This window comes from Typopeltis vanoorti, chromosome 22 (genome assembly GCF_054136105.1).
Source record: "Typopeltis vanoorti isolate ZY-2024b chromosome 22, IOZ_Tvanoo_1.0, whole genome shotgun sequence".
Lineage (NCBI taxonomy): Eukaryota > Metazoa > Arthropoda > Arachnida > Uropygi > Thelyphonidae > Typopeltis > Typopeltis vanoorti.
Window position 1 is genome coordinate 41685617 of NC_143570.1, and position 142245 is coordinate 41827861.

Sequence of the window (142245 nt, forward strand, 5' to 3'; positions counted from 1 at the left end):
TAATGATCAACAGCAAAAGTAAATGCAGATGCAATTAATTTTTTTGCAACTGTACAAGAAATACATAATTTTTTTTTATCATCTCCAAAGCGTTGGACAATTCTTTTGAAATTTATATCAAATATAACATTAAAACAGCCATCGGAAACTCGTTGGGAAAACAAAATTAAAGCAATTCGCCCTCTACGTTATCAATTAGGAGAAATTTATGACGCGCATTTTGAATTTTTAAATAATGACAACTTCAATAAAGCAATTCAAAATGAAGCATAAGTTTTATGGCTTAAAATCAAAGATTATAAATTCATCTGCTCTTTAGTAATTTGGTACGATTTGCTTAACAGAATAAATCCAGTTAGTAAAGCTTTTCAGGATAAAAATATGAATATATCACTAGTCTTAAGATCCATTGGAAATTTTAAAAAAATTCAGTTTCAATACGAACATCCTGATGAACAGCCACAAACACCAGAAGATAAATTTAAAGTCAACGTATTTTATACACTTTTGGATACTTCATTATAATTTGGAAACTTTTCCAAATTATAATGAAGTATCCAAAAGATTTGAAAGAGGGTAACAATAAAGATATAAATGCCATGGAACTGTTTGACGAGATACACTCTTATACAGATATTTTTCGAAACGATACTTCAAAAATTTAAAATATTCTCGATATTCTTAAATATATTGCGTCGAATAATTTATCTTTTCCGAATTTTGCAATCGTTTTAAGAATATTATTAACTATACCTCTTAGTATAGCAAGCGGTGATCATTCGTTTTCGAAACTTAAATTAAGACTTATTTAAGAACAAGTATGTTAAAAACAAGGCTTGAAAGTCTAGCATTAATAGCTATTGAAAATGATATATGTGAAAACTTAGACATTAAGAATATTATATATAATTTTGTTAATATCAAAACTAGGAAATTTAAATTTTAATTAATAAAATGTTTTAAAGAACAAATGTGTAATTTAATTTCTTTCTTGTAAATTCTTTCCACATGATTATGACAAAAATAAAAATAAATAAATTGTCATTTGTTTCGGGGCGCCCATTTTAGATTTGCAGGCGGGCGACGTCTTGTAGTTTTTCAGATAGAAGCAAAACTGTTGGATTTAATAAATCGAATCCTAATAGTCATGAAAAAATTGGGAGGAAGGGCATTTAATTGAAAATAAAAGGAGGTGTAATGTGGTATACACTAAATCCATACGAACACTAGCATATTTACGTGTTGATCCTTTGATAAGAAGTTAAATTTAGACTATCCCTTAGGTCAACAGATTATCATTGATGTACGTCGATCTAATGATTTCATAACTTTATACAAATAGTCAAAGTGTTTGAAGTTAGTGCAAAGAACAAAGATGAGTCATTAATACGAACTTTAACATTACGGGCAGTTTTTAATGTTCTGATTAATCTTGTGTCAATAGTTCATTTAATGGTTCATTCAAGTTATTTGAGTTTCAACTTTTTAGCTTAATAGCTTAGTAATATAGTTTAGTTTTTCAGCCTAGCTGAAAAACTAAGCTATATTATCAACAAATAACTACCAGTGTCTGAACAAAAGTACTTTAAAAAAGAAATTTGTAGAAAAAAAAAAATATATAATAGTAATTTAATGATCCCTTTAAAATAAAAGAAATATAATTTACTTTCTGTAAAATTCTTAAACTATATTATTTGTATTAACCATTTGTATATACACCATTATTTTTTTTGTCCCTTTATATTAATAAGGGACTAACATTTTTCGTTTCAATCAAGGGCAATGCTGTAGCCAATGAAGTTCTAACTGAGGCTCGGCTATTGCTGATACCCACCTTCCATGATCAGAGCTTTAATAGCTCAATAACACCTTATCCTTACACTGTCCTCTAGAGATAACGGGGAAGATGAAAAGCATTCTTGCTTCGCCCCTTTAAGCCAGTCCTTATAAGCTCATTCTCGTTTCAATCAAGCTGCAGAAAGCAGTCAATGAATTGGAGGATTGGTACACCAAGTGGCGTATCGCAATTAATCCAAACAAAAGCTCTGCAGTACTTTTCACCAGACGTAAAGCAGAAACGAATAGAAGCATACAAATGTTTCTTAAAATCATTCCTTGGCGCAATTCTATCAAATATCTGGGAGTTCATCTTGATAGACGTCTAAACTTCAAGTCATATATGGATAGTGTCACCACTAAGGCAAGTCAGGCCATAGCACAGCTATATCCACTTTTGAATAGGAACAGCTTCCTAAGCATAAGCAACAAAATCCTCCTTTTCAAATCGGTAATCAGACCGCAATTAACTTACTCCTCTCCAACCTGGGGTCACACGACTAAAAGCAACATCAACAGACTTCAGATAATACAGAATAAATGCCTAAGAATGGCATTTAATGCCCCATGGTTCATCAGAAACATCCAGTTACATCAAGAAGCCAATCTTCCAGATATTAAGACCTACATGACAGGCATTGCGGTGAAATTCTTCACAATCACGGATAATTACCCAAATCAGCTAATTCGACAAGCAGCGGACTACAAGCGCTTAGATCGTTTCAAACATAAAAAACCGAAATCTTCCATCGCAAGAGAAAGCTAATACAGCCTCAATACTCACAATGAGCGGGTAAATTACCAACAATAATCTCATCACCCACAACCTAAAATCCAGATTAAGGGATAGTCATTCATATGTCTGAGAAGAGTCAAGAAAAGAGTCAAGGACTCAGCCCATCAACCAATTAAGTTCACAGTTCAATTTAAATTGTGTGATCGAGCTTGAAGTTACCCTGGGAGGGTAATGGATGGCAATGCTGTAGCCAATGAAGTTCTAACTGAGGCTCGGCTATTGCTGTTACCCTCCTGCCATGATCAGAGCTTTGATAGCTCAATAACACCTTATCCCTACACTCTCCTCTACAGATAACGGGGAGGATGAAAAGCATTCTTGCTTCGCCCCTTTAAGCCATTCCTTATAAGGATTCGTTTCAATTCAAACCATTAATGAAATGTAATAATAAACAATGGACAATTCGCGTAATTCAGAAGCAGCTGCCTGTGCTGATCCTCAAGAAATCCAAAGGATTAGCACTTTGTAATCAGCTCTGTATTCTGCTGAAAGATGTTTTTATGGCAATCCCTTGCCAACAAATTATTAAAAAAAATTATATATTATATTATATTTGTATTTGATTTCTAATTTTATAGAAGTTGTGATGAACCTTGTATAACTGATCTATATTTAAAACAAATAATACTGGAGCGATGCATGAAAATAATATAGGCAGGGTGTCTAATTAAATCCTGAAGCGTCGCCGAATGCGACACATTCGAAGTGCCTTCCCGACAGTACAAAAAAAAATTTGCCCAAGCCTATCATGAAAGCACCTCTTAGCCAGTTTAGTTTGGAAATGTGTAATCACGTTTGGCAACCCCAGTGCTGTATCTGTCACGTGGTGCAGAAGAGTGCGTCCAGATAACTCGTGTCACTCGTTATCTCCTACGTGTCTTATCTTGCTTCATTAAAACAAAGGTAGGGTTGTTCCACAACTGATATGGCATACTGACGTAGAGAAATAAGGATGACGCCATTACATGTCAGAGTCTGCGAACACTAAAAATAGACAACACAATGTGGGATTTCCTTTTTTTGTTGTTTGTTTTTCTTATAGAGATTTTTTTTTCGCTATCTGGAATAAAACATTTCTTTTTGACAGGTGAAATAGTACACGAGCGCGAATCAAGTGGGAGGAGAGGTGGCTTCTGAAAATAGAAAGAGATAAGAAAATGTGGACGTTTCCACGAAAGACAAAATTTATCATTACATGATGACGAAGTTGCTATATTTGTTGCATCTCTATTTTAGAAGGGCAGATAAAGACAGAAAAACGGTCGTGAATGTTTTCAGATACGTCGACATTTATACAGTGCTTTAATTGTCACTACGATTTTTATAATGTTCCTACTAAAATTATCAGGGGGCAAAGAGAAGAAAATCATTCACATTTCACTAAATATAATCGAAGTAGTTAAGCGATTTCATTTCAGTTCATTAATTTCAACTGCGAATCAATTCGATCTACTTGTGTGGTCTTATTTATGAAACGAGACTGTGTGTGGTACTATCAAGCATCGAGATATTCCTGCATTTTCTAATATGAATCTCAACCACGATGTTCTGTGAACTTAGAGTACATTATTACCATTCAAATTTGTAAAGCATGTTTTTTTTTTGTTTTTTCAAAACAACTTCGGGTCTCCAGTGAGTAGGGCGATTGTCTCACATCGGGTGATGAAAATAATCGACCACCTAAGGACACACAAAAGTTCATTCTACATTGGTTTTCGAATCCGTGGGCTATTGGTTGGAGAGTGGAAACGCTATCCACACAGATAACGGTTGGTATTAATGGATAACCTTGATCCACCATCACAAGTAACGAGCAACCAGAAAATTGGGCACCGAATTGTAAAAGGCAAACCGAAACCAAACGATAATGATAGAATTTAAACTGATCATCGTGTGTGGTAAAGAAGAGTACTTTATTGCCTTAGACGAAACTGAAGTGAGAACAGTGGGAATAATTGACTACGTTTTTCTTTTAATGACCAACTCATTTCCATGCTACAAGATAAATGCAAGTGGAAATGGATACAGCTCTGAAGCACGGATTTTTAGAACACTTATGGTGGTGTAGTAAATATGAATATTTCGTACAGCTACAGTCCGATATGCGATTTTATTTGACTTTCGATTAAGGATATATGAGATTGAGAAAACGTATGATGTAAGAAGGTCAGCTTTGTTTTGTTTTAAGAAAGGATATCAAAAACTGAGCTGCTCGTTAACTTAGAAAAGCAAATGAGATGACAAGAACTAAGCAAGAACGCAATATTTAAATAAAAGGTTAAAGATGTTTGTCAGACAACCGCAGAATCATAGATACAATTTTCAATAAAGAAATATTGCGCATGGGAAAAGTAAGAACTAATTTAGAGGGATGCTAGCGAAAATGAACTTTGTGAGTTTATTTAGAAGGGAGGTTTTTTCTTTATGTGAAAAAATGTCGAGTTGGTTTTTCTTCGCGTATATAAAATTTGGAACTGCCCACTCCCCGCTCCCGTAAGATTGGACGGAACTCAATGTGTCACATCAGGTGAGGAAAACGCTGTATTCCGTCTAAGCGTGAACTTTACAGTCCCCCTCCCCCCCCCCCCCACACACACAAACACATCACTACTCCGTTCTCTGAACGTATCTAGTAGTCAGCAGACAGAATATTCACCAGCATGATTCAAAATATACAGAAAGAACTTAACTTTCTGCATATTATTTTGATGCTTGGGTTGTGGCACCGTTAAAATATACGGTTTTAAAAGGTGAATTTAATACATAAGACTGACTTGAGAAATTTTTAAGAATTTGTCGAAGTTCAGGACTAGAATTAAAAGTAAACATCAAAAATATCTGTTGAAAAAATATAATAAAAAAATATATATAATGTTGAAGAAAAAAAAAAATTTTGTTAAAAAAATTATACCATTCGCATTCCCGTAAAAGTCGAAACCCATTAGTCCCATAGACATACCAAAATGAGATTAGCTGTGAACCCTGTTCTAGAGTTCAAAACTATTTTTGGCACTTTAAGCAGCCAAATAAACAATGCCGTAATATCACATGACGCGTTGAAAATCATCTGTCACTTAACCATGTCCGCTTTGAACAAAAATTTCAGTATTCTGAGGGCTGCTGTGACTGTAAAATGCCTTGTGCTCGAGTTTTCTGTGTCAGAAGCAGTGTAGAAAATGTCCGCTGCGATGTGTCGATTCTTACGATTTTAGCTGCGAATACGAAGAAATCATTTGCACAAAAGAAAACTGAATGCAAATAACTTTCGATCTAAATATATTTCAAATTTATAGATTGCTTTTGAAGAAAGAATCTGAAAATACTTGTATGACAAATGCAATTTTTCTTCAACAGGGTTAAACAAGAATACTTAGTAAGCCATAGCCAAACCTTAAAATACAGATATCCTTATTTCTGGTTCAGAAATAAGGATATCTTATTTCTTTTCGAAATGGAACGAAATGGATATTCGTTCATTCTACGTTATATACCTAGAAAATGCTGGTTTTTTTTTTTTTTTTTTTTTTTTTTTTTTTTTTTTTTTTTTTAAATACCATTTTCTTGATAAACTGCAAATAAGTCTTATGTCATAGCAAACAATTCTTCCTATCCTAACTGTTTAGCTTTTTTTGAATTCTGTTGAAATTATCGGAAAGAAATATCTGTCTCAAATAAGAAAAGTTAAACAAGATTTTGGGGATGTGTTCCATTGCTCATGCTATCCCCCCCCCCATTTCTGAGAGAGAGAGAGAGAGAGATTATTTCTGTGAACTCATTTCTATTTTTATTGAATATAATCAGAAAGAAATTGTGGCGCTGATTCCGGAACAATTCGTCGAATACGAGTCCGGAACAATTCGTCGAATACGAGAGTCAAAATCGTTCGAAATTCAGAGATCTTTAAACACGTCTTAATGTTTTCAATCTGCTTTCGGTCGTATTTAAAGAGAAAAAGGTCACCGACACAGATTTTGACCGCAAGACGAGTGTTGCGTTTGTCACATTCAAATACGCATTCTGGGAAAAACGCAGGCGAGCGAAGAGGAGGGGAAAAGGCTGGGAGGAGCAACGAGAGCTGACGAGTACATCGGCCCACTTCCGATTCCAGCGACCCCGAAGCACTTGCTCCCATGTGGTTTAAATCAGACACGCGCGCGTTCTGTTCCTGTCGTCTCACGAACTGACGGACAAGGATTTCATGTCCATCATTACACGAAACCTTATGTCTGTCTCGACGGCGAGATCGTCATTTAGAACTACGTCTTACATGTCTCATTAGGCGATACTACCCTCCATAGGTCGAAAGATGAGCGGAAGTCTTGTTAAATGATGTATTTTCGGGAGCCGGATGCGGTTCCTGCAGTGGACACTGGACATCCTGCTAATTAGGCTCCCGCAGATGGTGAATGGGAAGACATCGCTCTAGTTGGCAATGAAAAGGGGAAAGTATGAGGGGGTTAAAACCATCCACGAGGACATTTACAATGTTTATCCTCCCGTCACATGTTACTATGTCGTTGGTAATAAAGGTGGGCGCTTTTCGCATCGGCGGAAACTTGTAGTTCTTTCCGAAAAATATATGCGGACATTGTATTGAGAATGTCTAGACATCGGTGGTTAAACACACAGCTGGAATCTTAAACATCGTCACTGTTATTTTTGACGATATCGATCGATTGAATACCTTTACCTGAAGTGAAGTAAACGAAAGAAAAAAAAATGTAGTATCTCTAAGTTAGCATTCCAACTGTTTTTCAGCAGCGGACGATCTACTTAACTGTGAAATAAAATCAATTAAATACGGTAGAAAAAAAATCCATACCTAAGAGAGAAAATATTGTGGTAAGAAAACTGTAAATTTTCATCTTGTAAGATACGTGAAATTGGGATTAAAGCGAAGCCAAACACACTTGCGGCAAAACTAATACTAATAATATTCATATACGAGTCGTTTAGCTGCTCGGTTGTGCTTGAAATGAATGATGAGAAAGAGAAAATATTTACACATTGTGTGGCGTCATTTGCATCTCAACGACAGTGCTTCGCGCATACTGCACCGTCTGTACAACAGTTACCTTCCCCCACAAGGTCAACATAATTGTGGTCTCCCTATAACTTTTGATCCCTCGGAAACGAACACTCTAAATAAAAAAAACAAACAACAGAATTTTGACTTTTACCATAAATCTAGAAGTGCTGAACGCGATCTCAAATGAAGACCACCAATTGGGTTTCCAGCAACATCAAAAAAGCTGATTTCATAAATTCGTAAGTGGACTTTGAAGTGAGCAACAATTATCTGTATTAAAATTAATCCGACATTTTATTAGAATATCGGTTACATTACAATTTCTTACAAAACTTGAAATGTTAGAAGTTTCCCTGATACTGCCTATATAACAATCAATATTTTATAATTTTACATTTGGTGTATTATACAACATCTTTTATTAGTTATTGATTCGTAATTAATTTTTAAAAAATATTGATTAAATAATTTAAATAAGTCAAATAAAAATAATTATAGATAAATGAATAAATCGTATTAAAATTTGATACATAAATATTTTATTTCTAGTACAGAGAAATAAAACCGCGCCTACACGACTTATGTTTCCGAGAAAAAATTCTTATTGAGTTCCCTTCTGTTTGTTAATATTTTGTCCTGCTCACGAAGAGCAGCTACTGCTTGGCCCACTGCAGGTCCTCTTCTTGTCACAATTGCCGTGCGTTACGGACCGTTAGCGACTGTGACGCGAGAAGCTCAGGAAAAGAAGAAATGAGATACCCTTATGGGGGGGGGGGGGAAGAAAGAACGAGCTCTTTCGCCTAAAATGACTGAAAAAAAAAGATTTCCTACTCGTTATGAGATTAGATATTATTATCATCTCTCTTTAACACGATGGCGAAGTAGATCAAGCGGAAATTTTATTACTGTGGTTCAAAATTGTCATTTTAATTTTATATAACTTTGAAGAAATTTATTCGATACTTATGGCAGCAAAGTTTATTTCAGGAATCGTTTGTTCGAAGTACTAAGTGGGTTACCAACTTGATCCATTTACGATTGGTCTCTGGAGTATGGCGTGGAATAGTTTCCGGATTATTTTACTTAGCCCACCCACAGTTACTAAGATCCTGTACATTCCCAACCTCCCGAGGATGGGATTCTCATTAAAAAAAAGAAAAAAAAATCAAGGAAGCCACTGAGATTATTAATTTTGAATATGTTATGTTGATGAAATGATCTTTGTAAACGGCTGCACATCTTCTTAATCCTTTCTCCGTAGAGGAGTGGCGGAAATAATGAAAAATCTTCTTTGGATGGAAAGATTTGGATTCGAATTCCGACTACGAACGGAAGAACTTTATGGCTTTTTTTTTTTTTTTTTAATAAACGCGAGTTAAATGGTTTTATACAGGTGATGATGCGATTGTTCGGCCCTGAAACTCAAATTTGTGTCGCCCGCAAAGCACACAAAAGGGCTGGAGAACGCACAATGGTTAACAAATGTAATACATTGGTCACCCATCGTAATTTCGACTAAATCAAATGAAACCGAAAAATCCTTTCTCCATTATACGAATATAATAAGCTAAGAGTTATTATATTAGTATTATGTTGTAATGTTCACTATTCAACTTACTCAGTGTCTTTGCTTGTTCGTGCCAGTGTAACGTGAGATGATTCCTATATCGCCAATTTCAGCTGAGGCCAAATTAGCCGATCTCATGAGCAAGTGATAAGGTTTTCCCCATCCGGAAAAACTCGGATTTTTGCATTCAGCAAAACAGGCAAACTGGGTGAAAGAACACACAAAGCTATTCGCCTCACACCGTAGTTGGTTAGACCAATGGTTCCCAAACACAGCACCGAACTTACCGGTATGCCGCGAATATTTTACATTTTCCGAGGGAAAAACAGCGAAACTTTCGTTTATTAAGCAGTTCGGACTTAATAAGGAACTCTTAGGTATTTCTTTTTCCTGGGGCTACCGAGAAAAAAATTATTGAGACACTGAGAATCAGAACATTGGGTTAGACTAATTCAAACCAAGCCAAACGATGCATTTTTTCCCTAGAAACCATCAGCTAGAGACAAAACGCGAATCATCTGTTTCCTCCGACTCTTGTATAGGTGACCAGCGCTGTAGCGTGAGTAGGACGAGCAGTGCTCTCTCTCTCTCCAAGCACCATGTCCTAAGGGGGCGCCATTTAGATTCAAGAACCAGTCTTAAACACTAATCTCCCTGCCATTCTTACCTGGTGAATTTCAATGCTATTATCCGGAAGAAAGACCCTACCTCACTCCCTCTTACTTTGATGATATTCCGGTTTCCAGTCAGGATCGGTTCTCCTTCTTGGGGCTGAATTTTAAATGAAGCTTATCCTGGCATCATAATCTCCAAAATACTTGGTATTCTTTTCGCTTGAAACACTAATTCTCTTCTTCTCACTTTCCAACACTTTATAAATCCCAACCGAGCGCAGCTTTAGAATACTGTTCACACATTTAGGGTGGTGCATCTAAGAATTCTTGGTTGTATACAAAAGAGAGCGATGTGCCTAATGAGTGAGCTCCCCCCCCCCCCTCTTTACTTGTGTGGAAGCAATATATAAACCCAACGCAATCAATTCAAGAAACAAAACGAAAATTTATTTTTTTAAAAAAATTTTTACGTTAATACCACCCACGAAAGTTTGTAATCTAATTGTAACATGGATGGACTTAGATAAATAGGAGTTACGTTCTAGAGTTGAAATATTGAACTTTTTGCGAGCAAAAAAGTTCCGTATTTGTTTGCTTTTTCAGACCGCCCATATGGACGTGGGGCCTTAGATCGGAGACAAATTATCCTTCTTCTCAAAACGGGAATTTGAATCCATGCGGTGGGGAGATGAAATATTATCCACTCAGCCAACAGACTAGGTTGGTTTATCCAATGGCGGCTTTAATTTATTTTTAATATTGCATTATTATTATTCTTTACTTTTATTTATATATGAAATCTAGAATTTGGTTATTAATTTTGAAATGTTGCTTTTAGTCCTCTCCCCACCTTCTTTCTTCATAAATTATAACCTAGTTATCTGTAATATACCCTTAAAAATGCGTGCTTTATTATTTATTATCCGTAATATTCAATAAAAAAATGCATTTACTTTCCCATTATTATTGTGAATATGACAATAAATTTTGCTGTAAATGTTGGAAATTTTCTAATAAAATTTATAAGAATAAACATGATGACTAAAGTTTCTAGCTATTTCTTTTCCGTTTTCTTCCAATTAAATATTTGAAATAAATCTGATTTTTACAATCGTGATATTGAAATACCAACTGCACTTCTTCCCCGTTTGACACATAATTACTATTGATAATTACTCCTACCTACTGCAAACAAGAATTCCGCCTATCAGCTTGAAGACAATTTCAGCTTACACATTTTAGGATTAAGCCTACTACGCATGTCGTCTGCTATTCAGATAAAATTTCCCTCGACTCATTGGCAAGCTTTCTTTTCGTATCTATTTTTCATACAACAACAGCCACAATAATATATGCTTTAAAAAAAGTCTAATAATAAATAAATAAAGTCTAATAATATTAACGTAAATTAATCCGTACTATTCTGCGCATACAGAGCAAATCCGAACTGGCGGATAAGAAAAGTCAGTAAACGTGTGAAAGAGATTAACGATTAAATAACCTTTCAGTTATGTCAAGCCACAGCGAGTAACTGAAGTAAAGAATTGTGTTACGTATTCTGTTAAATGGAAGAGGTTTAATAACAACACGCAACATATTTTATAAAAAGTTCTGTTCTCGAGTTAGAGATGAATCTGTACATACAAAATTACAGACAAAAATTACTGTTGTGGTGGTGTTGGAGGTGGGCGGTAGATGGCGTTGATGGAGATGATTCGTAGTAGAGGTTAGGTGTAGAGATAGTTGTTGGTGTCCTCCCGCGATGAGTCTTCGGACTCCTTGGAGGTATTAGGAATAATAATAATAATAATAATACCAGAGATTCAACAAGTACGATCGCATGTTATAGTTACATACTAAAAGTATTTGATTTGTGTCTTTACAGTATTAAGATAATAAGAGAATTATTGACTATGGATATAGAATGTTTATTTTATTTTTACACAGAATTTAATTGTTTGAAGGCAACTTCAGCTTATGCATTTTAGGATTAAGCCTACTACGCATGTCGTCGGCTATTCAGATAAAATTTCCCTCGACTCATTGACAAAATATATTGTTAAAAAACAATATTTTTTTCCCTTGAATCCAAGTAACGCTAATTGCATTCTTTACAATCGCTACCTGTAGAAAAAAAATCATGATGTTAGAAGCCAAAAGAGAATATTATATTATATATTCTAAGACGAAGTCCTCATAAAGACTGGCTTAAAGGAGCGAAGCAAGAATGCTTTTATCTTCCCCGTTGTCTGTAGAGGACAGTGTATGGATAAGGTGTTATTGAGCTATGATCATGGCAGGTGAATAACAGCAATAGCCAAGCCTCAGTTAGAACTTCATTGGCTACAGCATTGCCATCCATTACCCTCCAAGGGTATATATATATATATATATATACGTATTTTGTGAGTTCAACAAGCTTCATCATTGGCCTGTAGAGTAAGATAGGCTGTAGGCTGAGAGTCAACAGATAGTAGGAGAGGAAATAAAGATAGATGTATTAACCAACAGTCGATTCAATTCTGCCCTCCGTTCTAAGACAACAGCTGCCACTTCGATGTTTAAATATTTCTTAAAAAAGTTTAAAATTACTAGATTAGAAAAATAGCTTCATAATATTTTAAAAATCCCTAAAATTCATCAAATTATGCAGAATAATGGAGGATGTTATAGATCCAGCTATATTTTATAGCCAAATATTGAAAATTAAGAAGCATTTCGAAAACATTTAGTCATAACTGTTTGCTCGATTTAAGGTTGACCCTATAAAGGAAAAACGCAGTTTTAACGTTGTGTAGAGATGACATAAGAAAATTAGCGAACAATTTTTGAACAATTTATTTCTTGATTTCTATCCTGACATCTAAGCCGTATTAGATTTAATACTGAATAGAAACTTGGATAAGAATGAAGAAAAGTAATCGATATTTTGCCGAAGGTGAAGGCTCTGAAAATCTATTACTCTCTAACCTTTATCAGATCCTGTTTGTTGACTAAGGTTACCTGTTTGGAAGACACCATATTCGTCCCAGAATTCCCCAGAGCTGAATGGGTCTTGTGTTGTGGCGCTTTATTAGCTCAGTAAATAACCTTTTACCTTGTAATGATCCTTTTGTATGTGTGGTGTCTCCGAGCACGCATAAAGCACCTTCACATGGTTAAAAATATAATCGGGAAAGAAGATCGGAACTCCGAGAGAGGTAATTCTAATAGAAGACGCGAAAAGAAATCAACGAACAGCGGCAGGTGCGTTGGGTGCATGTACTGCATGATAAGACATTCTCACGATTTTTTTTTTTTTTTTTTCAAACTTCAAATAACTTCCTGATAGCGAAAATATCAAAACGAATTTATTAATCTTTCCTCAGGGAAAATAAGAATACGTCGGGGCACACACACACACACACACACACACACACACACACACACACACACACACACACACACACACACACACACACACACACGGTGAATAACTAATAACTTATTTTAAAAATGAATGCAAGGAATTTAAAATGTTTGAAAACTGATTTTGCATTTATTTATATTTTTATTCTAATTAAAAAGCTAGTTATGATTTTCTACATTATTCAGTATTTCGAATATCAATAACTGGATTATAAAATTAACTTTTCCAGTCTTATAGTTTCAGTATAACATTATATAATATTCTCCCATTAATATACCGTGCCGGTATATCAATGGAGGAAACTGCATTTCTTCCATTAATTTCAGTCACCGTGCGGTGATTGAAAAAAAACCTCTTGATGAAATTATAATATTTTTGAATGTATCAATTTCTAAGAAATGTGCGATTATGTATAAGAACGTAGTTCATTGTACAGTATTGCTTTTTCGTAAAACAGATTTTTATTCATACGCCTATAACTCCACTAGCCGAATGATTTTTTAAATTTTTTTTTACACCCAAGCAATAAAAAATATATTTTGAGTGACAAATAATTATTGCGAGATGGATCAACATCGACACTATTATAGCGAGTTTCTACTTTTATTTTACTAGTAAAAAATTTTAAAAAAAGTTCGTTCTACTAATCTTCGCTAATATTTCATACCTAAAATGTGTTTAATGCATCTTTAAAGAATTCAGTGATCTCTCTCATTCTGTGTGAATAAATTACCATTTCATACATATCCCCCCCCCCCAAAAAAAAAACGGGTCGAAGTGCATCCCATATTATTGAATTCACATGGGACATTTTCAGAAGCGGAAAACTGAAAATGCCGCAAAATACGGGTGTATAGTCGCCCGGTCTACTAAAGTTTGTACAACGTGCTTCATTTTTAATTTAAAAAGAACCATTTTTTTTCCTTAAAGGCTTATACTGAAATGTTAATTTCTTTTCGGAAAAATTCTGACCTCCTCCCACTCGTAAAGTATGGGTACCTCCCATGTTATGATTTATTTATTTTTTTTTAATTCTTTATACGAAGGGGCTCTGATTAAACACTAGAACAAAAATGATATTAAAGCAACTGATATAACCACAAGAAAGAATATATTAGTAGCAGAGTTATGAAGGTAACTTATGTCCTTATATTCTCGTATGTTTCTTGTTGTTATAATATCATTTTGTTCTAGGTGTTTATCAGAACTTTCCTGAGCTCTCCCCTCGTATAACTACTGAAATTTCACTATTAAATTTATATTTTAATAATTTCAATAAATATTATCTAAAACAGTATCCTCATTTCCATATTTGGAATCAATTCCTTTCACATCCCCCCCCCATTTTTGAATTATCTTGTAATTTTAAATTATGGGTGACTTTATGATCATTTTTCCTTGCCCTCTTTCATTTTATTATTTTTTTTCGGCTCTTCCTCGTTCAGCCAATGACGTCATCAAAGGATAATACCAATGCGTCATCTTCGATTCTATTTTCTGTTTCATTAAAGAAATTTTTATTTAAACTTAACTGAACATGCCGACCAATGCTTTACCCATTGTTTTGGCGTGTAATTCGTCACGTTCCCACGTTCACTGACACTTTGAATTATGTGCAAAACTTAACAAATCGTTCTGAATATTTACTCATTATCGGCATACCCTAGAAAACATAATAAAGCCGCACTTAAAATGCATGAGGAATCCAAAAGAGTTAAGGTCGAGGTTACAAACCTAACACGGCGTAAGTATACTAAGTATTTTATTAATATTAACTTGTAAGTTAATGGATTTAACAAAACAATCAGTATGTCGTTTATTTATGCTATATTATAACAATATAACTCAATACAACGTTCATCACGAACAATTTAGGTACCACATTTATACACCAGTTGGTCCCAACGCTCCTCAGATTTTTTTGCATTCTTTTTCTTTAGCTTTTTTATATTTGCAATAATCAGTACACGAGAGTGTTTATTTAGTGTCAACTATCATCGAAAAGTTCCGTCATAAAACTTAGCATGACAGTGCAGGGAGCCATTTTGAGACCTGTACGTTAGGTTGCCACCTGTATGCATGTAATTCCAGCAGATTATCGGAGAATGATTTTAGTATTTCGTTCATGACAGAAGGGCTCGTCCCTAAATTCGGACGTGACGCTATTTATCGGATATTTATATTCAGTGCCCTCCCACCCAACACGATTGTGGTGTATATCATCTTCACAAAATACGCATTCCCTCCAGGACTCCATTCCGAAAGTGGGATAATTTAAGCCAGCTTGTCATGCTGATTTTTTTTTTTTTTTTTTTTTTTTTTTTTTTTTTTTTTTTGAGAATGCCGCAAAGAAGCGGTATACTTCATATAGTGACAGTGAGTTGGGAGACGAAAACAACTTTCTTGACTGTTTACGTTTTTAGCAAACATATCCGCCAGAACGTGTAAACAAGAAATATAAAATGTTGGTAATTAGAAAACCCAAATCCCCCCCCCCCCAAGAAATCGTAAGTATATTTTTGCTATATGTAAGTCAAATTTCATTCCATAAAAAAAAAGCGCAATATTTCAGTTTTGTTTTTGTCAGAATTTATTAAAATTGGCATTAATTTAATCATTAATTCAAAATAAACACAAATACTTTTTCCGAATACTCGTAATCAATCGAATTCCTTTTGAATTAAACCTTCACAATGTATATTCGTTCTCCTTTTAATTCCTTAACACACAAAGACGTCTGTGACACGTCATTTGTTTATTGCACCAAAATTGATTTTGAATTTTGGTTTCACATATAAATACAACCGAATATAGACGCTAGACAATCTTGTGCCTATTTCCTTTCAGCCGAGAAAAGTTGCCAACGGCGTGTATCGGCTATTTCGTTTGCGTTTGCACAAATTCATCATTATTTTTCAAATAATGCTGAATTTGATCCAGCAAATCACCCTCGCCCAAAAAAGTTGGCAGAAAAATGACCGCTTTCTGATTTTTAATTGGTACATTAAGGGGTTAATAGTAGAAAGAAATGAATTACTAATATGTAACCAATATCATTTTTATTTCTGTTTAAGAAGAAATTTAGATAGTTTTCTTTTCTAAAGGATTATTAACCTTAAGCGTCACTCGTATTAGAAGAATAAGTTCAGCAACATTTGATTCTGCATATGCATATATTAATACAAAACCATAAGCAGAATTGTTCAGAAGGGATGGCATTGTTGCTTCAAAGTGTGAAGTGATTTTGGTATTCCTATTGGTAAAAAGTTTATATCTGTTCAATAACACCATTTTTATTTATAAAAAGGAACGACATTGTTAGGTATTGAAATTTATTTTTAAGTTTTAATCGAGTTTATTTAAAAAATCATTCCGACACCTCTATTTATTAAGAATGAGTGATTTTGAAATTTAAAAATTCATGTCTCTAAGGATCGATCAGAAGAAGAGAAGGTGGAATGATTCATTCATTCCACTACCCTTGGAGGGTAATGGATAGCAATGCTGTAGCTAATGAAGTTTTAACTGAGGCTCGGCTATTGCTGTTACTCCCCTGCCATGATCAGAGCTTTAATTGCTCAATAACACCTTATTCCTACACTGTCCTCTACAGATAACGGGGAAGATGAAAAGCATTCTTGCTTCGTACCTTTAAGCCAGTCCTGATAAGGACTCTAAGGATCAGTGAAGCTGATCAATTTCGATATTGTATCGTATGTCAACCGACAAGCACGCGACATTATAACAATGCTTCATTTCATGCTCTTCAACCATATGCCAATTGAAGGAGGAAAGGAGATGTGTTAGTAACATTAAAATTAATAAAAAGGTTCTTACAATAAAGACACTGGAGAAATTTTGCAGCTCATAGCAAGTGGGGGAAGAACTCGGCGATATCCCTGGAAGCTGGCTAACGGTGCTGTCAGGAAGAATGCAGGACGCAGCTTCTTTCCATGGTATGCACTGCATAAATGGAATAAGCTGCCAGTGGACACTATGGTTGCGTCATCAGTGAAAGTTATGCAAACCCTACTCTACGCAAAAAATAAAATAAAATAAATGTTCAGCCCCCTCATTTTCATTATAATTTCATTACGATAAAGTGATTAGTCGCATCTATTCCTTTATTAAAAATATTATATTTTGTCCAATCTGTCTGCAGCTAATCTTGCAAAGCTGGCAAAATCTACTCGCCGTGGGCGAGTGCATTTGTCGATTCCTGATGATTGGCATCAAGAAATTGCCTCGATGAGTCCTTAACTTCCTGGAGGTGCCTACATATAATAATGATAATAATCTTTGATTGGCATGAACCAAGAGTCACAGAGGATCGTAAAGCAATGGAAATCGGGTCTTTGGAGCGAATAGTCGCTCTCCACACGCTCATCGTGTCTGATGGATATGCTTAAAAAAAAAAAAAAAAAAAAAACTGAGTGTATTATCTCAACGATGATGAAGTTTGGAGGCGGAAGTGTAATGATGTGATGTGTAGCTGCTTCTTGTGGTATGGATTAGGTTCACCAGTCGGTGGAATCGCAACCGCTAGGTTCTGCATTGTGACAGGTTAATGGCATCTTCCTTCCAAGGAAATAAGGCTCTATGCTCATTAAAAAAAAAATGATTGTAAACACGTACTTTGAACAAATAACATCGAAACTTTGCGACGGGTAGCACTGAGTCCCCATTCTGAACCCCCATACAGCGTCTGTGAGATGAACTAGATGAGAATTAGGGCACAGCTAAGAAGCTGGGGGGAAGTATATCTTCCAGAGCTAGACAGACTATTTGTCACACATATACACACAAGTCACACACGCGCGCATACACACCAGTCAGCGATCCCAAATACCATTTAGATCGTCCATTGAGAATTCGACTGTTTTCTACTTTTCCGTAAATGAATAAGAATTTCAGAGAAAGCATCCCCTTCCTTAACATCACGATAATTTAAGTTTTAAAAGGAATCAGTGTACACCTGTAAATATTGTCGTTCTGTCACAATTTCAATTATTGAAAAACATTTGTAAAAATAAAAAAGAAATTTCAGTGGAAATTCTTTTTTATTTTTTCGTTTTTATAGTAAAACGCATAATTAGACATTTTCTTATGTTTTCTTTAGATCACGGTTTCTTTAATCGGGTAGTGCATACAGTATTTGATATACAGAAGTGTGGGCATTGTAAACATCTTTACAATTTTAGAATGTATTTTTTTTTTTTTAATTGTGATATATGGAGAACGGGTTCAGATATTCCATAACACTATCAGAAAGGAGTGGGGGATCTAAAGGATCTAAAATGAGATCTAAAGGACCAGAAAAAAATTCCATATATAATTTTGATTAGAATGGAAATATGAAAAATTAAATTATAAAGCAATAAACTTGAACTGAACCTACGGTAGGATTTCCATCGATGTAGAGATACTGATTTAACAGCAACACGTCCATAGTTACATTATTAACAATGGGAGAATGGCAATTTGTGCCTTCTTTCTAATGAAAGTCAAATATTCTTAAGAAAAAAAAAGGGGGCGGGGGGGGAGTTAAGAAACACATCGGCTTAAGGTCCTTTAAACTACCCCTAACCCCTTCCCCATAGGAACAATGAAAATCGAATGCAGAAAGCTTTCTATAATATGTCGAAGTTCATTCCTTAATTTGAAAAGGTTAAGTAAATTTTATCACCCGGTTTGAGATGATCACCACCCTGCCTGCTGAAAATCTCAAGTGACTTGTGGGACTTAGTATTTTGGGAAAGGTTGCCGAACTCTATAATATTCAGTTCTCTTTCAAGTACTAAAATGTATAAGTTTATAATCATTTGTGGGTGGAATTCACATTAAAAACTAATTTGACTTTTGTTCAACGGGTAAAATAAAACTGCGCGATGAGTAACATAAACTGTAAAATTCACATAAATCTAGCTCAATTTTAACATTTATAAATAGTATAAAAAGTGCACTAGCTACAATGGCGAACAAAAAAAGAATTATGTTCTATGTAAATTAAGCCTAGCTTTGGTAGTATAAATATGTTTTCTAATAAGACAAAATAACGCTCATGGGCCAAATCACTTAATGTCTAAACAGAATAATGCATTCCTATTCCTAATTAACAACATTAAAGCATTAATAATTTATGCTGTTATAAATTGTTTTTAGAAGAAATCATCTAATTTTCAACAATTTTAAAAAGTATATTCCTTTATTCACTCAAATACACCTATTTGATTTTTGTATAAAAATGGAATATTATTAAAACATGCGTGGCTTAGAATTAAAGTATATGCTGACGACACAGCCATAATGACAAGATCTCTCCGCCCACACCTGGCGATCAGTCGTCTCCAGGATATTATCACAAAGCTAGAGAAATGGTTCTCCGACTGGAGGATACAAGTAAACCTCGTCAAAAGCTCAGCTATACTGTTCACCAGACGCAAAGCTTTCATCCAAGATGATATTGAACTTCTGGGAAAAAAGATACCATGGCAGACAGAAGCCAAATACCTTGGAGTACAGCTAGACAAAAAGCTAAATTTCAACAGCCATATCAAGCTCATAGGCACAAAGAGATCCAGAACCATAGCCCAACTCTATCCCCTGATCAATCGCAACAGCAAATTGGATAAACGCAACAAGCTGTTATTATATAAGATGGTAATTCGACCAGTAATCACATATGCATCCCCGGCATGGAGTCACACATCCAAATCTAACATCCAGAAACTACAGAGGATACAAAACAAATGCCTGCGGATGATCTTAGACGCCCCATGGTTCGTCAGAAACACGCAGATCCACAGAGAAACCGGAACCCCTGACATCCGTTCTCTCCTTCATGACCATGCGGAAAAGTTCTTCAGCAAGGCACATTGTCATCCCAATCCACTAATCAGACAAGCTTCCAGTTATAGTGAACATGACTATCAAAAACATAAAAGACCCAAGGCAATCCTGCTTTCAGCAGAACAGAGCTAACTCCATAGTTCACAAAGTGCGAGCATAAGGCTCACAACCTCCCCCATCAAGCTTCTCAACACAGATAAAGGGGAAAATAAAAAGCATTTTATGCTTCACCCAGCAAGCCAGTAACGTTGTTGTTATTGTTAGAATTAAAGGCTGATTAGGCAAATTCTGTCTCAGTGTGCATGCTTCATAACTAAATTCTTTTACTATAACCCTAATACGTAACATTCTTCTGTTCTTCTAAGTATGCATCATAAAAAATGCCAAACATTGCAAATCCACTTCGTTCAGTTCTAGTGCAATTTCTAGGAATAACTGCCAGAAAAATGATAAATCAAAATAGCACGAAATGCCATATGAGAAATTATGCGTTATTGGAATTCTGTCTATATCTATATAAAAAGCGTGTTGTCTCCACTTCGGCTCTTATGAAGGCCTTAATGGTTTTTCGTGAACTATTTCGTGCAACTGATCGTAATATTCAAAGGTCAAGGCTATCGATCTTTGTCCTTCCACACTTATATTGATATACTTCTTGAGTAACGGTAGTCAAGCGTAGCTGTAATTCTCGGTGTAATTTATATTTATACATTCCAGAATTTTTACTATCTAATAAGATGAATGTGATAAAAAGAGATAATCACTTAGCGCGTGCCGGTTTAAGAGCATAATCAAATAGTATCTAGTTGACGGATTAGTCCTCTATTGACTGACTTGTCTTTCAAAGCACTATAAAATAACCAAAGTAATAAAATAAATAAAAGTTTAAAAAGTGAGCAAAACAAAATAAAAATAAAGTAAAATGAAATAAGAAAAACAGACACACGATCGACTACTCAAATATTGGCAAGATAATTGATAGTGAAAATTCAGTTTTTGACGGCCAGGCGGGGTAGCTATAGGGAAAGAACAAAGCATTTATTAAATAAAAAGTAAGATCCCTAAGTTTTTGTTCTTCGTAATTCACCTGCCTGATCGTTTTGTCCAATGAAACGTCAGTTTGAGCTGATCCATTACCATATTAAGAACAACTCAATAAAACATTTAATCTTTCGTTTCTATCGGGCAATGAGATTCACCTCCCACATTAAAATATTTATGAACATCCATGTCGGGATTCGAGCGTGTTGGTTGGGGAGCGGACGGATATGCTAACCACGTGGTCACTCAAGCCACCATATGGATTTTTTCCAAAACTGAATCTGAGGTATGCTGTCTCATATGGAGACAGCATATACGAAGATAGGACTATTTTTTGTATAGTCCTATGTATTAGGCTGTTACCCGCCAATCGAAATATCTTCAGTTTAGAGAGAGAAAGAAGTGAAAAACCCTGAAAATTAAGATATTATATATATAGCAATTTTTTTTTTTGTTTACGACGACAAAACAGAATTGCCCGTATGTACAACAGGAATTTAGAGCCCCTTCAGCTCAGCTGGTTTAGACGAGCTAGTTGGAAAGACCTCCGGTTCGAATCCCGCCGCGATTCCTTATCATGGGACTCCACCCTCGTAAGGAACGGATGGGTTGAAGAAGAACAAGAAGAAAATATAAATTATTAGAGGGTGCTTTAACATTCCTTCTAGCAGCGAAAAAAAAAAAAAAAGTCATTCTTTTATTAACTTTAATTATGGATAGTTTGGGTTTTTCTCTCTTTGAGTTTACTGGAAAATTGACTTGGGAATTTATGAAATAGCACCTTCTTATTAATTTGCGTTGTAGAATAGAACTAAACTTATTGTTATATTATTTCTGAAGGTGGCTCAACTGCGTTTTGAGGATAATTTTGTTACTTTGTTATAAGGAACCGCGTTGATCGTGCTTAGAAAAATAGTTCTCACTCAGCAGTTTGCGGTTAAGTATACGTGGAAACTGCGTCGTTTCTGTATTATCCGAATCTCGTATAACATTTAATTATATTAAATTAGAATAATTATGTCCTTTATCATACAGTTTAATAGACTTTTTTCCATGGTTTCTGGCGCATCCGTAACTCAATCATACAGTTTGAAGAGACCTGGGTTCGATAGGAAGTGATCACCATTTAGTTAGGAGCAGGATAAACCTGGATATGACATTGAAAAGAAAAGTAAGATAGTTTTAAAAAGAATCAAAGTTGAGCAGGTTTCAGAGATAAATTGTAGACTCAAATATATCAATATCATTCAAGAGAACAATGAAAGGGTTTGAAACAAGACCAAAAAATTGGAGACTTGGCAGCAAATCTCGAACCCTTTTAAGGACTGAAAAGTGAATTACAGCTTTTTCTTCTTGGAAAGTCGAGTTTTTTCAGCCTTCAACATAAACAACTCAGTTAGAAGAACAATAAGCGAAGGGTTTTGGAAATGCAGTGGAAGCAACTGAAATAAAGCACCACAAACAGGATGAAAGTCCGATAATTTCTTCGAAAACCTAAAAGAGACTATCACGTCTTGCTCGCGTATTTATAGATAAATATTTCAATAATATGCTGTTGCTTCCGCAAATGAAAGCTCAGCTGAAGGACCGAAGTTAGACTGAAATGAATACCGGTATCTTAAAAAAACAAATTCTTTTTTTTTTTTTAAACTTTTGGAAATGCGGAACAACCTCCTCCTTTCATCCTTGGCAGTGACTAGAAACAGTTGTTACGTCAAGAAACACTAGACAAAGTGAATTAAAGGGTGCGCGCACACACACACACAGACGCATGCTAATAGACGAGACATTTAAGAGAAGGAAAAGGACGTCTCTCTTGAAAAGCTTAACCATTCATAGCAAGAGTACTCAGTTTACCGAACTATCCAACCACTTACCTCTCTTCGAACGTGCTCCTTGTATTCTACAGGTAGCTGTGTTGTAGGAGTCGCCATCCATCATCAGCACCTCTCATAAAACAAGCGATGGAATAATTAATAATTGTCTTTTTACCGGTACTGTTCGCGGCTACAGGAGATCACTCGTCTATTGTTAAGCAACTTGGACAAGCCAATCTTTTGTCAGCATCGACACAATATTAGGTTGAATTCACGCTTGAGAACCACTTTTCTTTCGCCGCATCCTATTGGTCGATTCGACTCTCATGACGTTTACGAGAGGCGTGACTTTGGGCTTGCCGTTGTTGAGATGTGACGGGCTCCCCGTAACCGCTACGAGATCCGCCCCTTTTGGAATCAACCTGGCGTGCATCTATCATCCGGCAGGGGACGCAGGGGAGGGAGGGAAAACTGGGGGAATGATGAGTAAAAGTGGTGGGGAAACACGTTCGCGGAAATCTCTCCCAGCGAGAACAGAGGGTGCACCATGAGTTGCGCGGACGTAATGTATCAACCTTACTCTCCGTACTTCCCGTACCAGCGACCTGCTGCAGCCGCCTCCGCGTCATCTGGGACCGCTACTGCGACTTTCGGAGCGGCCACCATCCCCATGTCAGCTGCTGCCCCACTGCCTCCGTCGATGGATCCCAAGGTGAGTATGCGAGAGCCCGGGCTTTCGCGTGCCCACAATACCAGTAGCTATGCTAACTTCGCCCGATGTTTTCTGGCTGTGTGTCTGTTGCACTGTCTCGCGTTTAGTACCGCCGACCGTATCCGTACCGTCACCACCATGGAATGTGTGGTACGCCTTCCGCAGACGCCCACCGCGTTTAGATGACAGTGCCGTAGATGCCTGAGTTCATTCAAAAATTTCATTATTTGCAGAGCGATGCGCGCCGGCTTGCATCTTGACCGTAAAATGCCTGCGACGCAAGCTCATGCCACTGGAATACGGCGAAGCTGGCATACTTGTCATGCTTACCGTAGCTAGCCTCGGCTCCCGAGTTAGGTCGAAGTTATTCGCTTAGATGTTTGCTCAATGATGAAAAACAATTGCGTTCTTCTGTATGCACATAGTTGTGTTTTTTTCGCCCCTTCTTTCTTTCTTTCGTATCTCTCTCTCTCTGTCTCGCTCTCAATTTTTTTTTATTGTTTTTGTTCTTTGCTTGTAGCTACTAACATTTCTTTCTTGTTTTGCCAATGAATTTCAGAAATTCGGCGGGCCAAAAATGCACGAGCCTATAGATCATACTACCAGTGACTTTACCGTTACGAGAGGGACTACAGGCGTTGAGTGTGGCGTCGCAAGTCAGTCGCCAGGGGTTCGCCCCAAGGACAAGGAGACCAGTAGCGGATCTAACCCAACCGCAGCAGCTGATGCCCAATATATCTCGGCCAACTGTGTTCTCTTTACTTACTATACAGGGGATATCTCGTCCGTCGTAGACGAACATTTCTCCCGAGCGCTCAGTCAGCCAAGTAGTTACAGCCCAGAGCCGGGAAAAGGTCCGATGAAAGGTAAGCCGTTTTAATCATGTTTTGGCAAATAATTATCATGGTCGTAATGTCCACAATACTGCCTTGTTTATGTCAGAAAAATATAGTTTGGCACGTTAGTATATGACAAGGATTAATGTCTGAAAAGTTATCTGTTTGGCAGATTACCTTTGCACGATAAAAAAAAAAAAAATGAAAAAAATTTCAGCGATAACTGAATGCTATGATTTATATAATTAGAACTAACAGATATTATCTTAAATACGACACGCCTGGGGATGTATAAGATATTTTGAGTACTTTTGTTTAAATCGTTGGGGGGGGGGGGAAGCGCCAAGTTAAGTAATTAGTTAACAGAACTGTCATATAGGCAGTGAGTTATGCCTCCCAAGAGCTATTAGCTCCAGGCCATTAATAATAAAGTTGAACTTGGGTTTTCATTTGACATTATCATGCATGCGGCATCATTAAGTTTCGTGGTGTGCATAACTTACACTTAAAGAAAAAAAAATTAGAATCGGATTCTAATTACCATTTATTAGATCCTATCCATTAAATAAAATTGAACAACAACAACAAAAAAGTTCTGTAGTTATTATTTTTATATAAATCAACCGGATATTAATTTAAATATTATTTCCAGCATTAAATGCCGGCGAGTGTATTCCCATAAGCTCTCTGGTGAAATCTCGTACGAAACTTTCATAGTTTCTGTATTTGACTTTGAAATAATGCTGGATATAATATCCACTTGATATATAGTTTTGCATCGTCGAAATGAAGCCTTTTGGCTCTTTATTTTAGTAATTTGTGTGTGTGTGTGTGTGTGTGTGTGTGTGTGTGTGTGTGTGTGTGTGTGTGTGTGTGTGTGTGTGTGTGTGTGTGTGTGTGTGTGTGTGAAGACACACACACACATAGCAGTTTGCTGTCTATATGCTCTCAAATCCCATGCATCTTTCTTCTTTCCCCTTGGTTACCCATTGGATCCACAATTTTGGAACGATTGACTTTTCAACCCTTTCAGATTATAATTCCGCTATTGTTTGGTAAGTTGTGGGCTCAAATCCCATTAAAAAAAAAAAAAGAATTGTAAAGATATTTTTCTTGAACGGGTGATCCCATAGGGGAGTGGAAGAGTTTCCCTAGCAAAATTCGGACCTAAATAACTATCTCCTCCCTCACGTACATGCGCGCGCCCGCGCGCGCACGCACACACATCGATTTTCACCCGATTACCATGAAGTAGATTTAATTGGAGTATCTTGACAAGTGACAATCTGTGGATATCAACCCAGCCTTTAAAATGAACTGATTACATCTTAAAATCTAACCTATTTGATCACCTTAAAGGCAAAGGTCAGTGTATTATGTCCTCTGCGGTTGCACAACACAAATAGCATCAGTAACAGTCATTACTGTATCAAACTTTTTAAATAGTTGATATTCGAGCCAAAATTACAAAACTACGCATACAGAAAGCATGAGTTGTTAACTTCTGCAAAATTCTTGTTCACATAACCATAGGATGGACTGAAATGTCGAAATGTAAATGTACCATTCATTGTGATATGTGCAATAAGAAGGACATGTGCTTATACGGTTTGCCAAAAACTTGTTAAATGAGATCTTTAACATTCTGAATTCCATGCTTACAAACTGGAAAGCAACTAATTTTGACATTGAAAAAAAAAGAGATTACTAACATCAATTTTATCTCAACATTGCTTCCTTATAGATCATATTATTAGTATCATATTTTTGTAATAAGCTTATATATTAAATAACAGTTTGAAAATTATATCATCATTAAACTCGCCATGTAAAACTGGCGCATGCATCACCTTATATCCTTATAAGGACTGGCTTAAAGGGGCGAAGCAAGAATGCTTTTCATCTTCTCCGTTATCTGTTGAGGACAGTGTATGGATAAGGTGTTATTGAGCAATTAAAGCTCTGATCATGGCAGGAGGGTAACAGCAATAGCCGAGCCTCAGTTAGAACTTCATTGGCTACAGCATTGCCATCCATTACCCTCCAAGGGTATTGGATTGAATGAATCAATCGCCGCAATTCACGGTCGATTGATTCATCCTGCCGGGTTTTTCAGACCACGCATGTATCAAAAACTCCTTGATAGTGAAAATATAAGATTATTCAATGTTTGGAATGGTGTATTTGCTATGAAGAGATTCACACTAATAAACAACCTCAAACTCCACTTCTATTACTTACACAGATGACCCACATAGGAATAACGCTTTTTTTTTAAAATCTTTCTTTTAAAAAAGTTATCAAAGCAGTTAGAAGATTCTGACACTGAGCCTTTTTTTGCTATCGTGCATGAATAATCAGTTGTTTGAATTAGTATTTTGCATTTATAATAAATATTAATTTCCTAAACAAGCACCTTTAAGTTTTACATCTGCCTATAGCATTACCATATCACGTTATCTTTGTTTTTCTTTCCCAACAGTTAAGCAAAAGGAACTTTAGAGGCGAGACGGAGAGATACTTACTCCCCCCCTTTCTCGCATAATAATAATAATGCATGACCTGTATTAAATCATTGAAAAATACCGAAAATTGAAACAACTCGCATTGCAGCATATTCAGTCGGCGAATTCGTAATTGAATATATGGGAAAAGAATCAGATCCGTATAAAGCGAACAAGATGTGGAAGATAATGAAGAACATCCTCCGTTTCTTGTTATTAACAAAGTGAAATAAGTCTTGGATCAGATTAGTACTTTAAAAGACTTTTGCAACTAAAGATGATTACAATTTCCTTTATTTTTTTACCGATAGTTTTATTATCTATGGGGAATATTGTTCAAATAAATTCATTATAGAAAATTAAACTTAACATTGAGAATGAAACCAATACACCATAAGTGTTTATTCTTATTCGATAACTGGTTGCACAAATTAATAAAAGATTCGGTGAACTCGAGGATATTCTAGGGGAACGGGTGGAAATGCTGTAGCCAGTGAAGTTTTAACTGAGGCTCGGCTATTGCTGTTATCCCGCCATGACCAGCGCTTATAGCTCAATGACACTCTATCCATACATTTTCCTCTGCAGATAACCGGGAATATGAAAAGTATTCTTACTTCGCCTATCTAGCCAAAAAAAAAATTTCAAATTTTCCCTCAATTTTCAGGTTGTTAGCTTATCTTACTTGCTACATATTATCGAATTCACATTAATACTGCGAACTAAAAATAGCATGCACAGTTCAAATAATTGCGAGATTTTCAAACTTGGTGTTAATATCAATTCATATTCTTTGAAGAACTACAAGTTTTGGTTGAACTTTTTTTCTTAATACAGTACGCCAATGAAAAAGAACTCAAACGCTTGAAAGCTTTATATTAAAAATGCTTCCAACGTTTTTATATTTTCTATTCAGATTAACAGTGGCTTAAAAAAAATTTTAGATTTCTTTAAATTTAAATTTCTTTAGTCCTTAAAAGGACTGGCTTAAAGGGGCGAAGCAAGAATGCTTTTCATCTTCCCCGTTATCTGTAGAGGACAGTGTAGGGATAAGGTGTTATTGAGCTAAGAAAGCTCTGATCATGGCAGGAGGGTAACAGCAATAGCCGAGCCTCAGTGAGAACTTCATTGGCTACATCATTGCCATCCATTACCCTCCAAGGGTATTAATCGTATGAGTTTAAGTTTTTGGCATGGGAATAAAATTATTATTTTTGTAAATTTTACCGAATACATTAAAAATAAAATTTATCCATTTAAGAATTACTATTACTTTCATTATATTATCATGAAATAATATTTTATAATTTTGTAATTTCTTATTTATTATAATACACAAACAGTTAAATTACTGCAACAGACTTTTGATTAAATATAAATGAACTATATGGAACTCTTAAGAAAAAATTTGAAGTTATCGAATAATAAACTACTTCCTTAGCTCTTCAATATGTCATTTTAATATACGCTAACATGCGCCAAAAATTGAAGTTTACACACAGACTTTCTCTGAGTACTACCGGTTCAATGCAGGGACACTTTTAGGTAAAACATATTTCATTGGGTCTAAAGCGAATGATGGACAAAAAGGAAACCGTGGACATGGATGTTGAATAAAAACAGTCTCAGTCATAATACCATTTTTTTTAAAAACTCTACTAATTCGCATTCATGGAATATTATCTTTGATAAATATCCTGAAAAAAATATTACAAAGTCTTACATTTATTGTCGGCGTTGTCCACTTCCCAATATTTGAAAAAAAAAAAAAATAATAATAATACATCAGTTTTTTTATTATTATTATTGGTACTCATTCAGTAAAGTTTTCGTTTTCTGTTATTGTTTTTTTTAATATTAACTTTGGGATTGATATGGAAGACTAAAAGGGGAAAAAAATTATAAACGATGATTTGAATGTATGTAAATTACACGCTTTTAGAATGTTTTGTTGCCAACCGTGGATGCGACTAGAAGAAAACACAGTAAAGGGAATAAAAAAGAAAACACAAGTTTTTTTTTGCTCTTTTTTTAACAATGTTTAACAATGTTAGAGAAAACTTCAAGAGAGGTTTGAAGTTACTGATGACAATTCTGATTAATAATAGCTGTTGAAATATCTGGAGAAAATGTATGCACTACAAACGCGAACGTCTGCGGAATAAAGCGAATCGGTGAGTGAAGAATCATTAATCAAAATAACTGCTGTCTTGCGTACAGAGTCAGAGGACCACCCCTGGATGAGAGAAAATACTATTTTATGGCTCGACAGATTTGGCATTTGTATAGGGTTAATAGTTGCTCAAGTAACACCTTGAGATGAACGAAAACTACTTTCGTACACACTAAATATGCGATGAATTTATGTTGTGATGAATTTATTTAAAAAAAAAAAAAAGTTTAAATGTTCCCTAATATGAGAAATAAATTTCGTTGAGTCTAAATATACAGTCTAGGAGAAAATGTTATTTTTAGTTACATACAAAACGGGAGTGAATATTTTCCCATGTTGAATTTAGCAATGCTACTGATTTGTGTATGATAATTCCAGTGACTTGGGATTATCATTAATATAGATAACACAGTGTCTTGGGCAAGATAACGTTAAATCATCTGGAAACTTTGTTCTAGTGGCCATACAAGGGATGCTTTCCATCTCAGTCACTCTACTTACATTGAAGAATAGTTTGGATAATTTTAAGACTGTATAGTCTATAATTTGTGTGTCTCGAGTTTTATGGCATATGATAAAGAAGTGTGATGTGCTATCATTAAGAGAACTGTGGATTTGCAGTTAATTATGTAACGGCAGTCATGAGGTTGTTCAGTATTTCGACAAGGCATCTAAGGGTGCATTGTCATTTGCATTTGTTCTCCAGACAGTTTGTTTTGTAGGAGGAAATATCTCCTACAGTCTTTTTTTTTTTTTTTTTTGGATAATTGAAGAGTGCAACCAAAAAAGGCATGCTAGAAGAGATTTCCGTAGATCATGAATACAGAAGTTGAGGAAAAATGGTGTAGTAAAAGATTATGAAGTTGGATTGTTTGGTAAAACCACTGAATACAAAAGATAAAAAAAGGCGGTAGGTGAGAAATGACATGCGCTGGAGAGAAGTTGTAACAGTGGTATTCTGACCTGATTTGGAAAGCAACCAAACCGGGTTAGAATACTAACAGGCATCAATTTCAGAAATGAATCTTTTTTTTAATCATTTGTTGACACTTTGCTTGAGTCTAGTTTTAGTAGTTAGACAGATTTCAATGAAGGTGTTTGATTTTTAGGTAGGAGGGAGACGAATTTCATTGCTCTGTGTGAGACCACCGCCTTGTTTATTGGGTCTGAACTGTCTTGAAAAAAGTTTCATGTTTGGACTCCACACCAGATTTTTCGCGCTAGGTAATAATAAATTAAAAAAAAAAAAAAAATAGAAGTTCCTTAGCCAACCCATGGTACTAATATGCTATTACATAAAGAAAGCAAAGAATAATAAAAATCACAAAGATCATCCCACCTGGCTTTCTTATAATGTCAAACACTACGACGAGATAAAAATCAAAACCAAGTTGTGATCTGAATAGACAAACAATGCGCTATACGTAACAGAGTTAGTGAGTAAAAAAAAAAGTTCGTGTATGTTTAGAATTATGTTATTCTCGTAGGCAGGTGAAAAAAATGTGTATGTGAGAACATTAGTAGCAGATGCTTACTCAATCCGCCTGCTCGATCAGTTTCCTTTTTCAGTCCAATTGAAAAAGAAAAAGCCAGCAACAGTTGAAACAGTAAATACTCCAACAAAGGCGACGCCTGTTGTTCCACAAGTGTTATTTTTAAGACGGAAGAATAAATAATATAGAAACATGAAACGGTGATTAAGAAAGTTGATCATTTCAACATGTTTTTAAGTCGTCACTCTCATCTTCGGCCTGGTGTTAATCTGTGACGCATCAGTAGCAAGGGTTAAGTAATCCGGGAACCTTGCTGTAGAGACCAGACTTTAAGCCATGAAGCTGAGACGCATATATATTTATATATTGATTTTAATTTGTTTTCCCCCCACATTATTTAGTGACCAGTAAGTGGAATAACCGTTAATTATAGGAAACCAATCAGACAAAGTTTTTGAGCCTAAGTACGTTAATACATTTCTATATTTCCTTCAATCGTGTAACTCTTAATGTCCATGCATGATACTACACTAAAATGTGCCACACATTTTGTTGCAGTTAACAAATAGATTTTCGACTTTGTAGTGTACAAAACGCACACAAACTTCGATTAAGTTCGCCAAGGTTTGTACATGCTTAGCTCAAACGTTAACCCAGGGAGGGGTCCAAAAGTTGTGAATTCTTCCCGTGGTTGGTTCAAAAAGGAATAGCACTATCCCATTTCAGTGCAGAGCACGAGCTACTTGAAACGTAACCAATAGGATCCAAGTGAATAAAACCTCTTAGCTAAATGTAATAGAATTCCGTCAAACGTGAAGAATTTGATTTCTGAACTGTTAGTTTATATCGCCTGTTTACAAGAACAAAGGCAATAAAACGACAAGCCGATGTTAATGGCCTGTATTCTCAGTTTATTCGGTCTATTTGCTAGAGATATGATCCTTCCTTTTGTTGGAGACAGAATAGCTCATCCGCAGTTCTTCTGTTAATTCTGCATTTCTTTATTGTAAAATAAAAAGAAGTAAGCTTGACTTTTTTTTTAACTTACGCTGTTTTCTGAGCAGCTTCAATAGATGAGGCGTTTAAATACGTAGATACTTTTCTTGGATTTTAAATTATAAAACATAAGTTCTGGTGAATAATTTAGGAAAGTTCTTTGCCATTTAAAATTTTAATAAATTGCAATAAATAAATTAAAACGGTCTTTCTTCCATTCATTCTATTATTTAATGGCTAAAACAACTGCATAATAACTGACCAACTTTATATTAGCGATTTAAAGTTGGTCGATACTACCTGAACAAAATTCAAGTACAATAAAAATCTCCGTAACTCCTCACCCCACGATAGAGGCTCCTTTCTTATAAACAAACATATTGCTCACTACAGGATTCCTTTACGAACTTCAAGAATGATTAGTGCCTCTCTGCAAAATGACGCATTTAATTTAACTTTAAAAAATGTCGAATTTAAATTGAAACATGTAATTGCAGTATACGAAAGATCTTCTTCCATCGAGCTTTATTCGCTTTCTGACGGAACGTTAGATTGTGTTTTTCTTTGCTATTATGAAATCATTATTTTCAAAGGATTATTCAGTTGTTTATATATATATATTACTCCCATCCACATATTATCCAAATCCCAATAGCATATTAGTGCTGAGTACATTGCAAATAATGTAATAATAATTCGAATATCGCAGCCAAAATCTACATTTCAAGTATGTCGGTTATTATAAAAGTACTCTTCGGGAAAAATCACTCCTTATTCACTGAGAAGCGAGTTCGAATCCTTACATAAGACAGAAGTTTAAAGCAATCGTCAGATTACGTCGATGTTTAAAAAGAACAGAGAAGAAAAAGTTAATAATTACAGCTATTTGAAATATAGCTATAAAAGCTCTAGTCATGGCTGGTTAACAGCAATATAGCTATATATAAGCACTAGTCATGGCTGGTTAACAGCAATATAGCTATATATAAGCACTAGTCATGGCTGTTTAACAGCAATATAGCTATATATAAGCACTAGTCATGGCTGTTTAACAGCAATATAGCTATATATAAGCACTAGTCATGGCTGGTTAACAGCAATATATATATTTGAAATATAGCTATATAAGCTCTAGTCATGACTGGTTAACAGCAATAGCCGAGCCTCAGTTAAAACTTCATTGGCTATAGCAGCCATCCGTTCAACAAAAGCTATATATATAAGCTCTAGTCATGGCTGGTTAACAACAATATAAGTAGGCTCTAGTCATGGCTGGTTAACAACAATATAAGTAAGCTCTAGTCATGGCTGGTTATATAGCTATATAAGCTCTAGTCATGGCTGGTTAACAACAATATAAGTAAGCTCTAGTCATGGCTGGTTATATAGCTATATAAGCTCTAGTCATGGCTGGTTAACAACAATATAAGTAAGCTCTAGTCATGGCTGGTTAACAGCAATAGCCGAGTCTCAGTTAAAACTTCATTGGCTGTAGCATTGCCATCCGTTCAACAAAAGCTATATATATATATATATATATATATTTATATTTGAAATAGTCCTTATAAGGACTGGCTTAAAGGGGCGAAGCAGAATGCTTTTCATCTTCCCCGTTATCTATAGAGGATAGTGTAGGGATAAGGTGTTATTGAGCTATTAAAGCTCTGATCATGGCAGGAGGGTAACAGCAATAGCCAAGCCTCAGTTATAACTTCACTGGCTACAGCATTGCCATCCATTACCCTCCAAGGGTATTGGATTGAATGAATCAGTCACCGCATCTCACGGTCGATTGATTTCACCTCCTTCCAACCTATATTTGAAATGGACCTTTCATAAATTAATTAGATTATGCTATGGGATGATTAAAAAGGTGTGTAATGTTTTTAATTCTTTAAACATTAAAAATTATCTTAACTTTACATTTTAAGTAAATATTCGCTATATTATTATTTCTAAGTAAATAAACTATTAAACTAATAACAATGATTTGCATAATATCTCAAACTATCAAAGATTATATATATATATATATATATATATATATATATATATATATATATATATATATATATATATATATATATATATAAATTGAATATGACAAATAAATGTTTAGCGTATAATTTTTTTTTTTTACTGGAGAAAAACTGGGAAATAAAGTTGAATTAATTGCCCACTTAGAGGATATTTATTAGCGATTTATTCTGTTTAAGATTGAAACTGTGTATTTTCTTTTTAAAAGCATTTCGCCATTATAATATGAAAAGGAATTTATATGCCCACGCTTTATATGAAATTTGTTAGTATAAAAGTGTAATAAAAATCAATATAGTATCCCTAACACCAATATTGTTTTTAAAGTTTGCAATATCAAATAAATGTTGCAACATTAGCAAAGTTGAATCTTATAATCTCAGATTTAGATATAATCTCATATTTAGATCATTGGCTAATCATTGGTTAATCCAAAAACTGCAGGACTGGAATTTAAAATTCAGATACGAAATGGGAAATTAATATTGTTCGAAAATATCCAATCATGAATACTGTACTGTAATGAACGAAACAGTGGATTGCTTGCTAATTACTCGAATTTCAATATATCATGATAGGGACGTAGAAACTTCAAAATATTTTCTTTATAGACGTTTTTTGAAAATAAGGAATTTCGCACAATCCTAAAGACAAGAGAGAAACGCGATTTTCAAGAAATTTTTGAGAAGAGTTACATAGCTCACTTTTTCACGAGAAAAGTGATGAGGAAAAAAAAAAGAGAAAGAGAGAGAAAGTCATTGATAACTAGCTGAACTACAAATGGAACCCTGGTTATTCAATTACAAAAGATTGAAAGCAGTTTATTCAGAAAATCAAGTAGCTCTCTAATACAAAGAATATAAATCAGCCCACGTGTATTAGAATTGTATGACTAGAAATAAATCTAAATGAAATATGTTTAACGTGTTTGTAGATGAATAAACTTACCATGATACCATGAAATCATTTTTTCAAAATTTATCTTTCTTCTAGTTGAAACTATTTGGCATTCTTGAACTATTAACTCAGTTTTAAAAAAAAAACTTATGCGTGCTCTATTTAAATTATTTTATTTTCAAAAATGAAATATATTAAAGATATCAGTATATTAATAAAATATATTAAATAAGGTATGAATTGATAACAGAACTGAAGAGATTCAAACATCAGACTGTTGTCAGACAATGTTTAGGTTCCTTTCTCTTGGTAGGACTTTTTTTGTTTGTTTCATTTGTCATTGTTGATATAGACTAGTATTATTGTCCATGTACAAAGCAATCAGGTTCTTTAATTTATTCTTGCGATTTTGCAAGAATGGTTCTCGGTTTTGTTTATTATCATAGCAAAGTCTAGTTGTAATGCGAATTTTAAGCGCTTAAACCAAGTGGATTATCTTTGATATTCAGAGAAATCTTTTGATATGCAGAGCCCTTTAGAGCTCTGCCAAATTGGTGAATGTTTAAAATCAAAGTGTTTTCAAATTGTACTAAAGTTTGGAGTTCCTCATGCTTTTAGTAGGAGTTAGAAAATGTCAGCCTTCCTCTAAAATATTAAATTTACCAAAAATGCTTATTTGATTGATATTTGGAGCATATAATTGTTCCGGATAGATAAATATCAGATAATTCTATGTCAATCTGATCCCTTTATTATTACGCAAAAATCAAAATAGTTTTTTCTTTTTTTTTAAATCTCAACTTTTGAACATTGCTTGCGGCAGTTTTTCTACTATGATATTTATGTTGTGTAATATGTGTTTATATGTCTTCTAATCTTCGGTTGAAGATTGGAGACAACGCAAATTTAACATTTGAAGAATTTTTGGCTTCAAATTCTTGACGAATAAAGTATAAAAAATTTTTGTAATCTTTATATTCTGTAGAAATCAGAGTGTGTTTTTAATTTTTCAAGATTATAGAAAGAGATTAAATATTTTAAACACACCTTTTATTTATTGTAATCATTATGTGGGGATGGGAGTGATTAATACCCTTAGAGGGTAATGGATGGCAATGCTGTAGCCAATGAAGTTCTGAGGTTCGGCTGTTGCTGTTACCTCCTGGGGCGCAGAGATTCGAGAGTTTGAGTTCGCTCTCTTAAGGTCTTTGCCTTAAGGGAGCAATTTGAGTCTCCGGAGAAAGTGTTCTCCGGCACGGCCCGCTGAGGGGCTTTGTCGGTGAATGCTTTTCTGTTTCTTTCATATTTCTTTCGGAATATGAGCGGTTCTGCTCGGTGGTGGTGTGTGGGTGGAAGGCCATCACTGAATGGAGCCAACGCTGAGATGGACGGTCTTTCGCCCACGATTGAGTGGCTTAGTTATAGTCCAAATTTTTAGAGACGGCTTTACCTTTACGGATGGCAATGCCGTAGCCAATGAAGGTCTAACTGAGGCTCGGCTATTGCTGTTACCCTCCTTAAAGCTCTGATCTGCCATGACATGATCAGAGCTTTAATAGCTCAATAACACCTTATCCCTACACTGTCCTCTACAGATAACGGGGAAGATATAAAAAGAATTCTTGCTTCGCCCCTATAAGCATAATCATATGTGTCTAGTTATAATAATAATAATCTAGTGAGTGATGCATCATCTATCTTTAGCTAATAAATTCTGGAAGTCGCAAATTACACGTATATCTCAGCAGATTTTCGAAAAATTATTCTGCGTTCTGCGGAAATATCAAAATCAAAAGTGGGGAATAGTCATAATCGACAAAATTTCCCAGTAAGAAGCCAACTCTTGATGACGGACTTTAACAGTGTAGAATTGTTAGGTCAAGTAGCGGGCGATCTGGTTTCATATTCTGAAAAATACAGAACATGTATTTAATATGTATAAATCATTCTATACTAGCTACTTCTTTAACTCCGTTAAATATCTTAAACCTACTAAAAAAATGATTCTATTGAACTCACTCTTGTAAGATATATAAAAACTTGTTAACATGCTATTTTTAAAATTTAAGGCAAAGGGATGAAGTAATTAAATACCTCTGCGGAAGTATAACAGATATAATTCTATTCATTTTCTGGTTACATTGAAAAATGTAACCAGAAAATCATTGTCAGTTTTATTTGCATCTGGACTGTCTTGAAGTTGTAGCATCATATATAAATCTTGTGCATGGGAATATTTCCCATAAATTCGATATCATAATAGCATTCCTTTTTTCTTTTTCTTTCTTTTTTAAATCAAGTTTTTCATAAATGAACAGTTAAAATCAACCATATTTTCTCAGCGCTGTCCGAAATGCCTACTAAATAGCTGTTCACTTTTGCTTTCTCGAGAGGCCGCACATCCCCTTGGGTATGGGGTCGTGTAACAATACCAACACAAAACCGCAGCTGTTTTCCCGCGTCTTGCTACTGGCTGTCCACACCTTCAGTGCCCAGCTGTCAATTAACCCACGAACGGCACAACAGTTTCGACTAGAAGAAGTATGTATCGACTTCCACTCGATCCCTTAGTTTTCATCACGCCTTTTAAAACACCTAAGCTACGACAAGAAGCCCGCAATCGGATACGACAAGGCGGCGAAGGCACTTAACGTCCTCCGCCTCTCTGGGTGAAATATCTTTAACTGATCAAATGGTCTAAATATGGTAACTTGAGTTTTTCTACGATGCATTCCGTACTTTACCAACGGGTCTAATCCACAGTTTGAGATTCTTCTATAAGTAGGAGGATTCCATTTTATTGCCTCATAAAGCAAGAGAAAGCACTAGAGAATGATATCATAGTTTTACTTTTGGAAACCTCTCCAAGATCGGAGAAAAGAATTTTGGCCGAGTTATTACTTTAGGCTTAGCGTTTTATGGATAATTCTCTGTTTATGTAGTAACCATCTTCCCTATTAAACAAGCTGTTTACTGCTTTATTTATTAGTCCTGCAGCAAAAAAAAAAAAAAAAAGTATTTCTGACTTTAAATTGACTTAAAATGTAACCGTAAACTGTTTTCAGTTCAGCGAGCTTTTATCTGATACATTTTATAAAAGGCTTATATAATATTTTGTAGGGATTAAAATGTTCTTGGTGTTTTACTTGTTATGTTGAAGTCGATAATTAATCGCTAAATGTATTTTTATATTTTATAATATTTTTGAGTGTTCGGTTTATACCAACCGAACCACCTCGGTTGCCCATGAAACTACTGAGAGAGTGCTCTTTTGGGTAACGAGCTCATACATCAATTAGGTTTCTGAGATAATCTCCGAAAAATCAACTTTATCTTGAGTAAATACAAAGTTGAATGAGCAATTATAAAAAAATACTTAATAATTAGTAATAAAACTTCTGGTTTTAATAAAAACAATACTGATAAAAGTTGTATTGTGGATAATGTAATATATATTTTTAATACTCATTCATAAAAGAGATACGGATTACCAAAATTTTTCTGCAATAAAATTGGTATGAGTAAACTGACAAGGTGTGGATCGAAGTTTAGATTGGGGTTTGGTGGAATAATCGACCGTGAGATGCGGTGATTGATTTTATACCCTTGGAGGTAATGAATGGCAATGCAATGCATCAATGAAGTTTAACTGAGGTTCGGATTTTGCTGTTACCCCCTTGGGTGATGAGTTTTTGAGTTAGCTCTCTTAAGGTTTTTGCCTTAAGGGAGCACTTTGAGTCTCCGTGGAGGGTGTTCTCCGGCACGGCCCGCTAAGGGGCTTTGTCGGTGAATTATTTTCCTCTGAATTTGAGCAGTTCTGCTCAGTGGTCGGGGAGCCCGTCACTGAGTGGAACCAACGCTGAGATATGGACGGTCTTTCGCCCACTATGGAGTGGCCTAGAGATCGTCCGACTTTTTGAGATTTCACCTTTACTTACATAGTCGGTGATTAATACCCTTGGAGGGTAATGCTGCAGCCAATGAAGTTCTAACTGAGGCTCGGCTATTGCTGTTACCCTCTTGCCATGATCAGAGCTTTAATAGCTCAATAACACCTAATCCTACACTGTCCTCTACAGATAACGGGGTAGATGAAAAGCATGTTTGCTTCGCCCCTTTAAGCCAGTCCTTATAAGGATCGAAGTTTATTGACATAATGGGCCTCAGACTATTCTTTCTAATTCAATTTACACTTATTCATTCGAATTGAAAAGTGATGCAAAAAAAAAAAGCCCGTTTTTAGAATACACTAATTTTCAACATTATAGTTACGTTCTTGTAAAATGACTAAGCGAGAATGCATTGAGAGAAATTTTTCCACAATGTAACATAGAACGTTGATAAATCACAATTACAAACGCTACATGTGTCCAAAATAATTATATTCATCAAGGACGTCAATTTTTTTTTCGAAAATGGCTTCATTAAGATCTCTTACTGCTGATTAAATTTAATTAATATTAGATTTTGAGAGCGATGGATTATAACGATATTAGGCTGTAGAAAATTGATGTAGCTCAATTCAAAAATGAAAAAAAAAAAAGTTGCAACAAATCTACTTTCTGTTGCTAGTGATTCATATATAAGCATGGAACAAAAATGTGATTTTTAATTATAATTATGATACTACGTACTTTTTCCCCCCTTCGTGCTTGATATAACATAACACGTCTATTTTCACTTTAAGCGAAACATCTCAGCACACTTTTTTTAATCCCATATGTACTTACATCAATAATTTCAAACTGTATAAAAGGCGCTTTGACTTGTAAAAACTGGGGGAAAATAGCTTAACAAATGTGTTACAGCGTACCTGTTTAAGTGATGCTTCTCTCTTTGCTCGTGGGCATCTACAGTGGATAACGTAACGACGTTAAACGAGGAGAGTCGTAAATGAACGATCTAACTTCAAAAATGCGTATATAATGTGCTTTTTTGACGTAACACTGATGTATTTAATCTTCTATTGTTTCCATTTAAACGCGTCTAACTATATTTTTCATTGTTCGATTCTTTCAACCGTTGAATTCGGAACAACAGCGACTGATTTGTTATGGTTCTTGTGTACCTGATGCAGAATCATTTGTTTTGTGGTGTACTGAAAGCGAATCTATTAATTGTAACGGAGAGAAAGTAATTTGGTTTCATTTATAAGCGTATGCGGTAAGTACGAAAGCGCACCAGTTGTGAAAGGGGAAATATTTCTTTCTAGTTATTAAGTTTCCGTTCGCAATACTCATTCCATTCGCTTCGGCACGGGGATGATGACTCTTAATGTCCATGCGTCTGAAGAAATGCAAGAATTCCAACAGTTATTCGCCGTGCGAGGGTTAATTGGTATGACACTACAAGTTAATTGTTAGTATTCGAGGTTCAATATTTGACTGAACCCTAACGAATTCATCGAGGCTTTCCCCTTAAGATTAAATGTAATTAGTAAATAACAATAATGAATTGCTTCATATTTACTGAAAGGTGTCAGCAATGTGTTAATCGACGTGTGTGGTTATTGATCAAAAAATATTTATTTATGTAAGCAGCTCTTTTATTTTTTTATGTGTGGTGATTCTGACATTTGATTTTTAATCGAATATTCCTTTTATAATTGGTATGATCTTTTTCTTCGTCTTTCTTAAATATTATTTTTTAAATATCAGTGATCCGCGCGGTTAGCCTAGTGGCTATGCGCTTCGCAGCCATATGCCTGGGGAAGGAGTGTCCTGGGTTCGATTCCCGTCGACGACGTGAGGAGGATCTTTCTCAGCCATAGCAAGTCAGCAGGGTTTTTTCCATCACACAAGCAGGCAAACCTGCCCCGTAAACACACACGGATTACAGTCATGAATATCGCCCTTAGGGGAATGCAGTAGAGGAGTGGCGAACCGGCTGCATTAATTCGCCTGTAACCCCTCATTACGAGGGCACTTAACTCGTTCTAAGGGACGGAAGAGAAGGATAGGAATATCAGTTCCACATAGGAAAAAGTTTTAGACCCAATAGAAAATTGATGTCGTTGAGAGAGAATGAATCTGTTAATGTTCTTTTTGAACAGCTGTTAAGTTTTAGTCCTTGGATAAAGGCTGTTTCAGAAATAGAAGTAGATGAAACGAGCGCAGCTAGGAGAAGTAGGTATGGTGGGTTCCTCCTCTCCTTATACGTATATTAGGCATGGCCTATTACAATTCGAAACCACGACCGCTTCGAACATAAGGTAGTTAGCCCTTATGCCTCCCGGTGTGTCCTATGTCTCCAGATGCGCATGTTCTACTAGCTATTTTGCCTGTTCTGGGGGACGAAAAACCCTAGTTTCCGGGTGAAAAAAACCCTACCTTTATGAGACCGGCTAACTCACCTATAGTCGAAAAAGATTAGATAAAGGTTCCTCATGTAATAGACGGGAATCGAACCCAGGTCTTTCTGACCAAAGGGCTTCGCCTATACCGACTGAACTACGGGGGCTCTTGGTGTGGGGTTAGTAGTTGAATTATAAGTAGATTGCTAGTCTGGTTGAGCTGAGTCAGCATATCTGCTCTCCAATCAGGCTGTTGGTTTGCGCATGGAGATTCCTGATTGTTCTTTAAGTGGAAGATAAACTTCATCATCCGGTGCGAGACCACCTTTACGCTTATTGGAGGTCTGAAACGGTACAAAAAATTCCCAAGTTGTCAGACTATGTACAAAATTAAGAAAAAAATATGAACAAAATCCCTTAACCCATTCACGATACTAGCGTATTATAAGTTTAGAGATTTTTTTGGATGGGAGTTATATATTGCACATGCGCACTCGTGTTGTTGACTTTGATTCCGCCTGTCATCATTTTCACTAGGTATTTTTTTCTTTCCTTTTTATATAAAACTAAAGTAATTAGTTCATTAAGTTAAACTAAATATTCTTCATTATTTTAATGAAATATATTTAAAAAAACACCAATAACACATTCACCCTACCTGAAATTATATAATGATATTAGGCATCTTCCCATAGCAGGAATTATTAGGAAGATGTCTCTAACTCCTAACTATAGAACTGTTTTTTAACAGTTTTCTGCAAGTAAATTCTCTTCATTGCATTTTATGTACTATTTTTTAACCTCCACTTCTTATTTTGTTACGATTACTTTTAGCATAATACCATTTAGAATGCTCGCATCGTCTTCGAACCAAATTGAAGTTTTATCCTTTATAAATAGTACACGCTCAAAAAAAAAATAGAAATAAAAGATAAAATACGTTTTTGTTATTCGTTGTCCTTATATAAACATGTTGTACTTCAGTTCTAATGTATTATCACTTGGATTCCCCCCCCCCCCTTTTTTTTTTCCGTTCCTTTTTTTCCCGTCGTACTTACAAGCTGGTGAATGCAACAGTCGACAAATACTGCTTTGTAAATTCAGCGTCGCTAAACGGCGGAGTAACCACAAATCCTGTTTCACGAGCGAGTGTACGTAACTTCTTAACATATTTACATCGGAAATTGTTTATGTAAACCTTTGTTCGCTGCTTTCAACGCACACATTTGGCGGTAGACGGCTGTTGATTCAACGCTCTTCCCGACTTACGCTAGCACCGAACCGTGCAGCCGCTCTTACGCCAGGCTCAGAGCAATGTATCAAGCGGAGAACCTAGCGCAAAAAGGCGTCATGTGCAGCGGCGAGCGGCATGTGGAAGCAGAAGATGGGACCAAAGCCAAGAAAACCGTTAGGCCTAGTTGACGTTTTTCTTACTTTTTTTGGTTTCCTTGTATTTTGAATAGTCTTTAAAGGACAAACATCGGTATAGAGAAGACTGCGATTCTTTGTACCACATCTCATCCTGGAGATAAACAAAGGACTTCATGATTACACAAGGAGCTTCAGAAATTACTCCAAGAAACTTGCATCTTTCTCTCTCTGCCGTTGTTACATCGTCGGCTTCAACGGCGACTAAGAACCGTTTCGGATATTTGTATGCAAGACGCTTTTTAAAAATCACTCGTATATTTTTCAAGCAACTTTTCAATTTTCAATATGCATTGTTTCTTTTATTTTTATTATTCTTTCGTATCGAACATCGAACAAAAAATATATTTGACAGAAATAATTCAGAGAATGCATGTTAACAAAACAACGTATTCCGAGTTGATTTTCTTAATCTAATTGAGACATTTTTCTTCTAAAAAGGTGTAAGCAACCTTTTTCCAATTTTTAAACATTATATATAATATTTAAAATACATAATTAAAGTTTACAAGTAAAATTGACTTTTACTATTTTATTATTAAGAAAAATACAATAAATTTCTGTAAAATCTGCAAAATAGTTGAAGGTCTTCTTTAGACCGATTATCATTCAGAGATACAATTTTCCCTCCCACTCTCAAAAGAATTCGCAGAAGTCGACTCATCTTTAAAGATGTACGCAAGTTGGATATTCTAAGTGGACCATATTTATTATTATTTTCCAGCTGTTTTCTCTAATACAACTCAGGCTTATCTGAATTGCAAATACAGCGCCAGACTCAATATCAAAGAATAAAACCAGTCAAAATAGCAGTGATATTGTAAGCGCGCATTGCTAGCAAGCCAAAATTCTTCTTTCCTGTCTTTCAGGATTTGGCTATAAGCCTGTTTCGGCATCTAAAAGGATACTCTTATTCTTTTCCTAGCCTTCCTATATATCTTTCGTCGTATATATTTATTTCTTTCGGTAGCCTTCTATTCGTTAAATGTTTTTTTTTCAATTCTTTCGATTTTTTAAAAAAATAATCATTTATTATATTTATTATAGTTCATTTCTTATTTCATGTTCATTCTAGTACATCCCTTAATTCGCTAAGAAAATATTTCATTGTCTTATTCTTTTATCTCAGTATCAAATTCAACGAATCCTCTTGTTGATAACGGCATGAGTCTAACAAAATTTTTATTATTTACTTTCTCTTGTTATTCAGTTATAATCTCTCTCTCTCTCTCTCTCTCTCTGTATATATTATCCAATGCTAGAGCTCATCCTAAATATTGAATTCAGTTCCTTTTTTATAGGATTTGGTTTTCAATTATTTTAGTTCCCCCGGAATGCCGTAGGTTTAGGTAATGAAATTCGCAAGTTATATATACACTGCTTGGAAAGACGTCAGCGGACAAGATGCATCGTGTTATGTAACGATTCACGCGCTTGTAGCCGGTATAAATTTGGGGATTATGATGCTCCCAGGTTAGTGCAACTGTGTCCGAGTGAAATGGCCGCGAGAAGGGAAACTGACGGAATTTGAAAGAGGCATTGTAATAGAATGCCATGTTACAGGACTATCTGTTCGGTAAACTGTTGACAAATTGGGCGATCCCAGGTCAACAATCAGTGATACCATACTGAGATAGGATCGCAGGAAGTCAATGGCAAGTGCTACGCGCAGTGGACAACCCACCGAACGTGATCGCAAGGCGCTACGAAGGATAATATGTAAAACAGCCATTCATCGCCCAACACGTTGAATGCGGAGTTCCAGACATCGACTGGAGCATGAATCTGCACAAAAACATTCAGAATCGAGGATCACAACATGGGTTTTCAATATGCAACCCCCACATTATCCGAACGAACATGCAGAGTCGTCTTTGGCGGTGCAAAGAGCATGTATAGTGGGACGTGAAAGCTTAGAAAGGTGCGTTATAGAGCGACGAATCGCGCTACAGCCTTCACTGAGCAGATGGATAGGATGGCAGATTCCCGGTGAACGTCTCTCAGCAGAGTGCGTAATCCTAACTATGAAATTCGGAGGTGGCAGTGTGATAACATGGTCCTGTTTTTCCTGGTTTGGCCTCGAACCTCTTTTTGTGGGTCCAGAATGTTCAGATACCGAGAGGTATCTGAACATTCTGGACAATGCAATGCTTTCTACTTTGCGGACTTTCTACAAAACTGATCATTGTCTCTTTAAGCAAGACAATTCACTCTGGCTTCTGCTGCAACTGCGTGTTTTGTGGACGTGAACGTTACTACACTTGGTCTCCACAGAGCCCTGATGTCATTCCTATTGAACATCTGTGGGATGAACTGGATCGTCGTGTGAGGTGCGCCGCACAACAGTCCTGGACCTCATTAATGCCTACAGGAAGCATGGTCCAAAATTCCCATTGATCGCAATCGTACGCTTGTGGAAAAGTATGACCCGTATGATTGCTGCAGTCATCGCGGCGAATGGAGCCCACATCTTATAAAGGTGGGCGCCATGGCTGTTTGTTCCTCACACCATAGTGTCCGCTGACTTTTTCTAAGCAGTGTAATTGACATAAACAGTAAAGAGATCTTTGAAGGGATCTTCTTATTTATTATATGATTACTTAATCATTTTCATAAAAAAGTACAGTATTGTATTTACTGGTATATGTTAACTGCTGTTTATTCTTAATTTTTTTTGTACATTTTTACCTAATCAAATTTATTCTAATTGACCACTCGCACTACGAAGCTGCTTGTCTATCTTTCTTTCTTTCTTTTCGTTCCTTTACAAGAGCTTCTTAACTAAAGGTGAGTTATCTGATCTCATGTGAAAGAGGAATTTGATTTTTTTTAATTATACAAAACAATCAAAACTCCTCAGGAGAATATACACACAGAAATGATAGACACAATGCACTCTACCTATCTGAGCTTAATCCTAAAACGAGTTGCTTACAAAAGAAGAAATAGTGGATTAACCCGTGACTATCCTGGGAACTGAGCTTTAAGGTCGGAAATGAATGGAGATTTGGTACATTAATCATAGATTACGACAACTACAACTTATTGTGATGTTTCTCCCCCCCCCCCAACAAAATATAATAGTATTTGTTTATTGCTAGATAATACCGAGATCTATAGATAAGACAAAATGTTGATTATATCATCATCTAAGAAATCGGATACTCTCTTTCATCGTAGACATTACTGGTACAAATTTCCTGGTTACTCATAGCTAAACTAGTATGACGATGACTTTTTTTTTTTTTTTTTTTTTTTTTTTTTTTTTTTTTTTTTGGAATAGCAATTTGGTTGCTTGTGAATTTCAAATTCAGTCCATTTCCTATTACAAAATGCCTACTATACAGATATTTCCATGACAACTGGCCATATATGGATTGACATGTAGTATTCTCTCCCTTTCTTTTCAACTTGTTAAAACTAGAATTGAACACAGTCCATCCAAATGATGCACGCATTATTGTTAATATACTTCGACATAACATGATCAACAGACTCAGCTTAGTCACACAGTGTTGCTTTTTTTTTCCTTAATACAAAAAGGTAACATTATTTATTGACATTAATGCCTTTAGGGGTGAAGCAAGATGCTTTTCATATTCCCGGCTTCTGTCAAGGCTACAGCGAGGGTAAAATTTTATGAGCAGTTTGCTCGCCCAGAATGGCATGGAGATTATGCAATCGCTACAGGAAGTTAAAATGGCTTTTGGTCTTTTATGTTTGAATAGATCCGTTGCCTCGTAGGCTACAGCTTGCTGAACTAGATCGTTGGGGTGTATGGACGTTTTTAGGAAAACTTTGTTGCTAAAGATTGCAGGAAAGAGAAGAGATGAGGAATATTTATAACTTGATGAAGTTGATTGTTTCTGATGAACCATTGAACGTTTATAATCATTCGCAGACACTTGTTTTGTACACGTTGCAGTTTGAGAATGTTAGTATTGGAGGTATGGCTCCAGGCTGGAGAAGCATAAGTGACTATGGGAAGAATCGTCAGCTGGTATAAAAGCAATTTGATTCTGATGTTTAGCTTGCTGTTCCTGTTAATTAGGGGGTAGATCTGGGCAATGGCTTTAGATGCCTTTGCATACGTCATCTTGATGTGTTGGTTAAAAGTTAATTTTTTTTCGAGCACGACGTCAAGGTGTTTTGTTTCTGTCTGCCAGGGAATTTTAGTATTGAATAGTAAGATGTCTCCTGCAGGAGATATCGTTCTTTTTGTGAAGAGAATGGCTGATCTTTTTTGGGGATTCACTTGTAGTCTCCATTTGGAGAACCAGTTCTCTAACTTTAGGTTTTCTTGAAGCATTTTAGTAATGGGGTGTGGCCGGAGAGATCTGGCTGTATGCTGTATCATCCACCAATAGGGCCATGATGGATGACATGTATATAGAGAACAGCAACGGAGCCAGTGGGGATCCCTGCGGTGCTCCGGCTTAAGATATAGCGCTGGGATGAGATAGTACCATTGATTTCGACTTGCATGCCTCTATTCTGTAGATATTATCTAACTAGATGTACCATTTTCAGTGAGATACCGGCTGAGATAAGTTTATGTAGCAATCAGAAGTGCCATATTTCGTCAAACGCTTGGGATAGATCAAGAAAAACAGCTCCAGTGTATTGACGCCAGTTGTAGCTGGTGGTAATATATTCAACTATTCTGAGGATTTGCTGGGTAGTACTATGGTGTTGCCGAAAACCGAATTGCTCTTTAGGAAGGATGTTTAGTTCGTTTACTGAAGCTTGAAGTCATGAGAGGATGACCTTCTCTGCAATCATACCCAAGTTGGAGATGAGGCTGATAGGACGATAATTGTGAGGCAGGTGCGGGTCCTTGTCTGGCTTATGAATTGGGATTACATCAGCCTGTTTCCAGGTGGGAGGAAAACAGTGAAACCTTAAGATTGCATTTATTATTATGGTCAGGTGCACTACAGCTTTTCGGGGCGGCAGCTTGATCATCCTATTTGTGATGCCGTCTGGCCCAGAAACTTTTTTGTTCTTTAAATTTTTTATAATATCATATATTTCAGCAGGTGATGTGGGTGCAATATGGTCAGCACCGGTATCAGGGAGTTTTAATGAGTGTCTGACTTGTCTGTGAATTTTATACAAATGATCGAAGTCTAAGTTTTCATATGAAGGTTTGCACTGCTCTTCTAAATTTTTCGCTATGGCTTCTGCCTTTTATACGTCTGTGTGAACAAGGCCCTGGTCAGAAAGTATAGGGGGAAGGGGGATCTGCCTTTGTTTCTGATATTTCTCAGTTGTCCCGAGATAGAGTGATCAGTAGGTGAGATAGAGGCTAACTTTTCTTCCCATACTTGGTCTCTGTGAGCTTTGAATGCATCCCTCACTGCCCCATTTAGTCTATTAATAACTGTTTTGTCTTGTGGCGCGCGAGTGTTGTGAAATCTTTTCCTTGCTTTGTTTTTTTCTCTCATCAAGTTCATAATGTCTTCGGGCAGACGACCAGGCTTGGGGACAGATTTGTAGGAGGTGACTGCCATTATAGCGGAATTAATTTGTTGGGTGAGTTTGTGTCTGCGGTTTCAACATCTTATTTTGAACTTATATGAGGAACAGGTCCAATGTAATCCAGGAGTACTTTTGACAATCTTTCCCACGATATGAATGAGTGAGAGGGAGGATACAGGTGTTCTTGTTTCCCCAGCTGTAGCAGAATTGGGTTATGATAGGATGACAACTCGTTCGATGATTTTAGGCTGTACTGAAGTTTAATATTTTGCAGGATAGTTGTATCAAGGATGTCAGCAGTGCCAAACGTACTAAGATGAGTTGGTTCGGTGGGGGCCTCCCAACAACATAGTTTGATCCTATGTAGTTGGAAAGGATGTAGAACCACCAACAAGAATGGTGGTTCTACAATTTCAGGCAGGGTGCTTGGAGTTTAATTCTCCAGCAATAATGATGGACTCTCTGACGCCTAAGATGGTATTTAAATCAGGATGCAGTAGAGTTTTTAAGGGTGGGTTGTAAGCGGAGTAGATTTTCAGTCTTCCAGCCAAGTTAGTGAATACTTCCACGCCTGTGACCTCAAGGTTAGTGGTTGGAGGATTGTTTACAGAATGGTGTTTGATATAATTTTTAATGAAGAAGGCAGTTCCGTCGTCTCTATAGTTTAACCTGTCGGTTCTGTATAGGAGATAACCCCTTATTTTAGGGTTGTCCAAGGGTCTTAGATGTGTCTCGCTTATTAGAATAACATCTGGTTGTTATCTATAGGTAAAATTTTGGAGCTCCAAAATTTTGTTTCTGAGGCCATTTGCATTCCATGCAAAGATCTGAAGAGAGGCCGGAATTAGTTTGTTTCTATTCATCTATAAGTGATGTGAGGATGGCCTGTGTTTCGCGTAGGAATCTTTTATTGGAGGTTGCTGAAGGGTTAGACAGGCTGAAATCTTGTAGCATGTTTGCTAGAGAGGCCATAATAACAGCTGTCAGGTTTGTAGGTGCTGTTGGCTGATTCTGTTCTGGTGTTGACTTGTTTGTACGGCCATATCTGCATAGCCTCTGGTATCCTTGTACTAGAGGAGGAAGACTGTTTAGCTGTCTCCAACCGTCTGTTCTTCGGGTGCTGAGTACATCCCTTATAGTTGGCAGGGTGAGGACCACCACAGTTGGCACATTTAGCCGAGGTGGTTTTCGGCTTTGTACAAATATTGGTTGGGTGGCTATTCCCACATTTCAGACATTTAAACTCAGCTTTACACAGTTTCTAGGAGTGGCCAAACTTTTGGCACCTTGGCATTGCCCAGAAGATGCCCTTTTTCGGAGTGGTTCTGATGTGATGATGAGCCAGCAGATTGATTTTAAGTTGTAAATATTTTTGTAAATGTTATGGATCTCTACAAGGACTAACGGCATGGGAGTCTTGTTAGATCTATACATTCTGCTGACCTTAATAGGAGGCAGAGCCTGTAAGTTAAGATCAGCATCTATCTCTTCTGGATCAATGTCTTCACAGACGCCACGGAGGACCACTTTTAAATTTTTTTCTGAACTGAGTGAGAGGGTATGGTACTGAATACCTCTGACGTCCATTTCCTTTGTTAATTTTCTGTAATCTGTCACCGTGGCGAGTTGTATCTTGATACCCTCATCCGCGTTTTTGGCCTTTGTGTAATCAATTTGTAAACTGGACGTTGTAGATCTTAGATGACCATCTGTGTTTTTCTTTTAGTCTGATCGGAGGTACCTTTTCTTTGGGAGAAGCAGCGGAGTCCGAAACTGGACCGTCGTGTTCCATTTTTTTTATCTTTTGGTAGTTCTACGGTTATTTTGCGCTTCATGCGTGCGCGGACCTCTTCAAAATCTGAGGAAGTAGAGATCACCGATTCCAACTGTTCCTCCATTTTAGCGGCGTCATCGCCTGTGACGCTTGCGGGGGGGGGGGGTGTATTATAAAGTTTCACCTCTCCCAGCCAGTTGTTATTAAGCAGCTCGCCAGGTCTGATGAATTCACGATATGCTTCCTCAAATATCGTCTCATCTATTTGTTTTTCCATGTCTATCAATGTCATGTGTCAGAAGCTGAGAAAGAAAGAAAAAAAAAAAACTGCTTACCGTGCAGTTTTTGGATAAATTCCGAATTTTTTGGATAAAATGGCGAGATCATCAGAACTCATCTGCAACAAGTATCACTTACAAAAGTTCCCAGGCAAAAATATTCAACTAACAATTCGACTATTACTTATCCTTATAAGGATAAGTAATACGTAACATTTTATCCAAAAAATTTCTAACGATAACGGGGAAGATGAAAAGGATTCTTGCTTTACCCCTTATAAGGACTGGCTTAAAGGGGTAAAGCAAGAATCCTTTTCATCTTCCCCGTTATCTGTAGAGGACAGTGTAGGGATAAGGTGTTATTGAGCTATTAAAGCTCTGATCATGACAGGAGGGTAACAGCAATAGCCGAGCCTCAGTTAGAACTTCATTGGCTACAGCATTGCCATCCATTACCCTCCAAGGGTATTGGATTGAATGAATCAATCACCGACTATTTAAGTAAAGGTGAAATCTCAAAAAATCGGACGATCTCTAGGCGACTCCATAGTGGGCGAAAGACCGTCCATATCTCAGCGGTGGTTCCACTCAGTGACGGGCTCCCCCACCACCGAGCAGAACCGCTCAAATTCCGAAGAAAATAATTCACCGACAAAGCCCCTCAGCGGGCCGTGACGGAGAATACTTTCCCCGGAGACTCAAATTGCTCCCTTAAGGCAAAAACCTTAAGAGAGCGAACTCAAAACTCTCAAATGAATCAATCACCGCATCTCACGGTCGATTGATTCATCATCTGTAACATTACTTCTTATAAGTCCTTATAAGGACTGGCTTAAAGGGGGAAGCAAGAATGCTTTTCATCTTCCCCGTTATCTGTAGAGGACAGTGTAAGGATAAGGTGTTATTGAGCTATTAAATTAAAGCTCTGATCATGGCAGGAGGGTAACAGCAATAGCCTCAGTTAGAACTTCATTGGCTACAGCATTGCCATCCATTACCCTCCAAGGGTATTGGATTGAATGAATCAATCACCGCATCTCACGGTCTATTGATCCACCCTATCTGTAACATTACTTATCCTTTAAGTCCTTATAAGGACTGGCTTAAAGGGGCGAAGCAAGATTGCTTTTCATATTCCCCGTTGTCTGAAGAGGACAGTGTAAGGATAAGGTGTTATTGAGCTAGAAAGCTCTGATCATGGCAAGAGGGTAACAGCAATTGCCGAGCCTCAGTAAGAACTTCATTGGCTACGGCATTGCCATCCATTACCCTCCCTGGGTACCAATTTTAGTTGCCTCGTACGACATGCATTAGCTACATTGGTGCTTTAGTAAATCGAAAATTAACATTACTTATAAGAACTGGGCGATGGACTGAGTCCTTGACTCTTTATCACGTCATCTGAATGAAGAAAATCTGTGTGGATGGGGTGTTATTGAGCTAAAAAGCTCTAGTCATGGCTGGGTAACAGCAATAGCCAAGCCTCGGTTAAAACTTCATTGCCTACAGCATTGCCATTTGTTACCCTGGAAGTCCTAAAAAGGACTTTGCCTTCTTAAATAGTTCTTAAAAGAACTGGGCGATGGACTGAGTCCTTGACTCTTTATCCCGTCATCTGAATGAAGTAAATCTGTGTGGATGGAGTGTTATTGAGCAAAAAAGCTTTAGTCATGGCTGGGTAACGGCAATAGCCGAGCCTCAGTTAAAACTTCATTGGCTACAGCATTGCCATTTGTTACCCTGGAAGTCCTGAATATATGGGAATTTGCCTTAATTTTCGATTTACTAAATAAACTCCTTACATGAAATATTTATTTTGGTGTTTGGTTAAGAAAGGCGAAACTTCTGCAAATAAAAGTAATTTATCGTAAATCTCTATTAAATAGTAAAGGATCTTACATACCAAACATACTGTAAACTCATTAAAAGCAGAAATTATAAAATCTGAAATATATTAAATGTTATGAGACATCCGCAGCATTATCAGATTGTATTGATTGTGCGTTAACTGCAGACTCACACTTACAAATAACCTAAATAAGCTGATAATTATGAAGCATGTTGACAGAATGGTTGTAGTTTTATATCTGTTATTCTGATTATCCATCTTCCGATTAAGTGGAATAATATATCTAACTAAAAAATCTTAGCTGTTCAATCCCTATTGTTAAAACAGTATTACAATGCGCACAGCATACTTAGTTTCAGGTAGCATGGGAATCTTATTCTAGCCGTATAACATTCTCTTATTTGGCTGTTACTGAATACAGACGTCCTTTGTATGTTGTGTGCTATACAAACATCTTTGCGGGAGAACTGCCATGTTATGTTAGTTCATTTGGTTAACGCACTGGAAATAATAGCAGAACAGCAATAACTCTGGCTTAAATTAATCAGTAATATGAATAAGTTTAGAAATTGTGTAGCTTCTTCACTGTATTACTTACAGCTACAATAGTCGTGTATGGCTATTGTAACTCAACTCATACAGTTTAAAATTTTTATGCAGAATAAAACTTCATAGGAAATGCAAATTATTTATTTAACGTAATCCAACTCCAATTGTAAAGCAATGAGCCGCATGAGTGGATGAAAACACTAAAAACAATTGTATGTCCATTTAAGAAGGCACTTTTAGCATCTATCAATAGAAGCGCCCTTGGGGAGTATCTCCACAAAGCGATAATAGATAGAGAGCGAACGGAAGTTATAATAAAAATCGATTACTTTGTTAATAATTTAAAGAATGATTGAGTTAATTTAATACAAAAAAGAAAAAACCTTTTGAACTCGATCTGCATAATTCAAGCGAAAAAAAACAAAAAAAAACGTATTGATAACTATTAGTCCCGAAGTTCCAACATCCTTATTTAACAACTTAATTACTTTGTAATCATTCAACATGATATCGTAAGTTTTCTTATTTCTCAGCAAAAAGTTCGTCTTGTTTTAGTTTGTTGTTCTCATCACGGACATAGACAGATAAACGATCCTGTTTCGAACATTGTTGTTGCATCTACTACAGTAGTCTAACCGAAGCATGTTGCTATTTTAAGTGCATCATAGTAGTTAATATATTTTTAAGAATAATCATCCATAAAACAAAATATCCTGACGGATATTCTTTGGATAATCTAAAAATTTGTTTTTGTATTTCATCTTAGTCAAGAAGAGCATACCTACTAAGTCTGAAGTAAAAATGTTTTAAAAAGTCTAAACAATTATGTCACACAACACAAAGGTGGGTCTGTGTGTGTGTGTGGGGGGGAACACAGCTACATTGAAACCATGCAGAACTCGGATTCAAACCTAACCTTCAAATGTCCGAACGTTTAAGTTATCTGTCGGGCTTATATACAGCAGCAACCTCGAGAAATTCAAGTTTGATCCCTTTCTGTTCCTCTCCCTCAACAAAAGGGACATAACGCCAGTCATAGCACTGCTCCGTAGCAGCGCTATTTTCTGTGGTTGGAAAGATCTGGGTTCGAATCGATAGCTATTTGAGATTTTCAAGTGGAGGTTAGTTAGCCAATCTTGATATAGAGGAACGGTTTCTCTCGTGGAGACTCAAGCCTGCGAGGATACATTTATTTAACAAACGCGGTATATTATGCTCAATAACTTTAGTTGACTCAACCATATTAATTCCAAGAACTTAGCATTAATTTTCACTACAATGCTGGGACGACTTATATCAAACCGTGTATCTTGTAATACAGAGATAGTACGTTATATTGTTGTGGAGAATCTAAATGACTATGTCTACCAAATTATTTGATCATCCTTTCTTGGTTTGCAATTCCCGTAATTGCTGTTTTTGGTTTTTAAATTTATCCGAGATACTACCTTAAAATACGAATGCATTTGTAAATAGAACTGATGCTGGATATTCCGCATCATATCTTCTTTTTCTCTATCTTCCCTGGATGGCGGAGAGGATGCGACATGCACAAAGAGTACGTTGCACGGTTTTCGCATGGCTAAGATCAGTTCAAGAAAGGCATAACGGGTTTTCAAACAACTTGCTTATAATTGATTGCAAGTACTCGGAGTGAAATTAGTTTTGCAGTTTCAAGCATAATTATCAAAGGATGGAAGGAGTTAGATTACTGTTTTTATTTAAAGTTTAATCGGGAGGACATTAATTCTCAACATTGTAATCTAGCGACGTAAAAATCTTCTAGAATTGATCGGTTAAGAAGTGAAGAAAATGCAATTGCGAATAACATACTGCGTATATTCTATTGATATTATTCGCTGTGTTTAGTAGGTGCGTAGTACGTCTTTATTATCACGTGATTCGGATGGAAGTCCATTTGATATCGAATTTCTAAATAAGCTATCTTTAGAAAATGGATCATCACATAACGTATTTTAAAACGCGATAATTTTATGGAAATTAAATAAGAAAAATGCAATCTCTTATTCATAACTCCAGAAGGCTGTCCCACTAAAGATCTTAGATTACAACGCGAATATACTGTTAAACAATTTCGTGTGTGTCCTTCCAGGTATTTTATTTGTGGAAGAAAATTCCAGGGTTCTCTAAAGGGTGAAATATTATATAGAATTTCTTTCCTTAAATTTATATTTTATTTTAATTATATGAAACAATCTACTGTTAGCTCACGAAACACTTAATATAGTTGTTCACTGGATTCAGAAGCTGAGTCAGCTACGCCCTCGCTTTGTTGCTTGTAAGCTTCAGAATTCAATTATACACGCAGTATGGATGTTTGATGTTAGCTAATTTTAATTTCTCGGCATGAAATCAATACCGTCCGTATTGGAAGACTTGAAGTGGACCGAAAAAGGTTTCATGTTTGTCTCTAGAGTAACATTACTAGATTATTTGGAATTATTACCTTTAGAACACTTATTATAATACGGTGCTACGGTAGCATATAAGTACGGTATTATTAATATAGTATGTGAACATACCCGAAAATGAATTTTGGTTAATTTACTTACAGGTGACGTTATTAGTTTTCGCTCCCTGCGATTTACAATTCTGTATATTCACTTTCATAGATACACATAACAAATGTATGATAGTTCTCTGTTTGACCAGTAGATGGCGCTGGGCTTTCCAAATTATGTTGCTGTGTAATAATTTGCCTGTGGGATTTAGATGAGTTAATAATGCCATTAATAATTATTAACCATTGAAATTTGGTCGCTGTTCATAGCTAAGAATTAAATCTAAATTTTTGTTAAGCAAAAGTTCTCTAACTTCAGATCTAAATTCTTCCTCAACACTACAAATTAATGTGATGCATTTAATTTTCGTCTAACCAAACTGGTGATCTTTGCTTTCTTTGGAGGGATTGTTCCATTATATGCCAGCTAAAGTAGTCGTTTTGTTTATCGAGAATGTTTACTAAAACATTTCTTGCCCAATTGTATAAAAACATCTCGTAAATCCAATTTTTTTTATGTTACCAAAAGTCGCCATCTTAGTTTTCATTATACTACACTAGCTCCACCGCCGTAATCAACTTGAACTAACGAAAAGATAACTAAAAATTTACAAGGTGATTCCACGTCCCAGTCAAACTAAGACGTATTCGACACTTCAAAATTAGCGAGAAGATTCCAACAAACATGGATCCGTAAACTTCGCATTTCGAAGATCGCAGTCTTGCTGCTATTACAAAAGACTAACAACCTACACATAAGCATAAATCTTTTGATAACTGAAAAAAGAAAAACTAGATGACTACTTCACAGAAGTATTCATCGAGTATCCATTCGCGTCTCACCGTTCACTGCCTTGCTCAAAATGCATATTCAACACGTTCCTGCAGTTCATAAGCATTTCCCATTGAGGTTGAATAAACCAATGATTTCAAATTGTTCCACAAATAAAAATCCATAGGATTTTTGCTTGGTGACAGAGTAGGCCAAGTAATTGGTCCACCTCGACAAATACATCTTTCGGGAAACCTTTATTACGATACCTTCGGACTTCACGACAGACGTGTGGTGGAGCACTGTCATGCATGAACCACGTGTTCCTTCTCCATCAAGGGAACATCGTCGAGCCCATCATGGAGGACTTTTTCGATCAGGTTTTGCAAGAGGTTACAGCACAACAGTTTTGCAAGAGGTTACAGCACAACAGTCTTGCAAACCGGTTTAACCAAACTTGTGTTCGTATCGATCTGTCTCCAAAGATACCCGCTCATAGGTTGATGGTGAAGTGCTGCTAATGTTTTGACTGAATTACTGCGTGAATTTTGATTGGCCCGAATGGGATTGTTGTGATAATTGAAAAAGGCCGTCTCGCATCAATCGTCTCTTCTGTGAAAAGCACAAGTAAATCGTTGTTCCCGCATACACTTTTATTGAAACTACTGACGACATATCAATGATAACGATCGTCTGGTAAAAGTTCTTGAATCTGCTAGAAATGGTAAATGTGATTTTCATGTAGGGTTCTTTGTACAACTGCCTTGGAGACAACATCTTCCATTGCAGTCCTTCATATGCTAGTGCATGGATTCCGAGCCACTAGACGTATGTTATCCTCTCGGTTCTTTGTCCGCCCTCCATCGTGGTGCAAAAGCTTTTCCACGATCACAAAGGCGGTGAAGAAATCTCAAGCGAAAGCTCGAGAGAATGGAACTTTTTCAAAGCAAGCGCCCCTTGAAAATGCCGGAGTGATTTCTGCGGCCACTTTTATAATAAAAAAAATACATATCAACCAATTTAGTGAATGTGAACTCATCCGTCCTTGCAAACACCAATGTATGACTTACAAACACTAAAACAAACAGCGATTATCACTTGCTTAGAGCAAATATATTAAACTGAATACGTCTTGCAATGTCGAGTTGCTTTGCATATTGTTGGCATTGGTGACTCAAATACTAAGGACTGTATTTCGGAAATGCCAAGTTTCCCATATTTACCGGAACCATTTCGTTAGTATCGAGGCGTTGAATGCGTCTTTACAGTTAATAATGTGTGTGAAATCACACTATACATCCCTTATAATACAAACGGACTAACATTTTAATGAATGTTTGCTACCATTCGAATTTTCGTAATCAGGGTGTTCATTAACATTGGGTTAATCGTAACGAATCCATAGTATTTTCGAGGGGGAAGGGAAAATCCATCCACCATTTAATACTGGCTAACTTGCCCGTGCATGAAAAAGGTCTAAAGATTTTAATTTATCATCCACACTTTCCAGGAAGCCACTAAAAACATTGCACTAACAATATTCGCATTATATGAAAGGTTTTTGGTTGTTTTGCTTCTAAAGGCTGGTTGTTGGGCATAATTTCTTACAGAACAGCCAGTAATAATGCACGTTTGTTTATTTAAATGATCTACAAGAATAATTCTTAAGGATAAGCGAAAGCAAATTAAAGATAGCATTTTTATTGGTCCACAAATGTGGGCAGTTATTGAATGCCACCGATTTTAAAAACAGACAGGTTAGCAAAAAATAAAAAGCAGGTAGCCTTAGAATCAATTTGTTCAACTTTCCTTGGTAAAGTCGAGTGTAACAATTATGCTAATATTACGAATGTCAAGATGATTGTTGATATGTCATCGAAGATACATTTCCTTGATTCACATCCGATTTTTTTTTTTTTTTTTAAACTGACCAACTTGGATGCATCCAAGCAATAATCGCAACGAACGATTTCTTAACTTACAGGAAAAACCTCAGAAAATGTTTACAAACGAGAAAGATTAGCAATAAATAAACAGTTGTTTAGTATTTTAGATTTGAATTTAGCGCGATCGTGTTTAGTGGACAAAAAAATCCATGGCATAGCTTAATTTCATACCGAAACTATAATAATACATTCCTTTAAGAAAAAAGGCGTCTCTATCGGAAAATAAACGACTCTGATAATCAAAAACATCTACTGTCTCAAGAATTCAACTATTCGAACTAATCATAATTTCAAATTTGCGCCTCCTCTATTATTTATTTCAATGCTTACTAGGAACTACTAGATATTAACAATTTTCACTTTCCATATCATCTATTCGACGTGACTGCATTCGAGGTTTTTTAAGTCGATTTTGCATGTCTTTTTTTTAATCATCGAGGAAAAATAAACGTTAAACTTTTGAACAGAATAATTAAAACATGAATTCGCTTAAAAGTCATTTCCCTAATATTCGCTATCCGTTTTTGTATAAAACTGGACTTACACTTGTGAGATTTTTAATATTTAAACGCATTTCAAGATTCTTGAAGAATAAAATAATTTTATTACTTCAAATTCCCGACAAAATGTATAATAAAGAAATTTTTTTAAAATCTAATAGACTTTTTACAGCAGTCTATATCAATCTAAGATAATGTAAAATGGAAAATATTAATCTTTTCCATTTTACATTCTTTATTCATCTTTGATCATTAAATTATTAAATGATTAATAATTTAATGACTAAAGATTAATCATTAAAAGAAAAATCATTTTCTTCATTTTGGTTACCTTTTGTTGATTAAAATAAAAGAAATTAAAGAAAACCAAATAAAAAATAGCACATTCTTCTAGTTGAGTCATACGATGTGCATAATTTTAGGCTGTTGTGGCCCGTACCCTAAAATAAGTATTCCTATTTTGTTTCTTGTTTCGTAGCAGTCTTGAGATCTCATAAAAAAATCCCTTGATGATGCTGCTATTTTTAATCAAGCGATTATAAGTAAGACAAAAGCTTAAAATATGAAGGTGGTATTAGTCCAAGACAAGCATCTGTATATGTAATTATTAGACCAATTTTTGATGATGTGTTACATCGGGAAGTGAAGTAAGAAACAAAATATTATTTAAGGATATGAGGTCAGTGCACTGTAACGCGCGTGTATTCTTCTGGTCGGTTTTCTCCTTTCTCCCCATCTTGTTTTTATCCTTTAGGATAAGGAACACTATTAGTATCGGTGATACAGTTTGATGGATATGATTCTGTTTTGCTTTAATCTTTCTAACATAATGTTTCACACTCTTTTCGAACTTTAAGATATCTGTGAAAACCAGGGTGCTATAATGGTAGTGACCCTCATTTCTGTAGGAGAGTGGAAACAGTTTACTCATCCTCACGTTCAGCAACAGTCGTAAACGACGTCCAGAAATTTCTCAAGCGAATAGAATCCCATTTTTTCCCTTGAAGTAATTTGATGTAAGAGAGCATCTTTAAGTTCTGTCTGGATGCGCTTTGATTGACCACATCTGACCTTTACCCCTCAGAGCAGATGAACGTTTGTCAGTTCTGAGCACCCTTTCAAAATATTCTAAGGCAATATTTCTTGTTTTATTTTTTTTAAGAGTCGTCAATTTACAGAGGTACAAGTCCCTGTAAGAGGAAACCCCCTAAAAAAATAGGGAAGGAAAGATTCTTAAAGCAACACACTACTTTAACACCATTTTCCTATTTCCATCCATGAAGTCCATTCCCAATGGCTACCATAAATCATATTCCCTGACAGACATCATTTGCCCTAATGTTCTCAAGACGCAAGGGCGGTTGTAATATGTCTGCTAACCCTCCGTTCCCTTTCCGTACACTTACACTCTGACCTCATCAACCAACGGCAGCGTCAGTAGCAACACCCGTTTCTCTGACAGTCCCCTACGGGTCACCGCACCTGCTCCAACTTCCTTCGGGATATCTTACTAAACTTCATCCCACATCTGGACGACCTCTTCAAGTTCCTCTCTGTGAGTGATTTTTTCTTGGCTCCCGTAATTCTTCACGGGGTTGACTTAACAACCATGGGGAAGAAGAACGCTGTCTCGTTAATTTGAGCGCTTTTTCAGAGTATCAGTGTGTCGTCCCAATAGATTTTCAAACTATCTCCGTTTCTTAAATGTTATTTTTTATTCTTTTTCGTAACGTAATGACACTTAGTTTTAAAACAACTGGAACACTACACAGTGATATGCAAATCACCCTCTTTCCCCCCTCTTTTTTTTTTGATTTTAAGATTAAAATCCAAGATGTAGAACGAGAGGGGTGTTCACTGTTATCAGATCTACGGAATTTTTTAATGAATGTTTTGTTCTACAACTCTTAGAATTCAAATCACTGTGAATGAGCATCTCTACTAATCCATTCACACTGTTCCTAATTGTACCATTCTTCTAGATTACATGCTATGAAAAACTACTTTAATCAGATTGAGACTTTTTTCAAAACTTTCCATGATAGCATATCATAAAATATTAATCAGCCATTGTTTAGATCACAGCAAGGCAAGTAGACGCAAACGTCATGCATTCAGTTTATTTTTTTATGTAACGTTCAGTATCCGATACTTAATAATAAATAATGAAATAAGAATGCATTTATATTTATAGTATTCGTTCTAAATTTTATTAATTATAAATTACTTCTAGAAATAAATAATCATACAATATTTTAAGGCACCTTAAAATATTGTATGAATTAGCTTTGAGAGGGAAGCCAAAAGTCCTTTTTAGGACTTCCAGGGTAACAAATGGCAATGCCGTAGCCAATGAAGTTTTAACTGAGGCTCGGCAATTGCCGTTACCCAGTCATGACTAGAGCTTTTTAGCTCAGTAACACTCCATCCACACAGATTTATTTCATTCAGATGACGGAATAAAGAGTCAAGGGCTCAGTCCATCGCCCAGTTCTTTTAAGAACTAAAATATATATATATATATATATGATTGGCTTGTAAAAAGCTTTGGAGGTTCAATCCAATACCCTTGGAGGGTAATGGATGGCAATGCTGTAGCTAATGAAGTTCTAACTGAGGCTCGGCTATTGCTATTACCTTCCTGCCATGATCAGAGCTTTAATAGCTCAATAACACCTTATCACCTACACTGTCCTCTACAGATAACGGGGAAGATGAAAAGCATTCTTGCTTCGCCCCTTTAAGCCAGTCCTTATAAGGACTGTAAAAAGGTTTGATGATATTTAGAAATCATATATTCTTGGCTCGGTGAAAATTTAGATAGAGGTTGGATTATTTAGTTTTTAAGAAAAGGCATTAAGTAAATCATCAAGGTACTTTCTTTATGATTTAATCTGTTTTTCGATGCAATTAAGTTTATTTCCCCCCCTTAAAGTTTAGATCATTATTATGCAGGTTTCAGCACAGTTCTTGTAATTGTTGACCTTAATTATTATTTATTGGTTATTATTTTCCAGCGGTGAATTTATTGTCACTGCAATAAAAAGAAAACTTCAAACAGTGGTTTTTTTTTCGTTGCATCACAAGATAAACGAATAAAGCATTAATGAAATTACTAAGTTTAAAATTGACTTATTGAGGGTTGTTGGTTGGTCAACTTTGAAATTAACAGCAAAGGAAGATTCGGTAGAAAAAAGTGTAATAAATATTCTCCAGGAATTTGGATCTTTTCAATCATCGGACATGTATTCTTTAGATTGCACCACAGAGGTCTCTCCCTTGTTTAAACAAAACGTTTACTACATTGACGATTTTGTTCAGTTCTATTAGTTGGCCATTGCTTTTCAGCTAAGGGTCTGGATGTTTGAATCTCTCATTGGACATTGTTTATGAATTTCTTTTGGTGGCAGATGATTTTTTATCTTTTTTTTTATGGTTATCACTTTTCTGTGATTCAAACGGTCATGAGAATGGATACAAGATTTCAAATGAAAGAGAAGTGAATAAGAAGAGCAAAGAGTGTGAAGGAAGCGAAGCTGCTTTAAATATTTCACCAGGTATTTATTACAAAACATTTCCTCAACGTGTATAAATCAATCGCAAATTAACAGTCATTATTTTAATAAGAAAAACAAATGACAAAATACTAACAGCAACCCCCACTAGCTTGAATTTCATCGTCAAAGTTACGAATAAGAATAAATAATTTTTAAAAAAAATGCAGTAGTTTCTTTTGTTAATCAAATAAATAAATTTGATTAAATTAAAGAACATTGTTCCATTTATTTTTAGAATTTGCATTCAGTTCGTAAATACTCGTCTCGCGTGCGAAATACAAATTTTAGAAATATCGCAAGGGTGTGTTTATTTAGTTGTACAAGCATTTAATGTAAAGCATTTTTTAGCGAATTCTTGTCTATCGAGCACGGATACACTACACTCATATCAGTGTCGCTGAGGTGTAGGAAGATGCGAATAAAGAAGAGAAGGCCAGTTCCATTAGTACCTAGTCGCTTCCTGTTGATCAAGTTTCCGAAGGCTGAAAATGGAAATCCAACCCTCTGTTTCGTCCAATAACATTTTCATTGCTCTGAAAGCACATTTTAGTACTTGCATAGCAACAACATCGGGGCAAAAAATAAAATAAAGTTTTTTTCTTCTTCCTTAAATCGTTGTGCTGATAAACAGCATGGAACCTTCTTAATGAAAGAAAGTTACCACTTGGAAGATTTTCTTTCGATTAAGACAGTCCTTTGTTAATTCTCATCATTTGCACTTTCAACCAACTTTTCACTACACGTGTTTGTCTTATCTCTGTCCCATATATGATTCTTTCTTTCTTTTTTGTTTAATATGCACACATTTCTGCAGCCTTTGATATTAAAATTTCAATTTCGTGACCTCCGGTTAACTATTTTTAACCTTTCTTCCTTTTTTTACACTATTATTGCCCTTTCGTTGTTAGGAAACCATCATCAAGTTCCACTTCCTTCTTGTATGACTCTAATTAAGAGTCATACAAGGAGGAAGACGTTGTTATCATTCTTGACTTTCACTTCCTTCCAAATGAGATCGCATACCCTCCAGTAGGCCCGCTTCATTTCGCTCACCACTCAAATGCAGATTTGGCTTTTAGTAAGCAAGGAGGACTTCAACCGTAGCAACAGATTTTTGCACACTTTTCTAATTAAGAAGGTTTGTGTCATTTAGGGGATTTAAAATTCGCATGATGAGACCAAAAGTCGGTAAGACTCCGTCTGTTCTTGAATTTCATATCGTTAGTCAGAAACTTTAGAAGAGAACCATCATAAATTAAGACATCACTTGTTACCGATAGAAAAGAATCAAACTAAGAGAAGGATATATTATGAATTATCCGTCTATTTCATTTTTTTTTTAATTCATCCATCTTCGATGTTGTTATTTGGGATTATTGTAGAAGCAACAAGGCTGTGAAATCGATGTATTTTGATAGTGCATGACTATTTCCGGGAAGAAAAATCTTCCCACCTCCACACGAGACAGGCTAACTAATCTTCAGTTAAAAAAAAAAGCCTGTAAAAAGTTTATTTTCTCCTAGACAGGATTCGAACCCATCTTTCCAACTAAAAGACATCGTCCATATTGACTGAGGTATGAACGTTCTTTGTTCAACTAATGACGCACAGTAAATATGAAACCGTGCTTGTATTTGAATTTTAACTGAATTAAGCTGAGTAATACTTCAAAGAAAATCGGGCATTAATTCGTTTTTGTGTGTGTGTGTGTGTGTGTGTGTGTGTGTGTGTGTGTGTGTGTGTGTGTGTGTGTGTGTGTGTGTGTGTGTGTGTGTGTGTGTGTGTGTGTGTGTGTGTGTGTGTAAAGGGGGGGGGGGAGTTAAAGCATAGTAATTGCAGAAATTCATTTTAAAGTGCAGTATGATGTAAATTATCTGTAACAAAATATTTAAGTGTTTTATCTACAAAAGCGAATCCGAATAGATAAAAAAAATAGCCGAATAAACATTATGAATGAAGAATGATCATGACGTCTATCAACAATGATTGATGAGAATGATGAAAAAAGTGCTCGTGCGCACACACTTTCTCGTGACAACAGGAAGATGACTATCGATGAAGTGGCAATTCAATTGCAGTATTGGCCTCTGTTCTGCATAGAAAATCATCCGCAAGATACTTCACACACAAACACACAGTTTGTGAAAGATAGGTTCTCAAGAACTCTTGAGAGTAAACCGTTTAAAACATTTGAAAGAAAAATACTTTCTGGTTTTACTGTTATGAGATGAAACGAGGATCCACCACGAGATAAATCAGAGCGCCACCGTTCAGCGGTAAAAGTGATGCTTACATTTTTCTAAGGTTAATTCTTGATCATTAAGACAGGATACAATAATAAACAGTTCACCCTTTCCTGCACATCATTCTTCAGACTTTGCTGTTTAAAAGCCTACACTACATACCTTGCTCTGTAATAACGCCTCTGTGGGTCATTGAAATGCGCGTTCAGAAGCCGTCATTTTGTCAGAGATCAGGAGGAGAAAGATGCGGTGAACACAGCACTTGCCGCACAACCGAAAAAAAAAAAAAAAATAAGACATACACAACGAGTATGACTGCATGCACCCTCTGGATCAAATGTATTTAAAACTAGAAGTATTATACTGATATATGATAAAGTTATTTCTCTGTATTTGTATTGTAATTATATTGATTTTAATACATGCATCGCGGATACTTGAACTCGTACATTATGCTTTATTTCAGAAAATTCCTTCAACATTCCTAAAATTTTGTCTGAAAGTTAAAATGTTATAATGAAATAATAAACCTTTACAGAAAATTTTGGGAGGACAACTCTGGCGTCTACAGAATCAGGAATACGATCTTTAGATTGCTTTAGTTAAATATTCATAACCAGTATTAAACTAAAATTTGCTGAAGGAAAGTATTCTAAATGACGGATATAAATATTCATTTCTGTTTCTATAATTGCAAAATAATTGTATTCTGTATTATAGAATCCATTCAGCTATTATCCATCTTCTTTCCATCTGAATTATTTTTGCTTAAGCAGGTTATTATCTCAAGCAAGAACATCTTAACCATTCTCTTGCCTTTCTTGACCAATCCCCGTGAACTGGCTGGATACCTTTTTTTTTTTTTTGAGATGTGCGCGCTTCCAGATAGAGCATCACAAGATCACTAATATCGCCTGTTTTGTCCATATGTTGTTAGTGATATATTTATGGATTGCTTCTACGCAGATGCTTTAACATTCACAGTGACATGTAATATGTAAATTACTCAGTTATGAGACTTTGGGATTAAAGTACAGATAACTAATAACTGTTTGTGTTCTCCTGTGGGTTTATTTGTTTGTGAAGTTGAGACAGGATAAATGGCTCTTATCAAAAATCCTACATGTTCTAGATGGGATTCAAACCGAGATCTCTTCAACCACAGGGAGTGTGTGTGTGTGTGGGGGGGGAATATGTGGCATAATTCTGACGAACTGTGTCTGATAGTATAAGACTGGCGTCTCAGATAAAAGTATCTTGCTTTGAATGTCATTTATAATTCGTTAGCGAAACCAGTCAGAGATCAGGCCCTTCGTTGTACTGAAATATGGAAATTTATTGACGAATAGCTTCTTTAGCGTATCATAAATCACACCAACGAGTTGATTTTGCTCATTTTAAACAGACTTTGAGTAGCACCTCCAACGATATGCCACCATTGCATTCAGAAGTAGCTGAAATCACAGATAATCAACTCGATGACTAAACCGGGGAGTTGTTGGTTTAGTATTGTTTTTCCCAAGCATAACATTGCGAGGAGAGACGAAAACAGAAGCGATAAACAGTTTCCTTTATAATTTCCTACTTTAAGGAAAACTTCCCTTAAAGCTTAGGTTAAGGGGGAGGGGGGGGGGGATAACCATTAAGAGGGCACCGAGCCTTAGAGAAGAATTTGAATGTTCAGAAAAATATGACCGGGATATTTAGTTGCACATGTGGTATAGAACTAAAGAAAGGTTGTTTGAGGAAATAACGGGCCGTTTTAAGACGTAAAAATAGCAAAGACTTCTTACTTTAAACATCCGCAACTCGTTTAACGAGAACCCACAGGTTTGATAATGGAAGAAGTCGAGTTGAGTTGGAGAACCTAATTAGGTGGAGTTGAAAGATATTCATTCATTGGCCTGCCAAGTGGCTGACTTACTCACACAGCTGCACGCATCAGATGGAATTTCCTGAATTTTCTATGGAATTCCGTGGGCTTCCATTCATTAGGACCGACAGGGCTGGGAAAGAACTCGCGCTTGTAGAGAATATTATTAAGTTATTAGCGCAGAGTGTTTTTTATTATTTTTTTTTTATACTCCTGACTGAGAAGATCGTTCAAGTACGGTCGGAGAGACTATCGTTTCTTGCTGTGTCGGGCGCTCTTGGTATTTTATTCACGTAACGATATTAGCTTCGACTATCACCTTCTCTTGTACAACTTTCAGTTATTTTTTTTCCCTCTAGTACGGAGCGAATTTTTGCTGACTTGAGTTCTTTCTTTCTCGAAGCATTTTATTATATTCGAAACCTAAGGATGAGTATTTGTACTATGCTATCCACGACTTTTAGCATTCCAAGACGTAAATCCTTAAATAAAAATCGCTCCCCCTCAAAGGGGCTTTTGTGTGCTAAATCTAAAAATTAAGATTGAAATATGTAGCATCTGTCGCGCGTGCCAAACGTGGTGCATTCTTCTAATGACATCGCTTAAAGGAAATGGACATTTTAGCCGACATGACTTGGATGTGCAGTAGAGAATGAAAAGCTTTGTTCTTCCCACGAACAGTTTCGTTCATTGTTCTTTGTCATTTTTGCCCTTTAAATAAGGATGCATTGGGTTGGATGTGATAAATTGAGGAGTTTGTGTCACTTAATTTCTGGTTGATCAACTTTCTTTTGCGGGAAGAGGAAAAAAAATGACTTAAATTGTTGTATAATGAATGTCGAACTTTTTTGATTGACAATACCATATGTAAAAAGCGCCTGGTATTACAAGAATCTGATTTGTCCACTGAACTAAATTACTAACCTACGGACTAACTCGTACAATAATACAGCTAGATATTAAAGTCAGAAATGAATCTCCTATATAGATATAGGGTATTTCTAGTTATAAATACCTTTAAGTCCTTTATTCTGTATTCCTTTAATCCATTATGATTAAAACAAAAGTTTCTATCTTCTTTAAACTGAAGACCACTGCCTTTTCTTGCATCATTTTAGATTTCAAGGTTCACATTAACATACATGAAGTAAGATGGTGTCATGGTCGATTTTGTTACTATAAAAACAAAGTAAAATTGATATTTAAATTATAAAGCAAAATTAGATATATGTTTTATAAAATATGAAAGAAATATATATATTTAATTATATTTCTTCAAAATATTTAATGATTATCAAATATGTTGATGGATATAAGATATTTCATAAGATATTTCATTATATATATTAATAGAAATATATAATATTAAGGGTAAAATAGTTTACATCTAGCACGGGAGGAATCAATCGACCGTGAGATGCGGTGATTGATTCATTCAATCCAATACTCTTGGAGGGTAATGGATGGCAATGCTGTAGCCAATGAAGTTCTAACTGAGGCTCGGCTATTGCTGTTACTCTCCTGCCATGATCAGAGCTTTAATTTAATATAGCTCAATAACACCTTATTAAATAACACCTTATCCCTACACTGTCCTCTACAGATAACGGGGAATATGAAAAGCATTCTTGCTTCGCCCCTTTAAGCCAGTCCTTATAAGGACATCTAGCACGGAAAAAAGTACTTTTTAACTTCCAGGGTAACAATTAGCAATGCTGAACCAAGGAAGTTAACTGAGGTTCGGCTGTTGCTGTTATCCTGGGTGCTGAGTTTTTTGAGTTCGCTCTCTTAGGGTTTTTGCCTTAAGGGAACACTTTGACTCTCCGGGAAAGGTGTTCTCTGGTACGGCCCGCTGAGGGGTTCTTGCCGGTGAATTATTTTCCTCAGAATTTGAGCGGTTCTGCTCAGTCGGGGAGCCCGTCACTGAGTGGAACCAACGCTGAGATATGGACGGTCTTTCGCCCACTATGGAGTGGCCTAGAGATCGTCCGATTTTTTTGAGATTTTACCCTTTACTTACTAATCAGGGTAACAAATGGCAATGCTGTAGCCAATGAAATTTTAACTGAGGCTCGGCTATTGCCGTTACCCAGCCATGACTAGAGCTTTTTAGCTCAATAATACTCCATCCACACAGATTTACTTCATTCAGATGACGGATAAAGAGTCAAGGACTCAGTCCATCGCCCAGTTCTTATAAGAACATTTAGCACGATATTCGTTATTATATTATATATTTGGTTGTTTTTGAAGTGTACTAAGTAAAAAATTTATGCAGGTAGGAATTCCAAGGAAGGTCTGCTAACGAAAAGGTGCACATGAGTACCATGCATGGTTGGGTTAAGGATTTTTTTTGTTTTTACCTAGTCTGAAAGCCCAAACATTTAACTTTTTCAAGCTCCTTCAGGTAATGAAATGCATCTACCATCTAAAGACAATTAATAATTACATAAATTAATGAATATATTACACGAAGGATGCTCTCTCAATCTCGCTGTCTGAGGCACAAATCTAGTCTTTGACCAGTAAACCAGACGCAGGCTACAATTTCATGAATTGTTTACCAATGACTGTGCTCTTTGGTTAGCTTGCGTAGTTTTTTTGTTTGATATTTGGGAGGCGTGGGGGGGGGGGGGGTAGACCGTTTCCTAGAGGGGAAAGTCATTTACCTCCGTATTAAGACTGGCAATCTAGTCTTCCTTGGATCCGAACTCATATCTTTTCTTTCCTAAGAAGAAGAAGACGTAACATCTTCCGACTGTGCTACGGAGATGGAGAACAAGTAGGATAAACGCTTAAGTACTGTTGAATGAACCTAGCAAACAAACGTCCGGATTATTCTAGACAAAATAAACTGATGGGTGCAAGAAGCAAAGCCGTTATAAATAGCAGAATCCTAATAGATTAATTTATTATTACGTATTCAAACAATGGCCTTTCTTTCCGCTGTCTATCTAAACACGTTTTAACATCTGCACATACACACAGAAAAAAAAATTCTTAAAAGAGTTCCAAAATACGTGATGAAACCGAAAACAACTCCATCTTTCAGATGCTATCTTTTGTACTACATATCAAATGGCAACAATCCAAAACGCTTTGCACCATAAACCAAGCGTTCTAACGCACACGTGGGATTACATTTAAAAATTCATTGTTGGTAGCAAGAACCATGAAAAAAAAAAAAAAAACACGAAAAGTCAGAAGCTTTAAATAGTATAAATGATATTTTTGGATATGTAAGACACAACGGACCCGTTTTATTTTATTTTTTTTTTATATGAGCAAGTGGTAGGGAGAATAGAGAATGCGGTTCGTTACTTGGGTGGTCGAAGTCATTAGCAAAGGTAAAGCTGTACCAGGGAGGGGAAAAAATTTTTTTTTTCTTTGTTAATTATCCATGTGAGAAATTAATTTGCTCTAAATCGATTTGCTATGTGCTAGTTACATCTACAACGAAGAATTTCAGAGTACGTTCTGCATGTAATGTTGTGTTGCTTTTTTAGTGAACAGTTTAAAGTAATATGAAATGTTGTAAGTCAGCATTCTTGAAGCTATCGCCTCATGTTGCACCATATACGGAAATATCTGAAGTTATAAGCAAGCACTTCAAGGTAATGTTTTTTTTTTTTTTTTGCAGTTACATCTGAAAATTGGAATTTATATGAGGGTTGTTTTATTCTTTTAACAATGGTACCAAAGTGAACTCTGCAATGCATAAGTTTCGCCACAAGTCATAAGCGAAGTGGTTTGTGAAGTTCCTGATGCTTTTTTTTTTTTATTACGAGACAGTTAAGAAATCAAACCAGAAAAAGTGGTACTTGGTGAAGAAATTTGAGGCTAAACAATCCCAGCTTTGTTGTGCTAAATAGATTGAAGCTGAACCATAAGTGTCCAGGGTGTATACCGCGTCAATTTTACGTCAGTCTTAACTGATATCTTACACTTCCAGGTGAGATCAAATTCCAGAAATTATATCGCAACTGTATGATTCACGGGTTGGTAAACTTGCGCGTACTAAGCTTTAAATGACTTTTATTTTTAGCAAAATTTTGGACTTAATTTGTACATCGAATTAATATGGGTTATTCTAGATTATTTTGACCAAAATAAATTTATAATATCGTCTGGAAATATGAAGTACCTCTACAATTACCTCCTTATCATTCGACTAATGGGGTGTATTTATGTAAATTGTAATCACTTAACATTCTTTTGTAAACTGAGATTGCACAGATCAGTCAAGGCAATTGTTGTCACCTGATTCGATGAATTCAAACTTGGCTGATGACTACCTCTTGCGTCCATTGATCATTCCTTTCGTGAACGACAGTCAAATGATCCACATTGATGAATCTATGTGGTCAAATGCTTGGCGTGCATCCGTAGGTCAGTTGGTAACGATTATGCTATTTGGTTGGAAAGACCTGGGTTCAAATCCCGTTTCAACTGAATCTGACAAACGATGAGTTCAGTATTTGGACTCTGATAGCAAGCTTGAAACTTCGCCCTTCCCATAAGAAAAAGTAAGCTGAAAAGGTGGTCAGGAAGTGCCAATGCACTATGCTGCATCATCAGGTTTGCTTGTAATTATGGACTTTAGAGAAAGAGATTCCAACTATTGATAGAGCCCACGTGATTCATCAGACCCGCGAACCTTTGTTGTTCTCAATAGCAAAAAAGAATAAATTATAACATCAGAAACAGGGTAGAAACTCGAATAAAATATTAGATTCGGCAATAGCTGTATTTGGTCTCATCGGTGGCCAAAGACCACCGACACCCAAAATTCGTTGATGAGCTCCAAATAAAGAAACGGGGAGGTAGGGAGGGGGACGAGAAAATGAACTATCGCAGCTGCCGTTGCCATCTTCGTTTCCAGTAGCATTTCTGAAGAGTCTTCTGCGTCTACGAAACCAACGCAATGTTTGAGTAGCTTTGTGGTAAAAAATCTCAGACGAACTAATCCGTGAACGTATCAGACTGCGGATTTATAATCCCTAGATAAGATTTATTGCCTCACTTGCAAGAACAGACTGCTAATCTTCTCCAGCTCGGATACCAGAAATAATTAACCTTCTATACTTTCCCTTCAAGAGGTAAAGTTTAAACTCCGTCATCTCCAGGGTGACTTGTGTCTGCTTGTGTCTCCCTCTGCCACCAGTAAATTCACGTGGACAGATAGCTACCAGAGGCGCTCGTAAATCTTCTCTCGCTGTCAAGAAAAGCCGTCGCGCAATGCAGGTTTCACTGCCTGTGTGCAGTCCAGAACCGTTGTTCACCGAACGAGATTAGAATGAAAGACCTGCGATATTTTATTAATTTGTTTATGAGGTGACTGAAGAGAAAGAAAAAAGAAAAAGAAAACAAGTCATGTAATTAAAAACGAAATGTCTGCATAGATGGAGTAGTGTAGAAGCTTTAAATATATCGATTGCACTTAAGGTTGAGTGGAGCTGCTCCAGTTAGTAAATATTAGCTAATCACGAAGGTTCTCAGTGTTTTGGGTCGAGAGATCGTGTTGAATTATGTATGGAAGCTATGAAATTATGTCTGTCGTATCCTTTGGGAGCGAGCCATAGATTAATATAGATCAGTGAATCCCATTCAAATAATGTGTTCGTCTGGGTTATTAAACGTCATATTCGTATAAATAATTTATCATCACTAAAAGAAATTAAATATGAATTCGTATACTAATATTGTTAATTCCAGGCTGGTTGATTGATTTAACGATAACTCGACTTAGACCCTGATGTGTTGCGGATAACCCTTTTGAAATACAGTAGCGAACAAATTAATCTAGTTTCGGTTTTAGTTCACTATTTTGGTTGAGTGCTGCGTGTTTTAACTGTCTCTACGATGTTTATTGATTGTGTTGTGCGCTTTTAATAGTGTAAACAAGTGACATTCGTAGTCTTTTATTCATTTTGTGTAACTATAAAATGGATACAACTCCAAGAAAGCGTTCAAAAACCTGTACTATTTCTCAGCTCAAAGACAAATTTATGACTCAAAGACAAATGGCCAATGAGTGTCGTGTTCGTTTGGATATTGATAATGCAAATTTAAGGAGGTTTACGGAGAGAGGTACTTTTTCTCCTGACAGAAAAGGAAAATGTTGACGAAAAAGGAAAACTACACTTAATGGTTAGGAAAAGTAAAATGAATCCAAGATCGTCTTCTGTAGATTTAAATAGAGATTAATGTTTGAGACATAACAGTCCGTAGAAGATTGTCGGAAGCAGAGAGGACTGCCCACAGACCAAAAAAGAAACAACAGTTGAAGGCTTTGCAGAAAAAGAGGCTCCAGTGGGAGTGTACGAAGATGAGAAGTGGAAGATGGTCATATTCTCAGATGAGAGTCATTTCTTTGTCCAAGGAAAGCAAGTACCCTATGTCCGCAAATCAGCGGCTGAGAAGACTTCTCCCTCCCACCTCCAACGAGCTCCTCAACACTCAGCTGAAAAGATGTTGTAGGGTTGTTGTCTGTTGATGGTATGATGAAAAGTGACCAATACATTAAAATATTGGAGAAAAGAGTGGTCCCACAGATCCAGAAAGACAAAGCACTCATCTTCCAACAGTCTCTCTCTCCATGCCACACTTAAAAAAAAAAGCGAATAAGTTTCTCAAAAATCACAACATCCAATTGCTTCAGTAGCCAGGTAATTCTCCTGACATTACCCAATAGAAAATTTGTGGGCCATAGTGAAAAAAGAGACTTGGAAAATTAAATTGTGATACAAAGGATAACTTAATACAATCCATTATGATTTCGAGATGCAAAAATAAGAAAAATGTGTTCTACGTTGATGCCTAAGTGAATTAATGAACTTATTAGGAGAACAAAGGAAACACATAAATTATTAGGTAAAGTTAGAGTTTAATTTTTGTACTTATTTTCTTGCGAAATTAAAATTTTTCTTTAAAATGTGAATATTCGGATTAATTTGTTCGCTACTGTAAGGAAGGGGTGTTATCTGATTATGTGAGAGAAAAATATCTTACGTAATATTTGAAATGAGAAAGAAAAATCCAGGTTATGTCTCTGACAAGAGATGCTTATGATACATATTTTACTTTGGTAATCTGTAGGTTATTATATCAATATTTCAGCAAACATTTTAATCCCATACTTTTGAGAAATATATTTATACCTTAAAAATATAATTAAAAACGGATAATTGTATCTTGAAAATAAAAAAAAAATGATACGGTTACTTGAATAAAAGGCATTCAAAATAAAAACTAAATTAGGACACCATATTGAATCTTCGATGTGTTTATGATTTAATTCCGGCAGTCATGTATTAATGAAAAGGACAAGAAATCGGAATCGACCGTGAGATGCGGTGATTAATTAATACCCTTGGAGGGTAATGGATGCAAATGCTGTAGCCAATGAAGTTCTAACTGAGGCTCGGCTATTGCTGTTACCCTCCTGCCATGATCAGAGCTTTAATAGCTCAATAAAACATTATCCCTACACTGTCATCTACAGATAACGGGGAAGATGAAAAGCATTCTTGCTTCACCCCTTTAAGCCAGTCCTTATAAGGACTATTAATGAAAAACTTGACAATTTGATCGCTACTTTCATAGTGTTCCTTTCATTAGTTTTAATTCTAGCATATTTTTATGACTGCCTTGAATTAAGCTGAGGGAGACAATGAAATTAATTTTTGCTGGCGTAAATTTTCCAACAAGAAAATTTAATTAACGGTATGTATATATTATACTATTCTTCTAATTAGGCCAAGCAGGGCTATAGAAAGTCCATTAAAATAGATCGACATTATTATAAGTATCAACTTCCATCACTCAAAATAAGTTCTATTTACGGCCGTAACTCCATGATTTGAACTCCAAACCTCGACCTTATCGGGCTTCAGAGTAGAGGGGACATTTTTTTTTTGTCCTTCTTCCTAATTACGAGGGAAGGTACCGAAAACCTTAAGTCAAATGGTCCTTAACTGTGCATCAAGTGTTTGGCATCAACGCTTCGGAGATTTAACACCCCAGTTTGGGCTTAAGGGACCATTAGCGCGGGACGAACCGAGATCCGCCGTGTTGGAAATCGTGTGTGCTCTAAAACCGAGGACTTATCACCATCATGGTGTAATGAAGCGACAGGGGTTGCAGGCGATAAGATAGTAGCTGCTAGACCCACAGATAGGGAGGGTTGTAGCATTTCCTTGATAATAGGAGGGACAAACAGCTGCTGCTGGTGAAATATGACAAGGGATGGCGTTTAGTGTAATTCTATTCCTCTCTCTTACAACTTCCTGCGGTGGTGACTCCAGGCTTCGTATGATAGGCTTGGCTTGACTTGACTGCTGTCAAACGGCAAATGATATCACCCCCGGTATTTCAGCTGGTAAAGAAAAATTGGTGTTGTGTGAAGGAGTGGAGACTTATTATTAATTAAACAATGAAACGAATGTCATTTGCATTCCTTTTACACAATGTTGGCATTCATTTTGTACCATGCCAATTATTATTAATGTAAATGTCATTTTGATTGATGTTTATCGTCAATATAAGAGGAAAACTGTAGTATCACTGATTTTTCCTGCATTAGACAATAGACACGGGCAGGAAAATACCTTCTTTTTTGCCCTTAAGGTACTTCGTGTATCGTTTTATTTTTGTACTTTACAAAGTGCTTTAAATCCGTGTTTGGGTCAAGGACACCCACGAATGTCGCTAAGCTTCGATTGCTGGACTGTTGGATATTAGCTTGGAGGTTCGTATACCTGAAACTACAGTTACTATATGGCACGTCGGAAAGGCAGCTAACTATACATGATATAATTTGCCCTGGTACAATGACCTTGTCTAATTCCATGTGATTTTTTTTAAAGATATTTTGGAAGATCGGAAACAATTACTGAAAGCGTTATGAAACGGCACATTCGACTCTATATTTTTATTCGTAACTTTAACCTTTTGCCCTTTGTTTGGGTAGATAGCGATTCCGCTTATTAGTCGATACGCCGTGCATTGGTGTTTTTAAGTTCCTTTTCATGTGACATTCCATCCTGCTTCCTGGAGGGCTGAAGTGAGTTGTGTGTAGAACAGTTCTCGGATAATAACTCTCACCGTACTAAATATACTATAGGTTTACGATTTTTGCCCGTTTTAACACGTGATCTTTATAGTTTACTGTCTATCAGTCTATAGGATAGCGTAAGATCTGTTATGTATATGGAATATTTATAAACGCAGAAAGATTTTTTTACCTTCTTTATGTAGTCCTTTATTCTCTCTCTCTCTCTCATGTTAATCATTGTATATAGAGACAAGTATTCGACACAATTCTCTATTCTCCCGAAGTCTAATCTCATACATATGCGTATCTTTCTCTCTTTATAGACTTTTTTTTCCAGTAAAGCTGTAATACCTTCAGTTTCATCATTTTTGCCTAAACTTAACATCCACCCCCCCCCCCCCATAATTTTTCTCATTGGATCCAAGTCCACAATTCCTTAACTTTATTTTCTTTAAAGTTATTTGTATTTATTGGTTTCCTAATAAACTCTAAAAAGTAAAAATTTAATATGATATTAAAAGAAGGCCTTAAAACACCATTTAATATAAGTCACTTACCTATGGATACCGTACTGGAAATAACTATTAAAGGTTATATACAATGACCCAATTTAGAAATGTACTGCCACACACACACACACACACACACACACCTCTAAGATAACATTTGTCTATGATAGCACTGTGCTTCTATTTTGCCAGCAGAAGAGGAAATGGTGTGAGATAAATAAAGATTTATAAAATTTTATTCGAATGTCGTAATGAATTTGAAATTCTATTATCTGTCAAGGTTGATTTCTTGTTGAATTGCAAGACCAGTGATACCAACCCTGTAATCAGAAAGTGCGAATGGGGGAAATCGTAAGATGTGCGAAATATTTTTCTATGATCGGTGCTTGACGAAAGATCGGGCTATTGATCAGTGTTTTTCAATGAACCATTGATTAGCTAAACGGCTATCAATTTTGCAGTGTAGCTGATTGGTTTGCATGTTTCGAATAAACAAACAGAAGCCACTCTGATCCTAACGGTCTTATTCCAGCACCCGCACTTGGGGCTTAAGATTCCTCAGAGGGAAGAAATTTAAGTCAAACTCCATGCGGAGAACATTACCGAAGTGCATAACGAACCTTTTTATTCAACGTAAGGCAATTCCTTCAGTTAATCTGTGCTTTTCTTAGATAATAAACTTAAAGACATCTGTGTAGAGTAACTGAGCAACAAACAGTAGAACCAACTGTCTACTAATTCCAGTATTTAGAGGCAATCAAATGAACGCCGCCTAGCTCATCACCCACCAGTGTTATGCCGCTTTCACCGTCCGTAGTATCCCCATAATTTACAGCTCTAGCGACAGTGCCGCATGCGACAAAACAGCCAAGCTAAAAAAAGTTCACCTCACCGTCATGCGCTGTTGCCTGTGTAAGACGTTATAAATCACGCAAACGGTATAATGATGGCTCCTTTTATTTTTACAGATGTTTTTTTTTTTTTTTTTTTGGTCTTCCACCTCTATCCGTACAAACTGTACTTTTAACACTTTTAATATATTGTTGTAAGAATAACTTCCTTACAACGCCTTACCCGTTAGATGCTGTCATCAAGAGTAAGTTTATCCAACGGGGTCTTCAATTTATAGATTGCTACTTCCATATCTCTTTAAAAACTCATTAACACTTATTAGACTCGTTTGTGAATGCAAATTTTAAAATCCTTTTATATAGTAGTCATAGATCGTACTTATTTCTTATTATTTGAAAGGACTTGAAATATTCCGTGCCAAATATAATCCTGGAAATCTTCAAGGAAATAGAAATTATGTGTTTTATGCATTGCATTCACAATTATGTGCAGAAGCAGGCGATAAAATGGCATTTACGGGTTATTTCACACATTGTTACCGATCATTTGCAGAAGCAGACGATTCTAAATACCATTCGTTTAAAGTACTGTCTATTCATATATTGTTACTATCACGTGTAGAAGCAGACGATAGTAAATTCTATTTGTGTATTGTTTCAACTACTGGCTATTCACACATTGTGACTGCGTATCGACAACAATTGGAACCTGTGCAAAAGCTCCAACACTAATAACAATGTTTTCAATCCACGCCTGAAGTCGATGTAGTGGAATGCACACACACTTCGAAATGATAATTCAAGCAATGAGTGTTCGGCTAGCGATTTTGATGCTCGTTTTCGTTTCGCTGTCTTTGTGCTCCGAAGGTTGTTGCAGGGGGATTAAAAGACCATTAGACGAACAGACAGTGAAATGGCATCGCACAGTTTGTTAACTTTCGGCATGTGTTCCGTCCTTCTCGTTAACGACATCGAAAATGAGCGAGTAAATACCTAAAGGATGCCCGGCCTGCAGGAATTGTAAGCTATTTATTGCAGTGACAGTTTGCTTCGTCAGCTCCTTGCGTTCACAGTAATAATGACAAAGTCCGCTTAAAATTAATTGACTTCATACAAGAGGGGGAATTTCGACGTCAATAAAGGGAACAATGTATCATTGTCCCCTGTCAGATAAGTGTACATGAGGTGAAATGCATTCAGATTATTCTCCATATCATCTTCGCCATACACCGAATTAACACCGACGAGAGACAATATATTTTAAAACCCACCAGGCGTGCTGGGTTCTTATAAAGTGTTTTTCTATATCGCCAGGTGCAAGTACAATCTCTTTTACACCGAGTTTAGACACGTAAATGGCACCTTGTTAGAGTAAGCTAGTTTAACGACAAAGGAACCCTCTTGCCATGCCACAAAGTGGATAAAGAAACCGCCTCTGCACCAGCAACACACACACACACACACACACTAGGGGGGGTCATTTATAATACTGTTCACCTTTCTCTCACTTGTGCATATGGCGCGCGCGCGCGCGCACACACACACACAAGGGTATTTACTGCCTTTAATCCGCTTTTGCATGCGTGTAGCCAACTGGAATGCTTCCGTAATGTAGTGAAACGCTCCGCTGCGTTCTTTAACAGGGCGTTCGTACGGAGACACTTTGCTAGGTTGAGACACTGGTAAACAAGATGAAGGAGTGTAAAAGTCTCTAAAACTACTTTTTCTACAGGAATGTGTGTCGTGTTTTTCTAAGGAATGACAATCATCGAGGGCGACAAGAGAAAAAAAAAACCTCTAAAGAAATCACTGGGACACCAATGGGTAGTTTAACATTTCCTGATTCGATCCTAGAACCCCTCTCTGGTATATTAGCATTTTAGGATACTTGAAACTAGTAAATATTCTATCAAAACCAAAGGAGCTATTGCCGATATTTTTGTTTTGATATCAATAACATTCACATTAATTTAATCTATTATTAATACTTCAAGCTACTCTCCATAATAGGAATGCAAAACTAATAATTAAAGCCTTGGGGAGGAGACATATTGGAATCATTTGGTCATACTCAGTAATACATAAAACTGGTAAACAATAAAAAAGAGTACAATGCTTTTTGTCCCCCCCCACCCCCATTCTGGGATGTTCCTGTGGGAAAAAAAGTTCATAATGCTTGTGGAGACTTGTAAAAGTCGAAGATTTGCCATTAGAGATACTAACGCGTTATAAATAGCAATATAAACATTAAATGTCCGCCCGTCTATATATATGTGAGTGATACGTAACATCCACCTTTTCTTTGGCTCTGCATGTGTCTCTCTCTCACCTTTTTTTTTTTTTTTGAGTAAAAAGTTGTTTTAAATATAACCCACCCTCCGAAGTCTAGTTAATCCATTTTAGCTGTCGCTAAAGTTCATGGAAATAATGTCACACGTGAAGATGTTTCCAAGTCAGGAAAGATGAGGTCAAGTGTGTGAACGTTACTTGTCACCTCGTATTCTAAACAAACCGAGAATGATCCGTTATCTAAATGGAGAAGCCTAGACGAAGTTGTTAAAATATGGTTGAATACCTGAGAACTGTTTCCTAGATTATGTTTCCTTTTTTTTTTATTAGCCTATACATGGAGAAACGCGAGAAAAAATATGGATATAGAAAAGCATCGTTTCTGTTCATATCTTACAAGTAGATATCATAATTTATATAGTAAAAGAAAAAGAAGCAAAAAAATGTTGAGATTTTATTCGGATTTTTAATTATTTAGACATTATAATAGAGCAAGATTAAGCACACCAAAATTGTTTTGTTATAAAAAAAATACATAATGAAAGCTACGATTTTTATTGTTAGATTGTTGCAATTGTTTTCTATTGTTTGAGCTATAATCAGTAACATGATCGAAGTCGCAAATCCTTCTCCAAGGTGATAACAAATAAATAAAAAGTTCCTTTTTATTTATGCGCCTTTCAACATCGTGTTTAATTTATCAGAAACTAAACGCAAATCCTTTGATACGATGACATTGGAATTTCAAAACAAAAAACCTTTAAACAGATATTGACTGATAAAGCCATTGTTGTGAATATTAATATCAACACCTAAGTTTAAGAAAAAAAGATGAATTGTTGAGGCTGGTGACAGCTTGCTTTGCATTGTTTCATGTAATAAATGATTCTACGTGAAATAACGTATGAAGTAGGCGACGAAGAATCCAGTTCTTTGTTGCGACAAACTAATAGTTAAGAGTACCGTGGAACTTAATATTTCTTTTTCTTCCAAGCCGTGAACAGCTCTAGTTAAACACCCCTCCCCTCACCAAAGGTCCACCTTGACAATCAGCCAATTACGAGACTATGAAGCCAGTTGGACACCGTAACAAAACTCAGAAGTAAGTCAATATCATTCCTTTACGAACTAAAGCGAAACCCCTCGCGTCGCGTTAGTATCGTCGGATCACTTTTAAACACAATTAAACATCCATGCATGCATGCTCCCAAACACGACTTTCATGCAAATAGAAATACAGGCAACATCAGATAAGCAAGAGAATAAAAGCGAAAGATTTGTCTTGGAGGCTGCGTTTCATAAATCAATGCCAGTTTCGTCTTCCCTCATTCGTAATAGATTAATTTCCAAGGCATATAAATGAACCTCTGAAATATTCGATAATGGAGAACCACCTCAATTTACAGATCACAGCCGCCTGATAAAATATGTCGCATTTGTACTGCATTATTCCTGTTCAGACTTGCGTTACAAGTGTTTGGAGTTGCGCCAGTCATCCATTTCTGCCTACCATTGACTTGTCGCATACCAGCCGTTTGCGAAATGTTTACAGCGACCGTAGTTGGTAAACAGATTACCCCTGTCACTTCTCAGAAGGAATAGAGTGGGTCCTTTCATTATAACAGTCGCTATGTCGTTGTTAGACACTTTCCTTTAGGGAATATTTGTCTTCTGTGTTTTAGTGAGGATGCGTTGCATTATTTATATTTATTTTTTTTTGTACATCTGTGCAACTTTCGATATAAATAGCTCAGGATCGAACTAGAATCGTGCATAATTATGTACACATTTGAGATATGGATAGTTTAAAGCATTTGACATTTTCTTCGTGTTTTTATGGGCAAAGTTGTACTGTTTTCACAATTATTTTTTTAGCATTTGTTTTGGTGCCGAGAGGTTATTCGTTTTCTTCCAACGCATTTTTTAAAAACATGTTTTATCCAAGTAATATCCGCATTTTCAAATGCTACAGCTGGTTATAGGATTAATATCTTGCCGACACTTAAAGAATAAGAATGAGTCATGAATTCGACGTAAAACAAAAGAAAAAAAAAAGATAATTTGGATTAAGATAAAAATGTTGTGAACACTCATCATTTTTTCCACTTTACCGTTTTACAATCCCATACTAGAAACATTTTTCCCAAAACACAAATAACGACAGTATTGTATTAAATATACAGTTTAACTATTTCCCTTCTATTTGATTCATAATAGTCGCTTTTTTTTTAAAAAAAAATCCAAGTTTAATAACGACAATTTACAAACCGCCTGCCTAATTTGTCGAATTAGGCAGGCTGCCTATTAAAATTAAATTTTAGAAAAAAATTAATTTTGCTGAGTTATAAGAATAGTGAAAACGCATAAATAAAAAAACGAACAAAATTGCTTAAGGAAACTGCACAGGAAAGATAGCGCAATAAGGCTTTATGGCCTTTCAGGATCCCTTTGAAGGTCCATCACTAAGGTTCACTCGGCTCATTTATCTCAGTCTTCAAAACAAAGCTACCCGCTACAAACGTCGGGGGATCTAAACTAAAGATTGCATTTCTGTCGAAAATAAAAACAGCTGATTGCACTGTCTCCAAATATAGGTCCACAGGCTCCAGGCAGCGTGGACTTCAAGCACGCGACAGCACCGACCGCCAGGACAGAGAGCTATTGCATTCCTCACAGATTTAACCGCTCCATTCTTGTCAATCTAAAGTTGATAGTTTCTTTTGCTGATCTCAGTGTCAGCAGTCGGCTGAGTTAGTGAAGTGACGATAGTAAAGTGTGTGATTTACAGTAATTCTCCCCCCCCCCAGTTTCTTCAACTAGTTGCTAAGGGGGTCTCGTTCATTCTCTGCAGCATACCATGACTGAAGCATACATTTGATAGACATTCGATTGATACAGTGACACAGATTACTTGTGAACAAAACCAGATGGCGTATGTGTGCTGAAACGAAAAGAAATATGCATTAGTAATACATGTTATTGTGTTTGCATGTTTTCTCTGGAAATGCATTGGATGAAGATGTAGCATGTGGGAAAATAAAGCAAATTTATTTTGGCACTGTAGTAAAAATCCAACAGTGCTGGAAGATATATTGATGACTGTAAAGAATCTTGAGAATACGGGAATTCATTTAAAATATTTACATTATGATCACATCCGGTATATTAATGTGTCTCGCTCTGAGAAAAGCCTGGCAATTGCTGACTTCGGGAAGAAATGAGTTCATCCAGGGGCTTTAAAAGGCATATTCGAATATTCGATTTTGGCTCTTCATATAATTAGTAATTATTAATATTCGAATAGTTTAACAATATTTACGTATGAAGCTTGAAAAGAAGTTTTTTTATGAACTCAACTGATGTGATAAACCAGGCTACGTGAAGTCACATCTGAAAGTTATGGGTTCTATTTATGAAGTTCGGTTGTCGTGTTTTACATAGTGCAGTACTAAGGCAACCCACTAGAGGGTGCACGAGTTCTGTATAGGTCTAATTATATTTGTAAACCTTCTTTCAGTCCGGATAATTATATCCACTACAAATGAGCAAAAAAATCAGTATAACAAATCAGTCGGTGAAAATCTGTTGTCTATAATAAATTAACTTGCATACATTTAAGTTTAACAGTAACAAAATAGATTCTCTCGTTTCTAATTCCCTCCTTTATCTCTCCCTCTGTAGATAGTCCTCCGATGTCGCAAAGGAACTTCCCTCCATCTTTTTGGAACTCCAATTACCAACCCACAGCTACCAGCATCGGTGCACTCGGACCCATGACGTCCGCAAACCATCCAGAACTGTCATATGCCACCGATCCTTATCACTCAGGGGCATTACACGCCAGTATCCATCAGAGTGATCCGTGGCATTATACCCTCTCGACGCATGCGCAAGCCACAAATCCTTATTCCCACCGCCCATCCATGCACGAACTTACGTATTCCGGCATGTCCACAGTACCCACAGGAAACCGTTTCAACCCTCAGTACGGATCTCTTCTTCTCCAACCTTCTGTCAGGTCAACGAGATTGACTCCTGTGGCTGGCGCATGTACGAGTCTCGAAAAAACCGCCGATACGTGGAGCACAGCAAGGTACCATGAGCCATTGGCACATAATCTCGGACACATGGAGACGAACTATGGCGCTACCTATGGTACTATGGGTGCCATGACAGGTAATGAACATATTTTACCTAAACTTTTTTTTTGTTTAGAATACTGTTAGAAATTATCTTATTTTAGCAATCCTGATAGCAGACACCTAAACGTATCATTCTCTGAAACATCCATATGTTTTTTTTTTTATCCATATTTGATTATTATTCTAAATTTGAATATAAAATAAGTATATAATCGTTTGTCGACTATAATATATCACTCAATAAAACGTAAAAGAGATTCTCAAACTTTATAAATTTTAATTATAATCACGTTATATTAATATACCTTTTATTTTTTTCCGTTACGAAAAATAAGAAGGAAACCGTTTTATTTCTGAAGTAGATGAGACCATACTGATTTCTTATATTAGGTACGAATTCTTATGTCTAAGGGGATATCTAAGGAGAATACAACCTCTTTCAGTATTGCGACTTGTAAACAGAAACTAAAGTGACCAGTCCACCCGTGAAAGGCCATAAGTCTGTATCACATTACTCTAAATACACAGAATTAGTTAGTTCACGAATTTTGGTGATAGAAATCAAATACATGGAATATTGAAGCCACTTCATGCCTCCATTAAGCAGCCAACGGTAACTGTGGGTGGCTTAATGTATAGGAGAACTAAATGTTTGCAGGATTAAAGGAAATAATCACATAGAGCTTCCCCTCAATGGTTGAAATATGTTTAAATGTCTTCCTTTGATTCATAATTGCTGAATCAAAAAAGAATTTTCGAGAAAAAAAATGAGCTGAAAGTTATTCGGTTACATTGCTGTGATCGCTGTAATTTGTTGCAGTCTTTCAACTGGAAGCAACACTGATCACCAAAAATGTCTCCTTTAGGATCAAAATTTATTCTGATCAAGATGATGAAGCACTGCATCATTCTTTTTTCTCTCAGCTTCCATTAAGCTATTAGCCGAAATAGTCACTTGCAACTCGTCTGCGCAGTGCCATTTAATCGATAAACAGTGATATATTCGAAATAATAATGATCATCGCATATTTTATTACTTCGTGGAAGTATTTTTCACTCTCTTCTGAAAAAAAAAAAATCCCATATTATCATTGGATAATATGGGATCACTGGGCTATCAAAGGTGGGGGCTTCCTGGGAAGGCACATAATGTTTCTAACGTTTCTGGATGAAACGTTAGAAACATTATGTGCCTTCCCAGGAAGCCCCCACCTTTGATAGCCCAGTACGGTTTTTATGAAATATGATTTTACAATTTGATGGAGTCAGTTTCGGATATACTGTGAATATGAATTTATTTTAAAACGAATGTAATCCTACAATATCTGCCTGAAAGCGCATTATTCCTTAGTTTGAAGAAGGGAACTATATTAGCTATTTGTTTACGATGTGTATCCGAGCAGTTCAGTTATGTAATTTAAAAAAAAAAAAAAAAAAGAGTGGTATTAATAAGTTTGTTGTTGTAAGTACCACGAAACATGTAATATTTGTTATAGTTTTAAGGAGGAGAAAAAGTCATTATAAAATTACTGACGTTCATTCATGCATTGGACATTCCTCAACAGCCATATATCGGCACGATATTTGGTTACAATACTAAAGAGCAAAAGAACACGTCATGTCGACCATCACTCGAGTTGGTTTACTATCCAATGACCATTCAGAAGACATTTTGGTGGAAGCGCTTGATGTTATGCAACGTGAACAAGGGATTAAGTATGCATTTGAAACAAATCGCTATTATACAATTCGTTGATACGATTCAGAAATGAATCTATAAAAGAAATCTTCTTCTTTTTATTTTTGCAAAGGGAGGTGAGCAGCCGGCTCTATCTTCGTCAGTCGCCGGAAGAGCAGCGCGATCTCTAGCTGCCATCTCACGTCCCTTATTCTAGATTAGTATAGTGCTGTACGAAAGCGTGCAAGTACGGTTGCTTTTTTTAGATGCGCTGATTTAAAAAAAAAAAAAAACGAATTTTTGATATAAAAAAAAAAAAAAAGATCGTACTTACTCGGCGATCAGAACTGAATCTATAAACATTCTCCTAGCGTCGTGGAAATTTCCCCTGTGCTACGAAACCATCCTGCAAGTAAATATAATAAAATTATTAATTACGAAAGCTGCATTCAAGAATTCTTATAATAATATATTGCACAATAGGACACTAAGTAATAATAATTATCCTCTTCGAATTAAAACTCATGTCCCTCCTCCATATATAATAATATAAAATAACTGATTGCCCCTTTGTTGATCCACAAAACGTTTTCACTTATTTTTCTCATTTTATGGTTGACACAAATAAATCCGCTTATTGTTTCCACTCTTTATTGAATGCCAAAGTAAGAAATAATTAGGCAATCCTTTGTTTCCTATTCAATTTGCTTTCGTTCCGAAAAATAGGATAAGATAGGGAGTATTCTGTGAATAGATCTCTTGTTTTTCTATTTCAAAGTACAAATTATTTCAGAACACTCTTTACCTATCGAGTGTTTTGAGTGTTGCGTCATATCCTGTACAATACCAACCGTCACCAGCGCGACCTCTGTTGTTTGATTCTTGATATTGCAGGTCAAAATAAAGAAATAATTAAAATCATCATTTTCAACGTTGGATTCGTCTTCTGAAATAAAATATATTTTCGCAAATTATAATGATCTTGATTCTCTAGTAAATAAAAAATAAACAGCTAATTGCCTTTATCAAGATCGTCTAATGAATATCTTGTGTGTTGTTTTCGATGTTTTTTTGTCTGCTTATCAAAAAATGAATTTCTCCAAACATCAAACCCCTGAACCTAAGAATTATGATTACTCCACTAAAGAATAGGTTTACTTCTAAGTGATATTTGAAATTCAATGTTACTCTTACAGTTCCATTGGGGACTTAGTTTTAAAAAAATACTTTTGAAGTAGGAAGCCAGAGAACTAAACTAGTAAAAGTATCTTAAAGTTCATAATGCAGGTCTTAGACGGATGGAAACGATAAAAACGTCAAATATGCGAACGTTATTTTTTCTACCTAGAAATAAAACAATTATAACCGTGAAATGTTGCGCCTTGTAGGTATGCCTTGAAAATCACCGCGACAAGGTAGCGGAGATCTACGGCGATTGCCAAGAAAGTTAATATTTTGGAAGCGGTGCACATGTTCGTTCGCGCATAGAATTATGGGACAACGAGTGCCATTGTTAATTGCTGAAAAACAATAATAAAAAAAGATGTTTGAGTGACACATCAAACATACCCACCGAAAGCACTGAAAATAAAGAAATTGTTCTTTCCACACACACCACTCGCTGAGACCTTAACGAGTGGGTGGTTATAGACAACAACCTGCTTGTGGATGCAGAATTTAGATGGTGGCATGTGGATGATATCCAACAATGTGGAAATTGGAAGAAGAATCGGAGGAAAATAAACCTGGCAAAGTGATCGGCCGAGACGATCCTGCATTTTATTTGATGCACGGGAACTTTTGGCGGTGCTCCAACGCTAAAACGATTCAAATTATCATTTATATTAGTCTGAAGACCAAATTCGATTGTAATACCAATCATTATCAACCTTTAATTAGGTCCTCATCAACCTAATAATTATTGAAGTGCTTTGCTGTAAATATGACTCCTCTGCGTAGCAGGCATATTGCGAGAGATGATTTTTTTTAGGAAAAATGGCTGAAATGTATCAGTTGCTCATCAGTTGTTTTCCACACCACTCTTTGGGCCTGTTCTCAATAGATTTCGCATGTTCTAGCCTTCTGAGAATATTGCGATGCATATGCACCCTTATGTTCTACTATGTTAATTGTAATATTGATAAAAATAAGCGTTAATTGCAAAAAATTGAAAAGACTGTACTTCGACCACTAGCTTAATTTCTTTTTTATGAATTAACATTAAATTTTAGAATAGGATTAGAAGTGAAAAAGTATTCTATATAAATTCTATTAATAATTAAAAGGTGTATTTTAAAAAAAACTACTTATATCTTTCAACTATTTGAATTAGCAGTAAATTTTGAAGAAGTCATTTAACATAAAACTATACTTTGTATTCTATACAAATCTAAACTTTCTTGCATTATATCCGACTTTTGAATCAGTCTTACATTAAAATGAAAGATAGGACTGTGGCTCGGTTTATACATTTTGTGCTTTATTGATCTATACACTGAACATACGGTGAAATTGCCCTTCAATACAATTATTAGAAGAAATAACATGTTTTTATATGACGTGAATATTTTTTATTTTATTGGACGACAGTTATGCTTTTTGTACTGAAAAAAAAAATAATTTGTTCATAGAATTACCACTTATCTAAAAACGGTAGACATTTTGAATCTACCACTGTTGTTGATTGCGATGTGGTCAATAATTCAAGTGTTCAAACAAATAATAATGATGACGATAATGAACAAAAAGAGCTTTATTATTTATCCTTAAGTATTATAAATGTATGTGTTTGACTTTAATTTGCATAGAGCAGTAAAACTATCCACATTTATTTTAATTTATATTATATATATATATTTTATTATCGACATCTTAGTTTTTCTTTTTTGTTTTTCTATGTCTTTTGTTCTGGCTCAGATACTGGCAACGGCGACTACATGTATGAAATGTACAAGCTACAAGCGATGCCTCGTTCGTACCGGTGATTGCCACCTCCAACACCCAATCAGTATGTCGATATATTTTATATCTTTGGTGCCTCTTAGGGTGGTGGCTGGTTGACGTAACACTAACACGCATGCTCTATGGGCTTGTAGATTAGGGATTGCAGTGCAATGTTTTATACGTAAAAGCAATGAAAAACTCTTCTAACCTACAGTATTACTAACCAATTAAAAAAAACTCTAGTGGCGCAAGATCATTAATATCATTACAATTAAGTAATGATATTAAAAACTTAATATTAACTATTAAGTTAATAACAGAACTTTATTATTTATAGCTGTTTATTGCATAAATAGATAATTATGTAAAGGTCTAAAAGAAACCCTTTAGACATTTACATGCGTATTATACTTTAAATTACTGAAATCTGGTACACCGAAACATAGACTAAATCTACCAGATTTTTTCTATACTTCAGTGACTTCATATTACCTACATTTAAAAATATTTTTTTTTTTACATTTATTTAAATTATTTATTAAAATAAAATGTATGTATTTTAACCTTACGTTTTTTTTTTATTTGGCTATTAAATATCACTGGATCCATAATATCCTCTATTTTCATATTGTATTCTATATTCATCTATTAGATCATCGTTATGAAATCCTTCCTTGCCTCCTGTTGGTTTTCTTTTTATGTTCTTTGGCATCTGCTCCACATGTGTTGAGATTATTTTATTCTTTCCATGTCGTATCTTCAATAGTCAGCGTTTGCTGGCTGTAGTCTCTTGATTGACAGCTCTTAGTATTTTGTCATCTGTTTACGTTCATCTCCAACTGGGCCTGAAGAAGTCATTTCTCACTTATTTCAGTTAGATTTAAACTTAGAAAAAGATTGAAGAAAGTTAAGTCAAGAAAAACAATTCTTACAATTAGCTAGAGAAATGTGCGCTGTCTACAGATTATTATCTGATGAGATTTGTTTTCTGTAAACAAACTGTCTTTAAAAAAAACTTTTTTTAGCAGTAACTTATTACTGACTGGGATCTACTGTAACATCATTAGAGTATAAATAATTATTCAAACGATCTGTTAATTTCAGAACTTGATTTTATATTACTTTTTTTTTTTTTTTGTAAGAGGTGAGAGTATTTTCGTGTGTTTTTGTTATCTGAGATCTAATTTCTGATAAAAACAGCTTGGAGACTTTTAGTGAGATCTAAAATTCCTTTCTTCTTTATCTTGGAATTTTATACAAGTCCTTTGTTACAAAGCGTTCGTTGATTGCGGTTCCTTTTGTCCGAGAGCATTTTTGGCAACTGTATGTCATATCCACTGCTAGAAGTGAGGTTACTTCAATTCTACAGTTTTTTTTAAAAAAATCTAATCATGGCATTTCTCGCTTTCACAGTGCTGCGACTCTTTTGAAAGACAGTTAACCTTGGCCCAAGGTTGTTAATGTCTTTGAATTCAATGAATCACTTCCAGGTTAAAAAAAAAAACTTTGCTTTTATTTTGGTAAGTTTCTTTACCATTCATTCAGATTTCTTTGAAATTTTCTCTCTCTCAATATTCGATTGATTACTTTTCTCGATTAAGTCTTAAAAAATAGTTTTCTTTAACTGTTTATTTTATTATACTCTTTTCATTTTTCCAGTGTGTCAGCTGTCTTTTATTTTGTATAATATTAGTTGATTTTCATGTCTCTGATCAAATATTTACATCACTTTACTTAATTCACATACAGATCTTATATAACGAAAAGACTAAATACTGGATGATTTTTACACAAAAATCCTTAATTTATAATATTATTTTTAGAATTAGTTTCATATTTTAGAAAATAAGCTGTTTTGGAAATTAAAATGGTATATTGCAAATACACCATAATGTAGAATCATGTTCTTATCTACAAAAGATCTGCGAAAATATCTCAGTTTGCCTGAAGGACTTCCAGGTTAACAAATGGCAATGTTGTAGCCAATGAAGTTTTAACTGAGGCTCCGATATTGCCGTTACCCAGCCATGACTAGAGCTTTTTCGCTCAATAATACCCCATCCACACAGATATTCTTCATTCAGATGACGGGATAAAGAGTCAAGGACTCAGTCCATCGCCCAGTTCTTTTAAGAACTTTAAGAACTCAGTTTGCCTGAGGATGATTCTGGATGCCCCTTGGTTCTTAAGAAACATCCAGATCCATAGAGAAGTTAGTATCCCTTATATCTCTTCCTTTCTCATAAATCTAGCTGAGAAGTTCTTTACCAAGACAAGTAACCATCCAAACCCGTTAATCAAGGAAGCCTCGGAATATAATGAAGAAGAAATCAACAAATATATATAAAAGACCAAAATCTATTTCAAGTTCAGCTGAACACAACTAACTTCACTTCCCTCAATGGGCGAGCATATAGCTCACAAACACTCCATTCAAAGTTCTTCCATTACAAGACAAAGGGGAATATGAAAAGCAATTTTGCTTCACCCATCTAGCCAGAAATGTTAATGTTATGTTAAATCTCAGTTGGCGGATTATGGGGAATACGAAACCCTGGGAGAGTAATGGATGGTAATGCTGTGGCCAATGAAGATCGACTATTGCTGTTACCCTCCTGCCATGATCAGATCTTTAATAGCTCATAACACCTTATCCGTACATTGTCCTCTACAGATAACGGGGAAGATGAAAAGCATTCTTGCTTCGCCCCTTTAAACCAGTCCTTATAAGGACTAAATCTCAGTTTATATTTATGCTTCATAAATATCCACTTTAACATTTCCATTTCCAGTTTACTTCATAAATATAAGGACTAAATCTCAGTTTATTTATACTTCATAAATATCCACTTTAATATTTCCATTTCCAGTATCATGATGTAAAACTTCTCATGAGGATTGGTCTTCATGGAACAGTATACTTTAATTTATACTTGAACAAATTCAAAGTGTTGTGTGAAAAGGAGACGACTTGAAGACAGGAAAATGAATTCCAGCATGATATATGATATTAAAAACAGGAATTCAAGATAACATAAAAAGCCAGTCTGGTGAGAAACAATTGAAAAGGCCAAAACTTGACAAAGTAAGCATGGAAGCCATGAAGAATACATAAAGAATCTTTCGTCTAGAAGTGCAAAAACGTAGCTACAGAAATTAAGTACGAATATATCAATCCAGCTGTTTCACCATTCTTCACTTGGCCGAGTTCAACTCCACATCAACAATATCTGCAACCGTCAAGAGGTGCATTTTGGGGTGAAATGTCGTATGGCCTTATTTCAAAGCATATTTCTTCAAGTCGTCAAATCCTTACAAAACAAATAACTAGAACAGATAAAATAAGCAAACTCATATACTAAATAAATCGGTTAAAACAATGAAATTATTTAAACCTAAATACGTTTTCCCAAAAAGAGCACTGATGTGCTATCTTGCGACCTTTCTTATGTGGCTCTGTTTATATTAAAATGTCATGGAATATTTTGAGGTCTTGTTAACACTTTCATGTTTCCAGTTTTCGTTTAAAAAATTGGCAAGATAACTTATGATTTTTCTTTTCCTTATCAGTCTAGTACACAAAATGATTTCCATATCATTCGATGTTCTGACAAATTTTCAAACGTTTTTTATTCCATAGGGATTAGAATATTCGAATTGTTTGATCATAAAAACAAAAAATCTATTTCAGTCGGTGGGCTCTGAATGCAATAAAATTTATTGGTCGTTAATAGCTTTCTTTCTTTTTTTTTTTTTTTGAAATTTTTCTTGGCTAATATTCATAATTAGTTTTTGACGCAAGGTACACATACTGTGTTTTTGCTTTATTAAGCAGTTGGTTGTATAATTTTTTTTTTTTTTGATAATTAGACGGGGAAAATAGTTTATATACTTATTCTAATGAATCCCCATTAGCTGGAAGTGCATTAAGTGGGTTCTTCCTATATACACAAAACCCTTTAAAGTGTAAGATATTTATTTTCCATTGTGACCAACCGTTGCAAAATAAAAATGGAAGTAACATTCTGATTAATCACAGCTTCCATTGCAATCTTTACTTTTGCAGTTGGAAACTTTTAGTTGCATTTCAGAACACGAATTCCTAGTATGTTTTACAATTACAGAAACTATTCGGATTTCGAAGTAGCTACTTTCACTACTTGAATCATTCTAAAAGAGCACTGGATGCCAAGACCGTTTTCTGGGGCTTATTTTGTGAACCAGTTTGGCTTTCCATTCACCAAGGATGCTTAATACTTATAATTCAATCACGTTGTCAGATCAGTTTGTTTTAGTTACAAATTCATTTTAATATTTTTACGCACTGCACTCACTCGTAATACTTAATTTCACTTAATAGTCAATGATTAGCCATTCTTAAGAATTCTGCATAGGTATTAAACTGAAGAAAATTTACACCTTCAGTTTTTGGATTTTTTTAATTTTTTTATTGCGTTGTCTACGCAAATAAGGTCACATAATGTGACTTTTCAATTTATTTATGACTTTTATTTATGATTTTAAAATCAGATTGTATTTAAAAAATTAATATAAACTGGGTCACCGGCATTGGAATAATATATATTTGCTAATATCTAAATTAACCAATTGTTAAGTATTTCAACCACGTGCCAATGGACTCGCTGAAGATTAGCACGTTTGTTGCATTCACAGTGACGCTATTTCTAACTTTCATCCCACGAGGTGGAGGATATCTATTATTATTCAGACTTAAAAAACACAAATTCTGTTTTTCAAGATAAAAATATTGCACTATTCAACTGTTTATTTTAAACAGAATACCAATTATATTTTATTCACACTTCAATTAATAGAGAGATCTTATTTGCTTGCTTACTGAGTGCAAGTCTAATACATTAATACGCTGCAGTCATCTATATTTTTACCTTTCTTAAGAGCCTGCGTAATCTCTTAATAACGTTTGTGATACCACGCCGACAGAAGAAAAATCTAGGTTCGATTCTAATTAACGACTAGGGAAACATTTTCAAGCCCTATTTTTTATTTTTTTTTCAGTCGATTCTAAAGTTATTGTCTACGACGCGAAAAGGGCTTTTCAGTTGAAGATGAGTTAGCCGGTATCTTACGATAATAGGATTTTTTCCTTCCTTAAAGTTTTAAACTGGCCTGACTGCCCGAGCAGACGGCGTATCCACTCCCCATTCAATGTTATGTTGGTGTTTTTAAGTGGGGAGATGAATTTCTTCCCCCGATGTGAGATTGGCACTCCGATGATGACCTTTTATGGATAAATTGCAGTAAAAATGACCACAAATTAAGAAACGATTTGAAAGGTCAGGATAACTGACGGATTGTGAGCGGAGAATCCTGAGTTTATTTATGCCATCTCGATCAGAAAATATCAATGCGATGTTGTCTGTAGGGTAACTTGAATGGCTACTTACGATCTCATTCAAAGTTATATTTGCGTGCGTGCTCAGGTTGCTCCTTTTTTCAAATCTGGGAGATATTTCAGTTGGGTAAATGCTCATATGAAAAGTTCATTACGAGAACACTCTGCTTTCAGCTTGGACGAGGCTGAGAAATGTTTTCCTATTCAGGGGATGGCGTGAAAATCGACGAAGGAATTAATTTTTTTATGAGTAAAACACGATCTCTACGATTTCATTGCCATGTTTTAACGAAATGTTCCGATTCGTATACACACAGTGTAAAAATCAGGGTCACATGTATGACCCTGATTTTTATCTATGTAAAACTTGAAACTGAGTTACGTCCCTTAAAAGAAGTAAATTATAGAAGATCAAAAAATAGTTAAGTATCTTTACGTATTATAAATGAAAGATCAATTGCATTTTTTCCAAGATATATCTCCAAACGAACTATTAGAACAAGCTAAGAAAATATTAAATCAGTCTTGCATCATCATCTGGAAATTACTTTACCCCTGAACTGCAACTTACAATCCAAGAAGTTTCCATTACTTCTTATACTGAAATAAATGCAGAATAATGTTTTTTTTCTAAAAGCAGAAATCTTGAGTAGCATTCAAAATGAACCATTAAGACAGTCATAGCGATATTAAAAATACCCTTGGAGAATGGGTTATAATATTGAAATTATTTTTATGGTTAGTCCCAAATGTTTGCTGTTTTTTCCTCTGAAATCAATACCTATTTTCTCATCCATAATTCCACTAGCTATCTACACAAAGCATAGAATTAACATGACTTCCACTTAAATGAAATGTTGAAGTCGCAAAACTAGTAGCAACATCATTATTCAAAAGAGCCCACTTATGGGACATCTGTTTGGATTTTCGACAACTGGAAAAAAAAATGACGCATTCTGGCTAGAGTCAAAAGGAACACTGATTTGGAAAACAGAATTATATATAAATCCATTCATATATAAATAGAATGTGAATTTTCCTTATTATTAGTCAAGGCCTTCTCTGTACAAGACACGATAGTTTTTTTTTTTTTTTTTTTTTAAGATAAGAGAAGTTAAAGAGTGACGGGTTCTAGTGAGCTGTGTTTGGAATTGATCCAGATGTACACTGCCAACTGAGTTAAAACAAGAGATGGCTGCCTGAAATTAACCATGACACTTAAAGCAATAAAAGAGTCTTATAGAACAGGGAATTTGTCACGGTTAACTTTTTACTAATTAGATAGTAGTAGCTAAGGTTACCGAATTTCAAATACGCCGTTTCAGAATATGCAAAATAATTCGACATTTAATAATATGGCGCATCATCAGCTGCAAAAATCATTATAGAAATTTGAGGCGATAAAGGAGTAGAACATTATGTGTAAAGAAGACACAAACCACTGAATTGTATTCCACTAAAATTGACACACAAAGCATGTGCATTAATTGATCATCAAAACTGTTGAATTGCACAAGAATAATGAAAGTTCTCTCTTCTGTTTTCATGTGATTATCACATCTTCCGTAATATCATATTATAATGTTCATTTGTATGAGAAGTTTTTTCCCCTCACTATTTGCAATCGGTCGGGCTTTAAAATAACACTCTTGCTAATTTTATATCTTTTTAACAAGCAGTGTTATCTGTCAACATCTCTCTTCCTCCTCCTATTTTTTTCCCCTCACATTTCTTAAGTTTTCTTTCAGCGTTATCCTTTACATCTTATTCTCTTTGTCTACATGCCGATCTGTAGATTCCCTTCTTCCCTGTCTGTTGTGCTATAGCTGTGAAAGTACTCGGTTTTCGTTCTACGACGCAGCGCATGTCATGTTCTTCGCCAGAATTAAATTCCGGACATACAGTGTAGCATCTGCCAGTGTCAACGAGTAAAGAGAACCCTGTGACAATTTGGCCAGTATTTCCTTCCAGAGAAAGGTTTTAGTCAGTACGGAAGAAAAATGCAACTAATTTAAATATTTAGTTTGTCAAGGAAAGATAAGTGCACTGTGTTTTCAACGTACTATCTTCAAACGATACCCAGAAACACAAAAGATAGAATCTCTCAATTTACATGGGATATTGACATAGGATAAAAACTTTTAAATGGTGTTAGAAATATTATCTATAAATAAGAATATAACATCTAGTTCTTTAGAGATTGATAGCAGATTATTAAATAACATTATGAAATGCAATATTTAGTTATATTTTATTATATTTTTTATTTATGAAACTAAGTGTAAACTGATAGAAAGCATGTATGATGTTTATTATTAACAATGTAATGAAAATGCTCAGTATAGCATTTCCCTTCTCTGTCTTCATTTTTTTTTTTTTTTGCATATATTTGTCAGATACTGACATCTAAAAGGCTCATACAAACGAATGCGCTTCTAAAAGCTGTTTTGAGCTTGGCAAATTTTTTTTTTTTTTTTTTTCGTGTGCAAACTATACGAGTCGGCGTCTTCTTAGGTCGCAGTATCATCCTGTACGGCTCACATGACACGATTGGGCGATTAGATTTGAATGCCTCGCCTGTCTATTGCGTCACTTTATGAATAGTGTCTGCCGTAGGTCATATGGTGCTCTGGAATCGGCTGGCAACGAAACTAACCCATTTAAAATAACCGCTTTTTAATTTCAGGGTTAACTGGGGTTGTATATTTAGTGGGGGAAGGAATGCGGAGTTGGCGAAGCGTGTAATGTATTAACTGGCTAACGTCAGTGAGGTATTCATCAACATTGAAAGGAGGTCCTTGAGTTCGGATTACTTGAAATTGGGCATCCGTTAGATTAATATGAATGTCATCTACTTAATATTATTCATTCATTTCCGACATGCTCAGACTAACGATCACTCAATCTATTTTTGCCGCTTATCAGGCAAAGAAAAAAACGAATATCAGATTATAAATTCGGAGACATGTTACATTGCTTCACCTTTATGAGGAATTTTGATCAACGGCCCATCAACATTAATACTAGCTTTATGCTAAAGGACCGCGCTGGCTTAATTCAATTTCATTGAGTAAGGGTTAGATATATTTCAGTATTATCAGCAATTTTTTTCGTGAAGAACAAGAACCGTTTTCGCTATAAATTAGAACATACTCCCTTTAATATTATATATTTCTTGACTTCCATAACGCGGTTTCAATGTTTCGGTTAGTGACGCGATACCTTATATAAAAGGTTTTTGAAATGAATGTAAGTTACCCAGTATTATACGGGAGTGGAAAGCTCCCCCCCCCCAAAAAAAAAATCGTTAATATGCATCTACAGACATAATATACCTACCCTTAGGGATTCAGCAGTATTTCTCAACGTGGGGCATACGCCCCACAGGGGGACAATTTGAATATTTTGGGGAACAATTAGAAAATGTACATGTACATATTTATATTATACTTTTTCAGAACTTGGCTGACTATTATACTAGGGGGGGGCATCAAAATCTTTGAGACGTTGAGGTCGGCATGATCCAAAAAAGGTTGAGAAACACTCAACCTATTGCCTTAGGGGATCAGTAAAGGAATGGTAAGCGGACTGTGTTAAATATCTGTAAACCAAAGTTCTTCCCTTTAGGACATAGTACGTCACTCGAATGTCATACTTGAATTCCCTCTGTGGAGGGAATTCAAATTTATTAATTTTTTTAATTTTTTTAAATTAATTTTAAGCACAATATACTTTATATTTAATTGTTCAGTAGTATATCATAATTTGATACAATTTCTTACTCGCGAGTCGTAGACTTAGCTATGACCTTAGAGGTTATCAATGTGAATCAAAACGCATTTAGGTAATAACTATCTTAAACACATAAGAGAAGGCAACAGACTCCCCCCAAGGGAGCGTGAGCTCTAATTGTAGTGATTACGTATAGTTACTTAGGGAAGCCAACATCTCTAATATAGGAAGCCCTAATGGACGTAATTTCGCGTGAGTAAACCCATTGTCTGCTTTAAAAAATGAATGTAATAAAATGGATGAAAGCATGTATCCACTTATAAGAAATTTACATCGACAATTAAATTTAGAAGAAAAGTATCAAAATTAAAAATTACGTTTTATGTATAAAAACATCTAAGTTTTATTAGCTCATTTTATTATATTTGGTTTTTGAATCATTCACACGTGCAGTTAAATCTGCGTGTTCTCATAAATTAAAGTTCTAAAATTTAAACTTTTTATTTTTTTGACTGGACAGTTTCCTTCGATTATGCATGATATATCGCCGAATCGTAACCATCAGAGTAAGAAGAAGAATGAAACACATTCTTCTGGGGCCACATGTGGCCCGTTTTTCCGGGGCCGTAAAACGAAATATCTGGTTATTAGTGTAAGGAATTCTAATCCATTAATCTGATAAAAAATACCGAGATAAATCAAAAAGAACATTAATCATTGTTCCATTTTAAAAATAATATTTTATTCTCCATATTCTGATATCTTATCCCTTGGAAATGATTTTGTTTTCTTATGTTTTTATGCATGCTCTTTCTAATTCTGCTTAAGGAGTGTTTTTTAACCGTTGGAGTATCTTGTCGAGCACTTTTTCCGTTCCAATTTTGCAACTCGGTTTCTTTTTCTCATCTGGGTTTTTATAATCTCAGCTTTCTTTAGTATCGAACAGCGCGATCCTGTTTCAAGCGTATTCTTTAACATTTCCACTTTTTGTCGTTCATTCTCTGAATGTTTCTCTCTCTTTTTTCCTTCGTTGTGAAGTTCCTTACTTAAAATTGTAACGTTTACAGAGGCCGAGGGGATAGAATTACTGTTTATACACAGAAAACAGCAACTATTCTCGTGCTTCGTTGGTTTGTGCGCGTGATTTTTGGGAAGAGAAACGAGTAATGAAACGTTACAATCCTCGCGATATTCATTTCAAATTGTGTGGGAGAGGATGCTAAAAGACTAGTTTCCGTAAGATGATCGTACTTCATTTCTGTTGCTTTTATTCTTCCGATCAGTGAACACGAGGGTGCATTTCTAGTTGCCGTAGAAGCACTTACTCAGATTGAATCTTAATGTGTGATGTAAAATTATGAAGAAGATTCAACTTTAATCCCATCTAAAGTGAAACCCCGGGAAGAATGAGACCTGCTTGCTTTATAATGAGAAAAAAAAAAAAAAACCTTTTTACAGTTTGTGGAATAACTGTAAAAACGTGTTTTTAAGCAACCCTGTGGTTAAACAAGTTGAGACTAATCCTAGTTTCTGGCTTTGTTATCCCGGACCAAATATTGATGTCTGTTTACATCAATTAAGACACATAACTAAGAAAGAAATGGTAGCTTCACATTTTAAAACATTCTTTCTTCGACACTACCGTTCACGTTTCTTCAACAGATTAATAACATGTTTTATATATCATATCCGTTAGACGAAAAATTGCAAGACTCACAGCACATCAGTTCAGTGTATTGACAAGAGAGAAAGAGGAAATAAAGGATAAGTTAAACAGCTAAATCTAGAACAGTGAGAATTTGTTGTGGAGAAGACAGAGTGAGGAAGATTGTTCCAAAAAAAAAAAAAAAATGTTAGATGATTGAAAGAGAAGGTTTCGTTGAGTTTGAATCTGGACAGTAAACGGATGATGACCAGCAACATTTTTGGAAGAAAGTGGATGGAGAGCAGTGTCTATGAACATAGCTAAAGTAGAAACAAAGTCTCTCTCACACACACACACACACACACACACACACACACACACACACACACACACACACACACACACACACACATACATGAAGAGAGTAGTAAAGCCGGCGTATTATGTCTGTTAATTTCGTATGTTCGTCTGGATGGCTTGAACACTTTCTTGTGAAAAACTGAACTGAGCTACGGCGTCTCTCCTATGAGAAGTCATCATCTGATCGGATCCCCCGCCCCTTTCTGGGAATGACTTACGCCTATAGGGGAACTGAAGCGAGATCTTTCTTGGGAGAACTAACACAGACCGTATTCTGGTAGCACTGAAGTTCACATGGTTTTTCTCATCCCACTGAAGATTAACAAGAAAATCAGGGTTCAGGACATTAGGTGTGGAAGATCTTCAGGCTTCTAATGATAGATCACTACAAGATTTGTCAAATGTGGAGGAGGAACGGAGTGTAGTTTCTGGAGACGGTGAGAAAAGATCCTATTCTCGTGTTTTCTTCATATTCCCTTATCCACACGTATAAAAAGAACTTCCTCTCCTCACTGCGCTCTGAGGAGACGAAGCCATCAACCATGATGCAGAGTGAACGAACAGAAAGGAAGGTGGCGAACCAACTGCAAAGAGTAGACGGCAGCCCGTAAAGATGGCAGTTTGGGAAGCAGTCCTCTATGCAAGACCCATTGGGATGCTTTGAAATGTCAACAGCGACCACGTGATATTGTTACATACCAGTGCTAACACGGCCCAACAACTTATCAATGCAAGGGAATAATCCCTTAAATGAATGAAATACCTACCTCAAGAGATCAAAAAAAACTATGAAACAATCAGGTGCCTATAAATGTTTGCAAAATCCTAAATTTAGAGATGTTTTATAGTTGATTTCAGCATTAACGCGTTTAAGACAATTTTCGGGTTTATTTAACAGCGAAATATAATTCGTAAGAAATACTAGTCAATTAATCCTGTTTTTTCTCAGTCATACGTTTTGCACATAAAGGCAATCTGTAAAACTAGGATTGTCTTTCTTGTCAGTAATGATTGCATGGCTAATAATGTGATGAAATCCGTCCTAAAGAGAAATGTGGGGATCACCCACCCCCACATTTCTCTTTGGGACGGAACTTAATTTGAATGTTTTTTTATATAGGATCTCGATGGACTTCTACTCGGCTATGAAATATTTTAACGTCTTATTTTGATTGAATGGGATCGCTTTTGTCTAGAAAAAAAAAAAAGAAGTTTTATGCCACGATATCTGATATATCTACACCAACGCCTGTCATCAGGAGTCAAAACAATGACTTAAGACTACTCGATATCATCGCTCCAGCTGAAGTGATTTTTGAAACAAGATTCTATATTTATAAAATTATAGCTCTAAATGTTACAATTTCACACTGTAATATTTAATAACTGTTAGAATTTCATGCTTTACTTCTTAATCTAATACACATGAAAATATCGTCAGGTGCTTAGGTTTTGTGAATACAAAAATCACGAACACATTCTCAAACACAACATACCGAAGAACAGTATATTTCCAGAGTTTCCAGATCCCCCATGCGATTTGAGAGAAATTATGCGTCAATTGATTTATGACAATAAATCGTTTACAATATATTAATATTTATCCTAGGCTTGTATGTGTTCAGTAACTTTAAAAAAGAGGCAGACAAATCTACGAGAAAGGAATGTGGGAAAATATATAGTTAGCTATAAATATCTTTAATCTCGTGTCTTGAACAGACAACTTAAAATGATGTATGAAGAGAAAATAGTCGATACTAAGTTTCATAGAGCATATTTCTAACTTGACCTTGTGCTTAGACAGCGAGAGAAAATGTATAAGAGCTGCCATCTGTCGGACTCATTGTAACTTCATAGGAAAGGGAGATGATTTTACATTTCGAACATCCAAAATTGTTGATAAATCTCCAAGCTTCAGTTGTATAGTTGATATTTCTCCACTGCATGCAACACGTGGATTTTTAAGTAGGTGAGCTCATCTGTTAGATTCATTTTTGACCGTGGGCTTTATTATTATTTTTTTTTAAATTAAATTTTGTATTTCGTCACGGTTGCTCAAATTGTCAGTTTTGGCTTTAATCGGATTGTTTCGTTTAATTTTTTTTCACGAAAAAATATTTGGAATGAAACAAAATTATGTTACAAATGACAATAAAAATCGTCTTCAATTCGCGGCTCTGGATTCAATTGTGATCATGATAACTGACGTCACTAAAACGTAAGAATTATTTTGCTATTGTTCATTTTAACGAGTCCTGATTTTTGCTGATTAACAACAGTGAATGGTTAAGTCGTAGTGAGCCTCCATAGCTCAGTCTATTTTGACAATCCCGTCTAGGATGAGAAAAACCTTCAAGTCCCTTTCAAATTGAAGGCGAGTTTGTCATACAGAGGCAGAAATGTTTTATCCTCCTAGAAACTCGGGATCGTAAACCGGCCAGAACACGAGCAATATACAGACATAGGACCCCACGGGAACAGGATTAACCATTCTATTCTGTTCGGATTTGATTTCGAACGCCTGCATGGTACGGTGTAGGTGTACACTTATCTTCCTTAATGCCTTCTTTGTATAACAAAACAGCATTTTTTTATAAATATCCACCCACCGGGCTAAGGATTTTTTAATCTTTTTTTTTTGTTTTACATAATTCAAAAACCTTGCTTGAGAGATCAAACACTGCGTTTTTTTTAAGCCACTTCAGGTCTCCAATAAGTGGAGCGATGGTCTCAAATCGGGCCATGAAATTCATTTCCCACCGAAAGACAACTATATACATCCATGCCCACGGCGGCGAACCTGCAGCCTGTTGGTGGGACAGCAGATACGCGCATCGCTCGGCCAAACCAGGCCACTGGCCTGGTTGGCCGAGCGATGTCTCTGCATAAATTCTCGGTATCGGTTGTTTTTTCCAACTCTGAAAACTTTCATTATAATCACAATAAATTCAGATCAGGGGGTTCATAAATGTTCTAAGTTATTAAAAGATAGGCATGAAACAAATCTTTGATTTTTTTAAAAAATAAGACTTCTGCTGGGGAGAATGCGTTTTCTTCAAGGACATCTAAGGGAGAACTTAAACTTAGGATTTGAATTCGGGTGTATGGGGCCCGCCCTAAGAGGGAAATGCAGGACCTATAAATCCACGCTCATCCATCTTATGAGTTGTCCAGCAATGCATCATAATGTGTTATCTTGTCGAAAGTATTCGTGTTTAATTCCGATGTTATCACAACTCCAAATGTCTTCGGTAGCTTTCTTGAGGATTAAAAAAAAAAAAAAGACGAGAGGAAAGATTTTAGTAGTGAATTCTTAGAATATGATGCGAAAGCAATGCCCATGTGGACCGTCATTCGGGTCTCAGACGGGGAAAAAAGTTGGTGGGTGATGCGGGGCCTCAACCTCCAGTTACTATGCTTTGTTTCATGTCGCTTGCTTAGTGTGGGATTCAATAAGCTTTTAGAGATGTTAGATTGTGATATAACTTATACTGTACATCACAATCTGACTCCAGATTTCCTCAGCTTTTATTATTGTGAATTGTATTGATTTATAGGATCCTGCATTACTGACTCCAAGTAATATTAGTATTTCAGGAATGTATGCCATAATCGTTATCACCTGTAAGATACTGAGAAGGCATCTCATAAATGTAGTCCCCTAGCAACAGTACTATCATATATCGAGATCTTGAACAATTCTATTGCACTTATCTCCATCGATACAGAAATATTACAGCATGGTAGATAGACGAACAGAATATTTAAGTACAGATTACTTAAGTACAAATGGAATATTGTTAAAAACTTCTAAAAAGAACTGGGCGATGGACTGAGTCCTTGACTCATTATCCCGTCATCTGAATGAAGAAAATCTGTGTGGATGGGTGTTATTACTGAGCTAAAAGCGCTAGTATGGCGGGTAACGGCAATAGCTGAGCTTCAGTTAAAACTTGATTGGCTACAGCATTGCTATTTGTTACCCTGGAAGACCTAAAAAGGACTGGGATCTCCTCGTCTTCCCGAATATTGTTAAATCCTTATAGTCCTTTATATAAGGACTGGCTTAAAGGGGCGAAGCAAGAATGCTTTTCATCTTCCTCGTTATATGTAGAGAACAGTGTAGGGATAAGGTGTTATTTGAGCTATTAAAGCTCTGATCATGGCAGGAGGGTAACAGCAATAGCCGAGTCTCAGTTTAGAACTTCATTGGCTACAGCATTGCCATCCATTACCCTCCCAGGGTTTATGTCCAGACAAATACTCTATTATTAAATGTTCAGTTGGAAATACTGTGCTAGAAATACAAAAGTTATGATTTTTTCTTTAGGGTGTAGCAGCTTAGTTGAATATTTTCTTTAATCTCTTGAAAATAAAACTTTATGATAATTAAATCTAGAACTACATTTTAAATGTTATGTTGTCTTATAGAAAGATTTGATATTCTCTCTGTGTATTAAGAGCGATAAATCCATCCACGTTGGTTCGTCATTCTTCAAGCAAGCTGAGCATGTGTTGAGAAAGGCGCCTTTTCTTGTAAAAAGGTGCAAGGGGTGATTATTAGTGATAACTTTCTTAGTGTCATAGAGTGTGATGTACCCTGCCTAACAATCCACGAACACGGAAGTTTTCTTGTAAATAGCTCAGGCATGCTAATGCAACTCGACTCCGATATCAGCATTATTCAAATACTTTTCTCAACAGCGCTCCGTCGTGACGTAATCACCACGAAAATATCCCCCCATCTTTCTACACCACTGACGTTAATCGCCGTTTTTCGTCTTCACACGAATTATCGCCGACGAGCCAAATGCGCCCCTTGTATGTATGCGTGTGTGTGTGCGCGCGCGCTAGCGATGGCGTTCTTTCTTTCTTTCTCGGGGGACCAGCGCTAAAGGAGATGACGGGGAGATGTCGGGCGGTATTGTAGAAGGAAGTCAATATTGTGTTCCCCCGCCAAAAGCAGACTTTTCCGCTGCCCGATCCAATTTTCCTTCGTTTAGCCGTAAATATCCGCAGAACGAGTTCTCTGTGATCGCTCCTCGGGACTTATATTAAACGTTAGGACAGAGGTCGGCCTTCGGAAAAGGATGGGTGAAAGTCGATGCACGTGAATGCATGTCCCCTGTTTTATTGATTTGTCGGGCACACCGCGCGCTCTCTCTTCCCTCCCCCCCCCCCCCATCCACTGCCGCCTTTCTCCCTTCAACGTTCGGATCTCTACTTCCTCGTGACGCTACCTAGTCGACTGGCCGCAGTGGAAGGCTTGGTAACAAACAGCCGGCCGTAGAAAGGGCGGCAGTGATGGTAATATCACTTGCTCGATGGGCGTCGCTCTTTTTATTAGAGTTGTCTTGAATGATATGCTGGCGGTGGAAAAGAGGGGAGGAGGGGGGGAAGAGAATTGGAGAGAGAGAGGTTACCACCGCTAGCTCGCTCGCAAGTGGCGATCAACGGCCGGAAAATGGTTTGTAATAGACGCTGAACACAGAAGGATGATAGCAACCCGGCTGCGGGCGGAGTTTAGAGGACGCTCGACATGGTGAACGGAGTATGGCTGAGCGCGTTCTCGGCAGACAAGCACGCCAGAGTAGATGGCCGCCTCGTCAGTTTTATAAACGCAGTTACGGAACTTTAATTAATTACGGGAGATGTGCGGTGCCGACGACATCGAATGAGCATAATTCCATGTTTGGGAAGGAGGAGGAGGGAAACGTCGATCAATGAATTCGGGTTACAGTAAAAACTTCGGTACCTGTAGCGTGTTTTAAATAATGGTTCGTGGGAAGACAGGATCTTTTTTTTTTTAATGCTTCTTTTGTGGGGAAATTGAAGCAAGCGCAATTTTGTGAGGAAAAAAAAAAAAAAAAAAAAAGTTGTGTTTTATATATCGGAAAATCTCTCGACTGTTATTGCTTATCACTATTAATAATAACCCAAAACATCATTCGCGATCTTTATGCAATTCATTCCACTTATTTCTGCGCAGTGAATTCATTCATTCAGTTTTGCTGCATTTTTTTTTTTGTTTTTAGTTGTGTTTATAATAAAGTTACTATAACAATTGATTAACCAGAAGCTCAAAAATCTCGTGCTGTTAATAAACATCAACCGCAGCCATTATAAAAGGTTTGAGTCCCTTCTACAACGGAATTAGAACAGCAGTTGAGTGACATTTGGTTGTTCCAACCAAATGTCACTCAACCTCGTTGTAATGACCATTAAGTAACTACCGAAGAATGCAAACTCTTTAAAGCTGGTTGCCTATAGCTCCAACCTGAATTATTACAATAGATTAGGAAAGGTGGTTCCTATTCTGTCTGAGTAACACTTTAAATATTAGCAGGTAATATGATCGCTAATCCTTGAGACAAAACTAGAGAAAACTTAGCTTGTTGTCGTCAATCCCGAAACATACCAATGTAATAATGTATAGAGTTTGACCCGAATTAAAGATTGTTTAAATCAAATTCTGAGCTCAGTTTTTGATACCAGCAGGATTATCAACCAAGATATTCGTTTCAGTTTTAGTAATCATGATTATGACAGAAATAAAAATTGAAAATCGCGAAGAAGATCAATGAAAGTCGAGTTGAAATAGCTTTCCCATATTAAGAATGCAGATGATTTAATTATTTTTTTTATGTGCATGGAATGAAAATCCTGAATATGACCTGCTTATGACCTTAGCAGACAAAGTAAAACCAGTTATTCTCTTTCCATATGTGCACTAATAACTAAACTCGCTACTTTGAAACAGTCGTCTAAAATGTCTCAATATATTATTTATTTGTATTTCTACGTTTCTACAATCTTTACGTGATTAAGTTAAATTCCAATTTCCTACTATTATTCTCGAAGTTCTGCGTTAATAATAACATAACATTACTAACTTTAAAGTCATGCAAAAAATCCATTGGTGACTTACTGCTGTCCTCCTTTCAAAGCATTCCAGTGATGCTTTGAAAGGATCACTAGTCATAAATAAAACTTACGCTAGACAGAGATAGCATCCTCTTTTAATTTGATATAATGCCGAATATACTTTGTGTTTAGCTCCTACCAGCATTAAAATAATAATCTGAATAAATATGCAGGTAACTCTCGTATAACGCGGATGTTAGGTTCCATAGAACTGCTGCGTTATATATAAATCGAGTTATACGAGACTCAGATCACATAGAAAAAGTAGGGTTATGTTCCGAAATAGTTTTTTTTTTTTTATTATTATATAAACAACAATGACATATCCAACAAAAATATATTTTTATTTAATTCAGATAATTCATGTAAGATAAGAAAACATATAAACTATGAAACAAATGCATAAATGTTTTAGGCAAAATAAAATAAAGTGCATATTTTAATCGTTATCACTGTCTTCAAAATTAACATTTCGTAGATGTTCTTTATTTATGAGTGGCCGGACGTCATCATTAGTATAATTCTCATTGCATATTTCTGCGGGTTTAGTTATCAAGAAGTCAGTAATAAGACCTTGCTTACCACTATGCTGCAATTTTTTATTAAGTTAATATGGAGCCAAACAAATATCCAATTGCCTCGTGAATTTTCCGGAGTGCTCCATTGAGGGATTATTATGCGTAAAATAGCTTTCTAACTTTCTTGCCAAGTCCAATCCTTCTGCTAATTTCTTTAACGGATTCATCATAATCAGAATCTTCGGCAGAACTTCCCCGCCATTTGGTTCGACGTCATCTAGTAACTGTACCAGTCCCCCTTCATTTAAATCTATTTACTCATCAATTAATTCACCAATTTCGATTTCAACCACATCGCAAAAGCCGTCTAAGTGGCCATTACTATAAAAAATAAATTTTTACATAAACGCATTACATATTGTATGCAACTCACCAGAAAATAGTGCTCAGCTTGAGATTAACACACTTATGATTTTTAATCCGCAAAAAACGAAGGCAATTTTCAACAATAAACACTTTACACGATAAACAATTAACGTACATGCGTGCCAAAGGGTATTTTCCCTAATATAAATTCTCTTTTTCTAACTACATGCACGATGCGGGCAGACGCATAACGAAGATAAAATTTGATTTTTAAGTTTTACGGTGAAAAATATATAAAAAGATAAAGGGTTACTACAATTTGTAGGCGGTGTTATATCGAAACCGCGTTGTATAAGTACCGCGTTCAACAAGAGTTACTATAATTTGTACACCGCGTTGAATAAGTACCGCGTTATACGAGGATTACCTGTATTATGCTAGGGACTGTCCACTGGCTTCACTGATACTCACGTATTCCCCCCCCCCCGCACATTTTTCTACTTTCTAAACATCTATACAACTGACATATTTCCGGAATGGTTGGTTTGCACATTAATACTGTTGGTAGCCTGTTACGATTGATTCCGTTAGCAACTGATAAATGCCCACAATACAGAATTCCCAATAATAATCTGTTGGCACTGTATTACCATTAACATCATCCTTGTACATCATCACGGTGTCTGATAATTGAAAATAGAAAATTTAACGTAACTTATAAAAATATCAAATCTGTTTCTTTCTTAGTACAGAGTGTACTAATATTTTCTTTAATTTATATTACATTTATGAATTAATCAATTTAAAAGTCTAATGTAGTTCCTTTTTCTTTGTTTCTCTCATTTTTTTTTTTTTTTTTACAGGATTAGAAGGACAAGTTCAAGAAACAAGTAAAGATCTGTATTGGTTTTAGTAGCTTTCCAAACGAAATACAAAACTTATCCTCATTTACCGCAGAGGTTTCTATACCAAAGATGTCCGACTTCTTTCTGCACTTCAAGAAAGAACTACGAGCCAGTAAATCCTTTTTTTAGTTGCCATTCAAGAGGCACCATCTTAAACGACTCGATATTTAGGTGTTGCTTTTCTGTCGCTGCCTACTGAAAGATCCTCTTGTAGAGAAAGAAAAAAAGAAGAAGAGAAAAAAAAAGATTGATGTTACAGGACTCATCCCCCTTCTTCCCCAAAAAAGCTCTATCTCGTTCCGACTTCGAAAAAGAGCAAAGAATATAAAGAAAAACTAAAAACAGCCCTTTAAAAAAAAATCCAGGTTCTTCATAGCTGTGTTAGTTCTCATAAGTTAAAACCCGTGCTTACAAACGTCACTTCATAGTGTAAATAAGACTTTTTAGACGCAGCTTACCGTACATTGTGGCTATCCGATGTTGTCAAAACTATATCGGTTTGTGATATTTTACGAAAAATATTCCCCGTGAAGATAAATGCCAAGAAAATGTCCGGTAGCTTAGCAAGTACAGTGGACAACAATAAGAAAAACACTATTCAGGCGGGGTTTGTTTTATTTCGTTTTTTTTTTTTTTTTTTTTTTCCCGAAGGGAATCGGAAAAAATAAAAATTGTCTGCCTAAAAAGTTTGGCACCAAATGATTGTTCGTTTGCCATGTTAAGCGCTTTATTATAAACTAATTAAAATAAAATAAAAAACTTTAGATTTCTGTGTAGAACTAAAATTTCAACGATAGAATTGAAGTGTTCACCTGGTGAAAATACACACAGAGTGATGCATCGAATTAAGGTTTAAATTAAAATTTATGTGGATGCAGGAACAGCTATTTATTTCAATATGACGAAGTGTAATAAGTCAGGTGGCAGGAGCACACCATACAATTGTAGCTGGTGACACTGGCTTTTTTTTTTTCTTTTCAACTGTATTTATAAATATACTGTATATAAATAAATAAATAAATATTCTGTGAATACCTTGGACTCAATTTTATTTTAAGTATTGAACCTCTAGTGAATGGAAATATATTCTTAGTGTATCCTTTACAACTTAAAACCCCCAAGCACTTTCTAAGATGTCACATGCGCTTCCACTGCTCTGTAAAAATTACTTGTCTTTAGCTTGCGAATTGCGCGGTATTGGAAGGTTGCTTCGCGATGTACGGATTACAATCACATCGATTTTCTCATTTAAAGGCGATTAAGCATGAAGAGGAACGCGCACGATTCAACAGATGCAAATTTACCCTCTTTATATCGTCTCCGACATTTCTGTACGCACTTCAAATAAGCAACCTTTTCCCAACACAGAGGAGATTGAAGAAGTCCAGATGTAATCTACACCGTCAGAGTTTGAGATTATTTTAGTGAGGTACCCCCTTCCATCCTCTCATTAATCTAATAATAGAACGAAAGATAATCTCCTGTCTTAATGGCGTATGTGAAAATTGTGTTATTTTCTCAGAAGATATTCAATCTGTAAAGTATTAAAATATTTGCTCTCACTGGGTATGTTAATAAAACACGATCTATTTCTGCTTAAAAACTTGCAAATGTCCATGTGACAACTCCTTGAATCATTTGTATTGCGATGCTTCTTGCTCACTACTGGCATCTGTAATTGAAAAACTGGTGACTAGTTTCTGTTAAATCGAATTAGATATTATATAACTAAAAATAATCAATTGTAAAAATTCGCAATACAAATGAAGTCATGTAAAACCTTACATGACTGCAGTGTGGCGAGCCAAAAAAATGTTTTGGATGTCTGGAAGTAACGGAACATAAGCTTTATATTAAATTTGGTTTTAAAATTGCCAAAAACAGCCTAGCGAATCATCAAATGATTTACTGAAGACAGCGCATGAAAACACAACTATATGATGTTAAAATTCTTTCGTTCATATCGTTGAGAATCTGATTTTGAAATAATGATTCGCATTCGAGAAGGCTAACGTCTAAAAATATTCCTAAATTTAGTTCGCAATAATGAATCATTAAATTGTTCGTATGAGACTGCAAAGGGAGTCAAGAATTGCCATGAACATGAAACAAGGTTCAATATGCATATATATATATTTTTTTTTTGTGGGGGGGGGGGGGGGTAAAAACACGTCGCTTCCATATTTGTTGCATGTGGCTCCATGTTCCTTTTTTTTGTTCCCAAGAAACGTCAAGGACTTGCTGGCCTCGAATACACTGCTTGTAAAGAAGTTAATGGACAGACTCATGGGTAAGGTGCAACGTAACGAGTCACGTGTTTGTGGCCGGTATAAATTCGAGGAATATGATGCTCCCAAGTCAGTGCAACTGTGTGTGTGGGTGAAATGGCTGCGAGAAGGGAATTGGCAGAGTTTGAAAGAGAGGGGTATCGTAATAGGATGCCATGGTGGAGGCCTATCTGTTCACAAATTGTTAAATTGGGCCATCCCTGCCTGGTCAACTATCAGTGATGCCATACCGAGATGGAAGCGCAGGGAGTCAACTGCAAGTGCTACCCGCAATGGTCGACCACTCGCCACACTCATCAAACATGACCTCAGGGTGCTACGAAGGATGCCATGCAAAATCCGCCATTCATTGGCCGACACGTTGAATACGAAGTTCCGGGCATCGAATGGAACACGAATCTGCAGAAAAACATTCATAACCGAGGCTCACAACATGGGTTTCTATGGGAGGACTGCAATATGCAAGCCCCACACTACCCGAACATACAGCGTCGTTTTCAGTAGTGCAAAGAGCGAGCGTGTACAGTGAGACGTGGAAGCACGGAAAGCAGTGTTATGGAGTAACAAATCACGCGACACCCTTTACCGAATAGATGGCGGAACCGGTGAAAGTCTCTTACCAGAGTGCGTAATCCCAACTGCGGAATTCGGAAGTGGCGGAGTGATGATATGATCAGTTTTTCCCGATTTGGACTCGGACCTCTGTTTGTGGACATGAACGTCACCATACTTGACTGGCCTCCACTGAGCCCTGATCTCAACCTTACTAAATATCTGTGGGATGAACTGAAACGTTGGGTGAGATCAAGGGACGTTCGCCCCACAATAGTTCAGGACCTTATTACATGCCTCTAGGAAGAATGGTCCAAAATTCCAATTGAACGCTATCGTGCGCTTGTGGAAAGTATCCCCCCCCCCCGTAGGAATTATTGCATTCATCGCAGCGAAAGGAGGTCTTACATCTTATTAAGATGAGCGGCATGGCTGTTTGTTCCCCACTCTATGATTTCCGTTGACTTCTTTCCATGCAATGTAGTCTCTTTTGGGCATTCTGAAACTTATTTCAGGAAACGTGCTGTCCAGAAGGGCAAAAAAGTGTTCCTACATGAGAAAGAAGAATAAGACTGAACTCGTAATTGTATAAATTACTTATTTTCTGTGTAACCGTAACAATACGGATGTTTCTTGTGTATAAGATATGCGAACTACAAGAAACGCTTAGGTATATCTACAGCTGTTGGAAGACTATTTATAGCTTAGGATGCGAATGTCAGCATTAAAATAGCAATACGATAGTAATGTATCCTATTTTAAATAGTAAAACAATAATAATTCAAAATTTTAAATTAATGCAATAATTTATATTTTTTTGATTAAAAGAAAACCATATTTCTCAATCAAAATATGTCTTTCTAAAATTTTAATGATAAAAAAAAAATCAAAGAACTTCTTTGCAGAACTGTTATTTTCCGGGGGGGGGGGGAGAGAACTTTCAAATTCATCTTAATCCTTTTTTTTCCTGCTCCTGTCGATCCCAGTGACACAAAACCGTTGATATCTACTTCAAGAAGACTGGAAATGATCCAAGAATCACAAACTATCTAACGTACTGTATGCCCTTAGTTTGTTTTTCAATACTTGTTCCTCATCATTGTATGTTACGCTTTCGCGCAGGCCTACACATTTTACCGCGTGAACTTCCGCAACCGGTAATCCCTCTCGGAATAGGTTGGTTGCTCCTTATTGCCGGGTGTATCCCATGTCTTTCAAAGCGTGTGTTCACGGGGCCGGTTTGCCTGCTCTGCGGGAGGAAAAAAAACCTGCTGTCCACCCCCAAGACCGGCTAACTTGGCTATGGCTGAGGAAAATCCTTCAGCTCCTCACGTCTCCGATGAGAATCGAACCTAGGACACTCCTTCCCCAGGCTGCGAAGTTGCGAAGCTCGTAACCACTAGACTAACCGCGCAGACGTTCCTTATATATAAATCTAATACTGCACCATTGGATTACAGATGCGTATATATCAATGCCACTGCATCGGGTTAATACTCCTCTACTTTGGTGCTGGATACTCATTTAACCCAATTTTGAAAGTATAAACAATCCAATTTATATATGGAAATTGATATGGCTTGCCAAATTTTGGTACAAATTTAATATTTCGAATCTTTACTAAAGTTTTTCAAGCCAGAACATAGTAGAGAAGCACACAAATGTGTACTAGTTGTCGCAAAGTATTGAAGACTTCTTTGACACGTGGGGGAATAAACTACAGATAAACTAAAGGGAGAAAATAAATCAAGGAAATTCAGAGGAAAAATCATTTCAGTTTTTTTTTTTTCTCTGTCATTCATAACATTTCCGTGTAAAGAGATTCTTGTTGTTGTGCTAATTATACTAAATTGCAAAACAACAGAAATCGTATTAAATCTGTTTTTGTAACTTATTTCCCATCGACAGTTTGTAAAGTTCTGAATATCACAAGGGGTCGCATTCCACTTTCCTACTTTTTCGATAGTAATGTAAATAGATATTTTGTAATACTGGGGTTTTATTGCGTGAGTTTTATGCTGTGCAAAAATATTACATTCCCCCCCCCCCCCCCCCCGGCTTGTAAGGATAGTACTATGCCATTCCGAGCACTTCGCTAATGTGAAGCAACCAATTCCTACAATTCTAATAACTTTGCTGGTCATTATTCATATAAACAGGAGGTTCATCTGTTTTTCAGAGCAGAACGTCAAGGGAGCTCAGCTGTAGAAATTGTATTTCAGGAAGGTTCAAGCAGGCCTGCCAAACATAACATACCAAAACAATGTTGGGATGAAGCCAGTAAATTACACAATCAGAGCTTCCAGATCTGAGGGGTGTCACCATGATGAATCGAGTACTAAGTCTACATTAAAAAAAAGAAAGAAATAAACGGTAAAAAACTTGCTTCGGATCAAATATCAGTAATTCCATATCACAATAAGATATCTATAAGATGTTCCTTGAAGTTCCATAAAACTTTGCCGACACTTATTGCGACGACTCTTAGTCATGTGATACGTTATACTTTTCGAAAGAGTTTATTTTTAAAATTTAACATTTGAGTGTATCAAATTTCATTCGTCTTTGAATTTTGAACCACTGACCACAAGAAAGATAACCAGCTTATTCTGTGGACCTAACAGCTCTTTATAACCCGTCACGGAGTTCAAGTCTAAGACCCAGCTTCATAAGTAATGTTAACTTTTGCATGAATATAAAATGAAAGAAAGAATGTGTGCTAGGATTATAAATGTAGAAAAATATAATAAAGAAGCTACTGGTTTCATTGTTTTCAGTTGAACAGAGTCTATTAATTCAATTTCGTAATGTATATATGTATTAAATCTTGAAAACATATCTTAAATCAGCACTCACGTTCTCAACATACAATAAAAGATGGTTTGCAATTCTTTTACAAAAATTAAAACAAATTTTATACCTTAAACACTAATTAAAAAGTGGCAGTTTAATTGAAAAAAATTTAATGAGGTCGATATCCAGTTTGGGACAAATGTACAAAAGCAATTTTGAATGATATTACGTGGTAAGATTCGTAGATGTAATTAAAAAAATTCGCTTTGTTTAAAAAAATAAAGTTGACAGCACTGTCGAGAGCAGTAGAGAATATACAATTAGCTCAGAAAACTTGAACTTTTTTTCCAACGAAACCAATAACACAAAACTGGTCACGTGTCTCATTACATACATCATGCCCAGTCTGTTACATTGTTGCATAAGTCTGCAGATGGTTATTGGCGTTTATCGCTTATAAACATTCAACAAAGAGTGCATTACGCAGAGTGGGACTCCTTTCTTAGCAGCTTAGTACACGACAATGCTAATCAAATAAAATTAGAATATTTCGCTAACCATCCAAACGCATATTGATAGTTTCACTATCATAGTTGAGTGAATTCCATTCTGTGTGTTTCTAATTGCACTTACAGCTTCCTGTTTATACTGCAGACGCTATCGTTAATGAAGATGCGATGGCATCAGAACATACGTGAACAATATGCGAAACCATATCACACAACTTTTGTGATAGATTAAATTTATTAACCCAGTTAGGTATGACTGTAAAATGACAGTAAAAAACGCCTCGATTTGCAGATACTGTATTAGGAAACAATTATCAATAATATACTATTCTAAAATAAGTGTGCATATATATACTTATTTTATATATTAAATTATATACTAATTTTCCCGGCCAGTTCTTGAGAGTAGTCGGTCTTTAATGCAAATAAGTCACATTTGTAAGCGATTTTTAAAATTCAGAATCGATATATTTTTCAAACAACAGATTTTTATAAATGAATTGTTAAAAATCATTTTGAAAACAGTCTTTAACAAGGCTATGCAAACCCCCTCTGGATCTATAAATAAAATTAATTATTTTAGAATTATCTTAAAATATTACAATAATGTGATGAATCAGTTTAACTTTTTTTCCCGTTCTTAAAAGAACTGGGAGATAGACTGAGTCCTTGACTCAATATCCCGTCATCTGAATGAAGAAAATCTGTGTAGATGGGGTGTTATTGAGCTGAACGCTCTAGTCATGGCTGGGTAACGGCAATAGCCGAGCCTCAGTTAAAACTTCATTGGCTACAGCATTGCCATTCGTTACCCTGGAAGTCCTAAAAAGAACTGATCATAATAAAATGTCTTATTTTCCCGTTCTTAGTCCTTATAAGGACTGGCTTAAAGGGGCGAAGCAAGAATGCTTTTCATCTTCACCGTTATCTGTAGAGGACAGTGTAGGGATAAGGTGTTATTGAGCTATTATTAAAGCTCTGATCGTGGCAGGAGGGTAACAGCAATAGCCGAGCCTCAGTTAGAACTTCATTGGCTACAGCATTGCCATCCATTACCCTCCAAGGGCATTAATCACCGCATCTCACGGTCGATTTAATTCAATCAACCTACCCTTTTTTTTCCGTTGGTATCCGGGGCAAAAAATATTGCTAATTTATATGCAGAAAATTTTGATTAACAACCACCTACTACTTTTAAATATTATTTATTTGGCAGATTAAAAAACGTTTCCGATATTCTATTTACACATTAATGCCACTTAATAATTAAATAGATAATTAACAATATAATTCAAAATTAGGTTTAATTGCAAACCAGCTGTTTAAAGATTTATGCGACATTTTTGTATGACTTAAAATACGATACAATGGTAGCAATTTAAATAAAAAATGTTTTAACTACAAAAATTTTACATTTTTTTAATTGTTACAATCGAGGGCAGTAACATTACTTGGAATGCCAAATAGCTTGTGAGTCGCATTTTTTAAAAAAATTTTTATGATAGTATTACCTTCATAAATCATTTCTTTTTTTCGTTGTATTTTAAATTCTTTGGAACGGGTTTCCAGAACTGAATTCAAATTAATTCAGCTCTTTATGATCACAGTGCTTAGGTTATTATTAATGTGGTTTGAAGCAATCGAAAAGTACATAGCTTTAATTATTTCACTGCATTACGCTTAATTGGAATGCATTAGGCGACAAATGCTTGAATAATATTAACACTTGCATATATATTAATAATAATATTAACACTTGCATATATATTAATAATAATATTAACACTTGCATATATATTAATAATAATATTAACACTTGCCTGTAAAGTAAATGAAATATAAACAAAGTCTAATAAGCAACACATAGAACTGAAATAACTAAATAAAAGTCACAAGAAACAAAAACGCATCAAATCTTTAAGTTGAAGATGCTATTGAAATTGTCCAGTTACTGAACACACACACACCATTCACAGTGTTATTATTTAAGATAACCTCTCAGAAGAATAGGTTATCTTTATACTGCAAAATCCTCTTCTTATGATAGATGGAGTTAATTTAAAATGTAAAGAAATTGAATATTCCAGTACTCCTAAGGGAAATTTAATGGGCATCCCATAATGTTTTCATTTCATATGTGATGAAAAATATAATAAAATGTGATGTATAATAAACAGTAAGATAATCACCATTACTTAAAATAAACTTTCACTATTATTATGTCAGTTTTCCCATTTAACATTAGACCAAATTAATATAATTCATCTTTAATAAAAGAATAGGTGTATAATAAAAATCTCTTTATAGATTTGGAAAACTTGAGTTTTTTTAATTTTCCTAAGAAAAATAAGGCATCATTTTAAATACAAAATTAATACTTTAAAAAGTGATCCCAATGTTAGATCTCTTTTCTCTACCTTCCTTCTCGTTGCCACCTTAATAATTTTCCTTCCTATTCACTACTGTGCTGAAACGAATAGTCCGACTTATGCAGCGGTTTTTGTTTTCGCCTTTCAGATTAGAGATAGAAGTTTATTATTTTTTTCTTCAGGATCTCCCAATTCAGTTAAACATGTTAAAAATAATTCCATTTAACTCAAACTCCCAACATTTTATAACCCAGAATTCAATGCTTATATTTTAAGTATTAACGATAACACCTTTTTGCCATATATTTGACAGGAAAATTTCATATTTGAATAAGAATGTCGAAGTTTCTATCGTGATAGTTATTAACGAAAAAAAAAAAAAATTCAGACAATTAAAAACCAGTATTATGAATTCAGAATCCGGAATTCAAGCTAAAGAAATAAGGTAAACTTCTTTAAATGCTGTCTTGTACGAATACCTACCAAAATGCGCTTTAAAACATGGCCTATTTCGTTTCCCTACCACCGCCACCATTTTCGATTGGTAGGAGAAAAACGGGAGGGGGAGAACTGGAATCAAAAACTGTTTAAAATTAGTGGCAAATGTCTTATCACAAAGCTGGAGCAGCTCGGATGGACGTGACACAATACCGAAGAATTCTCTCAAATCTATCTTTAATCAGCCTCATCTATTATACAGACATAAGACCATTAACCCAGTGGTTCCCAAACTTTTCGGTTCACGCACGGCGACCAAAGTCAGAACATCAGCCTGCCTAACAGTTGCAGTGCGCAGTTGATGCGGTTAGGTTGGTTAAGTTAAGAAATAAATGAAACACGTATTTCAAATTCACAAACATTTTATGTAAAAAGTATTAAGTACATAATTTGAACAACCGTAATTAGCGGGGCGGGTGGCCTGTTGTTCACTGCACATCTCAAATCTTGGAATCAAACTGGATACAGCCACCCTCATTTCCTGTTCCACGTTGATTTTCTCACGACATATCAATCGTCCGATTCTAAAACCACGTGTGCTGAGTGTCATTTCAGTAAAAATATTGGAATATTTCGCGGCGCCCCAGGACTCCAAAGCGCACAGGTTGGGAACCTCTGCTAATTAACCAATGTTTCAGTCATATGAAAACCAGACTAGCGTTTAAAATTTTATCAACAGCCTCGGTTTAGTAGTTCTATAGCACCATGCGCTATACTTTCAAGAGGAAATGACATCATTTTAACCGGAAATGTTCGTACAATTTGAGGTTGGGCATGTTCACAATACAAATCATACAAATCAGGGAATAATAAACTTGACATTTCGTCGTTATTGTAACTGGATTCCTCAAGAAAATTATCTGTTAGTAAATATAAATTAGATCAAACCATTAGCTTAAAAAAAAGTAATGAACTACTGATGAACTTATAAAAGTCATCCTATACGACCCCCACAAAGAACAATTGTAAACCTGTAGTATATTCGTACTGTGATTGGCCTGGGGATTATTTCTCTCCCCCACTTTATTTGTGTTCCGAATACTAATTCCCATACTGTGTTCCGAATACTAATTGTATTCGGAACACAGTGTGGAAACCTTTAGATACCAAACATGAAACTTTTCAAGACACTTTGGGACTCCAATAATCGAGGTGGTTTCGTACCAGGCGATGAAATCCACCAAAAGACAGTCACAAGCATCCCTGCCCACGACGGTATTATATAACCCGCAGCCTCTTGATGGGAAAGTAGATGTCCTACTGTAGCCAACCATTTTCTAAATATATGGGTGTTGTGTATTGCGAATTTATTTGTAGGCCCAAGTTGTGGTTTGTGTTAGATTTTAAAGCCAACAATTCCTCCAAAACTGCACGATTTAGGCAAAAGTTCAGTTAGAATTAACGACTGAATCAACTAAAGACTAAGGATTAGTATGTTGTTAATTGTGTTAATTGTGTGCCTTTCCCACCATTTTTTACTAGAGATGAAAAAACTTTGCCAACTCGGTATGAGACTAACTCACCTCCATGCTTTATTATAAATTCGATCCAAATGACAGAAAACATATCAACTTGTGAATGTCTTTGTTCCTTGAAGAATGTGTCGATATTTTCCCACTAAGGCAGTCATCCATCCAACCATCCATTGAGCTATACAGATTTCTGAATCTTAAAGTACTTCGTACAGAAACTGATCATTTTATTTCCAACTTGTCCATGATCTCGAAGTGATCCAAGAATAAGCTTATAATCTCTCGAAGAAATTAAATCGTGAATGCAGCATTTATGCAAATAGCGAACGTTGCCATTCCTCAGAAGTTTACTTTCATGTGTTTTTTTCGAAATCTAATCGAAATCCTTAAAATACTTCGATACTATTTTCCTATCATTTAAATCCAACGTCACACTCGTTGAATTTAAGTGCAAAACCATCCATCCATCTGTAATACTAAATTTATCAAGGGAATGAACTAATTTTTCCAGTTATTAATCCATTTGGAGAACAGGAGAAAAATCTCTTTCTGAGATCTTAGGAAGGCCTTTACTCTTTGCATCTACATTGATTCTCGCTTGAAATGAAAAGCTTCCGTATGATATGCCCGTGAAACAGGCAGCTTGTCGAAGTCTTGTTTGCTGACCGATTTGCTTCCATGGATTGGTTTATTCTCCACTTTTCATTTGGAAGTGTATCTCTTTTCGCAAACTGATTTGGAAGTATACGTAATTTGCGAAAGCAACGAAAAATGAAAACATCAAGATTATAAATAAAGGGAGAAGAATCGTGTGATGTATTTTATACCTCTTCCTCCCCCCCTCCAAAAAAAAAGTCATTGAAAAAAGTGGTAACAAAAGAATGAACATTAGAAAATGTTGAACATCTTTAATGCAGATAGTAATGTATGTCGTTTCTTTCTTTAAAAAAAATGATTGAATTTCTCCTATTTACAACAGGGTTAAGTAGAAAGAATAAGGAAAGGGGAAAAAAAGATAATTCTATGCACAAATTGAAAATATGCATGTGATATCAGCAAAAATTCATAACGACAGTATTAAGTACTTCCGATTATCGAAGTAGTTTTCAAATAAAAATGATCGGCGTTGGCTTCTATAAAACTTTTTCTATAGGAACGATTAAAAAATTACCGATTAAAAAAAAAAAAAAACTCAGCCTAAAAGTAAACTTTGTTTTTCCGTTGTTCAGTAAGGGTAAATATAAAAGGAAAAATAGTTTTAGGTGAGTTTTGCCATCTGAGATTCCCTTTTGTCCGTCCGTACGTATATCTCTTCGCTGAATGAAAAACAAAAGTATATATTGTTTAAATTTCTTGGAATCCTAACTGAAATTTGCCAGGATCTTAATGTTGGTAACATTCGGACCCTTTTTAAAAGCAAATTAGTCAAAAAAGATACAAATTTACGTGATGTTACAAATAACATTGCATAAATTGAGTCTACACCGTTAAATCACAAATGGCTCTTCCTTCAGTTTATAAAAATGGGGCCATACAAGAATGATATTACGAAGGACATCTCTTTTATGATTGTGTATCATTATTTCCTTGCTTTTTTCGCACTCTTCAGTTGGGCTATAACTTCGGAGTAATCTAAGAATAACTAGCATCTTAGTAGCGTACAGTATTAATCACACATTTAGCAACTCCATTTCCAAATGATAGTCAGCTACTTAACTCACGGTTTTTCATAAGAAAAGGATGGGGGGGGAATAATAAAAGAACAAACTTTTTTTTTTTAAATGCATTTCAGATCTCCACTAAGTGCGGCGATTCTTGAACTCAGCAATGAAAATTGTTTACATCTACTGGCTTTACTTTCCCAAACAAATAGGTTATTTGTGCAATTCTTCCCCCCACCCCCAAATGTCATAATAACACTTCTTTTCTTATTACAAAAAAAAAAAAAAAAAGCGTTTAATTATCCTTTTTTTTTCCAATGAAGAAATAATAATTATTGTTTATCCAACTTATGAATATAGATTATAGAATTAGACAAAGGAAAGCAAAAACCAAGCAACACTTTTAAATAGAAAGCATTACTTTCCAAAATAATTGCTCGTACTGCTGATTATGTATATATCCATTCCAGTGTAACTGTCCTATATTGTGTTCTTTATTCCATTCCATTTTTATTTTATTTAAAACATTTTCTCTATCCTTTAAATAATATATCATCATGCATATCAAGGATTTAGGCCTAGCATGGCCTGTTCCGGCCTTAGAAGTCATCGTTGAATCGTTTAAGAGGACGTCCTGGTTTTCTTTTTCCTAACGGCTTGTACTTTAAGGCTTGTTTTTGGTAATCTTTCTGTTTTCATTCTTTGAACGTGTTCCATCCATTTATGTTTATATTTTTTATTTTTTTCTATTACTGATTCTTCGTTTAATTCTTTCATAATTTCTTCGTTTCGTTTGTGATCAAATAGGGTATACTTTGCAGTTTTTCTCACGAACTTCATTTCTGCTGTTGTTAATCTTTGTTTGTCTTTTTATTTTATTGTCCAGATTTCACTTCCGTACATTAAGACTGGTAGGGCTAATGTATTGTATACTTTTAGTCTGGTTTGTTTTTGAACTAGGTTTGGTTTAAATATAAAGTTAATTACACCTGTTATTTTTAAATATTTTACAATTTTTACGTTTATATCTTTTCATATAAATAAATAATATATAAGATTTGAATTGTATTCTTTACAAAATAGAGAAATTATTTAATTTCCTATCTATATTAAATCCACCTTTTATTATATTAGATAATGTCATTAGAATAACAGAAGAGATTCGGGATGAATTAAAAATATTCACCACCTCAGTTTTTGACATACTAAAACTTTTCAAAGAACGATAATGTTTTTATCATTAGTTAGCTTCAGTAAGTGAAAGTTTTTCACTTATAGTGAAGCCGGAAATAATTCCTAGGCTGTGTAGAATGAATTCCGGAAATAAAACTCACTTATTAATTGCGTTTAATGCCAACTGATGCGACCGAACTTATCGCCACTTTTATTTATGGCCGAAGTTGGCTAATTTCAGTACGACAAACGTTCCTCGAATCCAATAGGGACTGATTGAGTGCGTGTGCCGAATCCCCCCCCCCCCACACACACACCAAATAAAACTAAAATAAAAATAGAGAGAGAACGTTCAGCTTCCTATCATTATTGTGACGAAGCAATTTATTTCTGAACGTAAAAAAGCCAGAAGATATCCGCACACTATTTAAATTCCTGATTACATTTGTGACTACCATTAATACCACACACTATTTCAGTGAAGACTCTCTTATCTTCAACTACTACTTGAGGGTTCGTTTAATCGTTTGTTAATTTTGCCTGCAGGGAGCGCTGATAAAGTCGTTTCTACAACAGCGCGATCTCCCTCGTCGTTATTAATCCGAGATAAAGTCCTGTCTATTATAAATGATACGATCGCCAGCCGCTGTATGCTAGGAATGCCATTTCGCAGTGTAATGTTGTCCTGCTCAAAATAGTTCTCTGCTTCCCCCAGCAAGTATCCTGAACCCTGACGAGAAGAGCAAATGAAAGACATGCAGAGAGCGCCCTCTAGTTGCCTATTAGGCTAGAAAGTAGATAAGCTAGTCTAATGATTGATGAGTGGATATATTGCAAAGCAGAACCTAGTAACCGCCATTCTGACGACAATGACGAAAGCATCGTCTCCGGCTGCAGCTATTTCGCATCCTTGATGATAGAGAGACATATCAAGAACTCTTCACCAACGCCTACAGCTGACAACCAATATTCCACATAGATGGAAGCATCTATCACAACTAACATTTAATAAACACAAGCAAGAAGCCCGAGATGTGTCTTGAGGATGTTCTCTAGACCAGCGATTAGAGTAAAGAGTGGTATCGCCTGGTTACACATTAAAAGTATTTGGAGAGAGTAGGAATCTTGAAAGAAATTACCACCACCACCCCCAAGAGCTTGGGCAAATTTTCATGCGATTTATAGAATAGTAAAGAAGAAATATAAATTACTAACCAAATTATAAAGCAAGTGGCGCTGCAGTCAGTAGCTCATTAGCTTACTAAACATTGTCTTGATTCCACTATTTTTGATTTTATTTAAAATATTTTATTTATCTATAAATAATTTATAATATTTTAGTTTATACTGTTGTATTTATTCCTTTTTGAAAAGATACTTTTGTTTAACTTTCTATATTATAAATCCACCTTTTCTTCTTTTACATAAAATGTCTACTTCAGGAAAATGCTTGAAAATACTTGGAAAAATGTCATCATTTGTTTGACATTTTTTGAAAAGTAACTGTAATTATTAAAATCGTCGTGGGCATTACAATTAGATTGTCAATGGATCAATGGATATTCACAGTTCATATTTTCATTGCTACTCAGTGAATGACAGCACAAAGCTTTTGAGGGAACCCTGTTCTTTTTCAAATATGGAGGAAAATCTGTCACCATTAATACATCACAAAATACACAATTGAGCTAAAATTATCATTGAGCTAAAATGTTGACATACCATGGTACAAATGGTAAAATTTTCTCGTTTTTCAAAGTGGAGTATGGTTTTGTAACACTTTTTAAATTTAAATTAAACTTATAATCGCTGGTTGTGAAGAGAGTATATAAGCTACAAACTGGTGTAGATTCAGTTATGTGATAAATTTACCAGAAAAGCATAGACTTCTCTGGTAAATTTCGATATATGAAAATATAACCTCCATCAGTTGCCAAAAGTTATATGCATAGGCTTCTCTGGTAAATTTCGGTACATTTAGGTTTCTTTCTATATATATTTGGCTATAAAATATGGATGGATCCATAATATCCTCCATTTCAATGTCTTACTAATGCCAAATTGAAGACTTTTGGCTCTTAGGTTCTATACTTTAGTATTCGTTGGTTCATTCTCTAAGAATAAATCCGAACACTGAGAATCTGCCCATTTTTGTTACCACTCCAGACCATAATAAAACACTTATTATTCTCGCAGAATGTTTGTTCTCTCTATTTCACTTGCAGTTGTAGAATATCTTCATTTGCGAATATTCTACAACTTTTGACCATTATATTATTATACGTGTGTATCATTTGTAGACAATCATTATAGCCAGTATAGCAACATAATAGTCAAACATACCTTGAAATTTCTTTTCACACAAATCTGAACAAAAGGATTGCACACAAAACGCAAATACAAGACTGAACTTAGATACAAATTCATTGCTAAACGGGATTAATCCGGTTTGCGAGAGGATTTTATCCAAAGGACTTTATCCTTTATTCTCTTGATTACCTTGGGATGAAGAAGATGAAGAGCAAGTTGTATTTGAAACTAAGGACTAATTCATAAAAAAAAGAAAGTCTCAGAAATTATTTAAATAAAAAAAGATTGAAGAAGATCATAATAAGATCTGTATATAATTTATCACATAGCTACAAACTACTACACCAGTTTGTAGCTCATATACTGAAGACTATTTAAGAACAATAATGTGAATTCCATTTATAGGCTTTTCATATTAAAGATTTTAAATATGTGTATATGATATGATACAAATGATATATTCCATGCAAATAATCCCTATCCACCTTCAATTGGTTTAAGACAGCAGAAAGTACCACTCAGTTCAATGAGGATAACAAATTGTCGTTTTTAACATCATTTGTATGATTTTGACTAATTCGGTTATTAAAAATGACCCAGTTGTTACCATAAATTGAGTTCTAAAATTTTTAATAAAGGTTCAGGATATTAAATTTCAGTAATTTTTTTTAAATATATGTTCCACTGTAAATATTTTAAATATTTCTGCTACTAACGTGTAAAAATTTGATCTGACTGAAACTAAAATTAAAATGATTGAAAATTTAATATCAAATTTCATTAAAATCAGTCCATCGATAGTTTTTAGATAATTAAACAGACAAAACTAGTAAATACTAACATATTCAAAACACATCTTGACTAATAATTACTAAACGGGAATTTCGCATGAAATTTATTAGAACCGGTAACAATTTTGTTTGGCAATGATTTTACTTTTACTAAAAAACGGTTATAGATATCTCTTAATCATAGTATTTGTTAGTTTTTTTATCGTACCAAAAATTATTTTGAAGTTTTGAAATTAAAATCTCTTTCCATGCGGTATCAGCAAAGTTTATATCGCTTAAATGAAATGTTTTTTTTTTTCACATCATTTTTATAAAATCATCTTCAACGTCTTCTGTTTTCCGTACTTTAGTGAATATTTCGAGTTACGCCTACCCAAACAAAGTTAAATTTATCTTTTCTCTTCTTGGTTAGTCGTTCGCATTGAGATACTGCACTTTGTATCTATTCATCTCATCGCGCGCGCTCTGTATAAATTCTGTGAAGAGAGACAGTAACAGCTTTTCAAGGCAGCTGTGAAACAAATCTTGGAAAATTTATTTGCAGTTTGTATGCATTTGCTAACCATTTATAAAACAATTCTGATGCCGATTTCCTGGTTTGAGAATAATAGTCATCTTAACGGTAAAATCGTCCCATTTTTTAATTATAGAGCTGAATATTATTTACCTTTTTTTTAATATAATAAAGTTCTATTTTAAATATGCATATTTGGAAGAGAAAGAAGCATAAAAACGCTTTCTTGGAAAGACGAAAACATTATTTTAATTCCTATATTTAAATTAACAAAACTTGACAGCTAAATTTAATCGGAAAAACTATTTTAGCCTTCCTGACTAGTAAAAAAAAAAAACATCAATCATAATAATAAGCTAATTAATATTTTACGGTAAATCATAAATAGCTCAAAGAAATCATTTCTTAGACTTAAGAGCTAGACACAGTTTTCCAGTTGGGGAGGTCTAAGTGATCTGCTCGAAACAGATGGTTTCTCATATCAAACTTCACCATAATCCGTAGCATTTAGATTCTGAAGTCACAGTCTCTATCTCCATTGCAAAACGGTCTTTTGACCTGCGTACTCTAACACCTACAAATTTACCAAAAACACTTGTCGAGCACTCTTTATTTACTAAATACTCTTCCCTTTAGCGATGAGCACAAGTCAAAGTGTTGTTGATCCAGTCCTACATGAAACTTCCTAACACTTCTATCACGTTAGCATCATGAGCAGGGGAGGCTCGTGCATAGGCACTGCAGCACCCCCAATTTTTCTCGATATATAAATATATATTTATTAATTTATTTATATTTGCTTGTAATATTTAATTTTATCATCAAAAATCCTGTACAATTCTCTTATTTTGTATAAAAAATGATAAAAATCCTTGTAGCACTCAGGAGGGCGAATGACGCTAGCAGCACTGTGTCATATTACTACGCGCGCAAGCATATGCATGTCATAGTGAGATACGAGCTATTAGTGTCATGCGGCACTGTCCGTCGCGCAGTTCCACCGTTTGCAGTTTGCGCCAGTAGTAGAGTGTTCGTAGTGCTTATCGTGTTTACTCCATCTCTTTAAATATTTGGACATTACAATTAAAGGATTTAATTTTGATGTCCAAAAATTGTAAATCCATTCCTTTAATTACAATTAAAGGAATATATTTTATTTTTAAGTAATTTTGAATTATACCAAACTGTATAATTTTATCGATAATAAACAATATTTTTTCATGTTTAATTTTTTTAAATTAATTTTTACCATAATTTTGATATTTTATCCAAACACGTGTACACTGTACTTACAGTGTGGGTGTATATTTCGAAAGTTGCAGTACCACACGATTTCAAGCAAAACACGAGCCGCCACTGATCATGAGTAGGTTAATTTGCATAACCACAATAATATTTATGTATGCAAGAAGGTTATAATGTCATAACAATATGTAAGGTCAGTTATATATCTTCGTATTATTTAATTATAATACATGTTACTTTTTCATATATTTTTCTCATAAATTTTGCAAAATCCCGTATCATATGTCAATAAATTCATCTATGAATCGCCAGATGGCATTTCCTCGATAGAGAACTATATGCATGGCTTTTTATTTTATTATTATTTTTTTTGCCTGTAATCAACTTTAGCCCTGACATGTACAACAGACTATCCACGTACACACAAAATAGCCACTTTATCAAGTACACCTCCATTACCCACCTCCTTGTCCCAGAGAGAGAGAGATAAGTAACCTCTACGTTATATAAAGAAGATAGCCAAATATGAAGGAATTGTTTAGGTGTACGTAACTGAATACGACAGTGGGCCAATAATATGGCCTAAGTAACTCGAGCGCGAAATGATAGTTGACACGAGACTTGTCTATTCTGGACACCGACACGTCTCTTTCCAACTACAGTCTTGTAGCTAAAGACTGCTCGATGTGAGAGGATGATGTGTTGGAAGGTTAGCAGAATCATGTAGTCTACCCAATCAGCAAACGATAACGGTACAACAGCTATGGAGATCTATCGCGCACTAAGTCAATATGTTATTCGAAACATGTTGACTTAGTGCATGATAGATCTCCTCGCTGCGATGAAATAACGCCCCATACAAAACTCGGTTTCAATACATTTCTTCCGAGTATTTTCATCTCTCCATTCTCAGTTTATTTCATTAATCCTGCTATTTATTTCATTTCATATTGCTAGCAGGTTACTTGTAGCATTATTTCCAACAGTATAATTTGCATAGTTACAAGGCACAGATAGTTCGGCAAATGGTTTGAGGAATATCATACAGAAATGGCAGAGTTTTTCATTAAGCAAATAAGACGAACCAGCAAGAGAATGCACACGTTTAAAATACAAAATGCAGGCTTAATTGCTTTAGTTCGCATTGGATGCCAATTCCAATTAAACGAAATAAAATCCAGTTGAGTACCATAAGCGCGATTTTCCTATATTTCATTGGCTCTCAACCATTTCCATCCACTGGTAATTTGCCTGCAGTTGATTTTGATTAATAGTACAGAAATACACTTTATATAGTAGTATGGGTGACGTGATGTCTCTTCAAGTGTGTATTCAGCTTGAAAGTGAATGACAGAAATCAAAATAATAGAATTCCATTATGAAAATATCTTAATGTATATTTTAAAATAAAGAAGACAAAAGCTCGTTCTCATGAAATTTCTTGTCCAAAGTGTATGCTTATAGCATAATGCTTGAAGCATTATGTTATTTGATAAATACCGGAATCAGATATCAACTTATCTCAAGGATGAACAAAAAAGAAATAAAAAATCTTTTAATCGATAAAGAAAGATGTAAATGTGTCCTTATAGTCCTTATAAGGACTGGCTTAAAGGGGCGAAGCAAGAATGCTTTTCATATTCCCCGTTATCTGTAGAGGACAGTGTATGGATAAGGTGTTAATGAGCTATTAAAGCTCTGATCATGGCAGGAGGGTAACAGCAATAGCCGAGCCTCAGTTAGAACTTCATTAGCTACAGCATTGCCATCCATTACCCTCCAAGGGTATTGGATTCTTCCGGGTTTTTCGATGTAAATGTGGCATTCCGAACATAAAACTAATTTATTTCTTATTAATAAAAGAAAAAGGTGTGGGAAAAACTAAAGTTGTTATTTATAGGTTAGTAAAGACCACAAACAAACAGTTTTAAGTGTTTTTGTATCAATCAAACAGATATTACGTTAAAAGTGAAAGATATCTCTTCAAGTATTTTAATAGCTTTGGTTTACAACACACTCGTCACTCTTTATGCGGACAATCCCACCCACCCTCAACACTCTTCCCACCGCCATCTAAGTAACTGCCCACACTTCTACATGAACATATACTTAGGAAAGACGTTACAATGATCAGCCAGCATTCCATCTCGAGAAAGCTAACGGGTAGTGCGAAACACTGTTTGTCGACGGGCGAACTTTTCCAGAAATTCCGCACATATTCTCCGAGCTGTCGTAAGCACTTTCATCTTAACGGGTAGATTGGTGAAGAACTCTCGGAAGCTCGCTAACGAATGAACGCAATCCGCGTCGGAGTTGGAAAGGAATTTCTGCTTGATTTCACCAAAGGAGCGGAATTCCTTGATGGAACAGACGCACACACGGACAAGGATGATCATCTTGGCGGAAAAGAAAAGTACGTGCCAGTAAGCGGTGCTCAGACGTAATCGCTTGCAAGAAAAATATTTGTCTGATAATTGCGGCCCTTCCCCCTCCTTTTTATTTGTCTTCTGCTTCAAAGGGACACCTGTAAGGAAAAGTGAAATGTTATTTTCTCTCCGACTGTCTTAGATTTAATATAAAAGGGCTTTCATCCTTGTAAACTCTTGCCTTTGATTGCACATTGGATTTCTCTCTGTCTCAATGGTTTCGGATAGAAAAATATGTAGGAAGGAAATTGCAATTAAATTATTTTCGTTTTTTTTATGTTATTCAATTTCATTTTTGATTGAATTTATCATTAAAAAGGCTAAAACCACATTTGCTGGTGGATTCACGAAATTCGTGGAATCAAATCAGACTGCATGACAAATAAAGTCAAAATATCATCCCCTTAAATAAGTGGATGTAGGATTTCTAGTTGGTTTTCATTCTGAAATACCAAATTCGATTTGCTTATAATCACTCCGAAGCAGACAATCCATCTTTAGAACACACTTATAAAGGTTTGACATAATGCAGTTGAATCCACTAATATTCACCAAACGTACCAACAAACGAAGGCTGTCTATAAAATATTGCAATAATACTTCATCATAAACGACTCTGTAATTGTTCAAGTAGATGCGAAGCATTGACAATGAATGATTATACCATCAGCTGATTCTATTTCATCGGATTCGTTTGAAGAAAAAAAAAAAAAACGCGACGCTTTATGGAAGGTATCCGGAGAGTTCATCGAAAAGGCAATTCATCGAAAGATAATTCATCGAATGAACAATTCATCGAATGAACAATTCGTAGCAAATGCAATTCATCGAAAAAAACAGTTCACCGAACATTTAAAATTTTCGAAAATGTTATGAGAAAATTTGATCCATTTTGAACAAACCCTGAACCGTGAATAAGGAGATTACAATGCTACTGTCATAGGGAAAAATTATAGAACAATATGGTTCTTATAGTCTTTCTTGTCCGATAACTGTTTCATGTCAGTTCATGGGACTGATTTGCCTGTTTCCGGAAGAAAAGCCCAGCCGTATCTATATTATGCCTGCTAACTTACCTTTAGCAGAACAGGACTGATAAAAATTATGCGTAAATGGGACCAACTACACAGGTCTTTCTAACTAAACGGCTTCGTTTTTACCGACTGAACTATGAGGGCTTCATTATTATTATTGTTGCTAGTAGTAATATGCGACTTCAATACAGCAATTATTATGGGATGAATTTTACTCAGATTTGCTATTTGAAACTTTTACAAGAAAATATCGAACCGTTCCAGTTTTCAGTTCAGCTATATTCGGGAAGACAATGAAATAATGTGTCCAAATTATGTACTGTATTACAAAAACTCTGACTTAAATGACTTAGTAGAAGCTGTTGGTACAAGAAGCTGTCTTCATGGTTCAGTTTTTGTTCTAAATTGATTACTTTTGGATAATGGATAACATTATCCAAAATTTAAAATTTTCGGTGAGTTGTTTTTCGATGAATTGCATTTTCGACGAATTGTCTTTCGATGAATTGTTCATTCGATGAATTGCCTTTTCGATGAATTTTCCTGTAACCTTATGGAAAAGGTCCACCAAAGACGAATGACAATGAAGATCATTCAAGAGTAGACCCAGTATATACATCTGATTTAGAAGATAATTATTAATCTTCCTTTCTTGTTAGCTTTTTTTTTTAATACTTGACAAGATTTCTTCAGGTTTAATCCTTAAGTGCAAATAAACAAAGCCGTGTAGTATCTTCACGGCTAAGCTACTTGTGTATAGTTGCTGATGATTTCGCATCAGTTGTCTTTCGTATCCCATGATGCAAATCACCCCCCCCCTTTAGTGATCCTTTCTTTAATATACACGATAGAAAAGGCATACTTTGCATTATGGGATACTATGGCAAATGATGTGAAGTTAGTAGCTTCTATATACATAGTCGATAAACGATTAAAACAAGTTATTTTGTAACTAAGTGAAAAAACATTCTACATCTAACTATTGAAAGCATTAAGTAGTCCTGTATACTCTTCATTGTCAAGATTTGTTTAAGTATTTTATTTTCAGTGATTATAAGATAATTTAAATCAAAATAACTTTGTCCCATTAAAAAAACATATCAATTCTCTCTCTCCTTTTTTTGTATATACTCACGAAAGTTAGAACAACCTGAAATGTGTCCGAGATCATCGTGTGAAATACGACAATCACTTTGCAAATTAAATGGATGTTACTAGTTATCCAAGTACATGAAAACAAAGATCTTCGAAAGTCTAATGTATAATTCAACTTTCATAAATAGTCTTTTCTTTTCTGTTTTTTCCCTGGTAATATCATTTCATTTGACTTTTCAGAATTTTACTCAAATGTTTAGCAGGGTTTAAAATTTTACTTTCAATAAACAAAGGCCTCATTCAGTATGTCGCTGCATGAGAAAGGTTCTTCATTGAGGAAGAAACGAATGTAAAAGAGCGCTTAACAACTGTTTAGCAGTAATGGTGGCACCTTCAAGCGAACACAGTCAACCCAACAAATCTGATGCCTTGAATTGAAGCATATTTTCGGCGGCTCGGCTTTGAGACATTTGTTCTCCTTGGTTACGCTGTCATCTGGTAGGGGTTGGGAGGGGAGGGTTGGACCGACAGCTAGTCAGATCGTGTTTCTTTTTTACGTGGCTGTTTGTAGAATCATAGCGACAAGGAATATGATACGTTAATGACCTCGTAGTATTTTTGGTTTCTACCCCACTTAATGTCTTTGGATGAGGGGGCAAGACCTAGGCGGAAGAAAGAAAAGGGGACAAAAAAAAAAAAAAAAAAAACTATAGAAAAAAAATAGGTATAGCAGAGAAGCTTCATTTACAGGGAACTTTAATGATTGCGAGGTGTATACACCCGACCCATAACACCAGTCGACAACGCCACCTGCACCTTTGGCATATTTTTTTTTAAATATTATTTGATGGAACAGACACACAGACGTGTGTCTTATATCCATCCTGTTGGCAGTGACTTCATCCGGATGCCTAGATAGTTCAAGATAACTTCTACATGCCATAACCCTCCTATCGACCCCCCCCGTTCTCCCCCCTGTTGCTAGGTCCCCGAGATCGCACGCGGTCACTCCAAGGATTTCAAACAAAGAAAACTCTTAACGGGTAAACGTTATCGCATCCCCGCTCGTTTCACGGCTCTTGCGTCGTAACACCAGGGGCAGTACGGAACCCTTGACGGGAGGCTTCGCCGATACTCGAGACGCTGTTATCACGACGGAAGCAATATAAAATTAATTAGTGACAGGCGTAAGCGTCGTATAACGGGCTCACGTGCAAGCAAAAGGAGAACACAGCTCTGTACAGGAAGAAGAGGCTGAGATACCACTCGCCCTTCAAACCTCGCGTGCTTTTCGTAGTACCTGCTGTTGTCCTTGTAACAGCGGACGTTTCAAGCCGCCTACATAACCAAGTTCTTTCCCCCCCCCCCCCCAACCCTCCACACTTCTAGATTCCCCGATACAGTGTGTTTGATGGGCATGATACGCACAGACATGGGGAGCCTGTTTGGTTGTGCTATCCGCTCACGTTAATGTTACAAGAAAATTACGCTTTTGCCTCAATAAATCACGCGCTCATATTTTATTCCCAGCACTTAAGAGGTACTCATCTTCTCTTCATAGCAGATGACGAACACACATAGTTATGGTGGAAAACTATGACATCGGTGAACTTGATACTCCATATTTGTTCGCACGTTAATCACGTATGAGGAGCAAACTTTTTTTTTTATTATTTTATTTTTTTTTTTTAGCTCGCGAGGTTGAGATGTTTTGGCTCTCATTCCTCTCTCTCGTTACGGAGTCTTTTGCGTATTAAAGCGGTGTTACTTTTCCGACACGGAGAGGTTCTTTTCATCACTAGCATTTAGTGTTCAATGTTCACTAGTCATCCAGTTATGGCGCAACAGAAAGAGAGATGCAGTTAAAATGTATTGCAGGTTACGATTAGGGAATAATAAATTCCAACATATTCAAGGAGTTCTGTCCTTCGCTATTTAAATATCTCATGATTTTCACTTATTTTTTAAAGGTTGCAACCATCCATTTCTGTATACATCCCCCTCCCTCTCTATCAGGGATAATAATTTTTTTTGTTTACCTATTGACTGCAAAACTACGTTCGTCACCGTTAGAGGACGTTACATTAAATTTTCAAGTTAAAAAAAAAAATAATAAATCACGAGTGTGAATTCTGTTGTATTAACCGTTTATAAGATCTACAATGTTAAACTAAACTAATTAAAAAATGAGAAAAAACTAATAAGTAATTAAAAAATTAAACTATAAATAAATAAAAACCTACAACAAAATACAAAACCAGAGATTTAAATTCTAACGCTATAACAAATACTTTTTATTTATTACAAATAAATATCGTTAATATAATAATTAATAAATACTAGAAAAACTGAGTTAATAAATTCTAGTTTTAAGAGAAACTTGTGCCATATTTCTATACAATATATGCACGAAAACCAAGGTAAAAGTATTATTTATTAAATGTGTTGCCATATATTTCAGACTACCGTCAGTGGCTTAATTTCAGATTGAAATATACGGCAGTATATTTAATAAATAATACTTGTATCTTCGAGTATATATGTATTGAGTTGTATTGGAAAATAAAAATAATATATTTATCTGATATGACAATATTGCTATTAAAATGAGCAAATTTTTATTCCTAAAATTTAGTTAGTTTATATAAAAGAATAAACCCAAGCCCTTCCAAAATGTGATACCGGATGAAGAAAATAGAACACGAACACGAGGCACCTCTGCGAAAGCCCTTCTGGGGAAGCAGAGGTGCAGAAAAAAAGTGACAGACACCTTACCAAAAGACAAGCTTAGACTGGGATGTTGGAAAGTTAGAACCATGTTCGAAACTAGGAAGACATACCAAGTCTCGAGAGTTCTAAAAAAAATACAGACTAAAAATAATGGGATTAAGCGAAACGCGATGGATAAGAACTGGAAAAATCAAATTAAACTCTGGTCAAGCTCATGGTGCACTAATGGAGTGGAACCTAATATCCGAAAGAATACTAAACGCTAGATTTAAAGTCGGCAAGCAGAACATCACAATAACTGCTATATATGCACCAACAAATGATGCGATCCAGGAAGAAAAGGATGATTTTTATAACATGCTACAGAGAAGTATAGAAACGACAAATAAAAAAGATATGCAACTCATAATTGGAGACTTTAATGCTAAGGTTGGAAATGATAATGCTAACAAAGAAACTGTTATAGGAAAGTATGCAGAAGGAATATATGAAATAAATTCCTTCTAATAAATGAAATAAATGAAAATGGAGAGTTACTTATAAATGAAAATGGAGAGTTACTTATAGACTTTTGTATGTTCAATCAGCTTGTAATAGAAGAGAGTCTCTTTCAACATAAAAAAATACACAAGTGGACATGGATAGAACCAGATAGAAAGACAAAGAACCAAATAGACCATGTACTTATAACAAGGAATTGGAGGAAATCACTCCTGGATGTCAGAGTTAAAAGAGGAGCCGAGGCATATTCAGATCACTTTCTTCTAACAGCTACCATGAAAGTAAAAATATTTTAAAATAAACAAACAGTGCACAGTAGGAAGAGGTTTAGAATTGAAAATCTCAAAAACAAAGAGATCAGAAAACAACGCTACAGGATAAATGGGATAAACTCGAAAAAAGAGGAGATAACATAGAGGGGAAATGGACTAAGATTAAAGACATACTAATGAGCACATCAGAAAAGATATTGGGATTTCGAACTAATATAGACAAGGAATGGATACCAGAAAACACCAAATTAAAAATAGAGGAGAGAAATAGAATAAAAGGGAAACTGTTACAGATTGGAGAAAAATGCTGAACAAGAACAAGCAGAAAGATACAGAACAATTAGCAAAGAAATAAAAAGAAGCGCAAGAAATGATAAAAGAAAATACATAGAGAATCTAGCACAAGAGGCAGAGGATGCTGCATATATAAATGATACTAGAAAGTTGTATGATATTATAAGGAAATTAAGTGGAAAAGGAAACAAATGGATAGTTCCTATATACAATAAAGAAGGATAACTGTTATTTAATGAAAAAGAACAGATAAATAGATGGGTGGAATTCTTCTCAGAGAAATTTCAAGAAATGACTAATGGTGACCAGAGCCTAGAATTAAATGAACAAAATGCATCATTAAATATAAATTTGAACGAAATTACAAAAATAGAAATTATAAAAGCAGTAACTCAGATCAAAACAGGTCAAGTACCGGGAACAGACAACATACCAGGCGATACGCTAAAAGCAAATCCAAAACTTATAGCAGAGATATCCCTTACTAAATGAGATATGGCAGAAAAAAGAGTGGCCTAGGGAATGGAATACTGGATTACTGGTTAAATTAACCAGAAAAGGGAACCTATCTGAATGCAAAAATTGGAGAGGTATACCATTGCTGAGTGTTATAAGTAAACTACTAGCAAGGATAATACTAGAAAGAATCAAAATAGAAATACATCTAAGACCAGAACAGGCAGGATTTAGAGCCAATAGATCATGCACCGACCACATTGCTACTTTACGAATTATCATAGAACAATCATTGGAATGGCAGGCAAGCTTATATTTAAATTTTATCGATTTTGAACAAGCTTTCGACAGTATAGACATATCCTCCCTATGGAAATTACTTAGAAATTATGGACTTCCAGAAAAAATAATAAGAATAATTAAAAAAATGTATGAAGATTTTGAAATTAAAGTAATACATGGAAATACCCTCTCAGAGCCATTTAAAACAAAGACAGAAGTAAGGCAAGGTTGTATACCCAACTATGTTTTTAATTGTCGTAGACTGGGTGATGAGAAAAGTTTCTCATGGAAATACAGGATTACAATGGTTACTTCAAAACCAACTCCGCGATCTAGATTTCGCAGTGATATCTGCTTACTTTCACAGAAGCACCAACATGTAGAACAAAAAAACAACAACACTTGTAGAAACAGCCAAAAAAGTTGATCTTAGGATAAATAAAAATAAAACAATGTTGATGAAAATAAATGCAAAGCAAAACAATCAAATAACAATAGAAGAAATACCGCTTAAAGAAGTAGAACAATTCATATACCTTGGTTCAATAGTATCTATATAAAAGGAGGAACTACTGAAGATATAAATAGAAGGAAACAGCTGGCTTATTCAACTTTCAACCAATTTAGAAATATTTGAAAAAAAAAAATTTGCCTATAAAAACTGAGAATATATAATATTCTTTAGAACTCTTAAAATAATTTTTAATTATAAAATGTTTACATATACATAAAATAAGTTTCAGAAGTACACCTTTTTTCTAATAATATGATTTTCGTAGTATTGTTACACAGAAAAATTCAATCGAATACCCTTGGAGGGTAATGGATGGCAATGCTGTAGCCAATGAAGTTCTAACTGAGGCTCGGCTATTGCTGTTAACCTCCTGCCATGATCAGAGCTTTAATTGCTCACTATGATATTTTCTCTCCCTCGTTTAGTGGGTATTTTCTCTCCCTCGTTTAGTGGGTACGTCTTGTATCTTACATTTGTTGCATAATAACTGTGCGGTCGTGTAAAGGAAGTGGTCATCATAGTGGCAATAATAGCCAATCGGTGGTGTAAATGAAGTGTTAATCGCCTACTAAAGTAAAATGACGAGTTCAAGCTATTTGTTCACATCACTTGGGAAGAAAGTTTCTTCTTAACCCTTCCCTCATCCTCATAATGTCAAAAGTTAGTTGAGTTCTAAGATAATAAACCTGTTTAGATTACAGGCAGTCCTCTTACAATAAAGCGGAAAAATCGGAGAGCACATTAGGGTTACGAGCTAATTACATCGAGTGTTCTTTGTCATTTGCGTACTGACGAAAAACAGTAGAATGCGGTCGAGTGAACATTTTAATTAACGAAGCAGTCAGCTGTTGCATAGTTCTTTGTACTGATCCAGTGGCCGGGAAATCAGCGGCTACAGATTATCATTAACGCCCAGTGTTTTTAAACTTTATGTCGCCACTTTTAATGAGAAGCTTTTGTCTTTAGGAAAATTGCGACAACAATTTACTCTCTGAACTCTCTTGTGAGGCGTTTCCACCCTCCCAACAGCTTAGAAACGATAAAACTTTCCTCTCGGTGAAAGTGACTTTACAGTTAACATTTTTAAAGTTTTTTTTTCAATTTTTTTTATTGTATAGAAAACCCGACTAGAAAGATCTAATGGTAAAGGAGTGAATGAATTTTTTTTTTTTTTAAAGCGATATAGGAAAGCTGTATTGATTTAAGTTTCTCACATACTCCTCGACAGTTCAAACTTCCCACTTTGTATTATTTGAGAACGGCGACTTGCCCTAAGGAAAAGGTGGGAATATGGAGATGATAACTCTACCACTTCGAAAGTTCAGTGGTACACGCTACTCCTAAATATTATTATCAAATGATTCCATAAATGCTTTTTAATTCCCTAAAGGGAGAATTAATGGCTCTCTTTTAGCCCTATTTTTCTCGGGGGGGGGGATAATGGATAGGCAGCATCTCTGTATCTCTTACTTATTGCTGAGGGCGAATCCTCACTGCGTGCTAAAAAAAAAGGTGAGATGTTCTTAATTCTAACTGGTATTCAACTGCAGGTACTGCTATGAGGTCACTACGAAGGAAATGATTGACAAAATCCATGGTATCGTTAAGGAAGACCGCCGAGTGAAAGTGCATGAGATTGCTGGGATTGTAGACATCTCAACTGAACGGTAAAATTGCACGAAAAATTTCGTGCAATTTTACCGTGCAGTTTTTCATGTGCAGTTTTTCGTGTGCACGAAAAATTGCACATGAAAAACTGTGTGCGAAATTGTTGACTGTCGATCAAAAACGCATGCGAAAAGACATTTCAACGCAGTGTTTGGCGATGTTTAATTGCAATTCGCAGGATTTTTTTTGACGATTCGTGACTGTAGACGAAACTTGGATCCACCACTACACACCTGAGTCCAAGCAGCAGTCAAAACAGTGGACAATGCCCGGTGAAAGAGCACCGAAAAAACCTCAGATCGTTTTGTCACTGGGAAGGTGATGGCCACTGTTTTTTGGGATTCCCAAGGATTATCATGATAGACTATTTGGAAAAGGACCGTTGTTGGACCGTTTAAAAGAAGAATTGAAGAAAAAAAAACGGCCAAGATTGGTGCAAAAAAAGTGCTCTTTCATTCAAGACAATGCAAGGTCCCACACATCGGCCGTCTCAATGGAAAAATTGAGGTTCAAATTGGTTCCACATCCACCCTATTCTCAGAACTTGGCCCTGAGTGACTTCTTGTTCCCAAACTTAAAAATTTCGCTTGGTGGGAAAAAAATTTTCTTCGACAGAGAATGTCATCAAGGCTGTCAATGATTATTTTGCACAATTTAACAAATCCTACTTTTGAGTTGGAATGGAAAAATTTGAAACTCGCTGGACCAAATGTGTAAATCTCGATGGAGACTATGTTGAGAGATAAATGTGATTTTTTCCAAAAAAAAAAAAAAAAGAAAAAAAAAGTGTTTAACTTATTTTTTTACCAATTTTTTCAAACAACTCTCGTATATATTCTACAGTTGATTTTGGTGAGTGTGAACCTGTATTTGAAATAGGGATAGAGATGATATTTAAATTATTGCCGTCCAAAAACCTAAACCATTTATGAAAACTAAGGTATATGAGGTTACCCTCATTGAATCGACATTCATCTTCATCATTAGAATGTACTGAGCACGTTAATATTTACTTATTCCTCTTCACTCCATTAAGAGCATCGGATTTCGACCACGGATCTCCATCTGATATTTTGTGCTTCTCTCTTAATCTGTGTCTAGTTCGTTCTATAAGGCCTTGTTCTATCCCTCTAGGCCAGCTCATCTTTGGTTCATTCTAATGTTTGTTTGGCTTTGTGTTTTCCAGTCTTTCTTAGAACATGTCCTTTCCATCATCTCTGATTCGATGCCATACATTATTGGTTTATGAGAATAATTCATATGGCAATAAAGTCATCTTCTTACTATTCCAAAGTAAAGCAAAATCGGGGAATGAAGGGGGGGGGGGTGTAAGAAATAATATTCTTTAATAACTTTCTGTTAGCTACAGTGAGTACGGTTCGTTCATTGAGTTCAACTTTCAACCGTTTTGATTTATAGTGTACCACGGCATATACACTATTACCCCCCGACCTTTCCATCATTTGCGATCGACCAAACTTGCTCGTCTTGATGTGATTACTCGCATCGTTAGTCATTCAAGTGGTCAGATACTAACGTACAAAATACGAGCCGTGAGCGTCTGCATGCATCACCTAACACGTGCAGGGAACATATTGCCCGAGTTTGTAAGAGGAACGCTATTGTCCACGGAAATAATTTAGACCTGCACGTGCGCGTGAAGTTAGTGCCCTTTATTGCTCTGCGCACGCGACAAAGGCACGTGCCGATGAAATCGACGCCCGCCAGGAAAAGAGGGGTGTGTGTGTGGGGGGGGTTCTGAATGATAACCGGGTCATTAATTAAACTCAGATCCTTTTCAACGCACCAATGAGACTTAAAAGCCGATTAAGTATTGACGACCAGAGACGGAAGTATGCTGCATGTTTTTGCAGGTGTCCTTGTTGGAGAGACTTGCTGCTTATTCACGTGCTGACTTAATTTCTGTTTATTATCGTTGCGCATCTGTGCAGAACAATTTGCGAAGTGCCTTCCTTTTTTAAACACCAAGTGTCGGATTACAATTAGCTATTATTTGGGATTAAAACACGTGATAGCAAAAAACAACAACAAAAAAAAACCCTATTTAGTTACTTAATCTGAAAGCAGATCTTCAGAAGAGCTAAAGAAATAAGATATGTGTGTGTGTGGGCGCGCGCTCCATCAGCAGCCATATTTATGAATACAAAGGTTGATAATTTCAAACAATTCATTTGGGTGTTGATGCAATAGGAATATTGCCGGCCAGCAAATCAACAGCACACACGATGCACTTAATACAATGAATACGAAATCCACTGTGATAGCAATAATTCGATTTGTGAATCAACCGTGTAAGTACGTTTAAGATACCCAATAAATGCTTCCGAATAATTTTATAACTTCTTAAAAGTAATAAAATGACAATTAAAAATGTTTTTATAAAAGTGATTTTCTTTTCTATTTTTAAATAATTCTGATATAATACACCTAAAAAATTGCACCATCATTATCATACATCTACTCTTAATGGGCTTATGGTATACAGTAGGTCTGGTTCAGAATCGACCGTGAGATGCGGTGATTGCTTCAATATGAGATGCCCATACATATAGGGTAACGGATGGCAATGCTGAATCAATGAAGTTTAACTGAGGTTCGGCTGTTGCTGTTATCCTGGGTAAATGAGTTCGCTCTCTTAGGTTTTGCCCTAAGGGAGCACTTTGAGTCTCCGGGGAAGGTGTTCTCCGGCACGGCCCGCTGAGGGGTACTTGCCGGTGAATTATTTTCCTCGGAATATGAGCGGTTCTGCTCAGTGGTCGGGGAGCCCGTCACTGAGTGGAACCAACGCTGAGATACGTTGGTTCCACTCAGTGACGGTCTTTCGCCCACTATGGAGTGGCCTAGAGATCGTCCGTATTTTTGAGATTTCACCTTTACTTACATAGTCGGTGATTAATACCCTTGGAGGGTAATGGATGGCAATGCTGTAGCCAATGAAGTTCTAACTAAGGCTTGGCTATTGTTGTTACCCTCCTGCCATGATCAGAGCTTTAATAGCTCAATAACACCTTATCCCTACACTGTCCTCTACAGATAACGGGGAGGATGAAAAGCATTCTTGCTTCACCCCTTTAAGCCAGTCCTTATAAGTATAAGGATGGTATACAGTACTGCAGGACACAAAAGACTAATCTTCAATCACCACATCAAGGACTCGTGTGCAAAGGCATCAAAAGCCATCGCCCAGCTCTATCCCCTAATAAACAGAAACAGTAAATTACACACTAGAATCAAACTGCTCCTCTACAAACTGATGATTCGTCCTATAATCACATATGCTTCGCTAGCATGGAGCCACACCGCTGATATTAATATCCTCAAATTGCAGCGAGTGCAAAACAAGTGCCTTCGTATGATTCTGAACGCCCCATGGTTTGCCAGAGTTGTTCGACTTCATCGGGACACAGACATCCCGTATATATATTCTTTCTTCCAGTCTCTTGCAGCCAAGTATTTCCTAAAAAAAAAAAAAAAAGTCTACACATCCCAATCCACTGGTGCAACAAGCTGCTGACTATGATGAAACGAATGTGTTCAAACACAAAAGACCTAAAGCCATCCTGATTTCAAGAAATGATCTATAATCCCCTTGCCTTCTCAAGCTCAAACTATTTTCTTCACTATATCCATTCAGACAGCGGGGAAAATGAAAAGCATCTTGCTTCGCCCTTGGAGTCAGTAAAGTTGAAGTGGTATACAGTGGTGCATCGTAATAGCGATTAAAATCAGAAATTATTACATTTTTAATGTACTCAGCCAAAATATGATTACAAAATTAATAAACTACAGACAGTGGATTTTTTTTTATCTCACTGTGAATATCAGATATCCAAAACCATTTTTACATTCTTGATTTGTTTTCATTCTGAAAGAAACCTTCTGATAGAAAATTGAGGTTGTGGGGAATTTCTGAACTCTGAATAGCTAAGCAATTAAGTGTAATGGATGTTTTATATGATAGTTTTTCTACAATCCACTTGTTGATTATTCCCCCCCAAAAAAAATTTTGATTTCATGAAATAAGATGCATTATGAATGATGCATTCATTTCTTTACAAATATTTAACGTGCACTGTAAAGGAATATTTCTAATATATATATATATATATATATATATATATTTGAAACAACGAATGTTCCATCAGTTAACTTCTCAGTTAGTTGTTTCTGACAGAAAATAAGTCCATGTCCCGTTATTCAGCTCTTCTCTGCAGCTATCTTTACAAAAATAAGCTCTCATTCACTCTCTACATCATAATTAGAGCAACAAACTTCCTCTGTACAATCGGAAACAAACATTGCATTATCTTCTACTTGTCTGACGGTTATATAAAGAAAATCATATTACGTAAGGTTATGTCGAACTACCTTGTTAAAATATAACCTGCCACAAAATACTTCGTAAAATGTTGAAAGCGCCACGGCTGGTTTCATTTCCCACTTTTATTCATTCATTCCTATCAGGGTGGAATCCAATGGTTGTGGAGGAGGAAGGGAAATCTTACTTGTGTAAGAGATTTGCTAACCCACCTTTATTCTTAACTAGTCTACCTGTGAGATTAAAAAAAATAATGATAATAATAAATTGTTTCTGCGATAGATTTTGATTGGCTAGTTTGTGATTTCAGTGTTCATTGCTTTCAGATGACGACAGAATAGCAGAGAGTATCTCGCTTCGAGATCACTGGTGACATAGTTAGCCGGATTCATATGGGGTGGAGGATTTTCCTTCCTCAAAACAGGCAAACCGGCTAGAAGAACACGCGCAATATACAGACATAGGATATACGGGAATAAGGATTAATCACCCTATCACATCTGATTTGGTTTCGAACGCCTGCACGGTAAAGTGTGGGTCTATGCGTGAGCGTAAATCAGGAAGGAGTTGCCCTTTGAAATCACAGTTAAATTATAGGAATGTTAGACTTGAAATAAATAAATAAGCAGGCTCCACTGTTTGATGATGCTTTGCGTAATTAATGTTGTATTCCAAGATAGAGTTTTAAATATATTTTGAATGGGGTAAAAAAAAAAAAAAAAAAAAGTCTTGAGCAGTCTGAATGTCAAAATTGACAAGTTTATAGCTAAGAGCTAATTAAAAAAAAATCTTATAAGTGTATTCTAGCCGATCACCATGGAAGCACGAAAATCCATGAACCAAGTCTTCTTTAGAAGGGATGGCAGAGTATTTCACTATCATATTGACTCAACATGATAATAAAAATACACCGTGTACCAAATTAACAATTTTCTTTCGAAAAATTTGATACCGACGTTGCAAGTTGGGAAGCAGTATTACAATAAAAAGTTCATCATTCCTCTGATTGCTTACAATAGACCCTTATAATGTTAATTGACTAATAGTAAGTTTTGATTTAATATTAGGATCACCACTCAAAACATACTCAAGGCGTAAATAACGCCTATAAATAACACAGAAACAATGAAGGATAGATCATGAAAGATAATAAAATTAGAGCTTTCGGGAAATTAAGACATTACCTGTTGTAGTTACGAGGATCCGAGTGATTAGGTGGATTATCCAACCAAAGCTTATGGGAATGTGAAAAACATGTAATGCCGTAAAGCAGAGATTAACAGCTAAAACAAAATCCGGTTTTATTAATCATTCGCTTAAAATTGACAGCATACTGGCCAAGTACGTACTGTTTATCAAACAACATTGAGATATTTCGGAATTATGAAGAAAGTCTCCTTTCTTAGTACGATTATGTAGAGATGTCAAGAAGATGAGAGATACAGCATAACAAAAGCATTGAACATTAAAAATTATGGAGATCATATTAAAGAAAATTT

The 142245-nt window shown here is 35.7% G+C and overlaps 1 protein-coding gene across 1 annotated transcript; it reads left to right on the plus strand.

The window, feature by feature from the left end:
• Positions 1 to 23453: 23453 nt before the first annotated feature.
• Positions 23454 to 107931, plus strand: vg (transcription factor vestigial). Its single transcript, XM_090412205.1, has 5 exons — positions 23454 to 23670; positions 24230 to 24536; positions 82055 to 82549; positions 87110 to 87200; positions 106919 to 107931. The coding sequence occupies exons 1-4, from the start codon at positions 23506 to 23508 to the stop codon at positions 87175 to 87177; spliced, it is 1035 nt and encodes a 344-aa protein (XP_090268331.1). The 5' UTR covers positions 23454 to 23505; the 3' UTR covers positions 87178 to 87200; positions 106919 to 107931.
• Positions 107932 to 142245: the final 34314 nt, after the last annotated feature.

Coding starts and splice junctions, on each gene's coding strand:
- vg (XM_090412205.1), top strand. CDS start 23,506: ATGAGTTGCGCGGACGTAATGTATCAACCTTACTCTCCGTACTTCCCG. Junction 23,671..24,229: donor CTCCGTCGATGGATCCCAAG/GTGAGTATGCGA, acceptor AATGAATTTCAG/AAATTCGGCGGGCCAAAAAT. Junction 24,537..82,054: donor GGGAAAAGGTCCGATGAAAG/GTAAGCCGTTTT, acceptor CTCCCTCTGTAG/ATAGTCCTCCGATGTCGCAA.